Source organism: Schistocerca cancellata, chromosome 2 (assembly GCF_023864275.1).
Source record: "Schistocerca cancellata isolate TAMUIC-IGC-003103 chromosome 2, iqSchCanc2.1, whole genome shotgun sequence".
NCBI lineage: Eukaryota > Metazoa > Arthropoda > Insecta > Orthoptera > Acrididae > Schistocerca > Schistocerca cancellata.
Window position 1 is genome coordinate 1,150,456,729 of NC_064627.1, and position 144,179 is coordinate 1,150,600,907.

A 144,179-nucleotide genomic window follows, 5' to 3' on the forward strand; every position below is an offset into this window, starting at 1 on the left:
ATAGATTAAATACTCATAACTTTGAACTGAATTTCTCGAGAGTGATATTTTGTGGTATGTTTGCTTTATGCACAAAAAATTTATTTGAGCTAGAGGTCTGATACGTATTCGAATCGTTCAGGCTACTATTTGGACGCATGCAGGCTACAGACACTAACATACTAGCGACAGGAAACAAAAATACATACCGATTAATTATGAAAAAGAAATCTTAATTTCGTGTATCAAATGTAAATATTGCTAGTATAAAATCTTTGGGCCGAAATGACACGATTTTAATCCTGTTTTTAGATAAACATGTTATTTTAACGTATACTTGAAGTTTGAAGCATCTATGTGCATAAATTCCCATTTTGTACCAGTGTATCAATATGTACGTTGCTGATCTTCACAAAAATTGTAATAAAGTCCACGTGAGAACTAATGATATTTATTGTGTATCAAAATGTCCAGGAGGAAACATTCCTATAGCCCTGAAATTCTCATCCTACTTGGAGTTCGCGTCATTTAGTGCGGCCCATGTAAGCTTTTCGAAAATTGCTAGTATTTTTCCAGACGTTCATTGGTAAGTTACCTTAAACTTCACACGAACGCGTGTTGTCTATACCTAACTATGGCTAGCGAGTCTGCAGTCTGTCATAATATCAGATTGTGCCAGTATGACAAATAATTTGATGAGCCAATTGTTTATCATTAAAAACAAATGGATATAGGATTACTCTGAAACTGGAACAGGGGGAGCGATTTATTTTCTCATGACTTGTACACCTCATTTTCTTTGTCGTGTCACCGAGCGAGGTGGCGCAGTGGTTGGCACACTGGACTCGCATTCGGGAGGACGACGGTTCAAACCGCGTCCGACCATCCAGATCTAGGTTTTCCATGATTTTCCGAAATCGCTCCAGGCAAATACCGGGACGGTTCCTTTGAAATGGTACGGCCGATTTCCTTCCCCATCCTTGACACAATCGGATCTTGTGCTTCATCTCTTATGACCTTGCTGTCGACGGGACGTTAAACCCAATCTTTCTTCCTTCGTCCTTTCTCTTGTTGCCATGTTAAAATTGGCATCTATTCCCAAAACACAGCTGTATTTACATAATATCACCTCACTGACACGATAATTCAGCTGCATTTGCGCAGAACCCTGGAACGGTCTACTACGGAAATGCCGTGGAGGGACGCTACTGTCTACATAAAAAATACATGCACTATCGGTATGATGATTACACTTTATTACGCACAGCCACAAAACAGATATGTGTAAGCGTTAAAGGAGGATATAAGATAAATGAAATGTCGTGTGACAAGGGCATCCGGTCGGTTAGACCGTTCGCCTGGTGCAAGTCTTTCGAGTTGACGCCACTTCGGCGACTTGGATGTCGATGGGGATGACATGATGATAAGGACAACACAGCACCCAATTGTTGAGCGGAGAAAGTCTCCAACCCAGCCGGGAATCGAACCCGGGCCGTTAGCTATGACATTCCGTCGCGCTGACCACTCAGCCACCAGGGGTGAACACGATCTGCTATTAATCAAACAATTGGCAACTAAGATCAACGGCTTATGAAAAGCTTACGCTCGCTATAAAAATAAAAGTGTAATTCCTTCATTCATGTTTTTACGAATCCATATTAACTCTCATTTCATCAGAAATTAATTGTCCTCCAAAGAATTATATTATTTCATTGAAAAAGTGTCTAGTGACTCGTAAATGACAGTAGATAACAAAGTTTTGCGTATTACCTAAGTGGCAAAATTCTCTCCGCTTTGAACGCTATCATTTGCCAAAAATTCGTTTCGGTACCACGAGCTGTTTATGACATCTACATCTAGATTCATCTACATTTATACTCCGCAAGCCACCCAACGGTGTGTGGCGGAGGGCACTTTACGTGCCACTGTCATTACCTCCCTTTCCTGTTCCAGTCGCGTATGGTTCGCGGGAAGAACGACTGTCTGAAAGCCTCTGTGCGCGCTCTAATCTCTCTAATTTTACATTCGTGATCTCCTCGGGAGGCATAAGTAGGGGGAAGCAATATATTCGATACCTCATCCAGAAACGCACCCTCTCGAAACCTGGCGAGCAAGCTACACCGCGTTGCAGAGCGCCTCTCTTGCAGAGTCTGCCACTTGAGTTTGTTAAACATCTCCGTAACGCTATCACGGTTACCAAATAACCCTGTGACGAAACGCGCCGCTCTTCTTTGGATCTTCTCTATCTCCTCCGTCAACCCGATCTGGTACGGATCCCACACTGATGAGCAATACTCAAGTATAGGTCGAACGAGTGTTTTGTAAGCCACCTCCTTTGTTGATGGACTACATTTTCTAAGGACTCTCCCAATGAATCTCAACCTGGTACCCGCCTTACCAACAATTAATTTTATATGATCATTCCACTTCAAATCGTTCCGCACGCATACTCCCAGATATTTTACAGAAGTAACTGCTACCAGTGTTTGTTCCGCTATCATATAATCATACAATAAAGGATCCTTCTTTCTATGTATTCGCAATACATTACATTTGTCTATATTAAGGGTCAGTTGCCACTCCCTGCACCAAGTGCCTATCCGCTGCAGATCTTCCTGCATTTCGCTACAATTTTCTAATGCTGCAACTTCTCTGTATACTACAGCATCATCCGCGAAAAGCCGCATGGAACTCTTGACACTATCTACTAGGTCATTTATATATATTGTGAAAAGCAATGGTTCCGTAACACTCCCCTGTGGCACGCCAGAGGTTACTTTAACGTTTGTAGACGTCTCCCCATTGAGAACAACATGCTGTGTTCTGTTTGCTAAAAACTCTTCAATCCACCCACACAGCTGGTCTGATATTCCGTAGGCTCTTACTTTGTTTATCAGGCGATAGTGCGGAACTGTATCGAACGCCTTCCGGAAATCAAGAAAAATAGCATCTACCTGGGAGCCTGTATCTAATATTTTCTGGGTCTCATGAACAAATAAAGCGAGTTGGGTTTCACACGATCGCTGTTTCCGGAATCCATGTTGATTCCTACATAGTAGATTCTGAGTTTCCAAAAACGACATGATACTCGAGCAAAGGACATGTTCTAAAATTCTACAACAGATCGACGTCAGAGATATAGGTCTATAGTTTTGCGCATCTGCTCGACGACCCTTCTTGAAGACTGGGACTACCTGTGCTCTTTTCCAATCATTTGGAACCTTCTGTTCCTCCCTGCCGCCGTTGGATAAGCAGCTGCAGCAGCAAGTCGTATACTCCTAGCTCACTCATTTGTTACATAGTTTAATTCTTAATTTCTTTGCGTGTTTTTGGTACTTGCATTGTTTAATTCATAAATTTCGGGCGTATTATAGTATTTGAGAGTTGTAGCATCGCGTTTTAGTACTCGAATAGTGTTAAATCGCGTAGTCTCCTTCTGCCGCCGAGCAGTGTGTCAGCAGTGCACAAGTGGCAGCATTACTGCATTTACTAGGCAATCTTGTATTTTAATAACCGTTTCAATTTTGTGTCGTTTTGTTTGCGCTCTCTGTAGATTAGTTCAGACGTTCTTTGCACAACAGTTTTTAGCATGGATAGGGACTGCAACTGCTGTGTTCGGATGCAGGCTGAGTTGGCATCCCTTCGCTCCCAGCTTCGGGCAGTGTTGGCTTCGGTCACACAGCTTGAGGCTGTTGCCAATGGGCATCACTGTGGGGGTCCGGATGGGGGTTTGTCGGGGACGGCCAGCTCGTCCCACGCATCCCCCGATCGGACTACGACTGTGGTTGCCCGGGATACTGCCCGCATTGAGGCTGATCCCTCACCTGTGGTAGAGTGGGAGGTCTGGAATGACTCCCCCCGGTATGCACACGGAGTGCACTTTGGTTTTCTTCCCCTCCCTTGCTGCCATATCCCTAAGGGGCCCCATTACGCGCCTGACGTTGGAGCTCCCAACTACCAGTAAGCCCACCCTCTGCGACTGCCCGGATCTTGCAGTCTGAGGGGCAACCTCTGGAACAGGACAAGCAGCCATGTCAGGCCGAAGATCAGTATCAGCCTGAGACAGAGCCTGAAACCGGTTCGTCAGAGGGATGACATGAATGTTTCACTTCCACTTCAGCCATCACGACTGAAATTGAGTGCAACACATACAACCCTTTTCCTCGAATTTCTTTATAGATATAGACCTCGTCTGAAGTTTAAACAAAAACTGAATACCTCACCTCCATTTTGGACATTAAATGCGTTATCTAACATGCACCAAACGCAGACTCATAGCGACTCCTATTTTCCATTGCAAACCATCCTATATTCACACAGTACCTTATTAAATACCAAAATATCACAATATTTATGCCTGCTAACCAAATGACAGGAAGTTCCTCATACAGCAGACGAGTGAGGCTACGAGATGCGAGACAATTTTTTTTACCGAATGCATAGTCCAGTCACATTAACGTCACCTATGTTCGACGTCAACGTGCAATAGTCACTCACAGACGGCACGTGGCAGCGCTAGCAGTGGAAGGTGACATAAAGCGTGTCAGGTGGACGTGGAAAACAGTGCAGTCATAGTCGTGTTGTGGAAACGGAGCGATTTATCTCACGTCCAAACGGACACGATCAGTGGCTTTCGGGTCAAGGGTGGAAGCATTTTCGAAACAGCTAAGTTTGTAAACTGCTCACGTGCTACCATGGTTAAAGTATACTGTGCACGGCACCGAGGTAACCGTGTCGCACCACGGGCGTCATGTGTCAGGGGTGGGCCACAGCTGCGGGGGTGTATACAGGCGAACAGACGTGGAACTATTGAGCAGTTGATCACCCACATGAGCCAAAGGTCTCCTCGACGACTACTCATCAAATGTTTCTACGTTTGCGCCCCTGAAGCAGGCTCAGGCACCTTTGCTGACTGCTGTTCATCGTCGACGAAGGCTGGATGGAGTTTGCTCGCCAGTGGCGCGACTGGACGTCCACTGAAGGGGGACAGGTGGCCTGCTCAGGCGAGTCACGTTTCAAGCTCCATCCGACAGATGGCCGCTGGCGTGTACCACCATGCAACAAACATCAGAAGCGTGCAGACAGGTGGAGGGAGTGTTACGGTCTGGGGCATGTTTTCGTGGCATTCTTTGGATGAACTCCTCGTTCTGGAAGTAACAATGGATCAACACCAGTACGCATATCCTTGGAGACCTGTCATGCAGTTTCTTTCTTCCTTGAAAAAAAAAATAGCATCCACCAGCAGGACACTGCAACATGTCACACACGTCTGATGTCAACAACTACCGCCCAATCTCTCTTCTGACTGCCTTTTCCAAAATTCTTGAAAAAGTAATGTGCTGTAGAGTAGCTTCACACCTTTGTAAAAATAAAGTTTTAACAAAATGGCAGTTTGGTTTCCAGAAGGGGTTTTCAACAGAAAATGCTATATATACTTTCACTAACGAAATATTAAGTCACCTGTTGGGATTTTTTGTGATCTATCAAAGGCTTTTGATTGTGTAAATCATGGAATACTTCTAGATAAGCTCAAGTACTGTGCTATGAATGGGACAGCGCTCAAATGGTTTAAACCATACCTAACTGGAAGACTGCAGAAAGTTGAAATAAGCAGTTCACATAATATGCAAAAAACTGGTTATTTCTCAAACTGGGGAACAATCAAGAATGGGGTGCCGCAAGGTTCGGTCTTGGGTCCTCTGCTGTTCTTAATATATATTAATGACTTGCCATTCTATATTCACGAAAATGCAAAGCTGGTACTTTTTGCTGATGATACAATTATAGCTATCACACCCAACAGACAATAATTAACTGGTGAAATTGTAAACGATGTTTTTCAGAAAATCATTAAGTGGTTCTCTGCAGATGGGCTCTCATTAAACTTTGACAAAACACAGTATATACAGTGCCACGCAGTAAATGGCATGACCCCATTAATACATATAGACATCGATCAAAGATCGGTAGCTAAGGTGGAATATTCAAAGTTTCTAGGTGTATGCATTGATGGGGGGTTGAACTGGAAAAAACACACTGAAGATCTGCTGAAACGTTGCTATTAGGGTCATTGCAAATTTTGGTGATATATATTTCAGTTAGTTAGCTTACCACGCCTATTTTCATTCTCTGATTTCGTATGGCATCATATTCTGGGGTAACTCATCATTGAGAAAGAGTGTTCATTGCACAAAATCGTGTGATCAGAATAATTGCTGGAGCTCATCCAAAATCATCCTGCAGACACTTATTTAAAGAGCTAGAGATCTTCACTGTAGCCTCACAATATGAAATTTGTTATTAACAATCCGAACGAATTCAAAAGTAATAGCAGTGTACATAGCTACAACACTAGCAGAATGGATGATCGTCACTACTCAAGGTTAAATCTAACTTTGGCTCAGAAAGGGGTAAATTATGCTGCCACAAAAGTCTTTGCTCACTTACCTAATAGCATCAAAAGTCTGACAGATAGCCATATAGCATTTAAAAGGAAATTAAAAGAATTTCTTAACGGCAACTCCTTCTACTCATTAGACGAATTTTTGGATATAGTAAATGGGTAATTTCCCAACCCCACAAAAAAAGTGTCATGTAATATTTTGGGTAATGTAATATCTTGTATAGACACCTTTTATTAACCTGACACGTTCCACATCATTGCGAAGTATTGTATTCATGATCTATGGAACAAGTACTAATCTTATCTAGTCTAGTCTAATCTAAACAGCTCACAGGGTATGTGCGTGGTTCAGAGAGCACCGGGGTGAGTTTACCAAACTCTCCTGGCCACCGAACTCCCCAAATTAAAACCCAGTTGAGGATCTGTGAAATCACGTCCATCAGGCTGTTGGTGTCACAGTTCCTCCACCGAGAAACCTGGAGCAATTGTCCACAGAACTTTAGCTGGCATGGCTCCGTACCACCGTTAGTGCTCACTGGCTCTCTTGCTGCACGTCTGCACTGCTAACAGGTGGCTGTTCAGGATTTTGAAAGGTGATAACATTAATGTGATGGGGCTGTGTAGTTTCTTTAAAATCGGTTGAGAAAATTTGTAGTGCATCTGGTGAGCACATGTCTCCATTCGCACAGTGTAGCCCAAGCCGGCGGTCGCCCCTTTGAAACGGAAAGGTTGACTCAACTAGCGCTCAGAATGAGAACACGTCTCTGTGCACGTACCAGGTTATCTCGTTCAAGCTGTACCTTAACATACACCAATTAAAAAGTAGGCCTACACTCTGACATTTCAGTGTGGCTGTGAAGGTAGCAAATGGACAAAAAATTAAATGAGAGTCTCGCCACTTAACACGCCCCAAAATAAAACATTTTGATAGAAATCGACGGGACCAAATTTCCGTTCGCAAACAACATACCCTCATTCTCTCTATTTAACTGTCGGCTTGATCTGTATAGATCCCCTACTCCAATACATAACATCATCTCATTCAACGCGGAACACATCTTGAAAACCCCACAATATTTTCAAGTTTCTTACTGTGTTTTCTGCTTCATTCTCTCCCACTACGACTATAAATTCTCTCACAGTTACACATACGTGAAACACCATTCTTAAAACAACTAAATCATTCACGTACACCAGTGGTAGTCAACCTCTTTTACCTAACGCCCACTTTTCTAACTCTTTTAGTAGTAAACTTTTCTAACCATCCACCGGTTCCACAGTCCCGGTAATTTATAAAGTAGGAATGTAACCTTACATTTATAAAAGAGAGTTACAGCAAGTTAAAGCGTATAATAACAATAATTACTTACAAATATTTTATTTCGAAATTTTATGAAAACCTAATGAGAATGTTTTTAGAACCCCTACCACCTACTGCCCACCATGATAGTTGGGACGTTAACTAGTGTGCAGCATGGACCAGGTTGACTACCGCTGGCGTAGACTCTACCCAGGAGTTGTTTAACGCAAGGGAAGCACTGCTTGTGCCCGGCACCTTTATCAGTTCAGTGTACTCAGGTGACACATCCAGTCGACAAACTCCTACCGTGAAGTGACATCTCGTTAATTCCATCTAATCCAGTTCTCGTGGATGTTTTCTGCAAAGTCATAACTCGAATAAGGCGACTCAACATCACACTACCTTACACTTATCAAACATGGACTCTGCTTTCTCAATCTGTGAATTAAGTAAAGCTGGAATTAAACCAAATGATACATTCTTCTCAAAGAGTTACTTGTGAAACAGATAACAATGTTCACAATAGGTATCTTACGTTATCGGTATGATAAGAGGAAATTCCCTTACAGCTTGTTTCGTTTTAAAGTGAAAACGGTAATAACAATGACGTACTACAATGAAATACATCCTGTGGGTGAGGCATACTTACTGGAACAGACATATGGATTATGCGTGCAGGAAATCATGTGCTATAAGGCCTTTGATATTCAGTGGTAGCAAAATATGGACTGAAACGGTTATAGTGTTGATGTTTTCTTTTCTTTGATGATAGTGATCCACCTCGCAAAGTTTTGAATGATTTAGAACAGTAGTTCGCATCCTGAAGATAATTACCCCTGATGAGTAAAATGAAATTTTCTGACTGCTAAAAATCAAAGGCACAGTTGTATTTCGGATACGAAACAACATTGTTTTTTAAAAGACTGTCACTGTTATCACTATTTCGTACGTTTGTAGTACTGATTACATAAGTAACAAATAACGACGTTTTTTATATCAAATACTACTATTAACCATTGATATAATGAGGTTGACGTTACAGCTGGTGGGATGAATGTACAATCATCTTCCTCACGTAGCCCAGCGACTACAACATACTTTTTACTTTGTACCATGCATTGATGACAATAAAGTTGAGACGTATATATAGCATACGCTTAAATGTCTCATGCAAATGTTTTCTCTGAATTGTAGGTAGTTTCCACAATAGAACATAAATTGCTTAAATAGTCACTTCGCAATAATGAATTAACTGCAACACAACTCAACGGTAACTATACAGTGTTTACTGCACTGATGTAAGGCTAACACATAGTTATTATTATTGATGGAATACTCTCTCTGAAATTCTGAAAGTAGCAGGGGTAAAATAGAGGGGAGCGAAATGTTATTGACAACTTGTACAGAAATCAGATGGCATTTATGAGTATAGGAGCGTGAAGGGGAAGCAGTGGTTGAGAAGCGATTGAGACAGGGGTGTAGCCTATCCCTGATGCTATTAAATCTTGACACTGAACAAGGAGTAACGGAAACCAAAGAAAAATTTGGAGCAGAAATTAAAATTCTGGGAGAAGAAATAAAAACCTTGAGGTTTGCCGATGACATTGTAATCCTGTCAGAGAAAGCAGAGGACTTGGAAGAGCAACTGAATGGAATTGATAATGTCTTCAAAAGTCTGTATAAAATGAAAGTCAATAAGAGCAAAACAAGCATTATGGATTGAAGTCAAATTAAACCAGTTGATGCTGAGAAAATGACTCACTTAAAGTAGTAGGTGAGTTTTGATATTTCGGCAGCAAAATTACTGATGATGGTCGAAGTAGAAAAGATATGAAATTTAGACTGGCAGTGCCAAGAAAAGTATGTGTCAAGACGAGAAATTTGTTAACATCAAATGTAGATTTAAGTGTTAGGAAGTCTTTTCTGAAAGTATTTGTACAGAGTGTAGCCATGTATGGAAGTGAAACATGGATGGCAAACAGTTAAGACAAAAAGAGAACAGAAGTTTCTGAAATGTGGTCCTGCAGAAGAATGGTGATGACAGGATGGGTAGATCACATAAGTAATTAGGAGGTACTCAATAGCATTGGGGAGAAAGAAATCTCCAGCACAACCTGAGTAGAAAAAGGTATGGGTTGGTAGGACACATTCTGAGACATCAAGGGATCACCAATTTAGTAATGGAGGGAAGCGTGTGGTGTAAAAACCGTAGAGACACGAAGAGATGAATACACTAAGCAGAGTCAGAAGGATGTAGGCTGCAGTAGGTACTGGGAGATGAAGCAGCTTTTACAGGATAGAGTAGCATGGAGAGTGGCATCAAACCAATCTTTGGACTGAAGTCACAACAACATTATTACTGTTATTATTATTATTTCTTTTTATCTCAGACGTTATGTCTGGTCAAAAATGGAAAGTGACACAGACCTTGATCAAGCGTGACTTCCTTTTAACTGTACTGTATATGTTATACTGCATTTAGGAACTTTTGGGTAATTGAACATGTATCAATAATTACGGATTTCTGTAGTTGTATATATAAGTTTGGATGTAGCTGTATTGCATTGATGTACTGGTGGATATTGTGTGGTATGACTCCTGTAGTTGATAGTATAATTGGTATAATGTCAACTTTATCCTGATGCCACATGTCCTTGACTTCCTCAGCCAGTTGGATGTATTTTTCAATTTTTTCTCCTGTTTTCTTTTGTATATTTGTTGTATTGGGTATGGATATTTCGATTAGTTGTGTTAATTTCTTCTTTTTATTGGTGAGTATGATGTCAGGTTTGTCATGTGGTGTTGTTTTATCTGTTATAATGGTTCTGTTCCAGTATAATTTGTATTCATCATTCTCCAGTACATTTTGTGGTGCATACTTGTATGTGGGAACGTGTTGTTTTATTAGTTTATATTGTGTGGCAAGCTGTTGATGTATTATTTTTGCTACATTGTCATGTCTTCTGGGGTATTCTGTATTTACTAGTATTGTACATCCGCTTGTGATGTGATCTACTGTTTCTATTTGTTGTTTGCAAAGTCTGCATTTATCTGTTGTGGTATTGGGATCTTTAATCATATGCTTGCTGTAATATCTGGTGTTTATTGTTTGATCCTGTATTGCAATCATGAATCCTTCCGTCTCACTGTATATATTGCCTTTTCTTAGCCATGTGTTGGATGCATGTTGATCGATGTGTTGCTGTGTTAGATGATACGGGTGCTTGCCATGTAGTGTTTTCTTTTTCCAATTTACTTTCTTCGTATCTGATGATGTTATGTGCTCTAAAGGGTTGTAGAAGTGGTTATGAAATTGCAGTGGTGTAGCCGGTGTATTTATTTGAGTGATTGCTTTGTTTATTTTGCTAGTTTCTGCTCGTTCTATAAAGAATTTTCTTAAATTGTCTACCTGTCCATAATGTAGGTTTTTTATGTCGATAAATCTCCTTCCTCCTTCCTTTCTGCTTAATGTGAATCTTTCTGTTGCTGAATGTATGCGATGTATTCTATATTTGTGGCATTGTGATCGTGTAAGTGTATTGAGTGCTTCTAGGTCTGTGTTACTCCATTTCACTACTCCAAATGAGGAGGTCAATATTGGTATAGCATAGGTATTTATAGCTTTTGTCTTGTTTCTTGCTGTCAATTCTGTTTTCAGTATTTTTGTTAGTCTTTGTCTATATTTTTCTTTTATTTCTTCTTTAATATTTGTATTAACTATTCCTATTTTTTGTTTGTATCCTAGATATTTATAGGCATCTGTTTTTTCCATCACTTCTATGCAGTCGCTGTGGTTATCCAATATGTAATCTTCTTGTTTAGTGTGTTTTCCCTTGACTATGCTATTTTTCTTACATTTGTCTGTTCCAGAAGCCATATTTATATCTTTGCTGAATACTTCTGTTATCTTTAGTAATTGGTTGAGTTGTTGATTTGTTGCTGCCAGTAGCTTTAGATCATCCATGTATAGAAAATGTGTGATTTTGTGTGGGTATGTTCCAGTAATATTGTATCCATAATTTGTATTGTTTACCATGTTGGATAGTGGGTTCAGAGCAAGGCAGAACCAGAAAGGACTTAATGAGTCTCCTTGGTATATTCCACGCTTAATCTGTATTGGCTGTGATGTGATATTATTTGAATTTATTTGGATATTAAGTGTGGTTTTCCAGTTTTTCATTACTATGTTTAGGAACTGTATCAATTTAGGATCTACTTTGTATATTTCCAATATTTGTAGTAACCATGAGTGGGGTACACTATCAAAAGCTTTTTGGTAATCAGTGTATGTGTAGTGTAGGGACCTTTGTTTAGTTTTAGCTTGATATGTCACCTCTGCATCTATTATCAGTTGCTCTTTACATCCTCATGCTCCTTTGCAACAGACTTTTTGTTCTTCATTTATAATTTTGTTCTGTGTTGTATGTGTTATTAATTTCTGTGTAATGACTGAAGTTAATATTTTGTATATTGTTGGTAGGCATGTTATGGGGCGATATTTAGCTGGGTTTGCTGTGTCTGCTTGATCTTTAGGTTTCAGATAAGTTATTCCATGTGTAAGGGTATCAGGGAATGTGTATGGGTCTGCAATGTAACTGTTAAATAATTTAGTTAGATGTGAATGTGTTGAGGTGAACTTCTTTAGCCAGAAATTTGCTATTTTATCTTTTCCAGGGGCTTTCCAATTGTGAGTAGAATTAATTGCTTGGGTGACTTCGTGTTGCAAAATTATCACTTCAAGCATTTGTAGTATCATCTTGTATGTGTCTGTTTCTGCTTGTATCCACCGTGCATGCCTGTTATGTTGTACCGGGTTTGACAATATGTTGCTCCAGAAGTGTTCCATGTCTGTTATGTTTGGTGGATTGTCTATTTTAATGTGTGTGCTATATATTGCCTGGTAAAATTTCTTTTGGTTTGTGTTGAATTATTATTAGTATTATTATTATTAATATTACTACTGATGACACTTATCAGACAAAAAGCATTGGCAGCCTGAAGTCTTCCAAATGGTTAAAATGGCTCTGAGCACTATGGGTCTTAACATCTGAGGTCATCAGTCCCCTAGGCTTAGAACTACGTAAAACTAACTTACTTAAGTACATCACACACATCCATTCCCGAGGCAGGATTCGAACCTGCAACCATAGCAGTTGCGCGGTTCCAGACTGAAGCGCCTAGAACCGCTCAGCCACCGCGGCTGGCGAAGTCTTTCAATTTCTGCCATTTCAGAAGTAAGGAGTCCAGCAATCAAGTGATTTACTAACAATAAATGTAGTGCATACACAATTTTGGTGCAGGGTGTTGGTGAAGCACAAGTTGCTAGCGAGAGAAGTGCCGCAGGAGAAGCACGTTTTGTGACAAGTGTCTGCCCTCAATGACGATAGTCAGCTGTCTTTTCTGAGGAGGAGATGAAGGTACAGTACGTGCGATGTACTGAGAATTGCCACATCATTCCATAAAATATAGGTTGTTAGAAATAAGCAGTATCAGTTGACTCGTCGACTCATTAGTCCGTGATTTAATAAAAGACCTACAAAAAATAAATTCCACTTATCTTTCATCGTTTTAAAAATAAAAGTCTTCAAAGAAAATTCCTTTTCATTGTAAAGTTTAAGTATAGGCCTAAGCTGATGATGATGGAGGGAGGGGAGAGCGATGGGCGAAGGATACTAGCTAAAATCTGATTGGACTCAAGTGTAATCATAGAGAAAGGTTGGGAACCATTGATTTAGAGCATTCAACTCCTGAGTTTTAGACACTGCTTGCAGTCGGTAGTGTCATTGTAATTTGCTCTCCGTATTTCATTAAATTAATCCTGTTTACGGAGTCTGTGTGCTCTGAGACATCTGTCATGCACTTGCTACTTTTTCCACTGACTTGATGCTTTTTTTGTCCCTTCCCGATCATTTGGCGTGAGATGAAAGAGGAATTGTGTAAGACATCAGCGTTCAAACTATTTAACATATCCGCCACAGAGACCAATTTTTTTCCCTTTATTGTAATTTCATTCCCCTGCCCCATACGGGCAGGGGAGGGATCGCAGTGGCACAGTCCACCTCTCTTCATCGAAATGGCTTTAACAAAAATGCAAAGGGAACTCTTACATAAAAACTGGGGGTAAAAAGGGGGGACATAAAAATACAGTAAATGGAGATGATGGGAGTTAAAATATTCGCTGATACGGAGACATTGGGGGACAATTAAAAAGTCGACATAAAGTTAAAAGAACACAGCTGGCAATTCGTTGTGTACTTAAAATCACTGGAGTCAAACACAAGTTAAAAGTTGGCCAGAGTATAAAAATCACACAGAGCGAGACACTTAAAAAACAAAACCACTGGAAACGACGAAACACTCACAAAGAATAAAAATCGCTGGTAGGGACCTGCCGAAGGACTGGAGGTCGGAGAGGAGGAAAAAAGAGGGGAGGGGGGATGAGGGAGGGGGAACAGAGAGTGTACCAAGAGGCAGGAGACAGCAGCAGATGAAGAGGGAAGACGAGGCTGGAGGGAGTGCAAAGACACTGAAGGGGAGTATGGGAGAGGGAGGGGGCGTAGGAGGGGGAGAGACCAACTGTTTCACAACCAGAGCGTCGTGTATTATTAGTCTAAGTAACCAAGCAGAAAATGTAACCGGCAAGGACCTTGCTATATCTAGCGGCCATCGCGATATGGGACAAGCAAACTGTTCTCCTGCCCGTTGTCAGTTTTCTAGACCTTGAAGACAATACTTCTCATTCAAGTACGAGGGTAGTTTGAAAAGTTCGCGAAATCACCACCAGACGTCAGCGCTAGCGCAATGAGGATCGCGCGTGATAATAGATTGTCCTTTATGTGCTGACGCGTGATGCGTCAGTGCACTGGGTAGACATCTATTGCGCGCACGTCAATCTGTTGCTGCTACCGTGTAGTGATTCGAGAAGATAGAAAAAAATCGAGATTCGAGCGGTGGTTAAGTATTTCGTAAAGAAAGGTACGAAAGCAAAGGAAATTCATGCCGATGTTTAGAAAAGGCTGGGGGACTCTGTTCCTTCGTATTCAGCAGTTGCCAAGTGGAGGAACAACTTTAAATTTGGTTGGGACAGCTTAGATAGTGTGTAACCTCCCCTTAGAAAAATTTATGAATTACTGTGCTGGTAAACCCCTTACGTTATTTGACTTTCAAACAGCTGAGCAGAAATGAACGTACTCAGACATTTCTCTCTCTACTTATTCTGATCAACACTAAACTGACAAGCAATCTGACTTTCAAGAATCCCCACAAGAGAATGGCCCTGAATAACAATAACCTATACCTTTTATGAATCACTTACCTCCCAAAAACCTTCGTTACTCCAACTATTGCAATAGAGCAAGCGCCAATACTGCCAGCTAAATAAAAGATTCTAACTACTGAAGTCACTAACTACTGATAGGCATAGTTAGCAAATGAAAGATTTTGATAGAGAACAAACAATGTATTTACCTTAATAGTGTTCAAAAGTCATTATATATATATATATATATATATATATATATATATATATATATATATATATATATATATATCACTTCATGACATCTAGTCTTACAAATTAACTGTCTCCGATGGACACACGTCCAGATCATCCGCTCTCAAGACTGCGCCATCTCTCTCCCCACATCCACCACTGCTGGCGGCTCACCTCCAACTGCGCAACGCTACGCGCTGTTCACAGCCAACTGCCCAACACTACAGTAGCAAATTCCAACAAGGCAAACCAGCCACAGACTGCACACAGCACAGCCACGTTACCAGCACAAAAATTTAACTAAACAGCCTACTTACAAGTGGTTCGCGAAGTGGTCGGCCAAAATGTGACACTAGCACAGAATTTCTTGCAAAAGTGCATAAAATGATTATGGAGGAGCACCAACTGAAAGTGCGAGAAATTGCTGAAGCTATAAGGGATGTCGCCCTAACAGACATGTCAAATTATAACAGTGGAAGTCGATATGAGTAAATCATCTGCTAGATGGGTGCCGCGACTCTTAAGACAATACCAGAAACCCAACAGAATGGAAGTGTTTGACCTGTTTCCAGAGCAACCAACAGGATATTTTGCGTTGATTTGTGACCACACATGAAACTTGGGTCCACTACTATACTGCATAGACAAAACAACCGTCATAGCAGTGGGAACATGTAGTTCACCACCACCAAGAAAAAGCAAAGGCAATGCGATTTGGCCATAAAGGTCATGGCGTCAGTTTTCTCAGATGTGAAAGGGATTCTGCCGATAGAGTATTTTTTCCGCTGATCCAACAGTTACGGGACAGTACTACTGTAACCTCCTGGACCAGATACAGCAAAAGAGAGACAAAAAAAGGCCATGTCTGACAAGGAAGAAACTCATCTTTCATCAAAACAATATGCGTTCACACAGAGCTGCCGTCCTCATGGCAAAAATGCACGAACTACGATGCGAATTGTTGCCGCACTCGCCTTCGCCTAATATGGCTGCATCACACATCCTTCTCTTTCCCAAGCCCTAGATTTTCCTTGGTGGACGGAGATTCTCTTCCTACGAAAACCAAAGTTTTTTTGCAGCTCTGGAGGAATCTAGTTTTCGAGATGGAATCAAGGCAATGGAACGTCGCTGGAGCAAGTGCGTTCGTTTACATGGAGCCTACATAGAAAACTAAAAACGTCTCACTGACGTAAGGCGTATCTTTCTGTTGTATTCAGAGAACTTTACAAACAACCTCCACAGTTCATGAGACTGGGTGCATATCGTTCTAGTCCTCCCAGCATGGAAAAAATCTCTCGCATTACCTTGACCTAGAACAAGGTCGTCCATGTGGTAGTCAGACACGCTGACTGTTCAGCTACTGCGGCAGGCAGCAGGAGGAGGGGGGGGGGGGAGGGGCGGGTCCTAAAGCACATTAGATTTCAAGTGACTACAGACTTGCAGAAATCAGAGTATAAATATACACAAATCTGCAATGAAACAGGAACATCAGCCAGCGCCGGAGAATTTATTTAAGAACAGGAAGGTGTACCTGATTAAATTATGTATCAAGTTCGTCATTTTAGATTATACAGACAATTGAGGAACTGGGCAGTTATTTAACAAAAGTTCTTACGCGAACCGCAAAAGATGGCTCTAAGAGATCAAAAGAAAAAAAATTTTCAAATAAAACGAGGCAGTTTCTAAAGACAAGGTGATAATTTCGAGAAAAGGGTGACAGGTACTTGGTAGAATATGCTGAATTAACCCAAACTAAAGAAGAAATATCTTCAAGAGGTGGCGACTAGTTACAAAAAGTAACTGAGAAGAGAAACAATTGAAAACAATAAGAATTTGGAGAAGACAAAAGAGAAATACATCTTGGGCGGACACCGCATTTAATCAGTTTAGATGATAGACGGCATAATTAAATCAGCAACAGAGAAAACTATACAAGCATTTAAGGATTTATGTAATGAAAAGCTAGTCAACAGTACAGATAATCATTAATGGATATATAATAACATCCCAGAACTAATGTGACATGAGACATATTAACCCCTTCGAGGTACAAAGCAAGGAGAGAAGTCTGGAAATATGTATCTGTAAGAACGGTGAAAACTTTGGGCAAATATACAGCAAAATTGTTTTCTGTATGCCTTTGGAGAAAGACTGGAACGACTAAGTAATTATTCTCCTGCACAAAAAAGAAAAAGGACAAGACAGACATTTCAGCCTCCTCTCACTAATGCACGAGATGTTCACCAAAACTGTCATCAAACGTACAGAAAAGACAAAGAATTTTTGCTGGAGCAACGGGGCAGGCGGTCCTTCAAAACTGATACAGCACAGTCGACCATTTATCAGTCTTGACAGAAATTATAGAAAGGAGCAATGGGTATGAGTATCAGTTACCACTTTGCAGTGAGTCGTAGGTTTTTAGAAAGCTTTTGATCCAGTTTGAACGAAACCTGCAACAACCGACGTCAATAAATAAGGCGTTGATTCAACATGTGCGAGTCTACTGAATCATACACTAACGAAAAAATCGCAACACCAAAAAATAAGTAAGATAGAGTAATGAAATTTGGGGAATACATTTGTCTAGGTAATATATTTAAGTGATTAACATTGCAAGACCCGGAAAAAATGCAAGCGAGTGATTAGCCACTGTAAATGTGAAATCCTGGAACATTAATGACCGTTGTGAACACCACCATGTTGAATTCAAGCATAGGTGCTCCACTGGAGACAGATCTGCTGGTCTAGTGGGCCAAGGCAATACGTCGACACTCTGTAGAGCTCGTTCGGTTACAATGGCGGTTTATAGACGAGCGTTATCCTGTTGGAAAACACCCCTGTAATCCTGTTCCTACAAAGTTGTAGTCAGGTGCGTGGGAAAACCGCGAGAGTGCTCTTGCTGTCATACGAATTCTTCTACTATTTCTCTGAGTTTTTCAAAGTTCTTTATTTGACTGGGCCAGACCAAAAAACGGAAATTTTGGGTAAATTTCCTCTCTTGTGTCAGTCTATGCTACAAGCCTGTCCGGTTCATTTCTCTTCTGATACAAGGGTTCTGAGGTGCTCTTACTGATTAAATTCTTTTTTAGTAGTGTTTTCTAATTCGTGGTGTACAGAATTCCCACAATATTACTAATATTATTCTGTTCTAGCATTTATAATTTCACTGAAGCTGTAGTACTGTTACATCAGTTTCCGCTTTCTGTAGGTCACAGCTTCTTCGGCGGAGAAAGTGCCAATCAAACCGACCTGGAGATGTTGCAATTGTAATTGGCAGAAATCAGTTGCGCAACGCCATACTCGGCCTAAAACACAGCGAATCATGCGCATGTGACTTTGAGGCTCTCTTCTTATCTGTGTCATTTAATCTCGTAGATCACATGATTTAATACAAAAGAAAAAGGAAAGTCACGGAGGTAAGTATATATGACATAGCTTTGCTCCAGGAGGACGAAGTAGTCTGCTGTCTCTTCCGACTACACACACAAACGCTATGGAAGAACTCGATAGGTAAGTGTCGTACAAATAACTAGAATACGCCTTATTTCGAGTTCCTTAACTTTTCGTCCCTCTTTATCTTATCTGCTTCATAGACTAATTCTTCGTATTATGGAACAGCGATTCTTCTTCTGTATCGGGTGAGGTGTGGAACTAGTTTACGCCGAGACGGTATCCTCGACGAGCGGGATTGAAATGCTCGTTTTTCAACTTCAGCTTTGATAGAAAGTTCATTTTTAACATTCATTTGTACTAACCAGGGGTCCGTTTAAATAACAAGCATAAGCAGTTTCTGAACAGATGTAACAACACGCGTCGGAAAAAGAATGAATAATAATTTTCTTCTTTGCTGAAAATAATATCAGTGTGTTTCTGTCCGATTATGAAACACGAGGTGCTACTGGCAACGATATTGAAGTTGAATTTTTACTCTGTTACTTTCAGAAACTTGGCGCAAACAACACAACCTATCTAAGTGGTGCTGGTGCAAATCAGAGATTTGATTTTGCTGCAGGGAAACAATAGAAGTTAATGTCAGATGCTAATGATGATAATAGTGAACCGTGTTACGACGTTTTTGTTTTGGAAACGATGTTTACTTTTCGGAAGAAACTCTTGGATTTTTTGCTGCGTAAGTTTAGATCATTGTTAAAGATTTAAACTATTACTATTTGGGAGATCGGTCTTGTTACCGTCAGCTCCCCACCAGGGACGTCAACATAACCTTTGGCATAAGCAGATTCCTTGTCCTTTCTATGATGTCACCATGACGTACGTTGTCCGACTCAATCAAAAATAACACCACAGCATCAGTTTAAACAGTCGGTTTTAAAAGGAGGTTTGAATTATTGTTTCTATGGAAATTGATATAAAAAACTATCTACCTTAGATGATCGTTAATAAAAGGCGAGTCCTGTATTCTTCTCCGAACTCTATACAAACGGTAACATCTTGTGCTATTGAAAAATGTCTGTTAGAAGGACAGACGAAGTTGTCGAAAGCTTATAGCTTAGACCCATCCTAGACAGACAACTGAAAATTTTTTAACCAAGAGCCTCTTTGTGAATATCTCTGCCCACGCGATGTTTGTCTGTGATATCTCAAAAACGTGTGATAACTGTTACCGGGAACTCTAGACAGTGTAAACAAACAGTGCTGATAAGGACGTTTAGCTTCCATTAATGTATGTAATTTCGTAAAATAAGCTTGGAAATGTCTAAAACAGCGCTTTAAAAACAGGTTTGAATTATTATTTTTTCGGTGGAAATTCTTTTATGTAATATAAAAAAATCTGTGTCCTTAGATGACTATTAAGAAAGGCGAGACTTGCATTCGTCTCCGAAATCTATACAAACGGAAACATATCGTGCTGTTGAAAAATGTGTGTTTAAAGGACAATCACTTGTCCGTTAGACAAAGCGAGGCACCTTGTTTCCATACTGGGGAAGACTGCGACGTTTATCGATCGGAACTGACCTCGGACTACGCTACGTCACCGCAACCAAGACTTCAGGAGGGGGCGGGAGAGCATATCACACTCTAGCCAAACGTTTACATGCTGTATCTTATTCCCGTTCCACAATCAACTACCAAATAACATTCAATGCTAACTCCAAGATAAGATCTGTTAGTAGCCTATTTATCCCCCCAATGTCACAGTTCTGACAGTTCACCACAACAAATCGTACTCATTTTGGAAAGCTCTTTAATACGGTGTATATTAGCTTCGCACCATGCTTAATGGTTTTGGTATCTTCGGTTCTAAACTTAAACTTCAAATGATTAGTGTTTTGTTTGCTCAAACCGCAGCGTTTATGAGGTACGCGTAAGGAAATAGTTTCTTTCCATGTCGCGGATCTTGTGCCGTCATTGGCTGATAGGAGCAGCCTGGACAACCACCATGGTGATTTACTCACCGTATTTAAATGATAAAGCGCACAGAAGCACTCAGCTGCATTCTACATTGCTCTGTTAACATTTCGTGTGTACCCTCTCCTGGATTTAGACAATTCTTGTTATTGACCCATGTTTACATTGGACCTAAATGTTCAAATTTGTGTGAACTCCTAAGGGACCAAACTGCTGAGGTCATCGGTCCCTAGACTTACACACTACTTAATCTAACTTATGCTAAGAACAACACACACACCCATGACCGAGGGAAAACTCGAACCTCCAGAGGGAGCGGCCGCGCAATCCGGCACATGGTGCCTTAAACCGCGCGGCCACTCCGCGCGGCACATCGAGTCTGGACGCACCCAGTTCCTTCACTTTCATCCTAACCGTATGTTCCAAAATTTTACTCGACAAATTGCACACTGAAATCATACTGTCTTGTTTTCGAATTTGTGGTACGTTGCTGTTATTTGCAAGAAAATAAAGCCATGTACAATACATTCACAAAAATAAACTTGCTAATAACACAGATGACCCGCTGTGAGCAAGCAACTAAAGTAAAAGGACATAATTCGATCACGGGATGAATTTCGCTCGCTTTTTCCTCTAATCATTCGTGAAACTCGGTAGGTAGTGATACCGTAGTGCACTCTGGCGAGACATTTGCAAACTTACTCCAACGGTGCATAAAAGAGAAAACAAAGCTCTAAGAAATAATACCATTAAACGTCCATTAACGACACACTTAAGCATAATAGTGATATATGGAGAGAGGGACTCGCTAGGTAAGTTTCAGCAACTCTGTCCATTCCTTTATGATCTAAGCAGTGGAACGTGAAAATTGTGTGCGATTTGGTGGGACACCCTGGGGCTGAAACATCAGAGCCTTCGGGACGCCCATAAGAGCGATACTGCGAGGAACCTGGAACTACCCTTTTTTGTTATTTTAACTCCCATTGTTTCCCTTTCTCATGTCTAAACTTGATCTTTCATACCCATGTTTTACGTGTGTAACGTTTTATTTTATACAGTCTCTTGGCTGAAATGCGGCAATTGTACCTCTGACAACCGACCCCTGCCCACATGGGGCAGGGGTATGAAGTAACAATAAAGGTAAAAAAAAAAGGAGAATCCGTGACCCCCAGCCTCTGTTACATAGAGCTAAGCGGCATTTCAAGGTGCAGTCTTAAGACTCTGTACTACACGTTCGAAAAATATCGCTTAATACCACATATCAACCGTTCCAAAAATGTTGAGCGCCATTAAATAAATCCGTGGGAAATACGCGAAATGCTTTCTCATGGTTTGAATTCTATGATACGCCATTAAGAAATTTTTTTAGATATATGTTTTGGGGCGGTTCCCCTTAAGAACCTTTAATTACGAACCGCGTCTGCGTTAGTCCATTTCCATTTATTAATTCTCAGATTGTGTTCTGTACATGAAATTACGACAGGGTGCTCTTTGAGATATAAACAAAGTCTAGGTCTGTGAAGGACAGGCGTACCTGTACGCTCTTTACACTTCAGTCACTTCAACATTAGTGCGTCGTAAAGTGTAGTGATTAATTTTGTAAATCCAATGCCATGAAGAAAGAAATAAATGGCAGCTCTCCTGTTTTATTACCAGCCGGTTTTTTAATTACTGCCAGTGGACAGACCGATGCATTTAAACCATCGGTGATCGATTTTAGGAAGTTAGGAAAAAATATGTTGGTAACGCGCCTAATAGGGAACCACACACATCGAAATAAACAAATTGATTCTCATATATATTTTTCATGAAGATGTTTGCCCATTAAATCTTAGAACGATTGACTTGAACGTTAATTATCCACTTTGGGCTGTTGTAGCTGTTGTATACAGTTACGTGTCACTGAAGAGCAGGGTAAGGTTTCACCTCTGGGGAAAGGAGGAGTTTCTGCCGGCATGGAGCATTCGTTGTCCATTCCACCAGCCATTCAGTGAAGACCATCAAGAGGTGAAGATGAATGCAGATACCTCAGAAGAGTAAGCGTTGAAAGACCCTCCTTATCGCACATCAGCGACAACACATGGATAAAAAAAAGAGAAAGAAGGACAAGCTTTAGGAAGAGGTTCCTTACACCAAAACAAGAAAAAAAGTCTAGTAGAGAGGAGCTCTAAAATGCGAACCTGATGAGCTATGATCACTTGTTCATCTTCGATATTGCGTAACAAGTCTGTTCTTCTGCAAACCTTTTGTTTTCCACATTTTTGTGAGGAGATAGTACGGATCAAAATAAGAAAAAGAAAGACGTAGTAAACATGGGCTCTACAATGCGTTGCTTAACACGCTATGAGTATTTGTTCAGTAGGAGAAATGTGTTTCACACTAGAGAAGATGAACAATTGCTCAAAGCTTAATACGTGGTACTTGCTGGAATTAAGGAAAACGTGGAAGGGAGGACCACCCATACATGCAACTTTTTTATTTAACAATATATAAACTGCGTTTTTACAGATACTCGAAGCACTTAACCATAAAATTTTCTTTAACAAAATGAACGAATTTGCAAAATTCTTATGACATTAAACCTGAAGTTGAATAAGCTTTTAACGTTTGCAAAAGAAATCGGAAGTGATGTATTGCAAACCAGCAAACAATATGACAATGATTACAAGACGGGCGGCCTGCAGGTTCAGCCGTCTTGTAATCATTGTTAAACAGCGGTGTTTATTATCGCAATGGACACAGTCTGTCTTATTAAATGCCCTTTTGCAACACATGAAAACTAATAAGCACCATCGATGACGTGGGTGATGCAATTACTCAAAACAGATGACTTATCTTTTAATTTGAAAGCAGTATGTCGAAAGATTCGGGGTTAAGGTACGCATCTGTGCTTGAAGGTTAAACAGATTAAGAAACAATATGACAATGATAAGGTTTAGTTCAAAGCAACCAACCTCATAACTTGACTCGGCAACCAAGGTTGCGACTGGATCCCAACCCGTTCCTTCTGACAATTTTGACTGAAGCCCTGGTGGCAGCTGTCTGTTAATATTTTAAAAGTTAAATTGATTGTCAGTTATTAAGACCACTCTGAAGGAACGTCTTAAAACATTAGTTGTGAACACTTATTACAAGAGAACTCACTCGGCGGAACCCCAAGATCCAGCTAAAATACACCAATAGTACACTACTACTGCCTACATTTACGACCAAAGAGCCGACCGAGTAAAACTATGAGGGTCGGGTACAAACCAGAAAATAATAAGGAAGGCAGGCAGACAGTGAAAGAAATCACCACGAGAATTACAGAATGTTACTACCCTGTATCAGCGAGCAGTTCCACGAATCCACGGTGCGTCGCAGCGGTTACTTACAAGGGAACCTCCCCATCGCTCCCCCCTCAGATTTAGTTATAAGTTGGCACAGTGGATAGGCCTTGAAAAACTGAACACAGATTAATCGAGAAAACAGGAAGAAGTTGTGTGGATCTATGAAAAAAAAGCAAAATATAGAAACTGAGCAGTCCACGCGCATGATAGGCAACATCAATGGAGGTGATAGTTGAGGGGCGCCGTGGTCCCATGGTTAGCGTGAGCAGATGCGGAACTAGAGGTCGTAGGTTCAAGTCTTCCCTCGAGTCGAAAGTTTAATTTTTTATTTTCAGACAATTATTATCTGTCCGTCCGTAATCTTTTCATCACTTTTTGGGAGTGATTATCACATCCACAAGAAAATCTAAATCGAGCAAGGTAGAACAATCTTTTTACCCATTCGCCAAGTGTGCAAGTTAGGTGGGTCGACAATATATTCCTGTCATGTGAAGCACATGCCGTCACCAGTGTCGTATAGAATATATCAGACGTGGTTTCCTGTGGAGGAATCGTTTGACCTATGACCTTGCGATCAAATGTTTTCGGTTCCCATTGGAGAGGCACGTCCTTTCGTCTACTAATCGCACGGTTTTGCGGTGCGGTCGCAGAACACTGACACTAAACTTATTACAGTGAACAGAGACGTCAATGAATGAACGGACGGATCATAACTTCGCGAAAATAAAGTAAATAAAATTTTCGATCGAGGGAAGACTTGAACCAAGGACGTCTTGTTCCAGAGCTGCTCACGCTAACCACAGGACCACGGCGCTCCTGTGCTCATATTTTCCTTGATGTTGCCTATCTTCCGAATGGACTACTCAGTTTCAATATTTTGCTTATTTTTTTCATAGTTCCACACAACTTCTTCCTGTTTTCTCGATTGATCTGTGTTCCGTTTTCCGAGGGCTATCCACTATGCCAACTTATAACTAAATCTGAGGGGGGTGCGATGGGGAGGCTCCCTTGTGAGTGGTGCCGACGAAAGCCACGCGGAAGAGGGCAGCCAGTCCACGAGCTGTCGCCCGACACGAGTGTTGCCAACCAGCCGGCGGGATGTCGGCCTGCTGCTTGTAGTCGACGCTGACCCCGGCGAAGTACTCCGGTACCTTTCCTCTGGGCAGAGCCTCCTCGCGCAGCTCGTGGCTTCGGCCGCTCGGGCCTCGTGCCCAACTCTTGTCGCGACGCTACCGCCATTCACCAAAGTTCGTGCCTCCTTCTCGGGCCAGTGAACCTGTACATATATCGGCAAGCAAAGACCTTCTAAGGACACAACCCAAAGATACAAACTCTTCCTCATAGATATTGGCAAGGGGGCCGCAAGGGGGATAGTCGACGCTACACCTGGCGGCAGACACAACAGTCTACTAACTCAATGGCCCCACGACTCATAACTCTTCAAGTGTGCTTTCAGGCGCCATGTTTGAAACGTCCCCTTTAAGCAATTTATACAAGACTATGCTTAAACTGACACACAATATTTTTAGCGCAACGCAATCTGACTATCAAAGATCCCTGCAAAAGAATGGCCCTGAGTAACATTAAACTATACCTTTCACAAATAACTTACCTCACAAAAATCTTCATTACTCGAACTACTGCAATACAGCGAGCGCCACTACTGCCAGCTAAATAAAAGATTCAAACTACTGAAGGCACTAACTACTAATAGGGATAGTTAGCAAATGAAAGATTTTAATAGAGAACAAACACTGTATTTACCTTAATATCATCAAAAGTCATAATATATGTAATTTCAAAACTCCGCCATCTCTCTCCTCACATCCACCACTGCTGGCGGCTCACCTCTAACTGCGCAGCGCTACGCGCTGTTCACATCCAGCTGCCGCTGCCCAACACTACAGTGGCAGACAACAATGCAAACTAGCCACAGACTGCACACAGCACAGCCAGTGATTTTCATACAGAGCGCTACGTGGCATTACCTACTTACATAGCCCCCATGCTCCCCACAAAAAAATTTTACAAATTGTTTTTGGCCAGTGGCCAATAATGATTTGATAAATTTTTTTATAATTACACTAACAAAGATATCCAATGCAAACACTTATTGATATTGAGTATAATGACTTTTCTGGAGACTAGAAATCTACTCTGTAGGAATCAGCATGGGTTTCGAAAAAGACGGTCATGTGAAACCCAGCTCGCGCTATTCGTCCACGAGACTCAGAGGGCCATAGACACGGGTTCACAGGTAGATGCTGTGTTTCTTGACTTCCGCAGGGCGTTCGATACAGTTCCCCACAGTCGTTTAATGAACAAAGTAAGAGCATATGGACTATCAGACCAATTGTGTGATTGGATTGAGGAGTTCCTAGATAACAGGACGCAGCATGTTATTCTCAATGGAGAGAAGTCTTCCGAAATAAGAGTAATTTCGGGTGTGCCGCAGGGGGGTGTCATAGGACCGTTGCTGTTCACAATATACATAAATGACCTGGTGGATGACGTCGGAAGTTCACTGAGGCTTTTTGCAGATGATGCTGTGGTGTATCGAGAGGTTGTAACAATGGAAAATTGTACTGAAATGCAGGAGGATCTGCAGCGAATTGACGCATGGTGCAGGGAATGGCAACTGAATCTCAATGTAGACAAGTGTAATGTGCTGCGAATACACAGAAAGATAGATCCTTTATCATTTAGCTACAAAATAGCAGGTCAGCAACTGGAAGCAGTTAATACCATAAATTATTTGGGAGTACGCATTAGGAGTGATTTAAAATGGAATGATCATATAATGTTGATTGTCGGTAAAGCAGATGCCAGACTGAGATTCATTGGAAGAATCCTAAGGAAATGCAATCCGAAAACAAAGGAAGTAGGTACGCTTGTTCGCCCACTGCTTGAATACTGCTCAGCAGTGTGGGATCCGTACCAGATAGGGTTGATACAAGACATAGAGAAGATCCAACGGAGAGCAGCGCGCTTCGTTACAGGATCATTTAGTAATCGCGAAAGCGTTACGGAGATGATAGATAAACTCCAGTGGAAGACTCTGCTGGAGAGACGCTCAGTAGCTCGGTACGGGCTTTTGTCAAAGTTTCGAGAACATACCTTCACTGAAGAGTCAATCAGTATATTGCTCCCTCCTACGTATATCTCGCGAAGAGACCATGAGGATAAAATCAGAGAGATTAGAGCCCACACAGAGGCATACCGACAATCCTTCTTTCCACGAACAATACGAGACTGGAATAGAAGGGAGAACCGATAGAGGTACTGAAGGTACCCTCCGCCACACACCGTCAGGTGGCTTGCGGAGTATGGATGTAGATGTAGATGTAGATGTAGATACAATGTTGGTCAAAAGCTAAAATTTTTTCACAGTCCATAAAAACAGTCCTGATCATTCATCATAATAGTAATTACAGTTTTTTTTCACAAAGGCTCAATAGTAAAAAAAATTGCACATGGAAGTAGTGGATTTCCATGCAGTCTTGAAGAAGTAGTGGTGTCCTTCCAACGGAATGACAGTGCTGACTCTTGACATGCTGACAGGTAATGGGCCACAATGGAGCAAACCCACAGCAGAGTCATTCGAAGTTCTGACGAATATTGGTAGGTAGGTCATCACAGAGCAGACCCACTGTAGTCCTGGTAGAGGTTATGGTATTGGTGGGCCACCAGAGGTGCAGACCCACTGTAATCCTTGTAGAAATAATGGTATTTGTGAGTCATCAAAGATGCAGACCCACTGCAGTCCTTGTAGAGATGGCCAGCAGCCATCTGTTGCGACTGTGCAGGTGCATAATCACCATTGAAGAGTCTTGCAGATAATATAGCAAGTCCATAACCACCACTTGTGCACTCACAAAGTTTTTGGAATTGTCCTTAGAACCAGCAATGCTGTCATCCAGTCCCTTGCTGAATTATTAACACACATGTAAACACTAACAGTCCCTACTTCTCACATATTGTCCATATACTATGACCAACGGAAACGTGTGCAGTGAAATGTAACTTACAAGTTATTAATATGATGAACTGGTGTCAATTACCATTTTATAACATGAGAATACAATTACAAAGGTACAAAATACATCATTAAAGAACATAACAATACAGATAACATTTGTAGTACAGGCTTTACAACAGAATCGAAATAACATATACATCAGTGTTACAGGAATTATAAGTACATACATAAAAGATCAGAATAACTTTCGAAACATCAACTTTACACATGAGCAGTAAAACAAAACAGAATAAATAATGTCTAAACAGCTTTACAAAGTAAATAACATAGTATTAATGCCAATTATATTCGAGGATAACAGTATTCCTCATCATAGTGAATGTAGCTCAGTATTAGAAGAAGAAAAAATTCTATGAAACTACACAGAGACAGGAAGAAAACAAATACACAAGGGTACACAAACACATAGTGGGATATCACAAAAGGAAAGGACAGGGTTTGTTTCATTGCAGTATTTTGCAAACAAAACTTTCTTTGCTTCTTGGAGATCATTCATCATTATTCCCAAAAAGTCCTATCTATACCTCCTTCCTGTATTCTATTCATATTTCTTTCAAAATAATTATTTCTCATTGTACAATACTCATTTTGGCCCAAATCTTTTTCATATAACTTCGCAATGCATTCTTTACCTATTCTCCATAGTCAGTTTCTTATATAGTCTACCCCTCTTAAGCTAACTTAAATCTACTGAGCTCAGATGCTAAACTAAGGGACGAGGCAATGCAGCATCACATAAAACAATTAATATAAACAGCAATGAAAAAAAAACGCAGATTTGCGAAGCAAGCAGCATTAAGAAATTAGGAAAGCAATTGTAATATTACAACTAATCTAAGGCAATGTGCAGCAAATAATAAAAATAAATCATTAGTAAAACTGGCTTAACAGAATAATACAAAGTCAAATTCAATAACACTATGCCTGGCAAACAGCAGCAACTTATACCTAAACATGACATAGCTCAAGCAGAAAAAATATTACAGTAAAAACAACAATGCAGATAAGCAAAATGTATATTCACATCTTAATGTCTACGTAATTAAAGTGGTGCACCACAAAAACTAATTCTACAAAAAATTACCAAGTACTTCAAAAGAAAATTATGTGTCCAGTTACTGTTACTAGTCCCTTCTTATTGTTCTTTCCATTCCAAAAGCTCCTTTTTCGAAGAATGTGGATCATAAAATAATTATTTAATAGATCTGTTGACAGAAAGTGTTCACATTAGCAAATGCATCTAAGTTTATTTTATAAAACTAATGCTGCAACACAGCTGGAAACCAGATATTAAATTAAATAAGCCATTACGCAAACCAAAGCATCAAAACATCATTCAATAGCTATGTGGCATTTCATAAGTTAGTAGAAATTCTCTCAACTCTCGTAGAAAGACGCTTGTCGTAATCAGGTGTGCAGATGTAAAAATATTTCTCGTCAATTCATTAGGCATTTCAGTAAATATCATAAATTACGAGCTCCACAGTATGCTTTCAACAAGGAAATGTCAATAGCGAGGGTAATGGCCTCCCCCTTTTTTTTTCTACCTGTGCTTCCGGAAAGGCACACCCTAATGGCTTGTTCTCCAGGTGTCTGACACAGCTGTGTGCCCACGACGCACGTGCAGGTAGTCACTTAACTTTCTTACGGAAATATTTACGACAGCAGTTTCCGCTACAGTGACAGTCTCATATAAAAATATTTCACAGGTCAAGAATTTGCGTTGCAAATGTGTAGAAACAAAATGCTGTTGATATAACAGTGTCCAAAAAATTTGCGTCGGCATTGTGATACATTCACACATTTACATACATTTCATAACTCTTAAAGTACGATTCTTGGTTTCCAACAACCTTATTCACAAACCAGAGACCCTAACCACTACTCATTATTCCTTACCTTATTACACATATACATATTCATATTCATCAACACGTCTTCAATATATCATCATAATAACTACATACCATAATCAGATTCCTCATATAACATCAGCTTATTGATCATAAACATACCTCAGCAGCATAATACACATCGTCGTCGTAAAAATAACATCATAACACCTCAGTCAAATCTCAAAAACGTCGTAGCTTTCTGCAATAATTTCAAAACCTAAAGAAAATTCTCTGCTCATTTCAGTAGTGTCATCTACCTCAAACATACTTTAAAATCATTCTCCTTTACCAAATACATCATTCAAAGCTCTCATAGTATCACAATGGTACCAAAAAATATGAACAGTTCACACAGTACAGACAAAATACAATTTCGTAAGTGTGAAGTAATCCAACTCCGTAATTGCGTAAACATGTGTCACTGACGTAGTAAAAAGTTTGTCTCACTCAATTAAATGATCAGATAGCTATGTAATTTATGTGTTGGAGGAATATGGTACCGATGTGTGAAGTTGTATAAGCAAATACCATATTAGCTAGGGCTCCTTGTGCTTGCCAAACACATGGTACACAAAGTAGGCGTGTACCCCCCTGAGGATTAATGTAATTATACCCTCAGGTGTTACAGATTACAGCAATGGAATGAAATGTATCACAGAAAACTTTTGTATCATTGTACTTCAAATATCTTTAAAAATAAATGTTTTAAGTACAAAATTAATCACTGAAATGCGTGTCCTGTAGCGCTAAATGTGCATCTTGTTGTAAGATAATCTCTGTGGAAGTGTCGTAGTTATTGTCCTCCGAAAGCTAAGTTCAGCAGAAGCCAATGTACTTACCTAATGATAAACAAAAGTGAAATGCTTTGCGTAGAGATATCTTAGTTATTACTCTTATTGTTGTGATGATGAAAGTACTGTGCTGTAACGTATTGTTGTGCTACGGAAAAGGCTGTCTCCTTGTAGCTATACCACAAAAGTTATTACTAAAACATGTTTTACTTTACAGAAGAATTGAGAAAAACTGTGCAGATATAAAACAGATACACCGCAAAAGCAACATTGTAAATTGTCACTCATTAGTAACGTCGTGATATAATCGTGTAGCTGTCACATAAACTAACCACTGTGTCATCTGGTATCTCTCAGAAAGTACTTTAATTCAGAATGTATTTTCAAGTAAACCAAAATGTTGCATTAAAATCTCATTAGCAGTACTGGTAAATGTTCTAAGTATGTGAGCCTTATAGTCGTTACGTAATCGTGCAACTAACACGCAAGAATGTACACACACAATAACACTGTGTCGTCTGTTCGCAATAACAATGCATTCGTAATTTCTGTTTAAATAAGTTCTCTTGGTTCTTGACTGGATATTTAACTTTAAACATTGTTGCATGGTAACAGTTTCTCAGTGTGACAAATTGTACAAGTAGCATGAAGTGAAAATTGCAAAGACTAAGTTAAAAAGCAGATTATCTGTCAATAAACGGTTTTACATGTGAAATGTGGTGTAAACCTTTACTCTTCCTAGTACGCAGAGTTTCAACTTCAACGCAATTATCATGTGGTATACGTCGGATTCTGTAAGGTCCATTGTAAACTAGAAAGAATTTGTGACTCAAGTGTTTCTTCTTATGTGACAATGAATGAGCTTTAATGAGAACTTTCTGACCAATACATAATTTCTTTGCATTTGCTTTACCGTGTAGTTTTCTCCTTTTGTCTGCTGCAGATTTTATATTTTTAAGAGCCAAATCAATTATGTCTTTGTGTCGAAGTTTATGTGTATTCGGGAAAGGTATAAGCTCTCTGATTCTGTTCGGAGGTTCTACATTCTTCGGTACAAGAGTAGGTGGTAAAGCAGTGGAGTCATGAGGCGTTTCATTCAGCACGTTTTGAAATAAGTGTAAATATCTGTCCCAATGCTGATGCTTTCTGTGACAATACAGTCTGCAAAGCTTATTGATTTCTTTCATAATCCGTTCGGAAGGGTTACAATGTGGTGAATACAATGAAATAAAAACAGGTTTGATTTTATGATTCCGAAGCATGCGTGACCAAACAGCAGATCTGAATTGTGGTCCATTATCTGAAATGACTTTACTAACGTGTCCAACTTCACGTAAGAAATTCTTAACAAAGGCGTTGGATACAGACCGTCCAGTGGCTTTACGTAACGGAGTGAAAGAAACAAATTTTGAAGTAAGTTCAACAGCGACTAGAACGTACGAAAATCCATTCGATGTTCTGACAAGGGGTCCCAAGAGATCAACAGCAGCAAATTCTTTTAATTTAGAAGGAATAATAGGAAACAACGGAGCACGATGTGAGATAGTAGATGGTTTCGCCTTTTGACAAAGTTTACAAATAGACAAGACTCTTCGAATTCTCTTTTCCATATTGTTAAAATAACAAGTCGTTCGAAGAATATGATAACATTTTCGTGGACCAAAATGTGCGTAGCTGAAATGAATGTACCAAATGAGCTTATTAACAAAATCGTCTGGAATGCAAAGTACCCACAGCTTGTCATTAACAGTGCAGCGTTTGAAGAGTATGTTGTTTCTAACGAGGTAATAATGCCGAATCTGAGTGTGTGTCTTTTCATGCCATTTACTTTTGATGTCTTTCCAAATCGGATCTTTATCTTGTTCATGAGCAATGTCCTTTAAAGATGTGGTGATGAAGTTTTCAAAGGCGACTTTCTGAATGTAAAGAATACTGAAATTTTTCTCGAGGTTGCCTTCTGTGTTACTTTCCTCAAGCCCAGCCGGTGCGCGTGACAGTGCGTCCGCAACAATGTTCTCCTTGCCGGGAATGTAGACTATTGTGAAGCGGAATTCTTGCAGAAACAACGCCCAACGTTTTAACCTGTCATGATTTAATTTTGAAGACATAATAAATTGTAATGCACGATGATCACTGTATACTTTTACGTGCTTACCAGAAAGAAAGAAACGGAATTTGTTAAATGCCCAAACGATAGCTAAAGCTTCTAATTCAGTAACGGAATAATTTTTTTCAGATTTTGTTAGCACTCGGCTAGCAAAAGCAATGGTTTTCTGAACAGTAGTGTCATTTTCTATGGCTTCTTGAAATAAGTGGGCACCAAGACCGACTTTAGAAGAATCCGTGCTAAGGCAGAAATCTTGTGACAGATCTGGATGAGCTAGTATTGTCGCGTGAATCTTTCAAAGAATTGAATTCCAACTGTGCTTGTTCGTCCCAGTTCCACATAGTATTTTTTCCAGTGAGAGAACAAAGTTTTGGTGTAACTAGAATTTGCATATTCAGAAAAAGACGGTAAAAATTTACGAGATCTAGAAAACTGCGGACTTGTTTTTTTGTGGATGGAACTGGAATAGCTCTGATTGCTTCTAACTTTTCAGGATCCGGCTGAATGCCTTCAGAAGAAATAATATGTCCCAAAAACTTCACCTTTGTCCTACCGAATTCAGACTTTTCCAAGTTAACTGTAATTCCAGATTCTGCAAAAATACGTAACAAACTGTTGAGGATGCGATTGTGTTGTTCCCATGAAGCTTCTGCTATCAGAATATCGTCCACATATAAGGTGATGTGACGTTTTAAGAGCTCAGGTAATATGGAATTTAACCCGCGAATGAATGCTGCCGAAGAAATGTTCAAACCAAAAGGAAGTTACCGAAACTGATAACAAACGCCGAAACAAAGGAAAGCTGTGTATTTTCTGCATTCTGGATGAAGTTCGATCTGATAAAAGCTGGATCTGAGATCAATGGAAGACAACACTTTTACACCATTAAAATTTTGAAGAAGTTCTTCCATCGTCTGCGGCCTGTCTGTTTCAGGAATTATGATAGTATTGATTTGTCTCGAATCTAAGACAAGCCTGATCGATCCATTTTTCTTCTCAGCAACATGTAACGGATTGTTGTATGAGCTTACTGCAGGCTCAATAATGCCCTCGTCAAGCATAGATTGTATTTCTGTTCTAACACGGTCCCTATAATGTGCTGGAATTACGTATGGTCTAACACAAAATTTAGTATGCTGACGAACACGAAATTGGTATTTAAATCCCTTGATTGTTCCTGTTTTGTGAGTAAAAACTGTGGAATGTGCTCGTAAAATCTCAAAAAGGTCCTGCCTATCAGTGTCATTACAATTCTCAATTGTTTGAATTTTATTCTGAATTAACTCATTAATTTCAAATATGCCGTCGATATCATCCCTGTCAGTACTTGCAGAGTGATTGTTAGTGTCTAGTTCCGTAGAAAATTCCGAACTGTTATCTAACAGAACGTAAAGCCGATTAATTTCCTCATCATGGTTTGAGAGCCAGTCTTCAAATTTCAAAGCTATTGACTTACCTTCTTTCTCTAAACTTATTTCAGCATCGTGAAAGCTTAAAATTGCTTTGTATTCATTCAAAAAGTCTACTCCCAGTATAATTTCCGCCGACAATAATGGAACAATAAGAAAATTCATAGAAAAGCTGTGGCTTTGGCAAAAGAATTCTAAATTGGTTTGTTGGAGTACATCTACACTTTTTCCAAAGATTGCACCTTGTAATTTAATCTTATGTAACGGAAGTGTGGGGCAATCGTTCGATTTGTTGCATTTGCTAAAAGCTGTTTCACTAATTACTGAAATGGGACTGCCAGAGTCAAGTACTGCCGTAAATTTTACGTCATTTACAGTAATGTGAATCACAGGATATGCAATGTTGTTATGTTTTACGTCGTGTTCCTGGAGTAAGATGTCCCTAATGTCTTCCATTTTTACGTAATTACTAGCTATGGCAGCTGTGTCGTCAGTTTCATAAGTACGTTTTGTGGCTGCCAGCGGTGTGAGTCATTGCCTATTGTCTCTTTGTTGGCGCGCGTCGTTATTGGGATTTGGAGACCTAACTTCTACAAATTCACTGTGACGAGAGGGCTCTGCTCTGTTTGAATCCCGCCAGTTCTGATGCAATTCAGGTCTGTTGTTACGATCATATCGTCTGTCGTCATGTCGGTAGATTCTATAGTTTCTTTCTTGTCGGTCACGTGGTGGAGAATTTCTCCCTGAATCGTAACTGCGCGCTGGACCGTTGCGTCTGAAGTTATTCTGTCTCCCGTGATAATAATAGTTCTGGTTGCCAAATTGTCTGTTTCTATGATTGTCTCTGTCATATTCATTACTACGGAAATGCGATCTTTCTCTGTAACTATGACTCTGCCAGTGGTTGTCATACGGGTGGTGTCTGTTTTGGTCACGATTTACGTTGTAAGAATAGGCTTGTCGTGGCCATTTATTGTTTCTGTCGTCACGGAATTGTGACGGATGTGACCTGTAGTGATTGTTTTCCTGTTTTCAAATCCCGCGACTGTCTGTGTCAATTTCTAATTCTTGTAAGAGTCCCTGAAAAGCTTCAATGTCGTCTTTGCAACGTCCTGCTAAAATAATATGCCGTAAATGTTCAGGTAATTTGATCAAGCAAATGCGGATGAGTTCTGAGGGGCTGTATGGGTTTGACAGGTACTGATTCTTGTGCAACATGTCTTCAAAATATTTGACAAGACTGGAAAATTCAGATTGTTCAAAGTGTTTCATCATTATGATGCTATGTTTTACTCGGTCTTGTGTAGCTTGTGACCAATATGCTGAGAGGAACGCATGGTAAAATTCTCCTTCACTGTGACAATCGTGAATGACCGATCGCATTCTTACAGCTGGTTCATTCTCCAAGTAGCCACACATAAATTCTAACCTGTGCTCCAATGACCAGTTGGGAGGAAAACAATGAGAAAATTGATGGAGCCACGCTTGTGGATGAATGTCGTTGGCAGAATTCTTAAACGTTTTGAATTTACGTGTAGTAATGAACAGCTTATAGTCAAAATCAGCGTGTCGGCAAGTCGCATATCGGTCATTGGTTCGTCGTGTCGGCGGTTCCATCTCAAAATTCGGTGTACCTTGCCAATTTCTTTCATAATTTCCGAAGTGCCTGAGTTATTATTTTGTGGCTGTTCCGTATTTCTATGTCCCTCTTCCCGTATTGGAGCGCGAGTGGCCTCTGAAATACGTAATTCTTGTATTACCTGTGTCAGCTGATCTTGTACTTCCCGGATTTCTCTTTGGTGTTGCGTATTAATTTGATTCTGATTTTGTTTGAATTTCCTAATTTGTTCGCACTCTTCTGTGTCAGTGATGGCTACAGGTCTTGTGTCATTCAGATCATCATCTACCTTTGCAGATAAGTTAGTGAACTGATCCGAAAGTTCGGCTACTTTCTCCGACAGTGTACTTATTTCCTCAGTGTGTTTTTCTGAACCAAGTTTCAGAGTGTCCATTTGTGTTGAAATCGTATCTACTGTGTCCTTTAAGTTTTCCTGAGTTTTTGCAAGTTGTGTAACCAAATCGGTAGATGCAACTGAGTCAATTTTAGCCCACAAGGTCTCATGATTTTCATGAACAATGGTTTGCAGTTCTTTTGTGGCTGCTTCGTGATTCTGTAATGCATTTTCATGCCGCGAAAAAATAGGTTGATAATGCTCACAAATTTGTGTTTTTACGTCATTACAGACTTTTTGACATTTCGATTCAATGTTATGTAATTCAGTAGTTAAATCTTCACGTGTTTGTTCAAGTGTGGTGTCTAACTTTTGAAGATTTTGTTCCATTGTGTCTAACTTTTTAAGATTTTGTTCCATTGTGTCTAACTTTTGAAGCTTTTGATGTGTTTGTCTCTGATTTTGTTCCATTGTGTCTAACTTTTGAAGCATTTGCTGTGTTTGTCTCTGATTTTGTTCCATTGTGTCTAACATTTGAAGATTTTGTCCCATTTGTCTCTGATTTTGTTCCATTTGTTGCATTAATTGCAATAGTAATGTATTAGTGTCTGGAATCTGTTTCTCTATGCTTTTTAGCAGTGCATTTTCACCGGCAACATTCACATTTTGACAAGCAGAAAATGTGTCTTGACTCATTTGAGAAAACGGTGAGGACCCAAAACCGAAGTCTACAGTATTTGCAGTATTGTGTTCTGTCATTTCGGATTCCTGAGGCGAGCTGTTGCCGACCGATCGATCGATAATGCTTCCCTGTTCACTACCTGTTTCACTGTCTACACCATTATTTGCCGCCCGCTCCATTTCCCTATGCACAGTTACCAAATTACTACTTTGAATATTAGTTAATTCATTACATGGTGGCGTTAACACACTTCTTTCGTCTTCACTGTCATTTCTCAGTTTACTTTGGAGCCTAGTGTTACGTTTTTCACACGCCATTATTGTCACAATATTTCACACGACAACACAGAAAAACACAATTTGAAGAGCAAAAATAGGGGAACACATTAACATAGCACTGAAAATAATATGTAGTTAATTGAAAGCGCAGCTGCGAAATACTTGGTGCAAATCTACATGCATGCCACAACTGTTTTACTGTACAACAATGAGAAACTACAACTACAAAGGAAATTCTCTCTATAATTACGCGCTAGCAATAAACAAAAGCTACACTAATTACACAAACTACAAGAAAAAAATCACAAGATTCCAGTGAGGTATCCTAGGCTAAGGGTCGACATATGAAACGTCCCCTTTGAACAATTTATACAAGACTATGCTTAAACTGACACACAATATTTTTAGCGCAACGCAATCTGACTATCAAAGATCCCTGCAAAAGAATGGCCCTGAGTAACATTAAACTATGCCTTTCACAAATAACTTACCTCACAAAAATCTTCATTACTCGAACTACTGCAATACAGCGAGCGCCACTACTGCCAGCTAAATAAAAGATTCAAACTACTGAAGGCACTAACTACTAATAGGGATAGTTAGCAAATGAAAGATTTTAATAGAGAACAAACACTGTATTTACCTTAATATCATCAAAAGTCATAATATATGTAATTTCAAAACTCCGCCATCTCTCTCCTCACATCCACCACTGCTGGCGGCTCACCTCTAACTGCACAGCGCTACGCGCTGTTCACATCCAGCTGCCGCTGCCCAACACTACAGTGGCAGACAACAATGCAAACTAGTCACAGACTGCACACAGCACAGCCAGTGATTTTCATACAGAGCGCTACGTGGCATTACCAATATAAAAATCTAAACAGCCTACTTACATGTTTACTGGACATTTTTATCGTGGTTTGATCCACGCTACCTCTTCTCAAAATATAGTGAGCAATGTCCTTCGCCGGCCGGAGTGGCCGAGTGGTTCTAGGCACTACAGTCTGGAACCGTGCGACCGTCACGGTCGCAGGTTCGAATCCTGCCTCGGGCATGGATGTGTGTGATGTCCTTAGGTTAGTTAGGGTTAAGTAGTTCTAAGTTCTAGGGGACTGATGACCTCAGCAGTTAAGTCCCATAGTGCTCAGAGCCATTTGAACAAAAGTCCTTCCAGTAGAAGAGATCTCTTTAATAGTATCGAGGATGAACAAGTGCTCTTAGCTCTTAACGTATGCATTTTGGAGCACATCTTTTGGACTTTTTTCTTGTTTTGTTGTAAGGAACCTGTCCCTAAACATTGTCAGTGTTTTTTGGGACACCCTAGATAATCCGCAAACCACTGTTCAGTGCACGGTAGATGATACACCGTACCAATATTATTGATTTTCTTTCCTATTCCAGTCGAGTATCGATGGAGGGAAAAGTGCCTTTCTGTTGGTCTCTGTACGCACCGTAATGTCTGTAATCTCGTTCTGATGATCTCCATGTAAGAAACACGTTGGTGGAAGCACGATGGCTGCACAGTCTTCCTCGAATACATAATCTCTAAATTAACCCAACAGGTTCAGGGAGAACTACACTGTCTTTCTCCCAATGATTCCCATTTAAGTTCCCCGCCCTTTCCTCTGCTACTTCCGTACGGACTAAACCGACATGTTACGATCTTACCAGCGCGTCTCCAAGTTCGTTCGACACCCACTGTCATGCCTGCCTCATAAGGACGCTGAGCACTGCCAGTGTACCGCATTTTCTCAAAACCTTTCCAAAAATTTGATTCTTACATTCGCTTTCTCTAATACTGATTACACCTGATTGTTTCATTCATATAGCTTCTTAGTATTACCGCTAAATATTTGTACGATGTGATGTTCTAAAGAAGTTCATCACTAGTCTTGTAATCTGGTACTATCAAGTTCTTTTTCCTTATCATAGGCATCATCCTGCATTTGTCAACATCTAAAGAGAGCTACCATTTGTGGTAGTCCATAAGGTCATTCTGTGCCGTTGTTCAGAAGCAGTACTTTTTTATCATGGTGGAGGCTGTGACTGGTTGTTCAAACTTCTTGCTTTCTTCCAGTGTGTTTGGCGGTTATTCTTTACCGACCCCACGATTCGTTAGATTTGACTTATGAGTATAAAAGACCATAATAATCGGTATCCGTTGGTTTCCCGGGGCCATACGTCTTCTCCTAAAGGGAAGACGAGCTGCGTTCATTGTCACCCCATATAAAACGACGCTACAGGGCATATACAGCAGATAAAATAACGGATCCGGCTTTAATTGTCTCGCAGGCAGTCGCAGTACCGAACATCTGTCCTCGTATTTGTTCACACTACAAACAGTTGTTATAAGCGACGAAACCCACGAAATCTAGGGATTAGGTAGATGTAGAAAAAAATAATGCCTCTGTTAGCTGAGGTTCAAACAGAATTTATAGTTCCAAGAGGGATACACATTACAATTACTTTGTAGTTTATTAATGTTCCAGAGATTTGAAAGCGAGCGCATAGGTAACAGTGATCTCTATGCTATCTTGATGTCGCATTCCAGCTGTCTGAACGTCCCAGCCAAAGATTCTCCTATTTATTTATTTTTTTCAAATTACAGCACGACTGTCACGAAATATCATGAGACGTAAAATAAAGATACTTTCCGATTCTGCTCCCGCTGCATGCTGATATAAAGTTCAGAGCCAGAAATATGTAAAGAGTTCTTTATCACATGCAGACCAATGGCAGGTTTTCACGGAGTATGCAAATAACAAGGAGCTGAAGGCACGGCGAAGTTCCATGCGCTAAGATCAGAGATCTATATGCATGTAGTATAATGGTCACTGACAGATAATGCTCAAGAAAAGATGGTAATGACAAAGGTGAATTTTGGACAATCTATAACATTGTCATTAAGGCGAACACAAAGAGTTGAGAGACAAGTATTATTGCAACCAACAAAATTATTAAAACATGATTGCTTGGCTGACCATTATATATTTTTCACATCCCATAAGAAATACGTAGCAGTGCATACACGACGGTTGAGTGAAAGATGTGACTGCAGCAAAAATGAAATAAGGTTAGGGATGAGGTGGCGAGAGGCAGTTCACCCAATATTACTGGACAAGAATAAGGCAAGAAATCAGCAGTGGACGTTTCAAAGGAAGCATCACAACATTCGTCTTAAGTGATCTATGGGAACCACGGAAAACTTAAGACCTCCATGGCTGGGTGGAGACTTAACCCTACTTCGTAATATTTAAAGTCGAGAGGCTAACCAATACGCCTGATCAGTTATTATACTCTGTGAGATTCAACTGAAGTCTAGTTTGCGGTATCCTCACTCCTCCATATTAAAGACAAACAGAGAAAGCAAAGAAACATGGAACTACCTCGGACTGTACTGCCTTCGCGACTGGTTTTCTTTCCGCTTAGCTATTAGGGTTTATGTCGCAATACAAATTTTACAGGTTCGTGCAAGTATTTCATTATTTGATACGTGGTACTTTAGACATACCTGGTCATTCAGCTCGTCTGTGGTCTTTGTTACAGTGATCACTGTATTCTTCCTTTTCACAGACCACGTGCTTCATTTAAAACTACACATATATCTCTTTTGCAGTAAAGTTCCACTCTGTATTGCAGCAAAATTGTTTTTTTTTTACGATGTCTGGAGAACTGCCTTGAATTATAATGAAAAGAAAAATACTGATGAATTAGGCCGAATGAGTTATTGATTTATCAGTAAATAGATTCGATTAGCCTATGTTCAGACGGATACGTAAATTTCTTGTGCACATCGTAGACTGTTGGACAGGGAGGGGAAATGTTCTTTTTCTAAAGTGGTACGAGATACATAACGCTCTTTGTGTACCGTGCTGAGTTTCGAGACAGACTGAGAATAATGTTACGAATACGTTACCCTTGCATGGTATTTCCTTTCGTGGGCGGTTTTCTCCCCAGCAGTTGATTTGGACTCGTCTCAACAATTGATTCGCAACTACACTTGACCCTTGCTCTCCTTCTTTGCGTCGAACTCTGTTCTTACCATACTCCATTCCTACTCAATTTCGTTTCTGCTAATATTTTCCGATCATGTAACCATAGAAGTGTCTCGTAATTGGCAAGTATTTTTTAATTACTAAAAGGATATGGATTTCGTTTTCTTACAGTCAAACTCACATAAAACCAAAAACTGTTCTACTTGAGAGACGAAGTGAACTTCTTATCTAAGATCACTTGTAAACTACCTTTACTGTCGATTACTTGTTTCGTTAAGCATGCTTACAATCTTCAAATTTCGATATAAGGTTATTACACGTCTCCTGTACCAGATGCACAAACACTCTTTCCAAACCATTGCCAGGTATGTGGGGGACGAGATGAACTGCATACCTGACAGTGGATTAGAAAGAGTATTCGTACAGCTAGAAAAGGAGACACGTAACAACCTTTTATCGAGATCAGAAGACGGTAGCCATGCTTACCGAAACCGGTGTTCGACAATAAACATTGTTTACAAGCGATCTTGGATAAGACGTTCAACTTCTCTCAAGTAATTACTGCTGATCACCCCATACTACTGATGATGAGCAAACTAATGAAAATGGTTTTTGTTGCTGTCTTGTGAAGGTCGCTTTCGTAATCTAATCAGAGACCAATGTTATTGTGCAATTGCACATTCATGTTGCATCGCGCTGGTTGCGATATACCACTTGTCAGTTATCTTTTCCAATTTGGCATCACTAGGAGAAGAGTCGTCTTGAGTCAACAGGTATTACCAAACGTTTCCAGTAAAACTCCGCATTTAATATTATATTTCGAACGAATCTTGTGGTTCACTTTTAATTGACAGTAGCGATGTAGAGCGTAATTATTAACCATAAATGAGACGCACTGGAGAGGTGACAAGTGGTGGTTCTGGACCTGCCTGGCATTGATTTGCAAACAGTGAATGAACATGAGTGGCCCGCGTTTCTCACTCTCTAAGACCAAGTCCACGTAGTTATTTGCTGAGAGAGGATTGTGAAAATGTATTCGCATGGAAGCTCCGCGGTTAGCTTCATATTTTTGTGCTTATCTCAAGTAATTTATCGAAAAATAGAAATATATGCACTTAAGTGGAATAATGATTGTGTGGAGTAACAATGACTGAAAAATCTTGGTCTTAAAACAATGTCCAGACATACGCAAGGAGCAACCACTTGGCGTTTCTGTTCTGAAAAGATACCAAGGTATTGGAAGTATTTCTTTCAATATTTGTAAACAGGAGGATTATGGAGACTCTTTTTTGATGGAACGATTTACTGTCTTAACACCATTAGACACAACTTGAAATGCATTAAGCAGCGACACAACACGTGTCAAGAATCATATCGAAACTTTAGACAAAATTGAGCAATGAACTAAATTTTTCTGCGATATCTGCCAAGAAAATGGTATTGTCATATTCATTTCTATTTAAACGTCACAGAATGAGGCTGACACACCGCTATTCCAGAAGACTTCGTATTAGTTTCGGCATAAAAGTAGTTTTTATTTGCCAAAAGTTTCACAGCGAGCAATGACTTGAGTTCTGCCACGATACCGTGTATTTCACGACGAATTTTACATGGCTAAGAAAATATATAGTTCTATTAAAAATAAAAATTAATTCTTCCGTATCACAATAGATAAATGATATCGAATGTAAACGACTGACTGCGTAAAGGGATTTTCTGAAACTTTCTTCAGTATACGGATCAGTTTATGAAATATTAATAATATCTAGGTAAAATGGCGTTGTTTAAAATGGAAAGTATCCCGTGTAGGTGTCAACCCATTAATATTTTCTGACCAGAATTTTTGTCCTTTGTAATATTTTTAATTGTATGGGAAAAAAGGACATGCTGCCTTAATGATTAAGAGAGTGAGTTATTTCTTTATTTCTGCTTTCGGACACAATCATATGAACATTCCACGGCACCATAATCGGTTTCTATCAGCCAGTGGTCATCTTCAGACTGCCATCAAATAAAAAGAGGAAACGAAGGACCGTGTATAATCTAGATAACGACAAGAAAGAATGAAACCATACGTAAAGGAACATACTGCGAGGGGTTTCCGTTGCGTTCTCAACTATAATGATTGCAGCGGCAGACACGGGTCGAGGTTTCGCAGGCAGAGTCAATCCTCTCGTTATCTACTGATACATGTCTATAATTGCGAAAGGAATATCTACTCCGGCAGGATGTATAGTTAACGTGCCTTACAGTAATATGATATTATCTTTCAACAATTTTTAGAAACAAAAATAAATTTAAAAACACTTACGAAGTTTTAGCATTTATACCATGGAGACAAACATGTGGTTCCTGAAGAGGGGCAGCAGCCTTTTCAGTAGTTGCAGGGGCAACAGTCTGGATGATTGATTGATCTGGCCTTGTAACATTAACCAAAACGGCCTTGCTTGCTGGTACTGCGAACGGCTGAAAGCAAGGGGAAACTACAGCCGTAATTTTTCCCGAGGACATGCAGCTCTACAGTATGATTAAATGATGATGGCGTCCTCTTGGGTAAAATATTCCGGAGGTAAAATAGTCCCCCATTCGGATCTCCGGGCGGGGACTACTCAGGAGGACGTCGTTATCAGGAGAAAGAAAACTGGCGTTCTACGGATCGGAGCGTGGAATGTCAGATCCCTTAATCGGGCAGGTAGGTTAGAAAATTTAAAAAGAGAAATGGATAGGTTAAAGTTAGATATAGTGGGAATTAGTGAAGTTCGGTGGCAGGAGGAACAAGACTTTTGGTCAGGTGATTACAGGATTATAAATACAAAATCAAATAGGGGTCATGCAGGAGTAGGTTTAATAATGAATAAAAAAATAGGAGTGCGGGTTAGCTACTACAAACTACATAGTGAACGCATTATTGTGGCCAAGATAGACACAAAGCCCATGCCTACTACAGTAGTACAAGTTTATATGCCAACTACCTCTGCAGATGATGAAGAAATAGATGAAATGTATGACGAGATAAAAGAAATTATTCAGGTAGTGAAGGGAGACGAAAATTTAATAGTCATGGGTGACTGGAATTCGTCAGTAGGAAAAGGGAGAGAAGGGAACATAGTAGGTGAATATGGATTGGGGGGAAGGAATGAAAGAGGAAGCCGCCTTGTAGAATTTTGCACAGAGCATAACTTAATCATAGCCAACACTTGGTTCAAGAATCATAAAAGAAGGTTGTATAACTGGAAGAATCCTGGAGATACTAAAAGGTATCAGATAGATTATATAATGGTAAGACAGAGATTTAGGAACCAGGTTTTAAATTGTAAGACATTTCCTAGGGCAGATGTGGATTCTGACCACAATCTATTGGTTATGAACTGCAGATTGAAACTGAAGAAACTGCAAAAAGGTGGGAATTTAAGGAGATGGGACCTGGATAAACTGAAAGAACCAGAGGTTGTAGAGAGTTTCAGGGAGAGCATAAGGGAACAATTGACAGGAATGGGGGAAAGAAATACAGTAGAAGAAGAATGGGTAGCTCTGAGGGTCGAAGTAGTGAAGGCAGCAGAGGATCAAGTAGGTAAGAAGACGAGGGCTAATAGAAATCCTTGGGTAACAGAAGAAATATTGAATTTAATTGATGAAAGGAGACAATATAAAAATCCAGCAAATGAAGCAGGAAAAAAGGAATACAAACGTCTCAAAAATGATATCGACAGGAAGTGCAAAATGGCTAAGCAGGGATGGCTAGAGGACAAATATAAGGATGTAGAGGCTTGTCTCACTAGGGGTAAGATAGATACTGCCTACAGGAAAATTAAAGAGACCTTTGGAGAGAAGAGAACCACTTGTATGAATATCAAGAGCTCAGATGGCAACCCAGTTCTAAGCAAAGAATGGAAGGCAGAAAGGTGGAAGGAGTATATAGAGGGTTTATACAAGGGCGATGTACTTGAGGACAATATTATGGAAATGGAAGAGGATGTAGATGAAGACGAAATGGGAGATATGATACTGCGTGAAGAGTTTGACAGAGCACTGAAAGACCTGAGTCGAAACAACGCCCCGGGAGTAGACAACATTCCATTTGAACTACTGATCGCCTCGGGAGAGCCAGTCATGACAAAACTCTACAATCTGGTGAGCACGATGTATGAGACAGGCGAAATACCCTCAGACTTCAAGAAGAATATAATAATTCCAATCCCAAAGAAAGCAGGTGTTGACAGATGTGAAAATTACCGAACTATCAGTTTAATAAGTCACAGCTGCAACAAAATACTAACGCGAATTCTTTACAGACGAATGGAAAAACTGGTAGAAGCCGACCTCGGGGAAGATCAGTTTGGATTCCGTAGAAATGTTGGAACACGTGAGGCAATACTGACCTTACGACTTATCTTAGAAGAAAGATTAAGAAAAGGCAAACCTACGTTTCTAGCATTTGTAGACTTAGAGAAAGCTTTTGACAATGTTAACTGGAATACTCTTTTCCAAATTCTGAAGGTGGCAGGGGTAAAATACAGGGAGCGAAAGGCTATTTACAGTTTGTACAGAAACCAGATGGCAGTTATAAGAATCGAGGGGCATGAAAGGGAAGCAGTGGTTGGGAAAGGAGTAAGACAGGGTTGTAGCCTGTCCCCGATGTTATTCAATCTGTATATTGAGCAAGCAGTAAAGGAAACAAAAGAAAAATTCGGAGTAGGTATTAAAATTCATGGAGAAGAAGTAAAAACTTTGAGGTTCGCCGATGGCATTGTAATTCTGTCAGACACAGCAAAGGACTTGGAAGAGCAGTTGAACGGAATGGACAGTGTCTTGAAAGGAGGATATAAGATGAACATCAACAAAAGCAAAACGAGGATAATGGAATGTAGTCGAATTAAGTCGGGTGATGCTGAGGGAATTAGATTAGGAAATGAGACACTTAAAGTAGTAAAGGAGTTTTGCTATTTAGGGAGTAAAATAACCGATGATGGTCGAAGTAGAGAGGATATAAAATGTAGACTGGCAATGGCAAGGAAAGCGTTTCTCAAGAAGAGGAATTTGTTAACACCGAGTACAGATTTAAGTGCCAGGAAGTCGTTTCTGAAAGTATTTGTATGGAGTGTAGCCATGTACGGAAGCGAAACATGGACGATAAATAGTTTGGACAAGAAGAGAATAGAAGCTTTCGAAATGTGGTGCTACAGAAGAATGCTGAAGATAAGGTGGGTAGATCGCGTAACTAATGAGGAGGTATTGAATAGGATTGGGGAGAAGAGAAGTTTCTGGCACAACTTGACTAGAAGAAGGGATCGGTTGGTAGGACATGTTTTGAGGCATCAAGGGATCACAAATTTAGCATTGGAGGGCAGTGTGGAGGGTAAAAATCGTAGAGGGAGACCAAGAGATGAATACACTAAGCAGATTCAGAAGGATGTAGGTTGCAGTAGATACTGGGAGATGAAGAAGCTTGCACGGGATAGAGTAGCATGGAGAGCTACATCAAACCAGTCTCAGGACTGAAGACCAAAACAACAACAACCATGGAGGGGGGAGGGATAGTGGCGTTTGAATAGCGTTTCATCGGCACTATGAGGTGACACTTAATAGACAGGAGTAATAATTGTAGGAATAATCGTAGAAGGGTAAACAAATAGGAAAAACACGCTGACGAGAGCCCCAGTGAACACCTTTCGCAGCGCGGACCGCTGCAAGAGGCGCAGGAAGAGAGTCAGTGCGGTTTGGGAAGGTCCAGGTGGGGACGTGTGGGGCCACGCCGACCCGAGCTGCTCCAAGTTTCTCCGTTGAGGATCCACAGTGTCAACAACCCGATCGAGGTGGTCCCATAGATCCACTAGTGGATTTAAATCTGGCGAGTTTGCTGGCCAGGGGAGTGGGGTAAACTCATCGTGAACCACTTCCAACAACACATGTACGCTGTGTGCAGTATGAGGCGTTCCGTTGTTCTGCTGAGGAAAGAAGATTCATTTGGGGGGTGGGGGGGGGGAGGAGGATGGATGGCCCATAAGGATATACATTACTGTCATTAAATTTGCTACACCACGCTGCAGACGCGAAATTTAACCGACAGGAAGAAGATGCTGTGATACGCAGATGATTAGTTTTTCAGAGCATTCACACAAAGTTGGCGCCGTTGGCGACACCTACAACGTGCTGACATTAAAAATGTTTCCAACCGATTTCTCGTACACAAACAGCAGTTGACCGGCGTTGCCTGGTGAAACGTGGTTGTGATGCCTCGTGTAAGGAGGAGAAATGCATACCATCACGTTTCTGACTTTGATAAAGCTCGAATTGTTGCCTATCGCGATTGCAGTTTATCGTATCGCGACATTGCTGCTCGCGTTGGTCGAGATCCAATGACTGTTAGCAGAATATGGAATCGGTGGGTTCAGGAGGGTAATGCGGAACGCCGTGCTGGATCCCAACGGCCTCGTATCACTAGCAGTCGAGATGACAGGCATCTTATCCGGAAGGCTGTAACGGCTCGTGCAGCCACGTCTCGATCCCTGAGTCAACAGATGGGGACGTTTGCAAGACAACAACCATCTGCACGAACAGTTCGACGACGTTTGCAGCAACATGCACTATCAGCTCGGATACCATGGCTGCGTTTACCATAGACGCTGCATTACAGACAGGAGCGCCTGCGATGATGTACTCAACGACGAACCTGGCTGCACGAATGGCAAAACGTCATTTTTCGGATGAATCCAGGTTCTGTTTACAGCATCATGATGGTCGCATCCGTGTTTGGCGACATCGCGGTGAACGCACATTGGAAGCGTGTATTCGTCGTTGCCATACTGGCGTATCACCCTGCGTGATGGTATGAGGTGCCATTGGTTACACGTCTCGGTCACCTCTTGTTCGCATTGACGGCACTTTGAACAGTGGACGTTACATTTTAGATCTGTTACGACCCGTGGCTCTACCCTTCATTCGATCCCTGCGAAACCCTACATTTCAGCAGGAAAATGCACGACCGCATGTTGCAGGTCCTGTACGAGACTTTCTGGATACAGAAAATGTTTGACTGCTGCCCTGGCCAGCACATTCTCCAGATCTCTCACCAACTGAAAACGTCTGATCAACGGTGGCCGACCAACTGGCTCGTCACAATACGCCAGTCACTACTCTTGATGAAATGTGGTATCGTGTTGAAGCTGCATGGGCAGCTGTACCTGTAAACGCCATCCAAGCTCTGTTTGACTCTATGCCTAAGCGCATCAAGGCCGTTTTTACGGCCAGAGGTAGTTGTTCTGGGTACCGATTTCTCAGGATCTATGCACCCAAATTGCGAAAAAATGTAATCACATGTCAGTTCTAGTATAATATATTTGTCCAATGAATACCCATTTATCATCTGCTTTTCTTGTTGGTGTAGGAATTTTAATGGCCAGTAGTGTATGTATACTTACGTTGATCTATTGTATTGTGTCGTCTTGTTGTCACTGCAGGCTTGTACCATGGGAAGCAAGGAGAGGATGTTGTTTGGTGGCCGGTATCCTCTTTCTTTTACACAACTGCACGTGTATATTAACAGGGTTCTTTATTAACCAGAGCAGAAAGTTACTTGTCTTGAGCTAGTCCATGTGGCACAAACTCTTCTGTAATATTCCACGTTAGCCTCACTGCTGGTGAAGTACGCGCCCACTAAATACACTCTTCTGGTCACTATGTGCTGCCTGAGACTGGGACTCTGATTGGGCCTGTAACTGTCCGTGACTGCAAGTGACTGGGCTGTGGCTGTGACTGACTCACTTGCTGACTCACTGGCCCTCCAGTCCGCAGTGGTGATCTAAATACTAGAGGCAGAGAGGGCGTTGGCGGCGCGTTTCTTGTGAGTCTGTCTTTGGCGCCTCTCCTGATAGGCGCATCTACTATCTAACTTATCGCAACCTCTTTGCCATCCTGCGTGCTGGTGACAGCTTACACCAACACATACTGTGCCTTCAACAAAGACGAGGTCACCCGGGGAATGATATTGAAACATTCTCTAGACCATAACACTACCTGCTCTGGCCTGGATTCTTCCACAGTTTATTGCAAGGTGTTCGGTTTCAAATGTTGCATGGGGGCTTAATTTAAATAATACTGCAGATATTTTTTAGTAGCAGTAGCGATTACGCAAGTCTCGTAAACGGCTGGCCCAGACTAGTATTAGTACGCAATCTGACTGCATAGAACAACAACAAAGAATGAAATGAAAATTTTCATTAACACAATTAATTAATTAAGTCCCCAGCAACTATAAAACCAACGCCACAACAAGCACAAGTGTAGCTGTTCTGTATGTGGTAGTATGAATTTTTAAATATTGACGTGATAAAAGAAAATTAGAAATACTATAACTGTGCAAGAAAACCAAAATTACACTCTAATACAAGAACACAAGCCAGATGCTTTGTTGACTGAACCTGTAATGACACATTATTCAGGACACTGAAAGAATAAAAGAACATAGTGTTGTATTACCTTCATATATATTGACGAAAAGCACTCAGATCATTACAATATCTCCATTGGAATAACATCTGCTATCTCTCCCATCAAATACTGTAACTGCATAAACATGGAACAACACTCTCCACTACCACATCTCACGCCAACTTCACGACAAGCAGTGTCCGCCACAACTTCTCGGCAAGAACTGCCTGCCGCTACGTCTCAATAATGACTGCCAGTGGAGGAGGCGGAACAATACTCTCTGGCGCGATCTCTGGCGCTGTGGCTCAGTGTAGCCACCTTTCAATGTTTCACAGCGCGCACACCAACGGCCATGTCTGATGGAGGATAAAACGCAATTTATCTGAAAAGGCCACATGTTTCCGCTCAGTGGACCTCTCAGTTGCGGTATTCGTGTGCAGATTCCATCCTTCGTCGCTGATGAACACACTTCAGCGTCGGTGAACGAAAGAGGCGCCTGATGCGGAGGCGTATACACAGCAACGTCGGCTGAACGGTCGTTCATTAATCTGGGCGACCTGTTGCTCAACAGCTGCACGTCTGTTCGCCCATACACACACGTCCCCAGCTGTCATTCCACCCTGTCATCTACGGTTTCGTTGTGGACCACAGTCGCCTCGGCGCCGGTTTTGGCTACTCCATTTTGCCATTCACGGCGTACTATAATCACAGTGTCACGCGAACAGTTTACAATCTTAGCTATTTCGAAAATGCTTCCACCGTTGGCACGAAAGCCTATTTAGACGTCAAATATAGTACTCCTTTCCCGCATTACGACAATGATTGCACTTTTTCCCGCATTACACAGATCCTTTATACGCCCTCCACTGTTAATGCTGCCATTTGTCGTCTGTGTGTGATTATTTCACGTTGACGTCGAATATAGGCGTGATCACGTTAATGCGACTGGACCGTGTAATTAGTTGCATTTATATTCGTTTGTAAAAATGTGTACGACTTACACGGCATTTGTGAGGGTGCGTAACTATCAGCGCAGCATTACCTCGTAGCGTGCCCGGTTTCAGAGGCCAGCGTGCAACAGCCGGATTCTTCAGCTGGGCGGTGGGCACTGTACATGGCGGGATGTCAGGAAGGTGACGCAAGCGATGTCAGCTGAGCAGTTCGCTGTAAATATTGAATCAGGCGCCGGGCAGGGAACTCGTTCTCTTTGTTCAGCAAGTCATTTTCTGCTTGAAACATAAATCTTAATTTCTACTGAAGTCACTTAGTATGTCCCTTTTTCCTTCACTCGTAAATCCTGAATAGAACCAATATTATGATTCTCCGTTGCAAAATGTGCTCAAAGAGCAGTTTTATTACTTCGGTAGGATTGTTCTTTCAATGATAACTGGAGAAAACTTCGCAAGACAAGATCGCTGAAAAAGTATTTTTGGATGATTGGTTTCGACGCAGCTATGCTGCCATCTTATTCTTTAAAATTTTTACGATACATTGCCCATCGGTGTTGCAACTCGGTACACGTTGTAGATGCACCAGCTGTTGGTGAACAAAAACACTTCTAATCGGCGCAATACAGTTATCTTTATGTTTATACATAATAATTTTATATTTGACATGCCGATGTGTAGCGGTCTTGATGGTATGGGGAAGTGCATATGTATCTGATGCAACACTGACCGACAATATGTTGTAAAAATTTAAAGCGTAAGGTCCAATGATGACAGAACAGCTCAGTCGAAACCGGTCATTCAAAAATGTTTTTTTTTAGTGATCCTGGCGTTTCAGGTTTTCTTCAACTGTCATACACTGCAGATCGCCCCCCAGACTGACAATGTGAGGAACATATGTTCTTCAAACAGCGGTGCCTGACACCCAGTGGACGTCCTCTGCAGCCAGGTCCGCTGTGATGAAACTGTGCCTCAGCAGCAGTGCACCAAAAATGCACCGCCACCTAGATGTCAGCGTTGACCTCAAATGGGTTTCTATTAACGAACATATATCCAACTATCTATCTTTCCCTTCATTCCGTATTGTTGTAGTATACTTAATTATTACTCATATGGAGTAATGTTAGTATTTAATTCAGCCACATCATCTTCTGTCTATGAAACACTCCTCCCTCTCCATCATCCATGCTCCATCTCGATTTAAATGCTAGTTTTAATGAATGGAACTATAAAATCTTTTGTACTAGATATTCCTTTCCTTCATTGGTATACAAAGACGTGATTACACTCCGTCCACAAAACATCGACGTTTACCTACTGTTAGCTTCCGTGTAGTTGACAATGCGGTAGAAACCGCTTGCAGCAAGTACTTTTATGTACTATTTTATTCTTGAAACTTTCTGGCAGATTACAACTGTGTGCCGGAGTGAGACTCGAACTCTGGACCTTTGCCTTTCGCGGGCAAGTGCTCTACCAACTGAGCTACCCAAGCACGACTCACGCACCATCCTCACAGCTTTACTTCTACCAGTACCTCGTCTCCTACCTTCCAAACATTACAGAAACTCTGCTGCGAACCTTTGTAGAACTAGCACTCCTGAAACATAGGATATGGCGGAGACATGGCTTAGCCACAGCCTGGGGGATGTTCCCAGAATGAGATTTTCACTTTACAGCGGAGTGTGCGCTGATATGAAACTTCCTGACAGATTAAAACTGTATGCGAGACCGATACTCGAACTCGGGACCTTTGCCTTTCGCGGGAAAATGCTCTAGCAACCGAGCTACCCAAGCACGACTCACGCCCCTTCCTCACAGCTTTACTTCTGCCAATACCTCGTCTCCTACCTTCCTAACTTTACAGAAGCTCTTTATACTTTGTCACAATTATGAAGGTAGTACTCGGCAGATGTTACAGATTCTATACCGTTTCTTTGTTTCCTCTTTTTATCCATTGACAATCTGATGAGGACCACCTGCTGGTCGAAACTGGCTACAGCATTGTGAAGTGCTCATATGATTCTGATGTAAAACATAGAAACTATGATTTTTAGTTGCATTGTCAGTAAGCGTTGAGGGGTGATGTATCAACAGATTGCAGCAAGCTATGCAGCTGCTGCACTGGAAACGGCCGGAGTCCGTGCCATTCCCGAGCGTCCAGAAACGCTACGTCGGACGGAGACCCTTGAAAGCAGCCAGTGGCGACTCCCCGCCCACCTACATGATCCAGGAGGTGCCCGACGACCGGCAGGAGGAAGCCATGCGCCTCATGGCCGACGTCTTCTTACGCGAAGAACCCCTCACTGCAGCGTTTGGCATAAGAGATGACCCAGAGGTATGTTACACCAACGTCTCGGGTAGTGATATCAGTTTCTGATATTTTGTTCTCTTTCAGATAAGGTTGCACTGTAGACAATACCTCACGTAGTTATTTGCGTTTTGTGGTTTCAATGTAAATTCGTTCAGCATCACAATTAGATACAGCTGCATAGTAAGCAGTTGTTGTGGTTGGTAGAAGTGCCAACACAGTGTTAATAGAGGAGGCCGAAAGGCACGCGTTTTAGCTCACGCAGGCTGGCGTGAGGTCTGCAACAGGACAAGGAAATTAGAATTTAGAAAAACGGACGTAGCTGGTGGAATACTTAACTTTAATCCATTAATGATGAACGTCGCTCTTGACGGTACATGATTCACAATATCAATGGTAACTGAATATGGTGCCTTGCTAGGTCGTAGCAAATGACGTAGCTGAAGGCTATGCTAAACTATCGTCTCGGCAAATGAGAGCGTATTTTGTCAGTGAACCATCTCTAGCAAAGCCGGTTGTACAACTGGGGCGAGTGCAAGGAAGTGTCTCTAGACCTGCCGTGTGGCGGCGCTCGGTCTGCAATCACTGATAGTGGCGACACGCAGGTCCGACATGTACTAATGGACTGCGGCCGATTTAAAAGCTACCACCTAGCAAGTGTGGTGTCTGGCGGTGACACCACAGTTTTAGCAGCGCCTTTCACGCAGCCAACAACGGCGTGTCAACGCATTGATCCTAGGAGACACTGTAAATGTCGGGGCAGCCCTCTGAATGCACGTCTTCACAAATAATGGAGTTTGTTTTTAACTACTACTTTATGTACTTGATTCGGTGGCATCCCACAAGTACTCCGCGAGACAGAGGTCAGCTGACCTGGGGAGACACACAGGCATTTGCACATTCGTCAAATGTTTTCCAGACCTGAAGTAATCTGCTAGCAAAGTGCACTAACTGCTACGAGTTACATAGAAATTCCGTCCCACACTTTTCACAGTGAACCTCTTGCTGTTGTTTTGTCTTAAGAATTCTGAAAATTGAAAAGCTCGTTTCTCGCTTCTATTGACAGAGTATCACCAGCTGTAAAATTGTAATAATTAAGAGTAGATGATACGTTTCGTTCCTTTGTTTTTTATAGATTGAATTACATTTTTGAGTAAGAATGACACATCTGAGATTTCACTGTCAGCGTTTTGTGTTCTTTGTTGTATCTTTTGATCACTACTACTTCTCCTTTCGGTACCATGTTAGGAAAAGCTGAAATCGAACTTGCACCGCACTCAGTTATCTTGTATCATTTCTGCGTAAGCCAGTTACGCTGGCAACTGACGCCGCGTATATGTTCGTGATAAGCCCTTCAGCATCAACTACGGCCTGAAGATGGCGCACTGAATCGTCGAAACTGGTAGCTACACAATAAATAAGATCATAAGCACGGCTGTAGGTGCTTCATTTTCTTACAATACGTTACTGAAAAGGAGGCCTGTCAAAAATATTTCCTCTGCCCTTTCTTTATGATGTTCATATTACTGTCGGTTCATCTGGATATTACTCGTACTACCTTTAGACCCAAGTCCTCATTACAGAAGTGGGAATGAAACTAATGTGCTACACTGTACTTCAGACAATTCAGTACCCAGCCAGCCGGCCGCTGTGGCCGAGTGGTTCTAGGCGCTTCAGTCCGGAACTGCGATGCTGCTACGGTCGCAGGTTCGAATCCTGCCTCGGGAATGGATGCGTGTGCTGTCCTTAGGTTAGTTAGGTTTAAGCAGTTCTAAGTCTATGGTACTGGTGACCTCAGATGTTAAGTCCCACAGTGCTCAGAGCCATTTGAACCATCAGTACCGATCCAAAGTGGCGGCGGTGGATGCCACCACTTCTTCGAAGTATGAGCATCACAAGCGCAAGCCAGAACATACGAGCTGTGAAAACGTATTCTTCCTGCTGCTGGTGTAACAGAACTGGCAACATTGTGGAATACGTTTGGCAAGTATGTGGTAGTGGACTTGCTGCGCTGGGTAGCCGTGCTGTCTATGGCGCCTTGCCATGCTTGGTGCAGCTCCCCCCTGTCGGAGGTTCGAGTCCTCCCTCGGGCATGGGTGTGTGTGTTGTCCTTTGCGTAAGTTAGTTTAGGTTAGATTAAGTAGTGTGTAAGACTATCGACCGATGACCTCAGCAGTTTGGTCCCATAGAACTTACCACAAATTTCCCATTTCTTGTTGTCGACTTACTTCCTGGAGTAGCACAGAAATATACAAGTAAATTTAATTGCTATTTTCTTGTAATTTCCATTATATAATGTGGATGATTCTCGGTTAATATGTAACACTGGATTATCAAATTCAAGATTTTTATTGATTGGCGACTCTGTGGAGTGTTGTGTGCACCACGACCAAATAGTGGATAGAATTGGAAGGAAAATCAGCATTGGTCATATTTTGTTGTTTAATTGTCAGCAAAACCGATTTTCAGTCACTTAGTGACCATCCTCAGTGCTGTAATATACAATTAAAATTCGTAGGCATTTGTATCAGGCTATAACCACAAGCTTAGAGCGATCACATGCTGATTTTCCTTCCAATTCCATCCAAGATTTTTATTCCAAGACGATGATTCCACACATAATCTACAACTACCCCCTCATACTTTACATAGTGAAATATGTGTAATAAATCACTAGGGCAACGAGAATGCAGTGCAGGGAACACTGGCTCGTTAGCTAAGCAGTAATGTATTGGCCTTGTGCAGCAGAACTGGAGACATAGATAGCGTGTCATCTTTTTACCCCTATCTCACTGAGCTATGATGTGCCAGATAGAAAAATAGGATGAAATATTAACTTATCCTCTTAATTCTTCTCAAAAAGAAAGAAGAAAGAGTAGGGTGTAATATCGCGTCGAGAACAGAGAACAAGCTCGGATTGTTTCAAAGATGCGGAAGGGTGTAGGCCACAACCTTTTCGAGTAACCATCCTGGCATTTGCCTGGAGCTATTAGGGAAATTACGGAAAACCTAAATGTGGATGGGTGGACACAGGTTTGAACGGTGTCCTCCCAAACGCGAGTCCAGTGTGCTAACCACTGCACCATCCCACTCGGGATAAGTCTTCTTCCAGCATCAATTTAGTTCAACTTAGAACTACGCCGAGGTGGCAAACATCATAGGTAAGCGATACGCACGTATACAGATGGCTGTAGTATCGCGTACACAAGGTACAAGAGGGCAGTGCAGCGGCGGAGCTGTCGTTGGATGATCCACGTGAAAAAGCTTCCGACGTGATTATGGGGCATGACCAGAATTGACAGACTTTGAAAGCGGAAAGGTAGTCGACGCTTGACGCATGTGAAATTCCATTTCGAAAATCGTTATGGAATTCAAAATTACGAGGTCTACAGTGTCGAGAGTGTGCGGAGAATACCAAATTTCAGGCATTACCGAAAGCAGCGGCGTTTGCACAGACCTGTCAGTATTAACAAACAAGCTCCACTGCGTGAAGCAACTGTAGAAATCGGTGTCAGACTGAATGGGGGCTTAATTAAATAAAAAATTAAAATGCAAATAATTTTAGTAGCTGTAAGTCCGATTACGCAAGTCTCGTAAACGGCTGGCCCTGACTAGTATTAGTACACAATCTGACTGCTTAGAATGACAACAAAGAATGTAAGAAAATTTTCGTTAACACAGTTAATTAATTAAGTCTGTGTGTGGTAGTGTGACTCAACGCACATCTGGCACGGTTCTTCTTCAACAAAACAAGAACTTATAAATACCAATTATACTGACGTGATAAAAGAAAATTAGAAATACCATAATTGCGTAAGGAAAGCAGAATTACACTCTAATACAAGAACACAAGCCAGATGCTTTGTTGACTGAACCTGTAATGGCATATTATTCAGGACACACAAATAATAAAAGAATAAAAGAAAATACCTCCATATATATTGACGAAATGCACTCTGACCATTACAATATCTCCATTAGAACAACATCTGCTATCTCTCCCATCAAACCACTGCATAAAACATGGAACAACACTCTGCACTACCACATCTCACTCTAACTTCAGCTACAAGCAGTGTCCACCACAACTTCTCGGCAAGAACTGCTTGCCGCTACGTCTCAATAACCACTGCCAGTGGAGGCGGCGGAACAATACTCTCTGGCGCGATTTCTGGCACTGTGGCTCAGTGTAGCCACCTTTCATATGCCCCTCCTCCACGGGTTAGAATTTGATGGTATTTTTGCCAGCATTGGTGGTGAAAATACCACCAAATTCGTCAAAAAAAATACAGACAAAAATAAAAGATAATATTAATACGTAAATATCATATAACTAGATAAAATTTTGGCTTTGCACTGACCTTTCAATAGCCTAATATATAAAATACAGTAAGGAATACAAATTTTTTCATACATATGACTTTACATAATAGTTTACAAAAATATAAAGTGGTTAAACATTTCAATCGATAGCGTCAGCAATGACGAATATGAGCAGGTAAGAGTCTTATAACTTTTCACAAACAGTAATACACAAAAAATCAGTTTATACAAATATTCACATAAAATGTTTTCATAACCAGTGGTTGACAGTTCCAGCAGTAGCACCCAGCAATGTTGAGTAGGTGCAGACACCATCAGGTGACATCATTTCAGTAGAAGCAGTCCATCAGTGGCACCCAGCATTGTGGAACAGGTGCAGACTACAACAGGTGACATCATTTCAGTAGAAGCAGTCCATCAGTGGCACCCAGCAATGTTGAGTAGGTGCAGACAGCAAGAAGTAACATCATTTCAGTAGAAGCAGTTCCATTTGTGGTACCCAGCAATGTTGAAGAGGTACACACAGCAACAAGTCACATTTCTCAGTAGAAGCAGTTCATCAATGGCACCCAGCATTGTTGAGTAGGTGCAGACACCGACAAATGACATCATTTCCATAGAAGTAGCTCCATCTGTGGCACCCAGCATTGTGGAGTAGGTGCAGACTCCAACAGGTGACATCATTTCAGTAGAAGCAGTCCATCAGTGGCGCCCAGTAATGTTGAGTAGGTGCAGACTCCAACAGGTGACATCATTTCAGTAGAAGCAGTTCATCAGTGGCGCCCAGCATTGTGGAGTAGGTTCAGACTCCAACAGGTGACATCATTTCAGTAGAAGCAGTCCATCAATGGCACCCAGCAATGTTGAGTAGGTGCAGACACCATCAAGTGACATTATGTCAGTAGAAGCAGTTCCATCAGTGGCACCCAGTAATGTTGAACAGGTGCAGATAGCAACAAGTGACATCATTTCAGTAGAAGCAGTTCCATCAGTGGCACCCAGCAATGTTGAACAGGTGCAGACACCAACAAGTGACACCATTTCAGTAGAAGCAGTTCCATCAGTGGCACCCAGCAATGTTGAACAGGTGCAGACACCAACAAGTGGCATTATTTCAATAGATGCAGTCCATCAGTGGCACCCAGTAATGTTGAACAGGTGCAGACACCAACAAGTGACATCATCTCAGTAGAAACAGTCCACCAGTGGCACCCAACGATGTTGAACAGGTGCTACAGCAACAAGTGACATTATTTCAATAGATGCAGTCATCAGTGGCACCCAGCAATGTTGAGTAGGTGCAGACAGCAGTCCATAATATTCACTATCACTAATGACACTGTTGATCAGAGTTTATCAGCAGAAATGAAACATGTCCTAGTGGCACCAATCATGTAGAAAAAGTACAAGTAACAGTCCATAATTTCACCATCACTAATCAGACAGTTCAAGCATGAACAATAGTTTGAATGCACATACAAATGCTTTTACAATGCTCTTACACTAAACATACAAATCATAACAAACACACAAATGATATCAGATAATTGTCATATTACTATTACAAATACACAAACATCAGTAAACCTATAATATTTATGGGTGTCAGTGCAAGCCACTACAAACAAATAAAATAATATTTAGGAGATAGGTGGGTAGGATTAGGAAAGGAAAACACACAAAACACACTCACTCATCTTTCATCCACATTAAGTACTACTGTGTAATTGGATAGTGTTAACTGTGTGAATCCACTTCTGTCAAAATTTCATGTTCATCATGTGTATCAAGTAGTAGTGACAGCAATGTATAACAGTCAATAATAGTTAAGTCAACGTCATAGTCATCATGTCAAGACCAATGTTTGCCAAGCCAGATCAAAATGTACGGTTGCTTAACAACTGTCAGTGTGCCAAGATATGCAACTTCCTCTCTCCAAAAAAAAAGTACTACTGCTTAGTGATTTAACAAAGTGTGTGTAGACAATCTTCCTTCCATTTTAGTGTTCTAGTCTGCTATCTTCATCCTCCTTGTTCCATATAGACCAACAACAAAAAAAAATATGCACCTCACTTATTTAACCTCTTATACACCAAAACTCCAATCAACTTCATATAATCTCAATACCTCAATAATACCTCTTCAATACGTCGATACATATAAACCTTATTGCCAGTATCATTTCACTTTCATAACAACTCTTTCCTCTAATCAGTCTCCTCGAATAAGTACAGATAAAATCCTAATGCAAACCTCCTCATCCCATAAAATCCGAAGACACACTGTCAACACACAACCTCTGTGTAATCCATCTGACCAAAATCTTCTACTCATTATGAATTATAAACAAAGAATGCATACATGACCTCTAACAGACTTAGTTCGAATAACTCTCAGTAATTAAGTACGATTACGGAGTGTGAATGATCCTAATATTTCACAGTGTGTACACCACTTCAAGAATTATGGCAAACAGAAGCAAACATGTGGAGTATTTCTTGTGTCAAGTGTCACTTCCTATTTCAATTGCTCACGAAAAATGCAGTGTAATAACTGTTGGTATGTCATGTCGTTAGCTTCCTTCCTATTGGCATACATTTATACAGCTTTCATAAAACCTCCAGCTCATGTGACTTCTATGATGTTTCTTGTACTAAAGTTGCTCGTCGAATTACTGCAGTTCATTTTCTTATGTTAAAATATAAAGCACTGAGCGTAAGCAAAACAAGCAACAGCGAGTAAATATACCAGTAGTGAACAGAATGTCAACAAGTGGATGCAGCACAATTTCTATAACGAGGCTTCGCCAAGCGAACAATCCGTAACCCATACCACATCGTAACCCACACTCCATGTCCGTACACTGTACATCAGCATTGCTATATACCAATTTAAAGTATAGTTATGACAACAAGCAGAAATGTGTAAATGTGCAATCCATACGCATAGCAGTAAACATATATCTTACGTACTAAACAGGTCATTAGCATCGTATCTTAATAAGTAAACATGAAGGCGCAAGCAGATAAATCACAAAGTATAACTTACATACCTAACCACATCAGCACAATTAATCAGGTGACAAATATAATTTAAATAAATAGGCACAGCAGGCACATAATTAAAAATATGACATCAGTGAAAAAGCAGTGCAGCCAAGCGATGCATAATATACACAAGTTACAACTCAGTTCATTAATAATCATTGTCAAATCAGTTAACGTACGCAAGCACGTCGCTTCACAAGCAAATTCATAGAACATGTAATTAGCACAAAGTATGAATCACGTAATCGCGAGCAGCAAATTACGTCTAAAGTACGTACCTAAGTGGAAATATGTTACCTGAAAAATAAACTCAATTAATAATTACCTTTTTAGTTTATTACTTTCTTCTTCGAAATGACATTTTTCCTGAAATTTTCTCGATAGCTAGTCGTCTTAACGTCGGACACGCACAGAATTTACCTGAAGTTCTTAAGTATTTTATAGAACCGTATCCTGAAAAATACTGAATGTTAATAACAGAATTCATCAAGTCACTATAGCTTTATACTGAATTTAGTCGGAGAAATTAGACTGTGTATTTATTTACGGCTGTCAGTGCACTCGCACTAAGCGCTCGATCAGCTGTAGGCGCGTGACGTAGGAAGTGATTGTTTGCGGTTAACGACTGCCTTGTGCGGCGCGCAGACTTGACTGTTGCTTTGAGTAAATGCCGCCGCCAAAACACAGCGCGGTATCCTTGTACTCTCCGTGTGTTTACATACAACTGTTAGTTTCTCAAAAGCATGTCATTCTACAAAAATTTTTCAAAAGTATATCATTCCACAAAAATTTTAACGTTAGATATATGATGTATTCCCTTAGAGCGTCGAGATTTAAGAGTTTCTACTTCAACAGTGTTATCATGAATAATTTTGCGAATTCTATATGGACCGTTATAAAGCAGAAAAAATTTGCGACACAAGCCTTTTCCTTTGTGAGACAAACGATGAGCCTTAATTAACACCTTCTGACCAACTGACAAGATTTTTAAACGACCAGGACGCTTAGCTGATTTCTCTCTTCTAGCAGTCGCAGATGCAATATTTTGTAGAGCCAGGTTGACAACTTCAGAATGCCGCAGTTTCACGTGTAGGCGGAAAAGGAACGATTTCAGAAATGCGATTTGTCGGTGCTTTGTTTTTTAATATCAGTATAGGTGGTAAAGAAGTGGAGTCGTTAGGAAGTTCATTCAGAATGTTTTGAAAAATATGAAGATACTGATCCCAAGTTCTGTGATTCTGATGACAATAAAGACGACACAATTTATTGATTTCCTTCATCCATCTCTCTGAAGCGTTAGATTGAGGGTGAAAAAGTGAAATGAAAATTGGTTTAATTTTACGACGCCGTAGAGTACGAAGCCAAATTTTAGAATGAAACTGTGATCCATTATCTGATATAACCTCATCAACATGACCCACTTCTTTAAGAAAATGTTTGATGAAAGCATTAGATACTGAACGAGCTGTTGCTTGCGTAACGGTGTAAAACACACATATTTTGATGTCAACTCCACTGCTACGAAAATGTACGCAAAACCATTAGTAGATCGAACCACTGGACCGAACAAATCAACTGCAGCCATGTCCTTTAATTTTGCTGGAATGATAGGAAACAATGGTGCTCTGTGAGAAACTGTCGGCGGCTTAGCCTTTTGACATAATTTGCATAAACGAGGTGTGGCCAAATCGTCCAATTTAACAAAGCGTCTAAGAAAATTACAGACACCAAGGAAACTACGAACATCACGTTTTGTGGTAGGAACAGCATAATTACGAATAGCGTCTAGTTTTTCTGGATCAGGAAGAATACCTTCTGTAGAAATAATATGACCGAGAAATTTCACCTGAGAACGACCAAATTCAGATTTTTCTAAGTTCACAGTAATGCCAACTCTTGCAAAGATACGTAACAATGAATCCAAAATTTTGTTGTGCTCACTCCAAGAACGTTTAGCAATAAGAATGTCGTCAACATATGAAGTAATATTGTCACGAAGATAAACAGGTAAAATTTCATTTAAACTACGAATGAATGCTGCTGAAGATATAGTAAGTCCAAACGGTAAATTCCAAAGTCACTTTTGGGTAAAACAGTCATATCCGGTTATTGTTTATCTACTGTCTAGATAGATGGATAGTAGAAGAGTTGTTTTTGACAGATGCAAAGAATAGTAAAAGAGTAGGCAGCGGTACAGAAAACTAAAAGAGAAATAGCACCACTACAGCTCGGGGCCCTATGCTCGCTACGGCACATATTCACTTAAGAGTAGTGAATCCCCTGAGGACTTTAATAGCTGCACATAAATTTCAGTTTGTGACTTAGTGGCAAATTTAGCGGAAGTGCGTACGTAAATTGATCTAACCATAAACATGGATGTATGTCATTCTTAGATTTGCGGAAGTTCTTAAATTTCCGAACAGTTAAGAAGTGTTTATAGTCAAAGTTTTCTCCTCGTGGCGACAAAGACCTACCGCGACTGTTTCTGTCCCAATGTCGATTATTGTCAAGTTCACGCGCATGGCGCTCTCTTGTTGCATCCCGTAAATGAAACAAATTATTTTCTTCAAACCCCTCTGGTATCTGTGATTCTAAATTTCTTTTGCCGTCTTTTCCTACGATTTCGCCTTCAATTTGTTTGACTTGCTTTTTTAATGCCTCAAATTCCCTTTTCACGCGTTCATTAAATTTTCCCTGATTTTCAACATGTTTATTTATGCTCTGGTACTCTTCGGTTTCTGAATATGGCAATGGAGCTGTGTCATCTGAATCTCTGTCCCCATTTAAACTAAGATTTGTCATTTATCTGAAATCTCCTCCACTCTTTCCGATAAGTCACCAATTTGTTCTTTCTGTTTATTTACGTCTTCCGTAAGTGTCGCGACTCGCGTTTCAGCATTAACGCATTTAGTAGTTAACTGTTCATACTGTTGTGTTAGGTTATTTAATCTGTCATTTGGTACGGATTCCTCGATTCTCTCAAATATTTCTTCCTTATCTTTTGCACGTTGTAAATTTAACTCTGAAAATTTCTGTGCTATCACGCGATCTCTTTCTTCCTGTTCTCTATCCTGTTCCCTTTGTCTAATCTCTACTGCACTTAATCTATTATTGTGAGAATTCAAAATCGGTTGTACTTCTTCTCTGATTTCTTTCTTTAATTCATCTTTCATATTTTTGAAACATGTCCCTATTCGTGAGTCTAACCGTGTTTCCATTGTTTCCATATCAGTTTCTAATCGTGTTGCCAAAGTTCCCCTTCTGTGATCCCAGTGAGTCTAACCGTGTTTCCATTGTTCCCGTCTGTGTTTTTAATTCAGATCTAAACCGTGTTTCCATTGTTCCCATATCAGTTTTTAATTCAGATCGTAACTGTGATCCCATTGTTCCCATCTCAGTTTTAAATTCAGATCGAAAATTTAATATTGCACTCATCAACTGCTCCATACTAACTTGTTCGAGATTCCTTTCGCCCCTAACATTTCCCACAAAACCTGCTTCCTTCGTCATGGCTGTAAAGCTATCTGTGTTCGATACTATTCCAGAATCTTCTATCATTACTCTCGTATTCTGTGAATTTTCTGATTGAGAAAAATCTTGAACTGGTTCCGGACTGTCTTCCCGACTTATTAAATTGTTTTCAACTCCATTATTCATGATACTGTTGTCCTGTGTTGGCGAGGTCGCCAGGTCAACAATTTCGTCATTCTGACTATCTATCATTTTCGCCTTTTTCATCGATCGCGTAATCATTTGCAAAACATACAAAACTCGTTACAATACGAAAATTACGGAGAATTTAACACGTTTTCACCAACAATACCATTCACACGATATGCTTCCCTCAAACACGATTAACGAACCATTGAAATAACTGCACTAAATTATCAAACCCGTAGACAAGACAACAAAAAATAAATAAATTTTGAAAAATACCATTAGAAGAATACCAATTACCAAATCTACACATGCAATATAGACTACAATTACTAACTCAAATTACTACAACAATATTAGGGTCTACTATTTTTACAATCAGAAGATTACAAGGGACGATCCGAAGCAGCGGTCGCCACGTGCATGGGGACCTAATTAAATAAAAAATTAAAATGCAAATAATTTTAGTAGCTGTAAGTCCGATTACGCAAGTCTCGTAAACGGCTGGCCCTGACTAGTATTAGTACGCAATCTGACTGCTTAGAATGACAACAAAGAATGTAAGAAAATTTTCGTTAACACAGTTAATTAATTAAGTCCCCAGCAACTATAAAATCTACGAAGCCAACAAAGCACAAGTGTAGCTGTTCTGTGTGTGGTAGTGTGACTCAACGCACATCTGGCACGGTTCTTCTTCAACAAAACAAGAATTTATAAATACCAATTATACTGACGTGATAAAAGAAAATTAGAAATACCATAATTGCGTAAGGAAAGCAGAATTACACTCTAATACAAGAACACAAGCCAGATGCTTTGTTGACTGAACCTGTAATGGCATATTATTCAGGACACACAAATAATAAAAGAATAAAAGAAAATACCTCCATATATATTGACGAAATGCACTCTGACCATTACAATATCTCCATTAGAACAACATCTGCTATCTCTCCCATCAAACCACTGCATAAAACATGGAACAACACTCTGCACTACCACATCTCACTCTAACTTCAGCTACAAGCAGTGTCCACCACAACTTCTCGGCAAGAACTGCTTGCCGCTACGTCTCAATAATCACTGCCAGTGGAGGCGGCGGAACAATACTCTCTGGCGCGATTTCTGGCGCTGTGGCTCAGTGTAGCCACCTTTCAAGACCTACGACGAACGTATCCACAGGACAGTGCGGCGAAATTTCACGTTAAAGGGCTGTGGCAGCAGATGCCCGGCGGGAGTGCCTTTGCTAACAGAAACCGTATCGCCTGCAGCGCCTCTGCTGAGCTCGTGATCGTCTCGGTTGGACCTCAGAAGACTGGGAAATCGTGGCCCGGTCAGATGAGTCCCGACTTCAGCTGGTAAGAGCTGATGGTGAGGTCCGAGAGTGGCGCAAAGCCTTCGAAGTCACGGACCCAAGTTGTCAAGAAGACACTGTAAAAGTTGGTGATACTCCGTAGCGCTGTGGGCTGTGTTTACATGGTATGGACTGGGTTCTCTGGTCCAACTAAACCGATCAGTGACTGGAAATGCTTATGTTCGGCCACTTGAATACCATTTGCAGCCGTTCTTGGGCTTCACGTTCCCAAATAACGATGACATTGTTATGGATTGCAGTGAGCCGTGTCTCCAGGCCACTACTGTTGGCGACTGGTTTGAAGAACATTCTGGACAGTTCGAGCGAATGATTTTGCCACTCACCGAACATTTATGGGACATAATTGAGAGGTCAGTTTGTGCACAAACTCCTGCAACCGACAACACTTTAGCAACTACGGACGGCTACAGCGGCAGCAGGGCTCAATATTTTTGCAGGCAACTTGTAACGACTCGTCGAGTCCATGCTACAAGTTGCTGCACGATGCTGGGCAAAAGGAGGCATCCCGTGACTTGTCATCTCAGTGTAAAGCTAAACAAAAAAAACAAGAAACTGCTATATGGTGTGCTAGTTAATACTTACATCTTTCTGCTTACATTGACAAAATTTTTACTTTTTTTTTGTGAATACGCAATTAGACTGACTTACAAATGGCAATCGATAATTTGTTCAAAATGGTTCAAATGGCTCTGAGCACTATGGGACTCAACACCTGAGGTCATCAGTCCCCTAGAACTCAGAACTCCAGGTAACACAGATATTATCTGATACAGGTTGTTATGTTATTTGGATGTAATGACGTGCAGAACACATGGTTATCTTAAGAGTCTATAAATGGTGGGGTCAAGCCCTGTTAACAAATGCCTTAAGGCGAATCTGGTTTTCTTCGCTGATTCCTCCGTTGATATTATGAGCACCGTCCGACTTCAGCGTCTGTTCTGCAGGCACTCGAGGAGATACGTCTGATGTGGCAAGTGCTGCTGTCCCAGCGAGTGAGCGTCTGCGCCATGCTGGAGCGTCCAGACGGGAGTGCGGGTCCGCTGGTCGCCGTCAACATCCTGATGGTGAGCACGCCGGGCCCGGACCCCACGGTGAGTCCTGCCGCCGGCTCAGCACTGGTCTCTGCACCAGTACACGTCGAGAGGCACCAAAAGAAAGCTTCCTGATTTCTTCCCCACGCGTATCTAAGAGCAAAACATCAGTGATGGTCTTGGAGCGGTTTTTCCGGAAGCTGCACTTGCATACTATTTTAGCTGGAGTCTCGGAGTTGCTACAATTGGATCTACATCTACACATCTACATATACACTCCGCTAACCACCAAGCATCGCACCAAAGTCATATTGTCCCCCTACTGTTTCACTCGTGGATTACGCGAGGGAAAAACGACTGTCTGAACGCCTCAGTACGAGCCCTTACTTTCCCTTATCTTTGAATGGCAATCATTGTGCGATATGAATGTTAGTGGTAATAATATGTACTCTACACCCTCGGCGAAGATCGGATTTTGGAATTTAGTGAGCAGCCCCTTCCGTTTAGCACTTCGTCTATCTGCAAGTGTGTCCCACTTCATACTTTCTATGAGATTTATAACCCTCTCGCAATGATCAAATGTACCAGTCGCGTCGCGAATCTTGCCGCTCTTCTTTGGACCTTCTCAATCTCTTGAATTAGACCCAATTGGTAAGGGTCCCATACAGACGAAACAATACTCTAAGACTGGACGAACTAAAGTATTGTAAACAATTTCCTTTGTTGAAGGACTGCATCGTTTCAGGATTCTGCCAATAAACCGGAATCTTACCCGTTACTTATGTAATCTGATCGTTCCACTTGAGATCATTTCGAACAGGGAGCGAAAGTATTTCGAACAGCATACCTCAGCGGTCTCGGGGTAGAATTGCTTCCTCAACTCCGACAAACAATGTAAGAAATCGATTGCACTTCAAATAAGTTTTTAATATGCTGAAGGTATTGATAAGTAAGTGTCGTGTGACTAGGGCCTCCGATTGGGCAGACCGTTCGCCGGGTGCAAGACTTTCGATTTAATCTCTGTTCTGTATGACGGATACTCACTACGAACTCATAAAATTCCGACCATAAGATTATTACCCACGAGATACAGATATCAAAATCGTTTTCGTTCAAATGTGTGTGAAATATTACTGGACTTAACTGCTAAGGTCATCAGTCCGTAAGCTTGCACACTAATTAACCTAAATCATCCTAAGGACAAACACACACACCCATGCCCGAGGGAGGACTCGAACCTCCGCCGCGACCAACCGCACAGTCCATGACTGCAGCGCCTTACAGCGCTCGGAAAATCGTTTTTCAAATGGGTTATGACCTTTATGATTCCGCAGTAGTATTTCTAAATGATTTCTGCTGCCTTTAATGCACTATCCTTAAGTTAATACATTGCTAGACAAGTCTTAATTAAAAAATAATTTTACATCTAGAATAATTTAAAAATTGTTGCGTTAACCCAAGACAGGATGTGCCCACCATAAAGGTAGCAGGCAGCGAAACCCTGTAACAGATGTCCGTAGCTAAATTTAAGTGGCCTGCTTGGACACTGCCTACAAACTCTTCGCAGGGCAGTTACTCTAAAACAACAACAATCATTTATTGAAATAAACTTGTCCGGAAAGGCCTCGGAAGGCCCAACGGTACCGACCGACCGCCGTTTCATCCTCAGCGAACAGACGTCTTTGGACGCGGATTGGGGGAGCATGTGGTCACCACACTGCTCCGCTCTTCCGGCCGTTGTCCGTTGTCGTGAGCGGAGCCTCAACTTGTATCAAACAAGTAGTTCCCCAGTCCGCTACGAGGGCTGAGTACACCACAACTGCCAACAGCGATCGGCGGACCTGGACAGTCACCCATCCAATTGCTAGCCAAGCCCGACAGTGCTTAACTTCAGTGTTCTGGCAGGAGCCAGTGGTATCACTGCGGCAAGGTGGTGTCGTTTACTGAAATAAGGTATATCAGAGTATACGGAGTTTGGCCTGCGAAGGAGTCGTGGCAGTGATGTAAAGTTCTGCGCCTAAACTAACTTAAGATATTAGACGATTATTAACCAATCTAATTAAGTCCAGTATGGGGAGAGTTTTAAGTTCAGTCTATCAATAGGTAAAAACTTTGACTATGACTTTGAGTAAAGCTAAAAACTCGGCGTAAAGTGTCCGACGACTGGCGTGTCCGACGACTAGCACTGGTCGGCACTGTAGACAACTTGTAGGCAACTGCAGAACTGGAGAACTGGAAGCGTCGCTCTGGAGCCACAGGACCTGGCTGATGAGAGCCTGGAACTGGGCAATAACTGTGCGAGTGCCGGCGTGCGGTCGCTAAAACCGTGTGCTCGGTGTGTGAGTGTCATGCTGTGCACTACATGCACAACACAATTAAAGGGTCACTGTTTCGAAACCCCGTTATTGTCTCACATTTCGACGCAGAAGTTTGAAATCTGACTCAAAGGTGTCTACAACCTTCTTCTGAGACGGTGCAGAAGCGTGATGATCTGTGACGTAATCCACGGACTAGGGAATGCTTCAAGAACCAATGTGTCAACACATGCGAGAGAAAAGGCCAGAGCTCGCGCGTTCATTTGAGATGTGTGTTGCGTTAACGTCGTCTCACTGGAACCAGATTTCACCAGAATTCTGCTCAACCTACCGTCGACGTGTCACACGATGGGGGAGGTCGTCACACCCCTTCTTACAGACATTTCATCCCTTCTTCTGACATCTATGCTATGCATGTCAGAACAGTGACGTCCAGTGTTGAACCTCGCGGTTTTAGTACGGGTGGCATAGGAAAACATTACAGACACACCACCTCTCAGAATGGGCGTGAAAAGGCCTCAGAGGGTAGCATGAAGAACGTCAATGAAATCATCCCTTTCGTTCAGGCATTGGTACCCAAACACATCACGGTTGAAAACGACGGTTCGGAATGCGATGAGCAAAGGCACAACGTTCTTGACAACCTTTGATACTACTGACATCATCTGGACGAAAACCCTTCTCTAAGGTTACCGTGGGCCTGCACCCCTTTGGAGTGTACCGAAACTACAATTGTTGCTCTGGTGAACAGCGTGGAACCAGTGTGGACCGTTTAAAAGCATTCGAGGAAGTTTGAACGCGATCCAAAGCAGCAAAGAGCGCTTATGCTTTTTCAGCCCTCCTGCGGTACTATTACAGGGGCCGGGGGGAGGGTGGGTGGGTGACGTTGGCACGTGCGCGAATAAAACGGTAAAGGGTGCCCATAATTTTCGCTAGTTTAGCGACACCATCAGTGCCACACGCCCACCTTTGTTGAGCACTTTAAAAATCTACCTGCACAGAGACAAGGAATGACGAAGTCCTAGGCGCCTGCAGATAGGCTGCACTACTATTCTACCCCTGATAACTAGCATGCAGAATCAGAGGGTTGTCGGAGGGTCGCACTCTGTCACTGCGTCACCTGTTCTCTCTGTACAGGTGCAGTTTTAAAGTCATCATCAAAGGTGGGCAGATGGTCCCAAGGTTGTTGCCATAGTTGGTGGCCAGGGAAGGGGAGGGGGTGTCTTAGAAGGATCCTTTTCCGTTTTATTCATGTATGTGTCAGTGTCACACCCCAAGTGATCAAGCCAAAGGAGGGCGCGAAACAGGAGGTCTGACAAAGCATAATCACCATTTGCTGCTTCGGAACACGGTCAAATTTCCTCGAACGCTTTTAAGCGGTCCCTAGTGGTTCCAGCCTATACACCAGAGCAAAACTTGCGGTTGTATTGCAGTTCAAAGTGAAGCCAATCATGTTCATGGGATTGCTGGCCAACGAGGTCTTTAGAGAAAGACTGAATCGTCCGTGGGACGTCAGCAGTGTCAAAGATTGTCAAGAACGTCGTACTGTTACTCGTTACACCGCACACTGTCCTTTTTGACCCGACTTGTGTGAGAGTCAACACCTGACGGAACGCACGGTTTCACTGACGCCCTTTATGCCATCCACTGACGCCTTTTCATTTCGATTTAGAGCGGCGGCGTGTCTGCAATGTTTTCCTCGGCCACCTGCAAGAAAACTGTGTGATTTCAACTTGTTCTAAGCTCCGTCACAGAGGCGTCAAGAAAAGGGGTGAAATGTTTGGAAGAGAAAGGGTGTGGCGACCTCCTCATCGTGCGACACGCCCACGGTGGGGTTGGGAAGAATGATCGTGAAATTTGGTGCCAATGTGACGTCATTAAGCCACCTTACTCCTCACATGAACTTCCGAGCTGTGGCCTTTCTTCGCATGTGCCGACACCTTGCTATTTGAAGCGTGAGAGTGACGTCACTGGCCGCCACGCCTCTGCACCATCACAGGGAGGGGGGGGGGGGGGGGGGTGGTTAGGCACCTCTGAGGCAAATTTCATACTGCGTTGTAGTATGAGGCAATTAAAGAATTTCGGAAGTGTGACCCTATAATTGTTTTGCACGGTGTAGTTGTTGGGGGCATCAGCGCTCTCTGTGGTGGCGGAAATAATTATTGGCTCCTTAACGGCCTGTTTGAACGCCTTCTGCCGCTGTGTACCGCGGCTAGTGGAGACAGAGCACAAATTAATAACCATTCAACACTAAATGTATAATAAGCAGCGTAAGTTAAATCAACTTTCCCAAGTGTAAAAATAGAAACGACGATGCCCCACTCCCCGACCAATAAGGCCCATTTCATTTGTTAAGTATGTTCACCCAGTCAAAGCAGCAGCAAAAACGGCCAAGTCCCTGGAAGACGATACATCTAAAAAAAAAAAAAAACCAGCTTCCCAGAATAATGTGTGGGAACTGATATGGAGATCGCTCTGTCGTGTGTCTTGGATGCCATAGCTTCTCACGCTGCCTTCCTTGTGAAGGGAGAAGAATTCCTTTGAGTGGCGTTTGATGGTGTCTGTCACGTATCCCCTAGTAGTCTTTTAATCTCTTGCCTCTAATACCTCTGCTCTACGCTCCCCTGTAAAGAGCTGCTGCGGCAATTTTGACTATGTATAGTTTATGGTTTTACTGCCTAGTTTATGCTCTCACTTCTGGCCAATATAAGCAGTTATTAATCAGCATTTCGACCGTTCCAGCTGCACAAGAAAATTTGTCTCTGTGTTTTTCGTTTGAATAGTTGACCACTATGCATAATAAAGCGCAAGATTTCTACCTATTATAAGAGGGATCTACATCTGGCTTTTGTGTTTTGGAAGCTGGTCTTCAACTGTTGTAAGATAGAGCACATATGACCGTTGATGTAACGATACATTTTTCTGTTTTATGTTCGACAACGGTCAGAACACGGCGTACATGTATAAAGCATCTCAAAGCTGCTTTATTTTATTACAGGTGCTAAGCCTTAGGCTGAGGTGCGTAGTTTTTCTTCCCCAAAAGTTAACGTTTTGTTTATTTTCCAAACTCTCGGCTTAAGTATGACACCATTTATGTTTCGTTTAGCAACTTAAAGCTGCCAGTACATCTCTCCTAGTTTCCACACTCCTCAGAAGCTCTCTTGGATACATTGCTCGACAAGCATTTTTGGGAAAAAAGGCAGAGAAATGGGTTAGCCACAGCATAGAGGGATGCAAAACGGCATCTGAGATGACTGGGAATTATAATTGGGAGGGGAGTACTCGAAATCTTTAGCCAACCTATGAGTGTGCAACTGAAATGGCTCAGATTTAGGAACTTTATTCTATGTGATATTGGCAGTAAATTTTACAAGGCTTCACCACAAATAGTCAGTTAACTCATTGCTGAGTGTCGTGACCCCGTTTCTTCTATTGTTTCTTAAGTAACTGAATCTTCTACTAGATTTCTCCATCCACAGCGATCTTCAGCTCCACTTAATACAATGTGAAGAGGTACGCTGGTAATCTTCTCCGCTCGATCCAACAATCTATTTGCTGCTCTTCATGGTCGTCTTCTGCCTTCTATTATGAATTGAAAGATAGTCTTTTCATACTATCCCATTCTCTTCTCAAAATATACCCAAGGAAATGGAAGTATCTTTGGCTGAGACGTGAAGAAAAACTTCTTGTGATGCTAAGTTCCTCTATAATGGAAGCACTAGTTCTTTCTGTCCATGGTACACATAACATCTTCCCTCAACACTATATCTCGAAAGCATCAATTTGGCTCTTGTCACTGGATTTCACGGTGTTATGGTCCTCTGGGAACGAGAAACATTTATTTATAGTTGACATGACATGTTTAACCGAACTGTTATTCTGTGTGCAAAAGAGTATGTAAAAATATTAATTATCTGACTGTGATGCAGATGAAAAGCAGTATCGATATTGCAGTATAATCTATGTTTTGAGAACAATGAAACAAAAGAAATAGATTTTCAGAATTATATTACTCTGGTTCGAATCTTGATATGAGAAAGACGTGGATGGAGACAAATGTATTTTGTAACATATTACTCGTAAATATATGCTGTTATTTATAACCATACCACTTATTTCAGTAGTGGTAGCATCCCTACATGCATGAAAATTTAATCGTAAGTTTTTCAGAGATTAATAAGATGCGGTACAGCGCGAGTTGTAATTTGTATTGTTGGCCGCCATTTGCAAGATGGCAGATTCCTGTTCAAATTACTCCAATATTAAGTGGCGTAAAGCAAAATGGAGAGGTTTTACAAACAATTTCTTGAGTAAACGTACTAAAGTCAAGTTCATTTCGTTCATTTTGGAAAGGGTCGTATCGACAGTAAAACATTCTTGTGCTTGCCGCTCCACGGCTATCTTTTGTTCAAATGACGAGATTTTCACAATTAAGAAAGTTCTCAGCTTTGAATTAATAATAAGCGGACCATGCAGAAGGTGTTTCTCCACGCGAATCCACGAAATCCTAAATTATTATTCATGTGAAAGGGCATTAAATAACAACCCGAGATATTTCTAAATGTAAAACATCGAGGTGCTTCACACCGAGCTGTTCCTAATTTATTTTACGTATATACAGACATTCGAAAGTGACTTATTTATCGGGCACTTGAATGTGGAAAGCGTTAACAATATAAAAAATAATAATACTCGCTTCTGATAACAAGTTGTAGTCAAGCCTGTAACCTTATGTGATCTCACGATTTATTATTAACAGCATAAGTATACACTCACACATACGCACACAAACACACGAAAAAAAATGACTACAACGGTCCATGTCTCGGAGCTGCACAAGAACACAAGAAACACAAATGATTCCACCAGACGCATCTCCGTTGTTTTGGATAGTGTTCGGTTCTGCCAGTGAGCCAAGGACGGTTCTTCGTTTTATTTCTTGAACACTCTTTCCTATGTCTTCGCTCAGAGATCCTAGATATACACAATCTTTCACTACGTCTAGAGCCTTTAAGCATCCTGTAAGTCGAATTTGATCTGAACAATGACGATGAATTACCATTAATTTGTTTTTTTTTTTTCACGATGAACACTAGACCGAAAATTAAACTAATAGTTTTCACTCTGGAGAACAGATCACTAAGTTCTTCCCCACTTGCTGCAATGAGAGCAGTGTTATATGCAAAGTGTAGGATTGTTGATTTTACCGTCGCCAATTCGAATGCCACCACATAAGCCATCCAGTTCTGTCCTGATGGAATACTCTGCATAGAATTTATAGAGCTGAGATGACACTATACATCCTTGTCTACACAACCTTGTATGACTCCGTTTGTCACATCCAAAAACTCCAAGTATTCACTATTTACCTTTAAGGTTGGAAAGCCAAAGAAACATGTACACTTACCTAATACCGTGTAGGGCCCCGCGAACACGCAGAAGTATCGCAACACGACGTGGCATTGTGTAAGGGATCTGTGACCCACGAACATAGATGCTAGTATCTGACGCCCAAGTCGATAGTAGACAGGAGTCGATTGTTGTGCGCTGCAGGAGGCAGTGAGATGAGTGTGACAAGTGCGGAGTAGTACTGGAGAGTGTCGAGTGAAAAGGAGTGCGGGAAAGACGGGCAAGAATGGTGGTCGAGTAAAATTCACCGGAGTATGACGAGTGAGCACGTCCCCCTGATCATCGTGGGATTGACCCTCACTAATACCGATTCGCGAGTGATATGAAACAGAAAGTGACAAGTGCCGAATTACGTGTTTCGCGTCAACCGCGTCGGCCATCAACAACCGTGGATTGCAGTGAGGATTGATGTGAATGTTAACCATCAGCATTGCGTTTGATGAAGTACTGAAAATCAACACCCAATAAAAAGATATAACTGTGATTAGACATGAAAGGCGAAGGTAGCAACTGCCTCAGCATTTGTGTGTTAGTAGGAAATATATATCAGTTTGTACATCGCAATCTTTGTGGTCCTTAATAATAGACAAACTTTCTATCATTTCCATTATTCAGTCTCAGAACAGCCGCACTCTGTTGAAATACCCCCGAAACCAGAATAAAAACCGATAGCCTTTCTTCCATTAAGCACACGGTCATTTAATCATAATAATTAACTGTTTGGCGGCTATGATAAATTACACAAAACCGAATAAGGAATTTTAATCGGGGGTGTTTCAGTGGACTCGACTAATGTTGGAAGTAGTGCTGGGGGAAACTGACACCTTGTGAATCCTCCAGGGCTGTCCATAAATCCATAATAGAACTACGGGGTGGAGATCTCTTCTGAACAACACGTCGCAAGGCATCACAGATATGTTCAATAATGTTCATGTCTGGGGAGTCTGGTGGGCAGCGGAAGTGTTTAAACTCAGAAGAGTGTTCCTGGAGCCACTCTGCAGCAATTCTGTGCGTGTGGGATGCCGCATTATCCTGCTGGAATTGCCCAAGTCCGTCGGAATACGCAATGGACATGAATGGATACAGTGATGAGACAGGATGCTTACGTACGTGGCACCTGTCAGAGTCTTATCTAGATGTATCACGGGTCCCACATCACTCCAACTGCACACGTCGCACACCATTACAGATCTCCGCCAGCTAGAACAGTCCCCTGCTGACATGCACAGTTCATGGATTCATGAGGTTGTCTCCAAACATGCACACGTCCATAGCCTCGATACAATTTAAAACGAGACTCATCCGACCAGGCAACATGTTTACAGTCACCAACAGTCCAAAGTCAGTGTTGACGGGCCCAGGCGAGGCGTAAAGCTTTGAGTTGCGCAGTCATCAAGGGTACACGAGTAGGCCTTCAGCTCCGAAAGCCCATATCAATGATATATCGTTCAATGGTTCGCACACTGACACTTGTTGATGACCCAGCACTGAAAACTGCAGCAATTTGCGAAAGGGTTGCATTTTTATCACGTTGAACGATTGTCTTCGTTGGCCCCATTCTTGCAGGATCTTTTTCCGTCCGCAGCGATATCGGAGATTTGATGTTTTAATGGTTGCCTGATATTCACGGTACACCCGTCAAATGGTCGTACGGGAAAATCTCCACCTCATCGCTGCCTTGGAGATGCTATGTCCCATCGCTATCACACCACATTCAAACACACTTAAATCTTGATAATCTGCCATTGTAGCAGCAGTAACAGATGTAATAGTTGCGTCAGACAGTTATTGCCGACCACAGGGCTGTATTCTGCGTGTTTACATACCTCTCTATTTGAATACGCATGCCTACACCAGTGTCTTTGGCGCTTCAGTGTAATAGTTTTCACTCTGGAGAACTGATGACTAAGTTCTTCCCCACTTCCTGAAATAAGAGTAATGTCATCTGCAAAGCCTAGAGTGTTGATTTTCCCGTCGCCAATTCGAATTCCACCACACGAGCCATCCAATGTTGCCCTGATGGCATACTCTGCATAGAATTTATGAAGCAGAGATGACGCTATACAACCTTGCCTATACAACCTTCTCTGACTCTGTTTCTCACATCGAAAAACTCCGGATATTCAGCATCCACCTTTAAGGCTGCACTGTGGCTGTTATAAAGACAGTTTAGTAATGATACAGCATGGTTTGGAACCTCTAACTCAGGGCTTCACAATGTGTGGCCCGCGGACCCCTTAGGGGTCCGCTGGCTCTTTCTTGGCAGTCCGCAGCCGCCTTCACCAAATCGTGTAAAATAATGAGTAAAATTATTGAATGAAAATGCGAAAATCAAATTCAGAACTATTTTTTTTTTCGTGTGAAAAACGTGTCCTTTTACTTCATGACGTATTCCCAAGCAGCCTTTGCGGTTCCTAAGTGAGAACGCACACACAGTTTAGTGCCAGAGTATGTGTCTTCTCTGATCGACTGTTTCGCAACACTACAGAATTGGATAACGGCTTTATAAAAGCAGATTTCCAGAATCGATTTTGAAGTGTTTACCTGACCAACCAAAAGTCGAACTGGGACATCGGCTTACGAAATTCGGTTTTGGAAACGCATGTAAACTGGGTGAATGTGTTCCCACAGATTGCACAACAGATGTCACAACTGTCCTTTAAAGGGAATTGCTTGGCCTCTTTTCTTTCGTGATGTGTTTGTATCCCGAACCACGGGTCTGCCTCTTTTCTTCACAGCCGCGCGTATGGCAGCGCAGTCTAAGGCGCCATGTCGTGGATTTCGCGGCCGCTCCCGCCGGAGGTTCGAATCCTCCCTCAGGCACGTGTGTGTGTGTGTGTGTGTGTGTGTGTGTGTGTGTGTGTTGTCCTTAGCGGAAGTTAAACTTAGATTAATAGTGTGTAAGACTAGGGACTGATGACCTCAGCAGTTAAGTCCCATAGACTTTACATAGATTTGAACATTTTTCTTCAGATTTCACGAGAAACCACACACACACACACACACACACAAGACTGTTATGAAATATGCATGCTCCTTACACAACAGTAGCCAAACAGTGGAAGTGAACAGACCACAAGCGGCAGCTTGTCAACAGCGAACAGTTTGGACGTGACGTTGATTGCTCTTGGAGGAAGGCAGCTCCAATGTGTGAAATGTCAATTCCCAAGTAATTTTAATCAGGCTACAGTGTGTTCAACAAAGGGAGTAAATCCACTAGTAAGTGTCTGGATACAGTAGGAATTCAAATTGGATCGTTAATTTCAAGTTTTTTCCATTCATCTCTAAACCAAAGACTATTGATACTTTAGGGGGCGGGAGGGGGGATCATTGGGAACATGGCCCCTGCATTAAGAGCTTTCAGTTCCCATGGGTTTCGCTCTGAAATTTAAAGTTACTGTGCTCTTGACTGACTAGGGGTCCGCCATGGATTTTCAACTGAAGAAGGGGTCCACCAGCTGAAAAGGTTGGGAAGCCCTGCTCTAACTCATTGAGCACATGCCACAACTTGTCCCCCACATTGTCAGTTGAGGAGGCAGTAATAGAGCATTTCTTCTTTTCTGTTTTACAGCCACAGAGTGAAAGGCTGCGGCGCATAGTGAGTGTGGTGAGGAAGTTCGAGGCGCTGGTGCAGCCGGACGTGTTCGAGCGCTTCGGCGTGCCCGAGTACCTGTCGGCGGTGGGGCTGGTGGTGGCGCGCGAGCACCGCGGGCAGGGCCTGGGCGAGCAGCTGCTGCGGGCCCGCTGGCAGCTGGGAGGCGCCCTGGGGCTGCGGGCCACCTCCACCATGTTCACGGGGACCGCGTCGCAGCTGCTGGCGAGTCGCACCGGCTTCCACACGCTGGCCGAGGCCAAGTACGCCGACCAGGAGGAGCCCGCCGTGCGGTCCATCACCAGCGCCAGCTGTATGAAGATAATGGCCGCCGCTTTAGAGTGACCGCTACTGCAATAATGGCGATTTCAAGAACCAGCACACTACGCAATGTTTGGCTTGTACAAGGCTGATTCAAAAATTAAATTAATAGCACCTATTATGGACAGGAACTAATCTCCTCAGTTAAACAAATATACTATTACATATTAATACACTCGCACAAACGTTTATGTTGGTACACTTGAAATGTGCCTGTATGTAATTTTGTAGGTAATTTTCTTGATTTTGGATGTCTTACAACGCGCATGTAATATTTGTATCTACATCTACGTGATTACTCTGCTATTCACAATAAAGTGCCTGGCAGAGGGTTCAATGAACCACCTTCGTGCTATCTCTCTACCGTTCCACTCTCGAACGGCACGCCGGGGTGGCCGAGCGGTTCTAGGCGATACAGTCTGGAAGCGCGCGACCGCTATGGTCGCCGGTTCGAATCCTGCCCCGGGCCTGGATGTGTGTGTTGTCTTTAGATTAGTTAGGTTTAAGTAGTTCTAAGTTCTAGGGGACTGATGACCTTAGAAGTTAAGTCCCATAGTGCTCAGAGCCATTTGAACCATTTTCGAAAGGCACGCAGGAAAAACGAGCACTTAAATTTTTCTGCGCGAGCCCTGATTTCTCTTATTTTATCGTAATGATCATTTCTCCCTATGTAGGTGGGTGCCAACAGAATGTTTTCGCAATCGGAGGAGAAAACTGGTGATTGAAATTTCGTGAGAAGATCCCGTCGCAACGAAAACCGCCTTTGTTTTAATGATTGCCACTCCAATTCACGTATCGTGTCTGTGACACTATCTCCCCTATTTCGCGATAATACAAAACGAGCTGCCCTTCTTTGTACTTTTTCGATGTCATCCGTCAGTCCCACCTGATGCGGATCCCACACCGCACAGCAATACTCGAGAATAGGGCGGACAAGCGTAGTGTAAGCAGTCTCTTTGGTAGACCTGTTGCACATTCTAAGCGTTCTGCCAATGAATCGCAGTCTTTCGTTTGCTCTACCCACAATATTATCTACGTGATCGTTCCAATTTAGGTTACTTGTAATTGTAATCCCTAAGTATTTAGTTGAATTTACAGCCCTCAGATATGTGTGACTTATCGCCTAATCGAAATTTAGCGGATTTCGTTTAGTACTCACTTCGCACTTTTCTTTATTCACGGTCAATTGCCACTTTTCACACCATACAGATAGCTACGCGCACGCAGCCCCGTCAGAGACACTGCGCTGCTCAGAGACTAGTTAGGTCATCTTTGTTCTGTGAAGATGAGTGGAGAGGAGAGGAAGGACGCAGAACATGGTGCTCTCCGGAATTGTTTCATTGACCTGATCGAAGATATTGTTATTACAAGAAGGAATATTACCATTATGCACTGAACTGAGATACATTTACTGAGATAGATTCTGTTTTGAGAAGACCGAGATTTAAGGTAACAGATGAATATAGTTTACTTTGTTGCAACCTCATTTAGTTAGGTATTCTTGGTTCACTACACACATCCAAATCAGAAATTTCTCGCTATTTTTACAGAGCTTTCTCACATTCAGTATTAATGGATCTGAAAAGATGAAAAGATTTAAATCATTAGTATCAGGATTTTTGTCAAAGAATAAATTTTCATGTTGACTTACAATTTCATACTTCTCCAGTGTTTATCTTACGTAACTGTAATTTGTGATGGACTATTTTCTTAGTGCTTGCTCAGACTTCAGTGCTGAAATTTTGTAAATTAGATCAAGAGGTTTTTTGAGATGAATTTTTTTAAATACATTTCCTTGAGAAGAATTTTTCTCTAGAGAGTAACTCAGAGCCTTTGTCGTTACCCTGCGGCCACTGCTATATGACAGATAAACTTTATGAGAACCAAATTTGCATGTTCGTATAGATCACACTGCACTACCGCGAGTCTCCGTAGTTAGTAGCAGGTCAGAAACTGAGACGAACATTTTCTTCTTTTTCTACGAGAGCAACTGCATGGCGTTTTCCATTGCAACACAGGTTAGCTAAATGCAGGAGGTACGAGTTTTCACTTTCACAGGGTCAATTAAGAGTGTTGAGTTTAATTACCCTAATAAAGGCTCTGAGCACTATGGGACTCAACTGCTGTGGTCATAAGTCCCCTACAACTTAGAACTACTTAAACCTAACTAACCTAAGGACAGCACACAACACCCAGCCATCACGAGGCAGAGAAAATCCCGGACCCCGCCGAGAATCGAACCCGGGAACCCTGGCGTGGGAAGCGAGAACGCTACCGCACGACCACGAGATGCGGGCCCCTAATAAAGTTCAGAGCAAATTTTTTTCTGTAACAGACAGTGTTGGTTCAGACATGCGTATCTCATTTTCATTCTCGCAGTCAGATTTGCTTCCCCTTCACGCAGTCTGCTTTAGTTCTGTAAACATGAGGTTAGCTTATGCACGTGTTTCTTTTCCATGAATGGATTTTTTTGGGATGCAACAGCTCACATTCGTAAAGAGATTATTCATTCAGAAAGAGACAATCCAGAAGCAAAGCAAACTGGTGCAACATTCACATAATTTCTTTGTCTTATTTTATTTATTAACATAACATGCACACCGAAGGTATCTGTGACTAAAAACTAAGCAACTATATCCCATTCTCACTTCCATCTGATGGCAGCATACTGAAAGTGAAGCTAATGTTCAATTTAGGGCGCTCAACATTATGGTCAATAGCATCCTTATTGGGTATCAACATATACAGGGTAATTTTGTGACGATATAACAAACTTCCAAGGATTATGGAGATGGGTAAATGAAAACATGAATGGTAAAACGAGCGAAATCACAGTTTTTACAAATGGTGATAAATGGGGTTGTGTAAATGAGGCTAGAAAAAAAATCAGACTATTTTATTCTTATTTTTTTAATGTAAATCCATACAGTAGGGACCAGTTATTGCTTGTGATCTGTCATATCCTTTATGTTGGAACTTAATAATTAAGACGAACAAAAATACGTGAAGATTTTTTTTGTACATTATCAAACGTCTACAATGAAAAATTGCCATTAACTGTAGTAAAAAGTAAATGGGAAAATTGGTAATAACAGCAGACGGATGGCTCAAGTAGATCGAGCTAATGCCCACTGTCATGGTCTGATGTCGAAAAAGAATGCGTCAATTGATAAAAGCAATGACCATAACATAATTTACAACTTTTTGAATATTCTAAGTCTGTTTTCAGATTTTCATAGGCAGTACTAGCCTGTTTAACGTGGAAGTTCAGTTTTGCTTCTAGTTCTTTCTTTTTTTGACCGTTTTTCTGACACGAAATTTGCACCGTAAGTTAACAAAATTGACAGATGCCACTACATGTTTTTACTGTACTTCTTACTAATGTTTACCTCTGCACACAGATACGTCATTTCGAGATTATTTTTCCTGGAGTAGTGACTTGACTGCGTAGGGAAACTATTTATTCGTACATGATTCCGTGCCAATTCCTAGTCCTCCTCACTGCATTTATTTTGGTGATTGTTTTGTCTCTCCCGCTTATCCACATTAAACAAAATATCTAACTTTTAATGTCACCTTAGACTTAAATCTATCATTGTGATCGTACGTCTAGTGTTATGTTGCCTAATGAAACACAGACAATAACTTCAGGAGTTCAGGTGTTTCCTTTTTCTGATTCACACCTGTTTATGCGTCCATTGCTTATATCGAAGATTGCTAGACAAGCTTTCTTACAAATCTGAACGTCTATTCCACCTACGGTAACCTTATAGATGTTGGTTGTGTTCCGCCTATTCCTCTCTGGATCAACAGTATACCTCCGCTTGACAGGATTCATATTGATAAGAATTTTGAAGAGCGTTGTTATTTAGATTTCGGAAATCACGAAACGATTTCTCCCGTATACCTGCAGGAACAATATCGAAGCATGTTCTCGTATATGCTTAACCTGAACCTTGTGATTTTGCCTTTTTTACTGCACCATTATCATTACTGTACCCCGTAACACTGTTAAGCTTATTCTTCTCAACTTCTTTGCGCCAATTCTGTGGATTACGCTTCCTCTTTCGATAATTTCACCTGATTTTTCACACTTTCATCAATGTTTCTCATTTCTATATCCGGAATGTTCATTATTTGTATTCTGTACTCAATGTGTCAACTGAACACTTCAAACACTCTAAACTAGGTTTATTAAGTGATTAATATCACTTGTTACACAAGGATTATATTTTGTGTTCGCACTTTTATTAACTCCAATATAATCTACCTCAGCCACTAACCCGTTTCAAATTACAGTTAATTATCTGTTGTCTGTTTATCACATACCACAGTGTTGGCTATCCTGCTACTCAGCTATTGGGCTTTTTTTCCGCTGGAGTGAAGCCGGAGTGCAATGGAAGGTTAGCCTGTTTTTGACATTACAGAAATCATATCTAGCGAAACGGAACAAATTCTCTGTGTTTTATTACATCCAACGTGACATTTAAGGGTGATACCAATGCAAATTTTGATAGTTTGAATACCTAGAAACAGATGACAGCACTTATCTCTAAGTTTTTACATTTGAGGGTTAGCTCGTTGTTCCGCGCGTGTCTTCAAATGTATCGATTTGAGATAAGGGACCCTGGTCTGGAAACGACCAAGTCGAAAGTTATAAGCAAAAATCGTTCTGATACCTCTAACAGTGAAATATATGCAGTGTTACGGCTCTTGCCAAGACTGTCGAGTAGGCAACTTTCAGAGACAAAAATCTCCAGTAAACATGGTCTCTGAAGTCCATACCTTAGATCTATAAGCACTTGTTCAAATAGCTCTAAGCACTATGGGACTTAACATCTGAGGTCAAATGTCCCCTAGACTTAAAAATGGTTCAAATGGCTCTGAGAACTATGGGACTTAACTGCTGAGGTCATCAGTCCCCTAGAACTTAGAACTACTTAAACCTAACTAACCTAAGGACATCACACACATTCATACCCGAGGCAGGATTCGAACCTGTGACCGTAGTGGTCCCGCGGTTCCAGACTGAAGCGCCTAGAGCTGCTCGGTCACAACGGCCGGCCCATAGACTTAGAATTGCTTAAAGCTAACTAACCTAAGGACATCACACACATCCATGCTCGAGGCAGGATTCAAACCTGCGACCATAGAAGCAGCGCGGTTCCGGACTGAAGCGTCTAGAACCGCTCGGCCACAGCGGCAGGCAGCAATTGTTCACTTTTGATACAGTGAAATACATCTCTCCTACTGAAAGCTCTTTGGTTCACATACTTTTGGGGAAGGTAGTGTGGACCAAAACTAGAAAATGATTTCTAATAAACATGCTCTCTAAAATTTATGTCTTTAGAGCTATGAGCACTTATTCGTCGTCAGTATTGTGCAACACATCTCTTCTACTGAGCGAATGGCCATAACTCTTACGTTATGAAATTTAGAGTCCCGGTTTAGTAGGCTTTTTTTTTTCTTCTTTCGGTCCATACTACCACCTCTGAAAGTTGCCTACCACACAATCTCTGCATCAACATTACTGGTACCGAACATGTATTTCACTGTCAGAGGTGTGAGAACGATTTTCGATTATCAGTTTTGACTTGGTGGTTTCCGGAGCGCCGTCCCTTACGTTCAACTTACACGCGTATCTTTCTCCATCATACGTGAAAGTTTGGAACATCATCACGGAATCACTCTATACATAATTTTAATAATGTTTGTTCCAACAAGAGAAACTACAGTGACGATTCCCCAGGACAACGTTATATGCTAAGTGATACTGCCTGACTAATTATTTAAATAAAAATTACGGAACGAAACATTCAAACAGAGCTCATTCAGTACCTCACTCACTTTAGAAAGGAGACCTGAAACTTCACAGCCGGCCGGTGTGGCCGTGCGGTTAAAGGCGCTTCAGCCTGGAACCGCGTGACCGCTACGGTCGCAGGTTCGAATCCTGCCTCGGGCATGGATGTGTGTGATGTCCTTAGGTTAGTTAGGTTTAATTAGTTCTAAGTTCTAGGCGACTGATGACCTCAGAAGTTTAGTCGCATAGTGCTCAGAGCCATTTGAACCATTTTTTGAAACTTCACAGAATTTTAGAATGCGTATTACACTGATGTCATTGTCAGCTGAGAAAGGTGACAGGTTGCCAGTCAAGCAGATGGTTGCCCTTATGTTAGTTTATGAAACGCTTGGAATTAAAATCTGTTGTGTGGAAAGTGATATACTACAGGCTCCACTTATTGGCGGATCATTCAGCCACAGAAGAAAAACGTATGTCAATGGACAATGTCTAGCAATGTACTTACAAACCAATTTCTTCGCCAATATTCCAGACAGAGAGAAATCGATGGTGAGATTTGGAAATTGTGTGGGTAATGTTCCAGCACATACCATTCAAAGCGCAGTTGCAGTTCAGGTACACTGGTGGATAAATGTGGTTGTCATGCAGCATCATGATATCTGTGGAGGGAATCATGGATTGTTCCTGGAAGCTAACTGAAACTGTCCCAGGATGTCACAAAAATACATTTCATGCTATTAGCAGTTTTTATTTTATGTCTATCCTACTTCGACTATGGTCAGCCGAATGCTGGGAAAGAATTTCTCTCTTCTAGCAATAGTAAATGGTGAGTCGTATCTCAAAGGAGTGTCACACATCACTGGAGAAAGAATTAGAATATTTCGGGCAGATGTACAGAGCTACAAAACAAAATGGCATTCTGGAAATTGGCAACGTTTCCTGTAAAATGTGTCTTCGTGTATCATGACACTTTCAGTATCGAGCAAGTCTCCTCTACAGATTATATGACAGGTTGCTCACTCCACTCATGAGATCCACAAGGCAGTTTATAGCAGAGAGTAGATTAATACTGGATTTCTTGGTTACTGGAAAGAACATGAAAGAATGTCACGCTAGCGCTAAGGTAACAAAATATATGCTTACAAAAAGTCAAAGCAGGTAAGGCTCTTGATCGAAGACATCTTAGTTAGCAGAATCTAATATGATATCGTTAAAAAAAAGACACTACCAGATGTGAAAGTGGAGCCCCGTTTACCTCATGGACCTTGCTTGCCCACTATGTATGTAACGACTTTATAGGTGTTTCAGTTTTCTCACGCCGTTCCAAGTCAACGCAGTTGGCAGTTTGTGTATTTCGAAGTTTTCGCACCGTAATGAGTATTCGTTTAGGCTTTAGGATTGCAGCCGGATGACGTCGAGTTCTTAACGAGATATTTGGGCTGACAACCATGCAGCCATCTTCTGAGACAGTTTTACTGTCGTGAGCCGAAATATTGTGGCAAGATGTTGATGTTGTCTGGCCGAAATCCCGAAGCCTCATGGCATATGACACAGTCAGTTGTGTGAAGGTCATATCTTTAGAGAGTTGTTATAAAATGCAGAAAGACTTGAAGCTCAACAGCGCTTGATGCAAAGACTGGAAGCTGATCATCGCCACATGCAAATGTAATAAGCGAGGACTGGAACCACCTACTTAATTTGTTTAAACAATTCGCTATTATCCGTTGGAGTCAGTGTTATGGTCAATATCCAGGGCATTTCTATGGAGTAGTGATGAATGGGATTGTCACATAAAACTAGCGTTTTGTGTGGAAGCTGCACGATCGAGATTTATAGTAAGAAACCTATGGAACAGTAATTCGTCCACAATTTATATAACCTGCCTATATATGAGTCTAGAGTGTAAGTGTTTATATCTGGGATCTCATCCAAAACCTCTGGATTGATTTTAACCAAATTTGCATGTCAGGGGCCACAATCAGTTTTCCAGCACACCATGTGCAGGCTGGCCTGCACAATAGGCGTTGTGTGCGAATAGTAATGGCCTGCTTTACCAACTTGCTATGCAGGATAAGTGCACATGGGCACAGATGAGCAGAGATGTGGGGAGGAGATGGATAGCACCACCAGAGGGAGGGAATGAGATGTACAGAGAAAAATGGAAGGAGGAGATGGCAGCATGGGGTGGAGACAGTGGATTGTGTGTGTGTGTGTGTGAGAGAGAGAGAGAGAGAGAGAGAGAGAGAGAGAGAGAGAGAGAGGAAGGACGAGATGGACAGAAAATGTGGTGAGGTGGAGGGAGAGGGGGAGGGGAGGAGGCATGTTGTGTAGGTAGCATCGGGTTGCCTTGCAAGGTCTACATGTGCAGACGGGCACAGCCGAGCAGAAAGAGGAGGGAGGGAGGAGATAATGATAGAGGGGGAAAATGAAATGGACAGAGAAATGGGAGAGGAGGAGATTCGCAGAGAGAGGGGGTGGAGAAGATGTATATTCAGAGGGGTGGATGCTGGAGGCAGGTGGAAGGGGTAGAAGAATACTGGGGAGGTGGAAAAGGGAGAGGGGCTGGAGGGTATGGACAGAGGGGTTGGAGGAGGGTATGGACAGAAGCAGGGGTGAGAAGATGTGGTTGGAGAGAGGGGTGCAGGAGATGGAGAAAGAGAGGGGAAGGATGAGACAGAGTGGGATGGACGAGATGGACATATACAGATGGACGAGATGGACAGAGGGATGAGAGAGGGGAAAATGTGAACACAGAAGGGGAGGAGGAGGAGGTGTCTGCAGTACACGTGTCGAACGCATACATGAGCGAAGCTGCAGGGGAAAGCCTACTATACAATACCTGTTTCCGCAGCCTTTCCTTAAGTTAGTCGGTCTAAGAGTCTCAAAAAGTTGAGTTAACGGAGTACATAAGGTAGAATCGAAGAATGATATCTTCGTTAATTCAGCGCAACAACCACTGTAGTTATACTGAACAAACGAAAAAGGCGGATGCTACATAACGGTGCGATGGATCTTGGAGAGCCGTATTCTCAAAACTCAGTTCGTTAAGATTTAAAAAATAGTCAAGAATCGCATTACTTCTTTAAACTAATAAATGGAGTTGGGGCCACGAGAGCAGAAACAGAAGAATTTTGTTAGATATAGAGCAGTATGAAAAATCTTTCTTCTTGTGCACCATATACTGATGGAAGAAAAAGGCAGATGAGATGGATGATTCTGACGCACCACTCACACTAAAGTGATACGTAGGTTACAGAAGTAGGTTATAGAAGTAGATGTTATACGATTACAGTTATGTAATAAATAGAACAAAGTGTCATTTGGTATTTTACGTGTAGTGCGAAATAGTGTTCAGAAAAGAAGAAGTATTAAACAACGAACAGTTCCATTCTTAAAAAGAGAATGGTATAATTTAATTAACACATCTGTAACACAAAGGCTTTGGCGATATTTTCTACAAGATAATTTGATACGTACTTGTAGTCGTGGTCTTCAGTCCAAAGACTGGTTTGATGCTAACATATCCTCTGCAAGCCTCTTCATCTCCGAATAACTAATACAACTTAAATCCTTGTGAATCTCCTTACTGTATTCAACTATTTGTCTCCCTCTACAAGTTTTACCCCCACGCTGCCCTCCAGTACTAAATTGGTGAGCTCTTGATTACTCAGAACGTGTCCTAGAAACTGATGCCTTCTTCTAGTCGGGTTCTGCCACAAAGTTCTTTTCTCCCCAGTTGTATTCTGTACCTCCTTATTACACTACTGGCCATTAAAATTGCTACACCAAGAAGAAATGCAGATGATAAATGGGTATTCATTGGACAAATATATTATACTTGAACTGACATGTGATTACATTTTCACGCAATTTGGATGCATAGATCCTCAGAAATCAGTGCCTAGAACAACCATCTTTACCCGTAATAACGGCCTTGATACGCCTGGCCATTGAGTCAAAGAGAGCTTGGATGGCGTGTACAGGTACAGCTGCCCATGCAGCTCCAACACGATACCACAGTTCACCAAGAGTAGTGACTGACGTATTGTGACGAGCCAGTTGCTCGGCCACCATTAACCAGACGTTTTCAAATTGGTGAGAGATCTGGAGAATGTGCTGGCCAGGGCAGCAGTCGAACATTTTCTGTATCCAGAAAGGCCCGTACAGGACCTGCAACATGTGGTAGTGCATTATCCTGCTGAAACATAGGGTTTCGCAGGGATCTAATGAAGGGTAGAGCCACGGGTCGTAACACATCTAAAATGTAACGTCCACTGTTCAAAGCGCCGTCAATGCGAACAAGAGTTGACCGAGACGTGTAACCAATGGCACCCCATACCATCACGCCGGGTGATACGCTAGTATAGCGATGACGAATACACGCTTCCAAAGTGCGTTCACCGCGATGTCGCCAAACACAGATCCGACCATCATGATGCTGTAAACAGAACCTGGATTCATCCGAAAAAATTACGTGTTGCCATTCGTGCACCCAGGTTCGTGGTCGAGTACACCATCGTAAGCGATCCTGTCTGTGATGCAGCGTCAAGGGTAACCGCAGCCATGGTCTCCGAGCTGATAGTCAATGTTGCTGCAAACGTTGTCGAACTGTTCGTGCGTGCCGGCCGGAGTGGCCATGCGGTTCTAGGCGCTCCAGTCTGGAGCCGTGTGACCGCTACGGTCGCAGGTTCGAATCCTGCCTCGGGCATGGATGTGTGTGATGTCCTTAGGTTAGGTAGGTTTAAGTAGTTCTAAGTTCTAGTGGACTGATGACCACAGCAGTTAAGTCCCATAGTGCTCAGAGCTATTTATTTGAACTGTTCGTGCAGATGGTTGTTGTCTGGCAAACGTCTGTTGACTCAGGGATCGAGACGTGGCTGCACGATCCGTTACAGCCATGCGGATAAGATGCGTGTCATCTCGACTACTAGTGATACGAGGCCGTTGGCATCCAGTACGGCGTTCCGTATTGCCCTCCTGAACCCACCGCAATCGCGATAGGCTACAATCCGACCGGAAACGTGATGGTTCGCATTTCTCCTCCTTACACGAGGCATCACAACTACGTTTCACCAGGCAACGCCGGTCAACTGCTGTTTGTGTATGAGAAATCGGTTGGAAACTTTCCTCATGTGAGCACGTTGTAGGTGTCGCCACCGGCGCCAAACTTGTGTGAATGCTCTGAAAAGCTAATCATTTGCATATTACAGCATATTCTTCCTGTCGGTTAAATTTCGCGTCTGTAGCACGTCATCTTCGTGGTGTAGCAATTTTAATGGCCAGTTGTGTAGTTACGTGATCTACCCACCCAATCTTTAGCATTCTTCTGTAGCCCCACAATTCGATAGCTTTTATTCTATTCTTCGTCCGCTCCCGGTAGATGAATGGTTAGCGTGACGGATTGTCAATCATCTGGGCCCGGGTTCGATTCCCGGCTGGGTCGGGGAATTTTCTCCAGTCAGGGACTGGGTGTTCTCCTCATCATTATCCTTTCATCCTCATCGGCTGCAGGTCGCCGAACTGGCCTGAAATTGAAAGACCGGCACCCAGCGAACGGCCTGCCCGGCGGGGGCCCTAGCAATACGATTAAATAAATAATTCTATGCCTGTCTAAACTGTTTATCATCTGTGTTTCACTCTCATAAATGGCTACTCTCCAAGTAAAGACTTTCAGAAAAGACTTCCTAACACTTAAATCTATATTCGATGTTAACAAATTTCTTTTCTTCAGAAACGCCTTTCTTGCCATGGCCAGTCTACATTTTATATGCTCTCAACTTCGGGTATCGTCAGCTATTTCGCTGCCTAAATAACAAAACTGGTCTACTACCTTCAGTGTCTCGTTTCGCAGTCTAATTTCCTTAGCATTATCTGATTTAGTCCGACTGCTTTCACTTATTATTGTTTTGCTTTTTTTGATGTTCATCTTATACCTTTCCTTTCAAGACAGTGTCCATTCGTTTTAAGTGCTGCTCCATGTCCTTTGCTGTCTGACAGAATAACGATGTCATCGGAAGATCTTAGAGTTTCTATTTCTTTTCCCTAAAATTTAACTCTTAGTCCAATTTTTTCGGCTTCCTTCCCTGCTTGTTCAGTGTGCAGATTGCATGCCATTGGGGATAGGCTTCAGCCCTGTCTCACTCTGTTCTCGAACACTGCTTCCCTTTCATGCCCCTCGACTTTTATAACTGCTGTGTGGTTTCTGTACAAGTTGTAAATAGCCTTTCGCTCCCTGTGTTTTTCCCCTGCTATATTCAGAATTTCAAAGAGAGTATTCCAGTCAACATTGTAAAACGCTTTCTCTAAGTCTACAAATGCTATAAATATAGATTTGCCTTTTCTTATCCTATCTTCTAAGATAAATTGTAGTGTCAGCACTGCCTCTCATGTTCCCTCATTTCTCCGAAATCAAAGCTGATCTCCCTCGGGTTCTACGAGTTTTTCCATTCTTCTGTAAGGATTTCGTGTTAGTATTTTGCAACTATGACTTATTAAACTGATAGTTCGATAATATGCACACCTGTCAGCACCTGGTTTCTGCGGAATTTGAACTACTTATACTCTTCTTGGAGTCTGAGGATATTTCGCCTGTCTCACACATCTTGCACACTATATGGAAGAGTTTTGTCATGGCTGGTTCTCCCAGGACTATCATTAGTTCTGACAGGTTGTCGCCTACTCCCAGGGCCTTGTTTCGATTTAAGTCTTTCAGTGCTCTGTCAAATTCTTCTCGTAGTATCATATCTCTTATCTCATCTTCAGCTAAGTCCTCTTCCATTTCTACAATATTGCTTTCAACTTTATCTCCCATGCATAAATCCTCTATGTACTCGTTTCACCTTGCAGCTTTCCCTTCTTTGCTTAGGACTGGTTTACCATCTAAGCTCTTGATATTCACATAGCTGCCTCTCCTTTCCTCGAAGGATTGCTTAATTTTCTTGTATATTTGTCCTCTTTCCATTCCTCCTTAGCCATTTTGTATTTCCTGTACAACTAATTTCTTTTGCCTGCTTCATTTCTGCATTTTAATTTTTCTTATTTAATAAATTGAATTCAGTATCTTCTGTGTTAACCAAGGATTTCTACTAGACTTGTCTTTTTATCTATTTGATCCTCTGTTGCCTTCACTGCTTCATCTCTCAAACATACCCATTCGCCTTTTACTATATTCCTTATCCCTGTTATAGTTGACTGTTGCTTAATTCTCCCTCTAAAACTGTCAACAACCTCTGGTTCTTTTAACCTACTTATTATTGGTTTATAATAAGAGTTTAAATTACTGTTGTTAAGTTGTTTTAACAGAAGTGAATGTGAAGGAGCCTGCCGTGCTCTGGAAAGTATATTGGTGGGTACGTAGGGTAAAGGCCAGTTCCCTTCATTATGTTCGTAATTACAGGAGATGACTGAGATCGGCAACTGCGTCATTTTAGCATTTGCAGTAGTGTGTCCTACGAAGCCTAAACGCCGCTGATGAGTTGAAAAATTATAATGATCTAGATTCCGACTTATTTTCATCAATTAACTGTCTGAAAGAGTCATTTCACTGCTCGGGAGAAGGTAAGTTTTGTAACTGTCATGTTGAAACACTTCTACACTACGCAGTGCTCGAACGTTACTGCGTCGCAAGTCGCAAGAGGAAGTCGGTCGGTGAACTACTGCATGACGCCGCTTCCTCGGAAGAAGTGGACGAAGCAATGCGTACCGTTTTGTGAATAAAGTCGTTACCAACAGAAAACTGTTTGCATAAACCGACATAAGATATTCGTTCCCACACTAAAGATACAAGGTGCTTTCTTCAGGCTTCTTAGGACCAGCCTGCAGTTCTCCTAGTGATAACAACTTACCTGGTACAAATTTTTATTGTATTTAAGAGGAACAAATTCTTACTGTCTAGTGTCGAAAGTCACAACAAGATAGTAAGTCAACAAAGCTTAACAATAACAGAACTGCTGATATAAAATGTGTTTTTTCTTTCCTGGAGTGCATGATGGAGTTGAATATTTGTGACATGTTGAAACTAAATACTAAAGCGGGCCATGGATACCTGTCCTTCGCCAGCAACTCAGGATTGCCTTGGAAAGAACCGTCGAGTTGGTGTCACGCGCATTGCGTAAGATCTAAGTGGATACGTGGAACAACTAGTTTCCGCAGAGTCCGAAGACCTGCACAGGGCTCTCTTTGAACTGCCGACCTAGCAGCAGCAGCGTTAACGTGGAGCGTGTTCTGCCGAGACAACGCGGTCTGGGCCACTGAAAACTGGAAAGGCTTTTGGGACGTGATACGTTACGCTTTACTTTGTTCCCAACAGCAGTATGTTTTTAAGAACGAGACGGCGTGTGACATCGTTTCACGTGTTCCATTATTACTGTCCAGGGATATTTCAGGGCTAAGAATGTGTGGAAAAATGAGGTAACCCAGGATGTCATAAACTACAGATGTTATCCCGTTAAAAGGACGGTGTATACTTAAGTCATTTTTTTCGTGAAGCTTTTATTAACAAATCCGTCACTGTTGCAATACCTACGAGGTGTGTGAGAAAAATAATGAGGTTATTTTATATCTACCGAAGTTTTTATTTTTTTGCAAACAAAAATACCGTCCACTTCAAAGTAGTTCCCTTCTGCAGATGTATACCGGCGAAGCCGTCTTTCGCAGTCTCGGTAGCAGCGCTGAATGGCTTCAACTGGTAGGGTCTTTAACATATCTGTCACATTCTTTTGAATGTTCACCAGAGCCCCACAATGATGCCCTTTTCAGACTTTTTCAGTTTCACAAAAAGAAAAAAGGCACAAGGACTCAGATTAGCTGAATAGTGGGGCTGTGGAACTACAGGATTCCCTTTTGAGGTTAGACATTCCGTCATGGAAGTGGCCATGTGACATGGGATGTCGTCATCTTTCAGCATCCACTTGTCTGAAATGTCTCGTCTCACTCGATTCGCCCTTTTCCAGATCCTTTCAATGATATCTTTGTAAAACACTTCATTGACAGTTTGTCCTGCAGGAACAATCTCACAACAGCACACACAAGTTCGACGTTTTCGTCGGTTTTTGAAGTTGATGGTCTCCCTGAATGAGGTTCATCTTCAACGTGTTCTCGACCTTCTAGAAATGATTTGTCCCAACGCAAAACTTGTGCTCTTGATAAAGAATGTTCCCTATAGGCCCGTTTCAACGTTTCAGAGGTCACACTCGCGGATTCCCTAAGTTTTAACACTTAACTTAATGGCTTAATGTTGCTCTAAATTCCACTGTTCTATTTTCGTATCACACTACAAAAAGACAACTCAAAAATCACGTGATGGCTGCAGACGTCGGAAATTCGGACTGAGGATCTCAAAGGGATGAAAACACCTGTCTGCAGTGCTGTTACTGTCATTACTTTTCTCACAGATCTCGTATGTTTGTCGATTAGTTTCGAATCAACTGGTTCGTTCTGAAGCCTGCCTACTGAGGCTACAAAAAATAGTGCATAGTTGTCAGTTAACAATGAATGTGCAGTTACGATATGAACAGGTCAGATGTAAGAAATCGTGATGTTTGAATTTGGGAAGTGCCGTAGTTCATGGACTGACTGTATGAATAAGGTTGTCCGTATAACAAGTATGATCAGTATCACATAATAGTTTAAATTTATGTAAAATGGTTGAGCATCCGTATTTTAGCATTAGTCCTCTAATTACAAGACAAGTCCATATCGATATGTTTTATTTATTTATTTATTTAACCTGGCAAGATTAGGGCCATCAGGCCCTCTCTTACATCTAACCAGGCATTCTACTTATTTTACATTCATATGTTTTAGTAGGTATGTCAAACTACATGTAGTACAAAAAGTGAAATAAACAATTACAAAGGTACACCTGGAAAAATACCTACATATAGATTTTATATTCGTAGATCATAAGTACCGTTATAATTAGACATTATTAAAGAGAGAGATTTTAGATAGGAGTGCTAGCAGCAGGGAGTATGAGGGAGACCGATGGTGAAGGGAGGAGAAGAATAGAGACATGATGAAACATAATTAAGGAAATATAAAGGAAAAGAAGATTGTGTGGCTAATAGAGATAGATGAAGAGGAAGGCATCTCAGGAGAAAGACAGGAGACGCTAGCTTTGCTATTTTACAGATGAGAGGATTGGACTTGTGGTGTCACCGCCAGACACCACACTTGCTAGGTGGTAGCCTTTACATCGGCCGCGGTCCGTTAGTATACGTCGGTGCAGACCGAGCGCCGCCAAACGGCAGGTCTAGAGAGACTTCCTAACACCCGCCCCAGTTGTACAGCCGACTTTGCTAGCGATGGTTCACTGACAAATTACGCTCTCATTTGCCGAGACGATAGTTAGCATAGCCTTCAGCTACGTCATTTGCTACGACCTAGCAATGCGCCATTATCATTTGCTATTTATCTTGTGATGCATGTACCGTCAGACCGATGTTCACCAATTATGGATTAAAGTTAAGTATTCCATTAGCTACGTACCTTTTTTGCTAGTCTCTATTCCTTTAACTGTTCCAGACCTCACGCCAGCCTGCGTGAGCTTAAACGCGTGCCATTCGGTTTCCTCTTAGTGGCTGGGCTGTCTTGCCAAGTCACAACAAGACTTGTGCATTAATTTTGTGGAGAACGTTATGAGGATGATGGTAGGAAATGCTTCAACTTCTTCTTAAAAGCAGCAGAGGATTGAATTTTGCGCCAGGTAAGGGGCAGTTTGTTCCAGAGGCGGACAGCGGCAACTGAGAAGGAGTTTGCAAAAGTTTTTGTTTTGTGAGTGGGCACAGTTAGGATACCAAATGCTAGTGACCTCGTGTTTCGATTATGATGGTATGACAGGTTTTTAATCTCTGAAGCAAGGTAATGGGGTGCTTGCGCGACGAGGAGTCGGTGAAGTAGACATAGAGTGTGGTAGTCACGCAGTTTGTCCGGCCGCAGCCACCCTAGCTGGGAGTATGAAGCACTAACATGATCGTATCGGCGAATGTTGCAGGTGTAACGCACACAGGCATTCATGGTTAGCTCTAGCCGTCTTTTGTTTTCACTACTGATGCCTTGTTGAATTACATCACAATAGTGGAGGTTCGGTAGGACGAGTGCTTGCACGTGCTGGCGTTTCAAGTCCTGTGGAAATATGTTACGAAACTTTTTGAGATAATAGAGACAAGCGGACGTCTTCCGGCACACAGAGACTCTATTCTCCGCCCAGTTGAGATGCTCATCCAAAGTTACACGCAAGTAGTTGACTGTTTTCTGATATGGTATTGGAATACCGCCGAGCAGAATAGGAGGTAGCCGTTCGCGGAAATCTGAACTTATTAATTTCTGATGGGCTATTTGGTCGCCTATGACAATATGTTCGTAATAGTTCTGTGCCATGAGACGCTATTTTATTATGGCTATGTAGCTGTTGTTTTCAAAATTTTATTGCCTATATAAACAACGTGTATTGTTTTAAAGAAATATAAATTTGTTGTATATGTAAGCTTTTATATGATAACCATCCGTACGTATGACGCAAAATTCATTATATGAGCAACAAGTGTATTTTTAATTATTTATTTCTTATTGTCATTTTATACTGAGTGTGACTGGTTAATAAAGGCGCGGCCATGCCTCTTTTTTAATTCGATGCGCCCATTGGCTGTGGACGCGCACCTGAACGTGCAACGCTTATCTTGCTTTTAAATACTCAAATGTGTACGCACGACAATATTATTTGTTTTTGTGTAACACTTATACATTTGCCATCGTCATTTGCATCATTGATGTAAAGATTGATAAAGGTGCTTCGATCCATCGTCATTTTAAGGACGATAAGCCTTTTGGCTGCAGGCTTGCCTTTTGTACAGGGCGAGACAAAAAAAAAAAAAGTGGCCTGGCGAACAGAGTCCCAGGGTAAAAAGAACCACACCAGAGGAAGGGAAATGCAGTACTAACCTGACTACAGCAGACGTTGAAAGCGACCGCCTTACGCCTCTTGGCGCTTTTGGACCCCGGCCAGCAAGTTACTAAAGGCAAATGGAAGCTGGACTACTGGAATTGCTGCACTCTCATCCGAAATGTTGTGCTGCAGTTCTTGAAGACCTTGAGGATTGTTGCAATACACTTTAGACTTGAGGGCTTCCCGCACAAAGCACACTCACACCTAGGGCTACGACCAGTCTGACCTCTGCTGACAACTCTGCCAGGCCTGAAGATCGTTTAAATGTGCTCGAAGCTTCGGCCGGCTGTGAGGGCAGTTGCTCCATCCTGCTGGAAGGTCATGGCGTGTGGTTTTGTGCATACATTCAAGTCCAATTTTATCCAGTCGTTCGGGCCACGTTGTACGTGAGGCGTGAGACCAGCGCGATCGACAGTTACCTGGTACTGTTGGTTGTGTGGGCCTCCAGTTTGATTCTGACTCGTTAAGTAGCCACATGTCGATTGTGACAGTTATGTACGATTATTTTGTAAAGCATGGGTTGCCCATGTGCGGTTCCTCATTAAGATCAGGCACTTTCGGTGAAGATACGTGAGAATTAAAGTAATTAATTCCGTTACATATGAACTGCTCATATTGTAATTCCACATTTGTATTCATTGTTTCACTGTTTGCCAAACATATATAGTATTGCTGTGACATATTTTGTAATAAACGGTTGATGAAACATTTAAAAAACGTTGCTGGACTTTATGAACAAAATTTTGAAACTGGAAAAAATTATTCCAAAGTCACCAAAGGCTCGTTTCACTCAATTAGCACTCTCGTGCTTTCCCTAGCTCATGACATTAGCCGAAATTATGGCGTGTGAAGTGTCCGCCCCAGGTAGCTGAATGGTCAGCGCGACAGACTGTCAATCCTAAGGACCCCGATATGTGGATGAGATAATCTGTCTTGTAGAAGAAACACATAGCAGGATAGAAGAGCTACACAGTAACATCAAAACAGTACATCCACAAATCCACTTCACAATGGAAATAGAAAACAACAAGAAACTAAATTTCTTGGATCTTACAATCACAAGAAACAACCACCAACATCAATTCTCCATCTACAGAAAACCCACATAATCAAGCACTGTTATCCACAGCTAATCCAACCGCCCGACAGTGCATAAATATGCCAGTTTCACACACATGCTCCACAGAATAAACTGAACACCTCTTAAATCAGAAAACTACACACAGGAACTAAATATAACCAAACAAATTGCTGTTGAAAACGACTACAAAACAAGTCATCATAAACAAACTCAACAACAAGGTAAAACGGATACATACAGTACACACAGACAACAAAAGCAAGGGATCCCAATAACATTCAGAACAAACAATATAGTTCAGAAAAGACTAAGACCAGTCAGAAAAATCTCAGACAAATTCAGCAACGCTGGAATATATCAACTCACTTGCAACTCCTGTCAGGCCCAGTACATAGGACGAATAAGCAGAAATTTCCGAACGAGGTACACAGAGCACATGAGAGCTCTAAAAAGTGACAGCACACATTCAACTTTTGCAGAACATCCAATGAACAAAAACCATAACCCCACTCATATAGAAAACGAACTACACGTTCTGAGAAACAGCAACAGTCTATAGCGACAACTAACAATAGGAGAAAATTACTACATACAAAAGGCTATAGTGGAAGGGGAAAATGTAATAAACGAAAACACAACACTTTGCAACAACACACTCTTTACCGCTCTGAAAGAACTGACCAAGGACACAGAACAGAAAGGACACACACGCAAAAGAACCATCACACACAGAGACATAAATAACGAACAGAAGTCGTCGTAATTCGCGCTACAGTTTTCTCGTAGCCTTTCTCGCCACATGCGATACACCTCTCGCGACACACGCGAACAGCAAGATGGCGTAACAAAAAATGGTTCAAATGGCTCTGTGCACTATGGGACTTAACATCTATGGTCATCAGTCCCCTAGAACTTAGAACTACTTAAACCTAACTAACCTAAGGACAGCACACAACACCCAGCCATCACGAGGCAGAGAAAATCCCTGACCTCGCCGGGAATCGAACCCGGGAACCCGGGCATGGGAAGCGAGAAGGCTACCGCATGACCACGAGATGCGGGCATGGCGTAACATTCTGGAACAGAAACAAAGTGCGAATGTCCTGTTTTTCTGTGTATAAAAGTAGCCACATACCATCCAACGAACGTGAGCACAAGTATAGCTAAGTAATAGCTCAGCACACACCAAATAACTGGTTTACACAACACTGCCACAACCCCACGTATATATTGCTGACATACGAAGCTCACCTTTTAGTATTTTGTTTACTAACAGCCGCTCACATGGTTGCAAATGACAGTATGTTCGCTAAATAAAAAACGGCAACATAAAAGAAAGAGCACAGAAAAAAATGTCGCAAACAGCGCCAATAATTGCTTAAAACATGCTGCAACATACAATAAATAAGATAGTATGAAAGTATCCATAGAAAACTGTATTTCAAAAGAGATAATAAAAATGTAATAATATTTTACTGTGTTTGTATAACCATGCTATTTTCTGCATGTTTTAGATTTCAAAACCCCACTGATGATGGTGATATCTGTCGCCGAAACCACACTCCTGGAAATGGAAAAAAGAACACATTGACACCGGTGTGTGAGACCCACCATACTTGCTCCGGACACTGCGAGAGGGCTGTACAAGCAAAGATCACACGCACGGCACAGCGGACACACCAGGAACCGCGGTGTTGGCCGTCGAATGGCGCTAGCTGCGCAGCATTTGTGCACCGCCGCCGTCAGTGTCAGCCAGTTTGCCGTGGCATACGGAGCTCCATCGCAGTCTTTAACAATGGTAGCATGCCGCGACAGCGTGGACGTGAACCGTATGTGCAGTTGACGGACTTTGAGCGAGGGCGTATAGTGGGCATGCGGGAGGCCGGGTGGACGTACCGCCGAATTGCTCAACACGTGGGGCGTGAGGTCTCCACAGTACATCGATGTTGTCGCCAGTGGTCGGCGGAAGGTGCACGTGCCCGTCGACCTGGGACCGGACCGCAGCGACGCACGGATGCACGCCAAGACCGTAGGATCCTACGCAGTGCCGTAGGGGACCGCACCGCCACTTCCCAGCAAATTAGGGACACTGTTGCTCCTGGGGTATCGGCGAGGACCATTCGCAACCGTCTCCATGAAGCTGGGCTACGGTCCCGCACACCGTTAGGCCGTCTTCCACTCACACCCCAACATCGTGCAGCCCGCCTCCAGTGGTGTCGCGACAGGCGTGAATGGAGGGACGAATGGAGACGTGTCGTCTTCAGCGATGAGAGTCGCTTCTGCCTTGGTGCCAATGATGGTCGTATGCGTGTTTGGCGCCGTGCAGGTGAGCGCCACAATCAGGACTGCATACGACCGAGGCACACAGGGCCAACACCCGGCATCATGGTGTGGGGAGCGATCTCCTACACTGGCCGTACACCACTGGTGATCGTCGAGGGGACACTGAATAGTGCACGGTACATCCAAACCGTCATCGAACCCATCGTTCTACCATTCCTAGACCGGCAAGGGAACTTGCTGTTCCAACAGGACAATGCACGTCCGCATGTACCCCGTGCCACCCAACGTGCTCTAGAAGGTGTAAGTCAACTACCCTGGCCAGCAATATCTCCGGATCTGTCCCCCATTGAGCATGTTTGGGACTGGAGGAAGCGTCGTCTCACGCGGTCTGCACGTCCAGCACGAACGCTGGTCCAACTGAGGCGCCAGGTGGAAATGGCATGGCAAGCCGTTCCACAGGACTACATCCAGCATCTCTACGATCGTCTCCATGGGAGAATAGCAGCCTGCATTGCTGCGAAAGGTGGATATACACTGTACTAGTGGCGACATTGTGCATGCTCTGTTGCCTGTGTCTATGTGCCTGTGGTTCTGTCAGTGTGATCATGTGATGTATCTGACCCCAGGAATGTGTCAATAAAGTTTCCCCTTCCTGGGACAATGAATTCACGGTGTTGTTATTTCAATTTCCAGGAGTGTAGTTTGGGATAATAAAGAAATAAACGAATAACAAGGTGTTTTGCATCAAGGCAGACTCTATTTCTGATATTACTGTTTTCCTGGACCAAATGGAAGAGTTCCAAGACACAATAATTGAGAAATGTGTGGGATTTGACGCCCCGAGGAAGGGAGCGATAACACTGACGCCCTCCATGCCACCTCCTGAGGCGTCTTCGTGTCGATTCCCAGCGACGGTGTCTTTGAAATGTTTTCCTCGGCCACAAACAAGAAAAGCGCGTGGTTTCAACTCTAGGCGTTGCAGTTTTGGCGTCCAACGCAGAGGCGTCGAAAGGAGAGGTGAGATGTGGGTAAGAGGCCGTGCGACCACCTTCCCATCGCGCGGCACACTCACGGCGGCGTCGGGCAGAAGTTTGGCGACAATGTTACACTACTGACACGCCTTACACCTTACGTGCGTTTCTGAGCTCTGGTCTTTCTCGCACGAGTCACCACCTCGCTGTCTGAAACATCGCCGAGCGCGATCGTGACGTCACAAGGCCACGCTTTGCGTCACTTGCAGGATGGTTGTAGGCGCCTCGGAACTAAGTTCCAAACAATTACAACGTTTCGAAAAACTAAATGTTTAATTGTGTTTAGGCAGTGTACATTCACGTCTTTCCTATTTTGTTTACCAGCTCGATTCAGAAAAAAAATGAGTAAAGTTTGCAAGAGACACGGAACGATGAAATGCATCACGAATCGCGTTTTACGGTGTGTGACCCAGGCAGTGTCGCTGCAAAGAACGGTTCTTGAAGGCTAGCACGATCAGAGCTGTGACAGATATTTGGTGTTTCGACTATAGAAGACATAAGAGGATCGACAGCGGATCCATACGTAAGTCGACCGACGCCTGATGTACGAGTATTCCGCTGTATTGTATATCAAGAACATCCCAACAGAAATATTCTGCGGAATATCTTTCGTGTTATGCCTGAGCCGAATTTTGGCTATCACTACTAGAGATAACAGTCGGGCGTGTGACTGAGATGCATCGATTATATGTATGACTGAGCTGAACTCAAAACGTGGAAACGTAATACATCCTCTTGTCGATACTGGTGCCAAGCTACATGAATATGTAATTACAGACGAAATGGAACAGTTGCTTTTTGCGTTAGATAGTAGGACTTCGAGAGTAACCTGGTACACGTACTCCACCGTTACAATTCCCTGCAACACTACTATCTTGACAGGAACGAAGATGGGAGGATATGAAATCCTTACAAAGGGCGACGATAATTTTCAGCATTTACATGTAGAATTTGTCAGTCGCAATGAGTTTCTTATTCCTTATGAAGCAACATAACTGTGACATGAAGTCAGTATTTTGCAGACTGCAGATGTCTTTATCAAGCGTCTCAGTCATTAATGTCATCTGCTCAAAATAAAACCTGAAGCGCAGCTACAATGTGCCATGACAACAAACGTACTGCACGTTGTGTCGGCTACTGGGGCAGTCAGCATCGACACAAACAACGAAGGAGAAAAGTTGCCATGGCCAGTGGCAGGAATCCAAATTCATATGTAAAAACACTTGAACATTATAAATTACACGTAGCGACTATCACTACTCGCAGAAAGCAGGCTACGTATTGTCTTTGTATTACTCAGTACTGACTAGTGGTGGGCAGCAAATCGCGTATCTGTTAGAAATCACAGTGACTGAGAAGTCACAGATATCACAGTAGCAACTTTACAGAATGTAACTGCGATTTCAGTCACAGTTAGCAGTCGCAAGTAGTATTTCATATTCAAAGACGTGAGCCATCTATTGGTCGAATTTAGCACTGCTTTCTGCGATTTCAGTGACAAGTCGCAACTAAGAGTCGCAAGTAGCAACTAAAAAGCGCAGTTAACATACTTTTCCTAGTGTCATCTGTTGACCGACGTACGTACTTCGTTATGAGAGCCTTGTGCCTCACGAGATCGATGTGCTGTGTGTGCATATGAAGGGCTTATTTCAATAGTGGTACAAGTCCATTTTTGTTCATTTTGAGATACAGAGTCGTAAAGTTAAATGAGCGCTGACAAATCTGTATTTGAGATACCAGAAATATTCGAGCATATGGCTTCTTGCTAGAGATGAACCTTTATTTATGTTTGTTTGGATCACTAATTTCAGAAGCATTATAGACAGAAAAGTGGAGGTAATGGACTTGTACCACTGTTGAAATAAGCCCTTCATATTATATGACGACATGCACATGCAGCATCAGTTATGGTTGGTCAAATACTGCTGTGACTCTGAATGTATTATATTAATAAGAAGCAACATTGCCTTTTTCTCCTGAAAATGTCAAGTAACGTAACAAATGTGTTTGATTCTGCTTCCAAATTGACAAGTTTTGGTTAATACTCCACATGCCTACAGGACTTTGCAATGTTAACCAGCAGATCTCAGACATCTGTATAAGTGTAGAGAAATGAAAACAAGTCATATGAATGCCTCACTTTTGTTCCGACACAGTTCAAGACTTGGGAGAAAAGTTTTACACCTGGTGTTCTACATGGCAACTTCACACACAAGAACTTTTTGCCGACACTACTACCACCTACATAAGTAAGCTTATCCTGTGTTACTTTCAAGTAATGCACTTAAGCTAATCCTGATTTAACTGGAAGATCTGAAGATCTGTACTTCCCACTTTCATATCAACAGCCTCAAAATGCATATTGTAGACTTCGGGATATGTTACAGGTCAGTGTCACACCAAGATTGTGGAGAAAGGGGGGGGGGGGCATGTCACTCTCCAACAAGTGTTTACCAATAAGTAAGTGGCGGAAAATTATGGGTATAGGACGGCTTAAACATGTGGAAAATTAGATTTTTATTATTCATTCACTGTATTTGACATTTATTATTCCTTTAAAATCGCACAACAACTTCAATAAAACACAGTTTAATCATTCACACACTTATTTCACAATTATTTCACTTTTAAACTGCAAATCCTCTAAGAGTTGTCTTGAATCTTCACGAGTCTCTCTCAAAAACAGCCTTGATGTGGATAGATACGTACAGCAACCAGTAATCAGAGTCAGAACTGTGTCTGCAAAAACACAAGGATTATTAAACAATTTTTGCTGTCATTAATTAGTAGCAATATAATTGACAGAGTATATTGCTAATATTTGCTATAATGAATATCACATTTGCAAGAACGATCTCACTGAAGTAATTAAGTCCATCGAAACGCTTAGAAACTAACCTCTCGTCTGACGAAAACGGTCTAAAGACGCAGTGGCAATTTCTTCAGATCTGTTGACAATGATATTTTGAGTTATCACTTTACTGAGTGACTGAAATGTAGTTCAGGTACCTGTGAACATAACAATATGTTAGAATTCATTTTCTAAATACGAACTATTACTGTACTGTACGGCTACTTACATATTAATTACACTATTAATATTTTCACAGTTGTTTCTTTAATACAAAATTAAAGCCAACGGAAGAAAAAACGTAAAACATACTTGCCAATGACAGGTTTGTTGAGATGAAATTTTCTGTGTTGACAGATGTAACTTTTTCATACGGTGGTAAGTCGCAGAAATCGCAGGAATCACAGAAATCGCAGAAGTAGCAGAAGTCACAGAAATCGCAGAAGTAGCAGAACTCACAGAAATCGCAGAAGTAGCAGAAATCGCGGAAGTAGCAGAAATCACAGAAATAGCAGTGGCGGAGGGATACACGACCTATATTCCTTAACTGCGACTCTTAACTGCGACAAATCACAGTTAAGAATAACAGATACTGAAAAGTAGCATTCACAGAAATCACTGATATCGGAAAATCGCAGTTTAGCCCATCACTACTGCAATCCATCTGGGCCGACCAGCGATGGGTGGCTGCTTAAGTCCGCGCTGACAGGCAGCGCTGAGCTCTTGCCTTCCTGAAGACGTGGCGCTGACCGCCCTTCCCACTGGCTCGCTGGCCAGCGCCTCCTTGATGCCGTTTCGCCGCGCTGCGCTGGTCAGCGTGCAGTCGATGCTTGAGGACCACACACTGTACGTGACAGTGAGTAAGTGCAGGAACAGCAGTGTACACTACAGGTGCTGACGCGATACATTCTATTACTACTTCACGTTTTACATGATGTGATGACGGCAATGGCCAGAACGCGTCATAAGGACTAACAACCGCATTTCGATCTAGACTAATTTTTGTGTTGCATAATCCGCGGTATTCACTGAACGCGGTGCTGGGGCATATCGTAGAGAGAATTCGTTAGATAGCTTCTGACGGGCAACAGGCGTAGAACCTCGGGTAGACAAGTGCAATGACATGTAGATTATACTGACTACAACATTTTGGGGTAAACATCTTGCTGTGAATGAAGGGCAGTTTACTCCGTGTACATCTTATTTCGTGCCATCGCCACTCATTTTCAATGGCTACTCTACGACAGCCGCGTCACAAAATCAATTAAATTGCTCTCTCGTTTAAAAGAACTGTATGTCGTGGTGTCTTAGAGCGCAGTTATTCCTCAACACTACTGTCTGTCCTCGCGCTGTGACACGTTTCACGTGGATGGAACAGCTCAGTGGCAGCGGATGGGTGGTTTAGCAAGGGTGTCTCGCTCTGCCAGCGGGAAAAAGCAGGAAAATGATCTGTCCAAAGGAAAGTACGATTTATTTCAAATGATCCCTTCCTATAGTTCATAGCTTTTCTATTTTTTTGTGTTTCTTTGTCACATAATTTAGAGTTGGCTAGTTTTGTTCGCATCATGATGTCACGTACGTCCTGCCTCAAATACCACTTTCCTGTGTATCCATCAGTTGGATTACACTGATTTGAATGAATTGAACTGAATCACTAAGACAAAAGCGTTGAAATGTAATGGCGTCAGTGAAATCGGTTGATAAATACTGCCTGCAATATATCAAAGTTCGTGACATGCAATGATTCGAACCAGGTTCATTTCCTTATGATGATCAGTTGCCTTATCCTATTGGGACGTGAGAGAGCGCCCTCTTGACAGACCCGAACATTCAATGTCACGTACGTTTTCCTCCTACTTTTCCGAACAAGCAAACAACCTGGGCAAGGTGTATGACAGAGGACTGTGGCACCTACCACGAGGGCATTCATGTACTGAATTAAATTTACTGAACTAAAGAAAGAATGAATCGTGTGGCATTGTTGACTGGGAGACCCAGACAGACAGGTCAGCCTCCTAATCGGGAAGGTTTTTCCCCCTCTGAGCCCAATGACCACTTTGTACGTAGTGGTCTGGGTCTGTTGAGTGTATGTGTGACAGGTGTGTCTACTGTGATGTCATGTTTTTGTTGTATGATGATTGGGGTGGGGACGCCGAGGAATAGAGAAAAGAATCCGCTTTCCTCTAATAGCACCAATGAGAACACCGTCAACAGTGCCACATGCCCTCAATTCATGAGACCCTGCGGACAGACTTGAAATCTAATCCAGAACTTCGTCGCAAATTTTGATGACGTGGAACTTTACGTCACAATCTGTCCTCGCCTTGCCAGCCAAATACTGGTGTTGCTGATTTCTTCTGCCACGAGGACTCTAACCGGCTATCTCTGAGCCGAGCTTCACCACACAGACGTACTCGTCCTATCTGAGCCTGTATTTCACCTCTAATGAACCCATGATACTAGGGACTTTGACCATAATATTCCTTGTTTTATTTTGAAAGTTTTATCTGCGTAGTACTGCTGTCGGCTGCATTACTTGTACGGGGAGGGAAAGTACAACTGGCTTGGAAAATATTTCATGCACCTTCAGACAGGCAACCCAGCCTTCATCACGTGCCCCTGACAAGGAATATGTGAGCTGGGTTGCCTACATTGAGGTGCATGAAATATAATCCGGACATTTAACGCAAACAGCCGTATTTCCAGCTCGTTTTGCTCACCACCAGGTCGCTCTGCATACGAAACATAAGTTATATATAAAAAGTAAACCTACCTGTGAAACTATGAGGTATCAACTACACCGACTTCTCTGTCGATGTGATGGCTGTTGGGGTTCGGGGGCGGAAGCGATGTCAGCTGGATGCTGTTGATAGTTTTGTTTTTGTTGCTGCTGGTGATGATGTGCTGGTAATGGTGCAGGGACGGAGGGCCTAGTATGCTGAATGTCACTGCTCTTAGATTACTGCTACATATCTCGCGCAAAATATACGTTAGCATCTGTTATCGTAAAGCAAGATTCATGTGGCACAAACACTGCATACTCGTATGAGTCTCAGAACCAAATTGGTTAGTGTTTTAATACAGCTTTGCTAGGCGGCGTTAATGGTAAGAAGTACAAGAGAAACCACAGTTTTGAAAACCAAAATTGGAAATGAAATATATGACATATAGATTGTGTGCTATATGAGTCTCGGTCCACAGTAACTGCTCCAAAAACGTCTTAAGGCGTCCTACAGACGATGGGACTCTCGAGTACATGAGCGATGGGATTAATTGTGCTTGTTTCTACACAACAATAACAACAGCTAGCACCACTGGAAATGGCTGTCTGTTCCTCCTCTTCCCCAACCCACAATAGACATGTCATCAACAGTGTCTCCATATTTTCAAAGATACTTTTGTATTACACTGCCTGACAAAAAATGTGAAGCACCCAGAAGCAGAGGCGGAAACAACATGAAACTAGATGAGATGGTACGTGATATTATTACAGTGATTACAAAATCGAGTCAAATTTACAAAAAAACATGGGGGTTCGAGCACACTCATCCATGTGACGATGATGGTACATGGTTTGTGAGCACTCAACTGCGCGGTCATCAGCGCCTGTACAAAATCCAAATTTTTACACAGTCCAATTCTTTACACAGTCCAATCGAGCCACTGTCACGAATGATGATGAAATAATCAGGACAACACAAACACTCAGCACCCGGGCAGAGAAAATCCCCAGCCCAGCCGGGAATTGAACCCAGCACCCTGCGATCCAGAGGCAGCAACGCTATCCACTAGACCACGAGCTGCAGACTATCCGTACTACGTTGCTCCTCTTCTGGTTTGGATGCATGTACTGATTCGTTTGGGAAGGGTCATAAAGCCAGTTTATCTTCTCCCGAGGCAACCTGGCTCACAACGGTTGTAACTGGTCCTTAATATCCTGGATATTGACACTGGGATGGAGCTGACGTCGGAGCTGGTCCCACACATGTTCTGTTGGGGACAGATCTGGGGATCTTGCTGGTCACTGGAGTACATGACCAGCACGGTGACTGTTCATGAAGCCACGTGCCACGTGTGGACAAGTATTGTCCTGTTGAAAAATTGCACCGCGATACTGTTGCATCAGAAGTAACACACGGGTTACACGATGGTCGGTAGTATTGTTCCCTCAGCCACTACCAGCGGTGAGCTGAAGTCACAACCGATAGCATCCCACACCGTGACGTTAGTAGTAATGCTGCTGCACCTCACCAAAACATTAGAAGAACGAGACCTTTCCCCAGATCGCCGCCGCCGGTATAATTCAAAACTGCGATTCGTCGCTGAACATAATGCGTCGCCATGCATCAGCAGTACATCCTTCCCGGTCACGGCACCACTGCAAACGCAGCCGTTTGTAACATTATGTGATTGCCCTACCATCTTAAATCATTCACTAACCGAGCAGTCGCTCGGAAACAGCTGCAGTTAACAAATAACGTTGCGAGAATGTAAAAAGCGAACGTCCTGTGACGTGACGTGTCTATTGTGGAAGCGAAGTCAGAGATGCAGTGAGCTATTTGACTTTGAAAGCCGCTGCGTGATAGGCGGACCAAAGAAGAACACTTTTACACTTTCTTTTGATGTACGACATATTCTCGACGAACACTCACTCACTCTTGTATCTCTTGTAATTTGTGTCGGACACGCATGTCTTGCCGCCAGATTATTATTGTTTAAAAATATTATTTTAGTGTAATGTGAAAGTACCATACTGCATAGCAATAGATTTATGTGAGACGCTATATTGTGCGAAGTGTATCTGGAAATGTCAAAGGATTTATTTTCATTATGAGAAGAGAAATGCCAGTCGAAACAGCATCCATGTTAAATCCTTCAGAGCATTGTAAGTTCGTTATCTATTGATTGCCATAAATTCAAAGTTGAATGGAACTTGTGTATGGACTATTTATTTAGTATAGAATCTATGTCTCACTACTTCATGACCTTATGTATCTGATTTTCTTTTATGTTTCTGCACAGTTTGATGGTTCACAGTCACGAACTGTTTCGTCGAAATCAGACGGAAGTTGCATACGGCGAAATATTTTCTCCGCACCTTATTGTACAGGTACATGCATGATGAACTTCGGTCCCTTAGGAAATTCATGTTGAACTATCCAAAAACAGTTATATTTTCAATAATCATTGAACCTCCTGTGTAAAGCGACTTCTGACTGATCAGACGATTCAACAAGAAACAGCCTCACACAGTCGGCGTAAAATTCCTGGCCGGTAAAGGTATTCAAAACCACTACAATAACTAGTTATGTCTAATGGCCTAAAATACAATGCATATCATTATGTGCTTTTCTCTGCAAATATATTCCCACCGCCGATTATAGCTGCATGTTAATGAACAAAAGTAAACATGTTGTTATACGTTGGTGTTGCGTGGTTAAAGGCAGCCTACGCGTGGGACGGTAATTCCGTAGTCTGACTGCTGCCAGTCTCCGACCAATGGTGTGGGATGACAGACAGTGGTATTTATTTCCGGTAGAGCGCTTACAGACATTTCCAAGTGACCCACTGCCGCAGCCCCAATGCTTGAGGCTGGTGAACGTCGAATTAGAGCCTTGAAATAACATCACACACCACTCTCTATAAATCGCTGGAGTATTTGGATCTTAGACCGCGTAAAGTGAGCACAGTAGAGACTCATAGTGCTTATGAAGGCTGACCTACTTACCTACTAGTAGTGGAGACTATCCCACCACGTCAGCTATTTTTCCAGCACAACATAGGCAGGAGACAGTGCTTCACATAAAATTGTTGTTAGTGGGAGAAAGGGAGGAGCTATGAAAATGTCGACACTTGACTCCAAAGCAAATTATTCTACTCTTGCGGTCTGGTTGGTGGAAAGCCGTAATGTTTAAACTTTTCCAAGAGTCTGCTTAGAACTGGAAGAATCAAGAAATATTTGGCGAATGTTTGGCTCTCTGGGCAGAGATGCTGTTTGATAACATTAGTGGCTTCTGATAGCGGTAATTAGAAATCCATAATTGTCGTCAAACACGAAATACAGAAGGCTTTTAACAACATATGGGTGCGTTATCAAAGGCGGGGATGAAATTCTGGTATTTGTGGGCGCGTGTTGTGATGTAATGACTGCAGCTCATTTCTAGCATGAAAATTTGGTTAGCTGAAGGTGGCAACATGTGATTAACGTTAATAAATATCTTTCATTACTTAGCAATTAAAATACACTCCTGGAAATGGAAAAAAGAACACATTGACACCGGTGTGTCAGACCCACCATACTTGCTCCGGACACTGCGAGAGGGCTGTACAAGCAATGATCACACGCACGGCACAGCGGACACACCAGGAACCGCGGTGTTGGCCGTCGAATGGCGCTAGTTGCGCAGCATTTGTGCACCGCCGCCGTCAGTGTCAGCCAGTTTGCCGTGGCATACGGAGCTCCATCGCAGTCTTTAACACTGGTAGCATGCCGCGACAGCGTGGACGTGAACCGTATGTGCAGTTGACGGACTTTGAGCGAGGGCGTATAGTGGGCATGCGGGAGGCCGGGTGGACGTACCGCCGAATTGCTCAACACGTGGGGCGTGAGGTCTCCACAGTACATCGATGTTGTCGCCAGTGGTCGGCGGAAGGTGCACGTGCCCGTCGACCTGGGACCGGACCGCAGCGACGCACGGATGCACGCCAAGACCGTAGGATACTACGCAGTGCCGTAGGGGACCGCACAGCCACTTCCCAGCAAATTAGGGACACTGTTGCTCCTGGGGTATCGGCGAGGACCATTCGCAACCGTCTCCATGAAGCTGGGCTACGGTCCCGCACACCGTTAGGCCGTCTTCCGCTCACGCCCCAACATCGTGCAGCCCGCCTCCAGTGGTGTCGCGACAGGCGTGAATGGAGGGACGAATGGAGACGTGTCGTCTTCAGCGATGAGAGTCGCTTCTGCCTTGGTGCCAATGATGGTCGTATGCGTGTTTGGCGCCGTGCAGGTGAGCGCCACAATCAGGACTGCATACGACCGAGGCACACAGGGCCAACACCCGGCATCATGGTGTGGGGAGCGATCTCCTACACTGGCCGTACACCACTGGTGATCGTCGAGGGGACACTGAATAGTGCACGGTGCATCCAAACCGTCATCGAACCCATCGTTCTACCATTCCTAGACCGGCAAGGGAACTTGCTGTTCCAACAGGACAATGCACGTCCGCATGTATCCCGTGCCACCCAACGTCCTCTAGAAGGTGTAAGTCAACTACCCTGACCAGCAAGATCTCCGGATCTGTCCCCCATTGAGCATGTTTGGGACTGGATGAAGCGTCGTCTCACGCGGTCTGCACGTCCAGCACGAACGCTGGTCCAACTGAGGCGCCTGGTGGAAATGGCATGGCAAGCCGTTCCACAGGACTACATCCAGCATCTCTACGATCGTCTCCATGGGAGAATAGCAGCCTGCATTGCTGCGAAAGGTGGATATACACTGTACTAGTGGCGACATTGTGCATGCTCTGTTGCCTGTGTCTATGTGCCTGTGGTTCTGTCAGTGTGATCATGTGATGTATCTGACCCCAGGAATGTGTCAATAAAGTTTCCCCTTCCTGGGACAATGAATTCACGGTTGTCTTGTGACAGCGAGAGCGAGAGCACCAGCAGCAGCACAGTACTGTTTGTATAAAGCGTTTATTTTGCATTTTGTTTACGACCTTCCACTAAGGAAGGGATTCTATTTGTGTTTATCTGCTCTGCATAGTAACTAACAGTTCTTGATAAAACTTTACGTAGTTTTCGTGATAGATTTCTTAGTGTTTTCTTGATCGTTTAGAACAGAAAGCGCCCTAAAACCGTCATTTGTTTGTTTCGCGGCCGTTAGCCACTAGTCACTTGAATCAGCAGTTGTCTTGTGACAGCGAGAGCACCAGCAGCAGCGAGTACTGTTTGTATAAAGCGTTTTTGTACTTATTTGCTGCGCTTAGCTTTTAAATAGTTTTTCTGGGAAAACCTAGCGTAGTTTTCGCGTCTCGTATTTCAGTGAGTGTTTCTTGATTATCAGAGTAGCTCATCAGAAGATTATCTTGGGAATTTGTCACCGTATAGGGTAGGGTAAACATAGTCATGTGTAGGGACTGTGGTTGTTGTGAGCGGACGCAAGGAGAATTGGCCACTCTTCGGGGGCAGGTGGAGGCTTTGTCTGTTAGGCTCATCGAGCTCGAGGCGCAGGCGTCGGCTCGTAGTGGCGTTGGGGCAACTGTGGTGAGACCTATGCCTACTTCGGTGGCCTTGGAATCACATGGAACCCCTGATGTCGCTGCGTCTTCCGGCAGTGAGCATCTTACCGGTCAGCCATCACTCCAGGGTGAATGGCGGACAGTGGTGGGCTCTCGCGTGCCTGGCCGAAAGGCGAAGGTGGGATCTGGCCGCGTGGCAGCTGCCTTACCCCTTTCCAACAGGTACGGGGTGCTTCCTAGTGGTGTTGACATCGTTTCCGAGCCACCACAGGATGCCTCGCCTGTTGGGCCAGTGGCCGATTCTCCGGCAAGGTCCCGACAGTCACAGAGGGCGGGCCTATTAGTTATAGGGAGCTCCAACGTTAGGCGGGTTATGGAGCCCCTCAGGAAAATAGCGGGTAGGTCGGGGAAGAATGCCAGTGTGCACTCGGTGTGCTTGCCGGGGGGTCTCGTCCGTAATGTGGAGGAGGCCCTTCCGGCAGCTATTGAACGCACTGGGTGTGACCGGCTGCAGATAGTAGCACATGTCGGAACGAATGACGCCTGCCGCTTGGGTTCTGAGGCCATCCTTGGTTCCTTCCGGCGGCTGGCTGATTTGGTGAAGACAACCAGCATCGCACGCGGAGTGCAAGCTGAGCTTAATATCTGCAGCATAGTGCCCAGAGTCGATCGCGGTCCTCTGGTTTGGAGCCGTGTGGAGGGTCTAAACCAGAGGCTCAGACGACTCTGCGACTATAATGGTTGCAAATTCATCGACCTCCGTTATTGGGTGGAGAACTGTAGGGCCCCCCTAGACAGGTCAGGCGTGCACTACACACCGGAAGCAGCTACTAGGGTAGCAGAGTACGTGTGGCGTGCACACGGGGGTTTTTTAGGTTAGAGGGACCCCCCCTTGGGCGAAACGATAAAATACCTGACGGCTTACCAGAGAGGACATTATCATCGTTGATAAAGAACGTCCGTCCTCAGAGACCAAAAACAGGAAAAGTTAACGTAATATTGGTAAACTGCAGGAGTATCCAGGGCAAGGTTCCTGAATTAGTATCTCTTATTGAAGGAAATAGTGCGCATATAGTATTAGGAACGGAAAGTTGGTTAAAACCGGAAGTGAACAGTAACGAAATCCTAGACACAGAATGGAATATATACCGCAAGGATAGGCTAAACGCCAATGGTGGAGGAGTATTTATAGCAGTAAAGAATTTCAATTTCCAGGAGTGTATTTGAATTTTTATATGACCCTTGACCTACATAGAGTTCTGGCTAGTTTAACTGCAACACAATGTAGGTGTAACTCAACAATTGTCAGATTGGAGTATGAATGATGAGGATTTCAGTACAGCTGCACAAAATACGTAAGAGTGGCGCCATTTTCATTCTGGTAATAAGGATGGAATAAGCAGTGGATTTCTATTCAGAAACTGTTTGTGAGAAGATATTGTTGTGCCTCGCGTACGAAGGAGAGCTAGTGACTTTCTTCCACGGCCATGGAATACGACATTTCGGAAGCAACGAAGATACAGGCTGCCGTGGGGATGCTATTGAACAACAAACGTGTGCACATGGCCGTGTAGTAATTTACAATACCGTTCCTCCGTGAGAAACAACAGTCGAGATCCACCTTGTGAAAATATGCCCCAGATGAAAATACCTCCAAGAAGTCTGAATGGTTCTCTGTTGACAAGCGAGCGCGTTGCCCCACATGATTTCCGACCTTACTGCACCTTGCCATTGGCGTTTGCCAGCATGTGTCGCGACTGGTCAGTCCGGATGACCTCGTGTCATCTACAGATCGGTCAGACACGGCGGTCCTCTGCCCCAGTTAATCTCTGTGACGCGCTGTAAGCAAAGATACTTATGTCGGGATGTGGCCCCTGTACACTTTAGCACGGAAACCATTCTGGCTGCTACTGCCACTCACTGGTTGCTCGTGTCGAACAAAGAGTAGGCGAGTCACTCGCTGCAGTGTAGTCCTGCTCGTTGTTTCAATCTGCGATAGTCAAAGGCGACCCTTGCCATCAGCTCTTTGTTGCCCACGAAATTTTATTCCGTCGACGACAGTTGTCCTCGAATGTAAGCATCACGGCTCACCCCTGTCGTCGTGACACGGGAAATTCCCAACTCCTGCTTGATCTCGGTGAGCTCCGGGCACCCGAAATCTTGACGTCATTAAAGTTGTCTGTGCCATCGCCGCGACTATTGTCCTCTACATTGTCACGGCCAGCACCAGGTCTGGAGACATTTCACTCCCGTGACACTCTCAACTTCTTTATTCGCCGTGGCAACAAAGGCGCTCTGTCTTCAACACAGCAGCTAAGCGGAGTGTCCCACTTGCCTTGATCACACCAAATAACATTTTGTCCAGGACAAAATAATATTAAGCAATTTTTGCTTAGTTAAAAGGGGCTATTACCAGCATGACTGAGTTCCTTGTAACTTTGTTTGTTGCGAAGATATGACCAGCATACCTTTTTTGAAATAGCACCCTATATTTTTTTATTCGGTAATACGCTTCATCTCCATAATATCTGTTCAAAACCGTATTCAAACCCTTCCGTTCGCAAAACCATGACGTGACTACAAACGTAACACGCAACTGAGTTCGACTCCCGTGTGCTGCCATACAGTGCAGGTACGGTATGTGGGGTAACGCAGCTTGTCCAGTTGTTGAAGTTGACAGTAAACAAATGGAAACACAAGGAAATGCATACCTGTCATTCAGCCATCCATATTCAATTGAAGGTTTGTGTCGCCTACGAAGACGAGGTAGAAGTTCTCCTCATCTATGGAGAGTGTAACTTAGCAGAACAGAATTACAATCTTTCTTGTTTACAGTAAGGCCCCATGTAGCACAGTACCGTAGTACTTTTAACGGTATGCTGTGTACTGTAAACACAGTCCAGCATTAAAAACTACACCGTCATTACTTTCCTTTTATTGCATCTGAAGGCAGGCGTAATGCTACTCAGGCAGAGGAGCTCTGCAGAGTGCCATATCCTGACGAGGAGTCGCGTTCCAGACGGATGTTATCTTGTCTTGTTGTGACGATTCACGAAACGGAAAGTTTCAACCCAAACTGGACAGAAAGTTGTTTGGAGTGATCAAGATCATGGGACGCCCTGTACATTACTTAACTGCTCACTCTTGTGTCTGTAGTAAATCTTTGCAACAGATTACAACTGTAAATGATGACAGAATTATTTGGGCCCAAATTGTTGCTGTATTCTTTAATAAGAGACAACTTTCGGTCAAAGTCTATTTTTTATTACCTGTAGCACAAACGTTATAAATAAAGAGAATGCAGGCGAGAAAGTATATTTCAAAATTGCGCCAAAAGTACACACTACACTTACAGCTTGCGTTAACACCTAGAGCTAGCTGTTTTCGAACACAATGACGTCAAAAAAGAAGAAAAATGTGAAAAAGTCAACTGAAAACTAGACCAGGAAGCAAAAATTAGCAGCTTGAAAACTACATACATTAATATCAGTACTGGGAGTAAACATGCTTAAAAGATGCATGATATAAATTGATAACACAATCGAATAGCAGACTTTGTTCGAAACGCTTTAGAGACTTATAGGTGGAGATATGGGCTGCAGACATCACACTACACAGGATTGATCGTATAAGCAAATACTTTGCAGCAACTGGCCCAATAGCACTGAATAGTCTAGTGAGATGACTGCCAAACCTCATAGGGAGCTTAAGTTTTCAAAGATACAATGTGTTCAACCAGGAGAATGTCAGTACAAGTTCTACCCCAGATAACAATCTTAGCTCAATGTCACACTGTTATATGATACCCCCAAAAAGCTTGTCAGCCAACTGCGTGAGTTTTACCTCAAGGTCGCTGTATAATATGCCGGGAAATTGCTTGAGACATATCTCAAGGTCAGGACATAACCTGACGCCCATCACGTGTCCTCCCATTACATTTTTAACGGTCTTACTTTTTCGTAACCTGTTGTGTTTGTTAATAACAAACCTCGAATGACACATGAAAAGTACGCTGAAAATCGGAATCATTTCCTCATACGTATCATGTATACGGAAACTAATTCTGGTTTCAGATCGGTCCAGACGGGTAATTTTAAGTATATCATGTGCGACTTATTGCCGATAGCGTAGCTTACTGGGTACTGCAACACATTTTGTATTGTTAGAGCTGTAAAGGCAACAGCGTCAAACAGCCAATCACGTAACGTGATTTTATCAGTAGTTTCATTCAATATGCGTTCTAATTTTACGGCTTTTAACTGGAAGTTACGTCATGATTACGAGACCACAACACAAGCCTAATGCAATCCAGCATTATATTCTGAAGCGATTCCTCATATAATATACGTAATAAACAACAAACTAAAGTACCAAGAATCATAGCCATTGAGTGTGAACAATAAAGTAGGATTTTTATTTGAATATGAGGAGATGTGGTTATGAGGACATACACTTAAAACTACACTGAAGAGCTAAAGAAACTGGTACACTGCCTAATATAGTGTAGGACCCCCGCGAGCACACAGAACACGACGTGGCATGGACTCGACTAATGTTGGAAGTAGTGCTGCAGGTAACTGACACCATGAATCCTGCAGGATTGTTCATAAATGCTTAAGAGTACGAGGGGGTGGAGGTCTCTTCTGAACAGCACGTTGCAAGGTATCTCAGATACGCTCAATAATGTTAATTTCTATGGAGTTCGGTGGTCAGAGGAAGTGTTGAAACTCAGGAGAGTGTTCTTGGAGCCGCTCTGTAGCAATTCTGGACGTGTAGGGTGTTGCACTGTCCTGCTGGAACCGCCCAAGTCCGTCGATATGCACGATGGACATGAATGGATGCAGGTGATCAGAAAGGATGCTTACGTGTGTGTCACCTGTCAGAGTCGTGTCTAGACGTATGACGGGTCCCATATGACACCAACTGCACAAGTCCCACACCATTATAGAGCCTCCATCAGCTTGATCAGTTCTCTGCTGACATGCAGGGTCCTTGGATTCAGAAGGATGTCTCCATACCTGAACAAGTCCATCCGCTCAATGGATTTGAAACGAGATTTGTACGACCAGGCCACATGTTTCTCATCATTAACTGTGCAATGTCGGTGTTGATCGGCCCAGGTGACGCGTAAAGCTTTGTGCCGCGCGGTCATCAACGGTACATGAATGGGCCTCCGGCTCCGAAAGCCCTTATCGATGATATTTCGTTGAATGGTTCACACGCTGACACTTGTCGATGTTGCTGCATTGAAATCTGCGGCAATTTTCGGAAGGGTGGCACTTCTGTCACGTTGAACTCTTCAGTCGTAGTTCGTCCCGTTCTTGGAGATTCTTTTTCAGGCCGCAGCTATGTCGGCGATTTGATGTTTTACGGGATTCCTGATTTTCACGGTACACTCGTGAAAATAGTCGTACGGGAAAATCACCACTTCATCGCTACCTCGGAGATGCTGTGTCCCATCGCTCGTGTGCCGACTATAACACCAGGTTCAAGCTGCCTGACCGCTTGATAACCTGCCACTGTAGCAGCAGCAGCCTATCTAACAACTGCGCCACATAATTGTTGTCTTACATAGGCGTTGCCGACCACAGCGCCATGTTCTCCCTGTTTACATATCTCTGTATTTGTATACACGTGCCTATATCAGTTTCTTTGGCGCTTCAGTGTGTGTACAGTATGGTCGGAAACAGTCTGAAAAGCTTGTAAGGCTGATCTACATCTACACCTACATCCACATCCGTACTCCGCAAGCCACCTGACGGTGTTTGGCGGGGGTACCTTGAGTACCTCAATCGCTTCTCCCTTCTATCCCAGTCTCGTATTGTTCGTGGAAAGAAGGGTTGTCGGTATGCCTCTGTGTGGGCTCTAATCTCTCTGATTTTATCCTCATGGTCTCTTCGCGAGATATACGTAGGACGGAGCAATATACTGCTTGACTCCTCGGTGAAGGTATGTTCTCGAAACTTCAACAAAAGCCCGTACCGAGCTACTGAGCGTCTCTCCTGCAGAGTCTTCCACTGGAGTTCATCTATCATCTCCGTAACGCTTTCGCGATTAATAAATGATCCTGTAACGAAGCGCGCTGCTCTCCGTTGGATCTTCTCTATATCTTCTATCAACCCTATCTGGTACGGATCCCACACTGCTGAGCAGTATTCAAGCAATGGGCGAACAAGCGTACTGTAACCTACTTCCTTTGTTTTCGGATTGCATTTCCTTAGGATTCTTCCAATGAATCTCAGTCTGGCATCTGCTTTACCGACGATAAAATTTATATGATCATTCCATTTTAAATCACTCCTAATGCGTACTCCCAGATAATTTATGGTATTAAGTGCTTCCAGTTGCTGTCCTGCTATTTTGTAGCTAAATGATAAAGGATCTATCTTTCTGTGTATTCGCAGCACATTACACTTGTCTACATTGAGATTCAATTGCCATTCCCTGCACCATGCGTCAATTCGCTGCAGATCCTCCTGCATTTCAGTACAATTTTCCACTGTTACAACCTCTCGATACAGCACAGCATCATCTGCAAAAAGCCTCAGTGAACTTCCGATGTCATCCACCAGGTCATTTATGTATATTGTGAGCAGCAACGGTCCTATGACACTCCCCTGCGGCACACCTGAAATCACTCTTACTTCGGAAGACTTCTCTCCATTGAGAATAACATGCTGCGTTCTGTTATCTAGGAACTCTTCAATCCAATCACACAATTGGTCTGATAGCCCATATGCTCTTACTTTGTTCATTAAACGACTGTGGGGAGCTGTATCGAACGCCTTGCGGAAGTCAAGAAACACGTCTCTATGGCCCTCTGAGTCTCGTGGACGAATAGCGCGAGCTGGGTTTCACATGACCGTCTTTTTCGAAACCCATGCTGATTCCTACAGAGTAGATTTCTAGTCTCCAGAAAAATCATTATACTCGAACATAGTACGTGTTCCAAAATTCTACAACTGATCGACGTTAGAGATATAGGTCTATAGTTCTGCACATCTGTTCGACGTCCCTTCTTGAAAACGGGGATGACCTGTGCCCTCTTCCAATCCTTTGGAACGCTACGCTCTTCTAGAGACCTACGGTACACCGCTGCAAGAAGGGGGGCAAGTTCCTTCGCGTACTCTGTGTAAAATCGAACTGGTATCCCATCAGGTCCAGAGGCCTTTCCTCTTTTGAGCGATTTTAATTGTTTCTCTATCCCTCTGTCGTCTATTTCGATATCTACCATTTTGTCATCTGTGCGAAAATCAAGAGAAGGAACTACAGTGCAGTCTTCCTCTGTGAAACAACTTTGGAAAAATACATTTAGTATTTCGGCCTTTAGTCTGTCATCCTCTGTTTCAGTACCATTTTGGTCACAGAGTGTCTGGACATTTTGTTTTGATCCACCTACCGCTTTGACATAAGACCAAAATTTCTTAGGATTTTCTGCCAAGTCAGTACATAGAACTTTGCTTTCGAATTCATTGAACGCCTCTCGCATAGCCCTCCTCACACTACATTTCGCTTCGCGTAATTTTTGTTTGTCTGCAAGGCTTTGGCTATGTTTATGTTTGCTGTAAAGTTCCCTTTGCTTCCGCAGCAGTTTTCTAACTCGGTTGTTGTACCACAGTGACTCTTTTCCATCTCTTACGATCTTGCTTGGCATATACTCATCTAACGCATAATTTCTCAATTATTGTTAAGAAACATTGTATACATTGTGCCGTTTGCAAGATGATTAGCGTTGTAGTTACGGCAACCAGGCTGTTGCGCTCGCAAATTCAAATGCCAAATCAGTTGTTCTCATAGCGTAGATGACAGCAGACCAGACAGTTCACCGTTTAGCTCGGATTCGATTCCCACTACCGTCCTATGTCCAACTTTTCTATCGCTTTCTTGTTCGATTTTATGAAACTCAACGAAGAATGCGTTTGGCGACGCCGTCTCTGGCAGGCCTCTTGAATGTGTGCGTACAGTGTGGTCTTACTGGTTAAAGCCAATGCTAATTAACTCGGAAATGGCGTAATATATCCAATATTTTTCTTAACAGTGTCGCTTACAGTATTTGATGCTTTAGGTATGTGAGTGTGCGTTGCAACTCACAATTTGAGCAGCCTATCTTAAATGTGAAATGCTGTGCGGTACATATATATTTGTTTTACAGACTCCAACGTCAAGATGAAATACGACTCAATTTTTTCCTATTTTACGAGAGGTTTTTTGTATGTAAAAGCGAAATTTAGAGAATGGGTGACTGCTTCTGATAAATGTAATGTATTACATATAAATAAATGAAGAGACTCAGTGGTACAATTGCTAAGATATAGGATTAGTCATAAATGACTCAGAGCTTCTGGTTAGTGGAAAATAGGCCAAATAAAGAGCATCTGGCAGGTCACACCCCTCTGATCTAACTTCTGTAGTAAAAAGACTCGGGGGGAGAGGACTCAGCGCATGTCAGCAACTTTACTCCATTGCAAATGCTGCTTGATAATATGAAAAACACATGAAACATCCCTTTGAAAAATTATGAATGACTGTGGTGGTAAACTTCTACGTTATTTGATTTTTAAACAGCTGAGCAAAACGCAACGTACTCAAACAGTTTTCTCTTTACTTATTCTGATCATCACTAAACTGACACACAATATTTTTAGCACAACGCAGTCTGACGTTCAATAATCCCTACAAAAGACTAGCCCTGACTAACAATAACCCGAACTACTGCAATACAGCGAGCGCCAATACTGCCAGCTAAATAAAAGATTCCAACTACTGAAGGCACTAACTACTGATAGGCATAGTTAGCAAGTGAAAGATTTTGATAGAGAACAAACAATGTATTTACCTTAATAATGTTCAAAAGTCATCATATATAACTATCAATTCATGACGACCATGTTTACAAATTTCCTTTTTCTGGCGGACACACGTCCAGATCGTCCGCTTATCGTAACCTCTCAAAACTCCGCCATCTCTTCCCACATCCACCACTACTGGCGGCTCACCTCCAACTGCACCACGCTACGCGCTGTTCACATCCAGCTGCCGCTGCCCAACACTACAATGGCAGACAACAATGCAAACTAGCCACAGACTGCCCACAGCACAGTCAGTGATTTTCATACAGAGCGCTACGTGGCGTTACCAACGTAAAAACCTAAACAGCCCACTTACACATATACTGTATCACAACTTCTGTATAACATCTATATCGTTTTTGTTAGCAATCTCTTCTTCCTCCCACATCTGCATGATTACACCGCAATTCTAAAGTGCCTGGCAGAGTATTCATCGAATCACCTTCAACCTATTTCCCTGCCGTTTCACTCTCGCACAGCACGCAGGAAAATAAATGCTTAAATCCTTGCATGCGAGCTCTTACTTTGGTATGATGATTATTTCTCCTTATTTTGGTGGGTACCAACAAATTATTTTCACTCTCTGAGGGGAAAGTTGGTGAATGAAATTTCATGAGGCGGTCTTGCCGCAATGAGAAACGAATTTTATTTAAATGATAGCCACCCCAATTCGTTATCATATCCGTGGCACCCTCCCCCTATTTCGCGAGAGTACAAACCGAGCTGCTCTTCTTTGAACTTTCTCGGTGTGCTCCGACAACCCTACCTGTTGTGGGCCCAACTTTAATGAAACAACAGACGCCGCAAGAGGGTTAGCAGGAGCGAATAAGATGAGTGTAGGGTAGCATTCCATGCAAATTATGAGCTAAGATAGTGTGGCGTGCTGAAAAACACATGCGTGTTCCACTAGCTGACTAAGGAAGTGTTGGATTATGCCAGGACCTCGACTAAACCCTGTACCGGGATTTGAAGGCAGCGCCACCAGCGGCCTCCGGTTCGAGACCAGGCTGTGTTCCCACTGCACTGGGTCCTTCATGGGACTTGCTGCCACAGCCCCACCGACCTGTTTCCCGTGCCTGCTGCTGCTGCTGACAATAGGCCCAGGGCGTCACAGCGCCAGCAGCTGACCACGCCTGTCCAAAGGGCGCGAGTGGAGGCCCATACGAAGAGCAGTGGGGCCGCCACCTGGCAGGCAATGTCGCTCCACTGGGAAGGGCAGTATTCGGACACGGCCGGCACCATTCCAAAATACCGAATGTATCCGGTACGTGTTGCCTCTCTAGTCGTTATTACCGTAGCGGGTTGCGACATAGAGAGAGTCCTTTCCTAAGCATCGTTAGTAGACAGCAACAAGGTCGCACGCAGTGTATCCGGCAAGTGTTGACTCTCTAGTCGTTATTACCGGCGCGGGGTTGTGACATAGAGAGAGAATCCCTTTCTGGAACTCGAACCCTGCTCCTCCTGGGTGGAAAGGCCAAGTGCTCTCACCTAACACAATTAAACCACCAGACACACATGGAATTGATGGGAAATTAAAAATGCCGGAGCCCTTTCTGGGACTCGAACCCTGGTGCTCCTGGACGGAATGCTCAAGTGCACCCCCAACACATGAAACCTGTCTAGATGCGGGAGAGGAAGGTTAGGTTAGTGTACTTTATTTATTTTGGTCGAGAAACTGACGCAAAGATCGATCCTAATTGCGTAATTAATCACAAAGATAGGTCCTAATTACACAACTATATGCAAAGCACTACAGAAGGACGGCATAAAATCGCAATACGCCGCGGAAACTGACGATACCATACAACTGGTGTTATTCTGCCAAGAAAAAAATTCGCAGAACCACTCGAAACCAGCGACAGAAACATCGAAACTCTACCCTACACCTACAAGCTGCCAGAGTCGATATTAGCTAACTTTGAGACGGGTGTATTTCCTGCTTTTCATGTATGCGTGTGTCTACTGCATTACAGAGAAGTTATTATCAGAGTTTTTTTTTCTTCGTATACGTCTACGGCATTGCATGTTTCGAATTCTTTAAGTTCAATGGGCCCCATGTACAATTAATCTTAAATAGAGTGATGGTAGAACTGCTGTCTGGACGCTTCCATATGAGGTCTACTTTTTTCGTATTTGGTCTTCGTGGTCCTTATGCGCAATTAATGTTAGCTGCAGTAGAGTCGTTTGGTAGTTACCTTGAAATGAGGGTCTCTAAATTTAGTGTTTACAGTTCCTAGGAAAGAACACCGTCCTCCAAGGACTTCTGTTTGAGTTCTGAAAGCAGCTCCATGGCACTTACAGGTAACAAATCTAGAAGCCATTCGCCGAAATTCTTCAACATGACCTGGAACGGATCAATCCCACCAGTGAAGTAAGCAGGACGATAGTAATACTTCACCTGAAAGTTACTGGTTTATTATTCCTACTCATCAGCATTAACTTGCATTTTTTCCGCATTTAAGGCTAGCGACCATTCATCACACCAAATGGAAATTTTGTCTAAATCGTCTTGTGTCCTCCTACAGTCACTCAGCTTTGATGACTTATCGTAGACCGCTGCATCGTCGGCAGACTATTGACCCGCCAAATCATTTAAGTATAAAGAGAACAGCAGCTATCCAATTGCACTGGGCTGCATATTGGATATAGCCACTCTCTTATCTCTGAGCCTGTTAAATATGCTCGTGCCTTCGTTAACGGGCTGCGATGGGAGATCGTGTCATATACCTTCCTGAAATCTAGAATATGTAATCCACCTGTTACCTTCCTTTATAGTTCTAGATATATCATGTGAAATGAAGGCATGCCGAGTTTTGAACGAATGATGCTTTCTAAAATCAGGCTGATTCATCAACATAAACAGCTTAGCCTCAAGAATGTTTATTATATTCGAACTGAGAATACGTACAAAGATTCGGGAGCAGTCCGAAGTTATGGATATTGGTCTGTAACTTTGCGGTCTGTTCCTTCATCTTTCTTGTATACTGGAGTGACCCGCGCTTTCTTTCTTTCCTTTATACCATTCGTTTCGATCTTCGTGTTGGACGAGAAAGAAAGAGAGAGGGAGAGAGAGAGAGGCGGGGTGATGGACCAATTCCCTGGAGTACTCCCTCTAAAATCTAACAGGAATGCCATCCGGACCAGATGATTTGTCTGTTTTTCAAATCTTGACGGTACTTCCTTATGTCAGTTACACATCTTCCATACGGGGGTCCGTCCGAAGGTCAAGAGACTGCATGTTTGTACGGTTTTCATGCTTGAACGATGTCTTAAACGTGAAATTTTAAACTTAGGTTCGGCTTTTGCTATCTTCAACTGCCGCACCAGACTGGTCAACAAGGAACTGATTGGAATCCTTAGACTCGCTTACCGATTTTACACACGGCCTGAAAGTTCTCGGCTCCCTGCCAAATCTTTTGCTAAGTTGTGACGGTGGCAGTTACGTGCTTCACGCATTAATATTTCGGCAGCCGGCTAATGGCTTACGAGGCCTCGATTCAATCTATTAAACGTGCTTGATTCGATTATTCTATTCCCTACAGCTTACAGCCATGAAATATCGGTCAAATTATACATCATCTTCGTTTTCCATTAATGTCGATGGTACTTCATTCCTAAATATACGGCTTACAAGTAGTATTGTTTAGTGCTCGTCGCAGTTATGAGTACCGGTAACTACAAGCGAGGTTCATTACAAAAGCGATTCATTACAAAGGCGATACTGTCTGACTCGAAATAGCCAGGTATCTATGACAGGGTATGCTAATACACAGAAAATTCGGTGCATAACTGATTCTTTGTCTATGTGATGCACAAAACTAATTTCATTTTCTTTTGATGTTATTTATTTATTTATTGATTTTAGTTTCAGAAGCTATCCCCGATAGCTCCGCATCGCCGTCACCACTACCATCACTGCCAAGATGGTACTTACTTCCGGAGGAGGGGTATGATAATGATGACGATGACGACGATGTAATATTTCTCTGTGAAATAATAAATATCGACTAAAAGCACTACATATTTTGGAACACAACCTACGAGCAGCTTAGAGACAGAAGTGATGACACTTTCTGCGGGACCTGACCATCATTTTGCAGAACAATGCTCAAGCACGTAGAGTGCAAACTGTTACTGATTTGTTTGACTGATGGGACTGCTGAGTGCTGTACCACCTACTGCGGTCCCCTGACGTAAGTCCTCGTGAGTTCAACTCGATTTCTGACTGAAGGAAACACTTCACGGCATTTGCTTGACGACTGCTGCAACTCATCGATTAACAGACCGCGCCACTCGAACTGTCGACACATGTGACACTGCTAAGAGCATCACTGGCAAGGGTTATACACTATGCTGGAGACTACTTTGAAGGTTAATAAAACTTTGAAAGACATATTTATTTTGTACGAGCTGTAAGTAAATAGTTTTTCCACTGTTAAATTTCCAATCCTCGTATATAAACTCTCTCCTAGTATCCACCATCTTCTACAAGACGAGTCCCTTACAACAGAGTATACCACAGAGGTGCATGTGTGTTTGATGCTTTAGAAATACGCAGTGTGTTGCCTCTACAGTTGCTAAATTCATCATAGCATCCACAGTGAGTAAATGATACACTGTCACTGTTGCGGCCAAAGATGTCAATACAGAGATAGAATGTATTGTACTTAAACTGCCAACAGCCTTGTTCAGTCTATTTCAGTAATGTCCAGCCTCGTACCTATCCATATATCCTCAATTTACACTATAACTTTGATGCCACTGGCTGATCTCCATGACAGCAGCAATATCTCCCTCCCTGTAATACTATTACTTGGAGTGCAATAAGACTCTTCACCAACTGTTCGGTGTTGTAATCAAGGAAGAAATTAACCGCATATTTACCTTCTCAGAGGAACCGAAAGTATAGGACCACTCGGATTACGTTTCGCAGACTCATCCATCATTCAATTTGATTTCGTTTGGCTCCCATACAGCTCAGCTGATGACGCCATTCTTACGTGCTCTCCGTCCCACTCAGCAACTTGTGTGATGAAGACGCTCGATCTGCTCACCACACAACGAATTCAACCACTGATGGTATAAAGATTAATATGTTTTAGAACAGTTAGTCTAATTCTGAAGACGACGCTAGTTTGACTGATTATGGCATTGGTCTTCCGCTCCTAGTCTGCTTCTGTCTGTAACGGCAGGCTCAATTCAACGTCATGCTTATCTGTTGAACAAAACAAGAGTTAGTTTTACACGCTACAACAAGTAAAAATCAGTGATAGTGGTCAAGGTTCATGGCTGGACTTGAGAGCATCTATCTTTTGTGGTGACCTTCATTATCATCCTTTAAACTGACTGGCGTGTTGTTTTAGCGTCTCTGCTTAACTCAAATAGTTAAGCCTAGACTCGGCTAGCGTCGCTAATACGTCTCTACAACACTCCTACGGCCCAAATCATCAATAAGCTCTGTCGATCACGCTATTGCGTGCGACCAGCCACCTGATTTACGTCTTTCTATGACGGCTCAAAACTCGTCTTTTCACACAACATCCTCATCGCACCGATTACGAATTATCCATGTTTGATGCGTCCCTATCGCCTAATTTCGATTGACTGGCCACCGGATAGTCGTTTTGATCACCGTACTCACACTATCAACACAATTGAGATAACAGGTGCGTCTCGAACACTACTGCGTCGGACAGACCACCTCATAATTATCACCCGAAACACCCACAATCACCATACGCCGATAACGCAACGGGTGGGTCCCGAACACTACCGCATCGGACGTCATACCCTGCACTCGTCTCAAGAAACGCAACACATTCGGTGGGACGCAATATCCACCTACCACATCACAACACGCTCAACACAGCCCAAATCCATCCACCACAGAGCCAGATTTTATCCTGAAAGCTCTCCTGTCCAATAGCCTTGCCATAAAATGTTGTATAGGAAGTTATCTACATAAGATAACCCCTTCTATAATTAATCTAATACTTCTAAATATTGTTTGTGTCATAGCTGAAGCAAATTTTCTATACTAAGCGACCCAGTGGTCCCCATACAACACAATTTAACATCAAACACAATATACACACAATCCATGCCAAAATAAGACAAGCACATGAAAATAGGAAAATAAATACACACAACATAAAACAAATAATCACAAAACGCAAATAAAACAGTGCCTATACTAATACAAATAAACATCGCCAACAAATCACAAAAATCTAATCTAATTATACACTACTTTGTTCCCGGCCGCGTTCTTCCGCTGCCGAGTGTGCCGCCCTAGTCATTCTTGTCTGTTTGCGCAGTTTGCGTACGGCCAGGGTTCGCCGGACGTATTTTGATTATTTGTGTAGGTTCTGGATTGCGGTCTTCACTCGCTCTCCAGTTCTGCACTGGTTGATCCCTTCCATTTTTATTGGTTGGTTTCCAGTTATTATTACCCTGGTTCCACGTACATTCCTGTGGCGGATAATGTTTGTCCTCTATTATCGCGTCACTTCGGATTGTTTCTTCAAGTTGCATGCTTTGTGCGCTGCACCGCGGAACTTACCCGTAAGATGACAATGGTCTCTACGAGGAGTCTCAGCTTTTCTATCTAAGGCCAGCCCGCAAATATGACAATTAACAGCCTTTTCATACAAGTCATCATTTTCCTTTGATTTGGTCATGGGAATATTGATGCTGTAGAGCTTGTGAACTTGCCATGAAAGTTTTCCAAGCTCAGTGAGAAGCCAAACCGCCGGATCGCCCCCTACATAAGACTGATAGCTATTAAGTTTACAATCATATGCGCATACAACTTGGAACGCAGTCGCATAAGGTAAGTGTTTTTGTGTGAAGGTTGTGTGTGAGGCTAAGGGGTTCCCTTCACAACGAGTAATAGGAGCCAACAAGCATCAAAATCGGCGTACACAACAAAAGGACAACGCTGCTCGTGGTGAGCATTTTTAAATTTAATGAAGCTATTTTCCTCAGTGGGCATAACAACACGTACCGGGTCCATGCATGCACAATCTAATAGATGTGTCGCTAATAACTCTTGAGATGAAAAATAATTCAAACACCTTATACAAATATGTTGTTTATGTTCATTTTTACTTAACTGGGAGGAAATGAGTCGGGACATGTCTTTGATCCAGACGTAGTGATAATTATCACGTTCGGAGAAGAGCAGCATGTTGACATGCAACTCTCGCTCACATGCAAATTTTGAGAAATGGAGGGGGCCTACTACTGTATGCTTGTTCTGCTCATCTGACTTGCTTTTCCTCTCCAGGCCACAAATGTGGACCGATATTGCGGTATTCTGAGCTTAAAACTTAGGTATGTCCTGGATTCTTAAAGGGAACTCTATTCCATCAAAGTTGTACTGTCTCTTAATATCTTTGACTTTGTAACTGCTGGGACGCTCGGGATGATGTTTGTAATTGTATTTGTAATTTCTCTCGCAAGCCAGGACTGACCATGCAAAACACGCATTATCATACTTATTTTGAACATTAATGCACGCCTGCTTTTTCTCAATATCTATAGGAAGTTTAATATAACTGAACCCTCCATTCATTGGATCATAGACATGTATATGGATGTCGAGGTGTGGTATACTGCTGAGCGCTTTAGCGGATCCACGTACTTCCATCTCGGAAAATCGGGCCATAATAGCGCTCAAGGTGGATTCTCGGTACAACTCAGCAATCGATGTGCTCCGAGAAATAACACCATTTTCACCCCATATATAATGCAGAGTAACCGTCTCCGCGTCACCTTGATGTTTAGGGGGGTGACTCAGTTCACTGCATAATACCGCACTGCATTTAAAGGAGTTAAATTCCGGATCTTCTAAGAGTTTGAGGAGCTCGGTCTCCAAGACGGGGAGGCACGCCTCCAAAAAATGGAGGGTTCAGTTATATTAAACTCCCTATAGATATTGAGAAAAAGCAGGCGTGCATTAATGTTCAAAATAAGTATGATAATGCGTGTTTTGCATGGTCAGTCCTGGCTTGCGAGAGAAATTACAAATACAATTACAAACATCATCCCGAGCGTCCCAGCAGTTACAAAGTCAAAGATATTAAGAGACAGTACAACTTTGATGGAATAGAGTTCCCTTTAAGAATCCAGGACATACCTAAGTTTTAAGCTCAGAATACCGCAATATCGGTCCACATTTGTGGCCTGGAGAGGAAAAGCAAGTCAGATGAGCAGAACAAGCATACAGTAGTAGGCCCCCTCCATTTCTCAAAATTTGCATGTGAGCGAGAGTTGCATGTCAACATGCTGCTCTTCTCCGAACGTGATAATTATCACTACGTCTGGATCAAAGACATGTCCCGACTCATTTCCTCCCAGTTAAGTAAAAATGAACATAAACAACATATTTGTATAAGGTGTTTGAATTATTTTTCATCTCAAGAGTTATTAGCGACACATCTATTAGATTGTGCATGCATGGACCCGGTACGTGTTGTTATGCTGAAACGTCCCCTTAGAACAATTTTACATGTGAAACGTCCACTTAGAACAATTATACATATGAAACGTCCCCTTAGAACAATTGTACAAGACTGTGCTTAACCTGGCACACAATAATTTTTAGCGCAACGCAATCTGACTTTCAATAACCCCTACAAAACAATGGCCCTGACTAACTTTAACCTATACCTTTCACAAATCACTTACCTCACAAAAATCTTCGTTACTGGAACTTCTGCAATACAGCGAGCGCCACTACTGCCAGCTAAATAAAAGATTCAAACTACTGAAGGCACTAACTACTGATAGGGATAGTTAGCAAATGAAACATTTTAATAGAGAACAAACACTGTATTTACCTTAATATTCATAATTAACATCCAGTATCACAAATCATCAAAACTCCGCCATCTCTCTCCCCACATCCACCACTGCTGGCGGCTCACCTGCAACTGCCCAGCGCTACGCACTGTTCGCATCCAGCTATAGCAGTTCATGACAACAATGGCAGACAACAATTCAAACTTTTCATATAGAGAGTGCTACGTAACGTTGTCAATAAAAAAAACATAAACAGCAAACTTACATAGCCCCCATGCTCCCCACAAAAAAATTTTTACAAATGGTGTTGGGCACTGGCCAATACAGATTTGAAAAAATTTTTCATAATTACAATCACAAAGATATCAAATGCACACACTTATTAATACAATGTTGGTCAACAGCTAAAATTTTCTCACAGTCCATAAAGACAGTCCAGATTGTTCATCATAATAGTAATTACAGTTTCTCATTAGTAAAAGAAATTGCACACAGAAGTAGTGGATTTCCATGTAGTATTGAAGAAGTAGTGTTGTCCTTCCAACGGAAAGACAGTGCTGACTCTTGAAATGCTGACAGGTAATGGGCCACAATGGAGCAAACCCACAGCAGAGTCATTCGAAGTTCTGACGAATATTGGTAGATAGGTCATCACAGAGCAGACCAACTGCAGTCCTGGTAGAGAGTATGGTATTGGTGGGCCACCAGAGGTGCAGACCCACTGCAGTCCTTGTAGAAACTGTGGTACTGGTGAGTCAGCAAAGGTGTAGACCCACTGTAGTCCTTGTAGAAACTGTGGTACTGGTGAGTCAGCAAAGGTGTAGACCCACTGTAGTCCTTGTAGAAACTGTGGTACTGGTGAGTCAGCAAAGGTGTAGACCCACTGTAGTCCTGGTAGAGATGGCCAGCAGCCATCTGCTGCGACTGTGCAGGTGCACAATCACCATCGAAGAGTCTTGCAGAGAAGATAGCAAGTCCATAAACCACCACTTGTGCACGCACAAAGTTTTTGGGAATTGTCCTTAGAACCAGCAATTCTGTTATCCAGTCCCTTGCTGAATTAGTAACACACGTGCAAACACTAACAGTCCCTACTTCTCACATATTGTCCATATACTAAGACCAACAGAATGTGTGCAGTGAAATGAATGCTTACAAGTTAATAATATGATGAACTGGTGTCAATTACAATTATATAACATAAGAATACAATTACAAAGATACAAAATACATCATTAAAAACATAACAATACAGATAATATTTGTAGTAATAGGGGCTTTACAAAAGAATAGAAATAAACATATACATCAGTGTTACAGGAATGATGACATGAGTACATACATAAAAGATCAGAATAACTTTTGAAACGTCAACTTCACACATGAGCATTAAAACAAAGCAGAATAAATAATGTCTAAACATCTTTACAAGGTAAATAACATATTATTAGAAAAGTCTACAACATAGCTCTCATCAGCTAAACACATAAAGACAGGAAAAACACAAATACACACGGGTACCCAAACACATAGTGGGATAACACCAAAAGGAAAGGACAACACACAATTACATATTGGGAAAAAACAGCAAAGAGGAAAGGACAGGGTTTGTTTTACTGCAGTATTTTGCTTGGAGATCTCCCTTCATTCCATAGATCGTTCGTCTTATTTCAACCTTTGCTTCCACCAAAAAAAATCCTATCTAAGCATGCTTTCTGTATTTATATGTTCACATATTGCTTACCCCATCATTTATTTACAAGAAAATCCTACCTATACCTCGTTCCTGTATTCTATTCATATTTCTTTCAAAATAATTATTTCTGATTGTACAATACTCATTGGGGCCCAAATCTTTCTTCGCAATGCATTCTTTACCTATTCTCCATAGTCAGTTTCTTATATAGTCTACCCCCTCTTAAGCTAACTTAAATCTACTGAGCTCAGATATATATACCAAGGGACGAGGCAATGCAGCAAAAAAAAAATAATTAACACAAACACCAATGACAAAAAATAGAAATGACAAAGCAAGCAGCATAAATTAGCAAAGCAAGTGCAATATTACAACTAATATAAGGCAATGCAGGAAACAAGAAAAACTAGCTTAGAAGAGTAACACAAAGTCAAATTCAGTAACACTATGCCTGGCAAACAGCAGCAACTTATACCTAAACATGACATAGCTCAAGCAGAAAAAATATTACAGTAAAAACAACAATGCAGACAAGGGAAAAGCATATTCACATCTTAATGTCTATGTAATTAAAGTGGTGCACCATAACAACTTATTGTAAAAAAAATATTACCATGTACTTGAAAAGAAAATTATGTGTTACTGTTATTAGTTCCTTCTTATTGTTCTTTCCTTTCCAAGTGCTCCTTTTTTAAAGAATGTGGATCATAAAATAATTATTTAATAGATCTGTTGACAGAAAGAGTTCACATTAGCAAATGCATTTCATTTTATAAAAGCAATGCTGCAACACAGCTGGAAACCAGATATCAAATGAAATAAGCAATTACGCAAACCAAAGCATAAAAATATCATTCAATAGTCATGTGGCATTTCGTTTCATAAGTTAATTGCTCTCAACTCTCGTAAAAAGACACTTGTCATAATCAGGTGTGCAGATGTAAAAATATTTCTTGTCATTTTGTTAGGCATTTCAGTAAATATCATAAATTTTTAAGTAACGAGGGTGTCGCATTAGCGATGAAAGGCACATCCTAATGGTTTATTCTCCAGGTGTTTGACACAGCTGTGTGCCCACAACGCATTACAAAAATCATATGTTTTCAAGTAACGAGCGTGTCGCATTAGCGATGAAAGGCACATCCTAATGGCTTTCTTTTCTACCTGAGCGTCTGAAAAGGCTTGTTCTCCAGGTGTCTGACACACCTGGGTGCCCACGTCACATTATGTGCAGGTGGTCACTTAACTTTCTTACGGAAATATTTACGACAGTAGTTTCCGCTACAGTGACAGTCTCATATAAAAACATTTCACAGGTCAAGAATTTTATTGACATAAACATACCTCAACAGCATAATACACATCGTCGTCGTAAAAATAACATCATAACACCTCAGTCAAATGTCAAAAACGTCGTAGCTTCCTCCAATGATTTCAAAACCTAAAGAAAATTCTATGCTCATTTCAGTAGTGTCATCTACCTCAAACGTACTTTAAAAATCATGATCTCATACCAAATACATCATTCAAAGCTCTCATAGTATCACAATGGTACCAAAAAAAATATGAACAGTTCACAAAGTACAGACAAAGTACAATTTCTTAAGTGTGAAGTAATCCAACTCTGTAATTGCGTAAACATGTGTCACTGACGTAGTAAAAGGATGTTTGTTTCTCTGTTAAATGATCAGATAGCTGTGTAATTTATGTGTTAGAGAAATATGGTACCGATGTGTTAAATTGTATAAGCAAATACCATATTAGCTAGGGCTCCTTGTGCTTGCCAAACACATGGTACACAAAGTAGGCGTGTACCCCCCTGAGGTTTATTGTAATTATACCCTCAGGTGTTACAGATTACAGCAATGGAATGAAATGTATCACGAAAAACTTTCTTTGTAATTCAAAACTCTTTAAAAATAAATGTTTTAAGTACAAAATTAATCACTCAAATACGTGTCCTGTAGCGCTAAATATGCGTCTTGCTGTAAGATAATCTCTGGGAAGTGTCGTAGTTATTGTCCTCCGAAAGCTAAGTTCTGCAGAAGTCAATGTACTTACCTCATGATACACAAAAGTGAAATGCTTTGCGTATAGATTTCTTAGTTATTACGCTTATTGCCGTGATGAGGAAAGTACTGTGCTGTAACGTATTGTTGTCCTACGGAAAAGGCTGTCTCCTTGTAGCAATAGCACAAAAGTCACCACTAAAACATGTCTCACTTTATAGAAGAATTCAGAAAAAACTGTGCAGATATAAAACAGATACACCGCAAAAGCGACATTGTAAATTGTCACTCATTAGTAACATCGTGATATAATCGTGTAGCTGTCACATAAACTAACCACTGTGTCATCTGGCATTTCACATAAAGCACCTCAAATCCAGAATCCACTCGTAAGCAAACCAAAATGTTGCGTGTTAACAGTTTCTCAGTGTGACAAATTGTACAAGTAGCGTGAAGTGAAAATTGCAAAGACTAAGTTAAAAAGCAGATTATCTGTCAATAAATGGTTTTACATGAGAAATGTGGTGTAAACCTTTACTCTTCCTAGTACGCAGAGTTTCAACTTCAACGCAATTATCATGTGGCATACGTCGGATTCTGTAAGGTCCATTGTAAACTAGAAAGAATTTGTGACTCAAGTGTTTCTTCTTATGTGACAATGAATGAGCTTTAATGAGAACTTTCTGACCAATATATAATTTCTTTGCATTTGCTTTACCGTGTAGTTTTCTCCTTTTCTCTGCTGCAGATTTTATATTTTTAAGAGCCAAATCAATTATGTCTTTGTGTCGCAGTTTACGTGTATTCGGGAAAGGTACAAGCTCTCTGATTCTGTTCGGAGGTTCTACATTCTTCAGTACAAGAGTAGGTGGTAAAGCAGTGGAATCATGAGGCATTTCATTCAGCACATTTTGAAATAAGTGTAAATATCTGTCCCAATGCTGATGCTTTCTGTGACAATAAAGTCTGCAAAGCTTATTGATTTCTTTCATAATCCGTTCAGACGGGTTACAATGTGGTGAATACAATGAAATAAAAACAGGTTTGATTTTATGATTCCGAAGCATGCGTGACCAAACAGCAGATCTGAATTGCGGTCCGTTATCTGAAATGACTTTACTAACGTGTCCAACTTCACGTAAGAAATTTTTAACAAAGGCGTTGGATACAGACCGTCCAGTGGCTTTACGTAACGGAGTGAAAGAAACAAATTTTGAAGTAAGTTCAACAGCGACTAGAACGTACGAAAATCCATTCGATGTTCTGACAAGGGGTCCCAAGAGATCAACAGCAGCAAATTCTTTTAATTTAGAAGGAATAATAGGAAACAACGGAGCACGATGTGAGATAGTAGATGGTTTCGCCTTTTGACAAAGTTTACAAATAGACAAGACTCTTCGAATTCGCTTTTCCATATTGTTAAAATAACAAGTCGTTCGAAGAATATGATAACATTTTCGTGGACCAAAATGTGCGTAGCTGAAATGAATGTACCAAATGAGCTTATTAACAAAATCGTCTGGAATGCAAAGTACCCATAGCTTGTCATCAACAGTGCAGCGTTTGAAGAGTATGTTGTTTCTAACCAGGTAATAATGCCGAATCTGAGTGTGTGTCTTTTCATGCCATTTACTTTTGATATCTTTCCAAATCGGATCTTTATCTTGTTCATGAGCAATGTCCTTTAAAGATGTGGTGATGAAGTTTTCAAAGGCGACTTTCTGAATGTAAAGAATACTGAAATTTTTCTCGAGGTTGCCTTCTGTGTTACTTTTCTCAAGCCCAGCCGGTGCGCGTGACAGCGCGTCCGCAACAATGTTCTCCTTGCCGGGAATGTAGACTATTGTGAAGCGGAATTCTTGCAGAAACAATGCCCAACGTTTTAACCTATCATGATTTAATTTTGAAGACATAAGAAATTGTAATGCACGATGATCACTGTATACTTTTACGTGCTTACCAGAAAGAAAGAAACGGAATTTGTTAAATGCCCAAACGATAGCTAAAGCTTCTAATTCAGTAACGGAATAATTTTTTTCAGATTTTGTTAGCACTCGGCTAGCAAAAGCAATGGTTTTCTGAACAGTAATGTCATCTTCTATGGCTTCTTGAAATAAATGGGCACTAAGACCAACTTTGGAAGAATCAGTGCTAAGGCAGAAATCTTGTGACAGATCTGGATGAGCTAGTATTGGCGCGTGAAGTAACGCTTCTTTCAAAGAATTGAATTCCAACTGTGCTTGTTCGTCCCAGTTCCAAATAGTATTTGTTCCAGTGAGAGAACAAAGTTTTGGTGTAACTAGAATTTGTATATTCAGAAAACGACGGTAAAAATTTACGAGACCTAGAAAACTGCGGACTTGTTTTTTTGTGGATGGAACTGGAATGGCTCTGATTGCTTCTAACTTTTCTGGATCCGGCTGAATGCCTTCAGAAGAAATAATATGTCCCAAAAACTTCACCTTTGACCTACCGAATTCTGACTTTTCCAAGTTAACTGTAATTCCAGATTCTGCAAAAATACGTAACAAACTGTTGAGGATGCGGTTATGTTGTTCCCATGAAGCTTCTGCTATTAGAATATCGTCCACATATAAAGTGATGTGACGTTTTAAGAACTCAGGTAATATGGAATTTAACCCACGAATGAATGCTGCCGAAGAAATGTTCAAACCAAAAGGAAGTTTCCGAAACTGATAACAAACGCCGAAACAAAGGAAAGCTGTGTATTTTCTGCATTCTGGATGAAGTCCAATCTGATAAAAGCTGGATCTGAGATCAATGGAAGACAACACTTTTACACCATTAAAATTTTGAAGAAGTTCTTCCATCGTCTGCGGCCTGTCTGTTTCAGGAATGATGATAGTATTGATTTGTCTCGAATCTAAGACAAGCCTGATCGATCCATTTTTCTTCTCAACAACGTGTAACGGATTGTTGTATGAGCTTACTGCAGGCTCAATGATGCCCTCGTCAAGCATAGATTGTATTTCTGTTCTAACACGGTCCCTATAATGTGCTGGAATTACATATGGTCTAACACAAAATTTAGTATGCTCACGAACACGAAATTGATATTGAAATCCCTTGATTGTTCCTGTTTTGTGAGTAAAAACTGTGGAATGTGCTTGTAAAATCTCAAAAAGGTCCTGCCTATCAGTGTCATTACAATTCTCAATTGTCTGAATTTTATTCTGAATTAACTCATTAATTTCAAATATGCCGTCGATGTCAACCCTGTCAGTACTTGCAGAGTGATTGTTGGTGTCTACTTCCGTAGAAAATTCCGAACTGTTGTCTAACAGAACGTAAAGCCGATTAATTTCCTCATCATGGTTTGAGAGCCAGTCTTCAAATTTCAAAGCTATTGACTTACCTTCTTTCTCTAAACTTATTTCAGCATCGTGAAAGCTTAAGATTGCTTTGTATTCATTCAAAAAGTCTACTCCCAGTATAATTTCCGTCGACAATAATGGAACAATAAGGAAGTTCATAGAGAAGCTGTGGCTTTGACAAAAGAATTCTAAATTGGTTTGTTGGCGTACATCTACACTTTTTCCAAAGATTGCACCTTGTAATTTAATCTTACGTAACGGAAGTGTGGGGCAATCGTTCGCTTTGTTGCATTTGCTAAAAGCTGTTTCACTAATTACTGAAATGGGACTGCCAGAGTCAAGTACTGCCGTAAATTTTACGTCATGTACAGTAATGTGAATCACAGGATATGCAATGGTGTTATATGTTACGTCGTGTTCCTGGAGTAAGATGTCCCTAATGTCTTCCATTTTTACGTAATTACTAGCTACGGCAGCTGCGTCATCAGTTTCATAAGTACGTCTTGTGGCTGCCAGTGGTGTGAGTCATCGCCTATTGTCTCTTTGTTGGCGCGCGTCGTTATTGGGATTTGGAGACCTAACTTCTACAAATTCATCGTGACGAGAGTGCTCTGCTCTGTTTAAATCTCGCCAGTTCTGATGCAATTCAGGTCTGTCGTTACGATCATATCGTCTGTCGTCATGTCGGTAGTTTCCATAGTTTCTTTCTTGTCGGTCACATGGTGGAGAATTTCTCCTTGAATCGTAACTACGCGCTGGACCGTTGCGTCTAAAGTTATTCTGTCTCCCTTGATGATAGTTATTTTGGTTCCCATATTGTCTGTTTCTCTGATTGTCTCTGTGATAGTCATTACCGCGGAAAGGTGATCTTTCCCTGTAACTATTACTCTGCCAGTGGTTATCATATGGGTGGTGTCTGTTTTGGTCACGATTTACGTTGTAAGAATAGGTTTGTCGTGGCCATTTATTGTTTCTGTCGTCACGGAATTGAGACGGATGTGACCTGTAGTGATTGTTTTCCTGTTTTCGCATCCTGCGACTGTCTGTGTCAATTTCTAATTCTTGTAACAGTCCCTGAAAAGCTTCAATGTCGTCTTTGCAACGTCCTGCCAAAATAATATGTCGTAAATGTTCAGGCAGTTTGATTAAGCAAATGCGGATGAGTTCTGAGGGGCTGTATGGGTTTGATAGGTACTGATTCTTGTGCAACATGTCTTCAAAATATTTGACAAGACTGGAAAATTCAGATTGTTCAAAGTGTTTCATCATCATGATGCTATGTTTTACGCGGTCTTGTGTGGCTTGAGACCAATATGCTGAGAGGAAGGCATGGTAAAATTCTCCTTCACTGTGGCAATCGTGAATGACCGATCGCATTCTTACAGCTGGTTCATTCTCTAAGTAGCCACACATAAATTCTAACCTGTGCTCCAATGACCAGTTGGGAGGGAAACAATGAGAGAATTGATGGAGCCATGCTTGTGGATGAATGTCGTTGCCAGAATTCTTAAATGTTTTGAATTTACGTGTAGTAATGAACAGCTTATAGTCAAAATCATCGTGTCGGCGAGTAGCATGTCGGTCATTGTCACGTCGTTTCGGCGGTTCCATCTCAAAATTCGGTGTACCTTGCCAATTTCTTTCATAATTACCGAAATGCCCTGTGCTATTATTTTGTGGCTTTTCCGTATTTCTAAGTTCCTCTTCCCGTGTTGGAGCGCGAGTATCCTCTGAAATATGTAATTCTTGTATTACCTGTGTCAACTGATCTTGTACTTCCCGGATTTCTCTTTTGTACTGTGTATTGATTTGATTTTGATTTTGTTTGAATTTTCTAATTTGTTCATACTCTTCTGTGTCAGTGAAGGCTATGGGTCTTGTGTCATTCAGATCATCATCTACCTTTGTAGATAAGTTAGTGACCTGATCCGAAAGTTCGGCTACTTTCTCTGATAATGAACTAATTTCCCCCATGTGTCTTTCTACTGTGTCCTTTAAGTTTTCCTGAGTTTTTGCAAGTTGCGTAACCGAATCGGTAGATGCAACTGAGTCCATTTTAGCTTGCAAGGTCTCATGATTTTCATGAACAATAGTTTGCAGTTCTTTTATGGCTGCTTCGTGATTCTGTAATGCGTTTTCATGCCGCGAAAAAATAGGCTGAAAATGCTCACAAATTTGTGTTTTTACGTCATTACAGACCTTTTGACATTTCGATTCAATGTTATGTAACTCAGTAGTTAAATCTTCACGTGTTTGTTCAAGTGTGGTGTCTAACTTCCGAAGATTTTGTTCCATTGTGTCTAACTTTTGCTGTGTTTGTCTCTGGTGTTGTTCCATTGTGTCTAACTTTTGAAGATTTTGTTCCACTGTGTCTAATTTTTTAAGATTTTGTTCCATTGTGTCTAACTTTTGAAGATTTTGTCCCATCTGTCTCTGATTTTGTTCCATTTGTTGCATTAATTGCAATAATAATGTATTAGTGTCTGGAATCTGTTTCTCTATGCTTTTTAGCAGTGCATTTTGACCGGCAACATTCACATTTTGACAAGCAGAAAATGTGTCTTGACTCATTTGAGAAAAAGGTGAGGACCCAAAACCTGAATCTACAGTATTTGCAAAATTGTGTCCTATCATTTCGGATTCCTGAGGCGAGCTGTTGCCGACCGATCGATCGATAATGCTTCCCTGTTCACTACCTGTTTGACTGTCTACGCCATTGTTTGACGCCCGCTCCATTTCCCTATGCACAGTTACCAAATTACTACTTTGAACATTAGTTAACTCATTATATGGTGGGGCCAACACACTGCTTTCGTCTTCACTGTCATTTCTCATTTTACTTTGGAGCCTAGTGTTACGTTTTTCACACGCCATTATTGTCACAATATTTCACACGATAACACACGAAAACACAATTTGAAGAGCAAAAATAAGAGAACACATTAACATAGCACTGAAAATAATATGTAGTTAATTACAAGCGCAGCTGCGAAATACTTGTTGCAAATCTACATGCATGCCACAACTGTTTTACATTACAACAATGAAAGACTGCAACTACAAAGGAGATTCTCTCTACAATTACGCACTAGCAATAAACAAAATCTACACTAATTACACAAACTACAAGAAAGAAATCAGAAGATTCCAGTGAGGTATCCTAGGCTAAGGGTCGACATATGAAACGTCCCCTTTGAACAATTTTACATGTGAAACGTCCACTTAGAACAATTATACATATGAAACGTCCCCTTAGAACAATTGTACAAGACTGTGCTTAACCTGGCACACAATAATTTTTAGCGCAACGCAATCTGACTTTCAATAACCCCTACAAAACAATGGCCCTGACTAACTTTAACCTATACCTTTCACAAATCACTTACCTCACAAAAATCTTCGTTACTGGAACTTCTGCAATACAGCGAGCGCCACTACTGCCAGCTAAATAAAAGATTCAAACTACTGAAGGCACTAACTACTGATAGGGATAGTTAGCAAATGAAACATTTTAATAGAGAACAAACACTGTATTTACCTTAATATTCATAATTAACATCCAGTATCACAAATCATCAAAACTCCGCCATCTCTCTCCCCACATCCACCACTGCTGGCGGCTCACCTGCAACTGCCCAGCGCTACGCGCTGTTCGCATCCAGCTATAGCAGTTCATGACAACAATGGCAGACAACAATTCAAACTTTTCATATAGAGAGTGCTACGTAACGTTGTCAATAAAAAAAACATAAACAGCAAACTTACAATGCCCACTGAGGAAAATAGCTTCATTAAATTTAAAAATGCTCACCACGAGCAGCGTTGTCCTTTTGTTGTGTACGCCGATTTTGATGCTTGCTGGCTCCTATTACTCGTTGTGAAGGGAACCCCTTAGCCTCACACACAACCTTCACACAAAAACACTTACCTTATGCGACTGCGTTCCAAGTTGTATGCGCATATGATTGTAAACTTAATAGCTATCAGTCTTATGTAGGGGGCGATCCGGCGGTTTGGCTTCTCACTGAGCTTGGAAAACTTTCATGGCAAGTTCACAAGCTCTACAGCATCAATATTCCCATGACCAAATCAAAGGAAAATGATGACTTGTATGAAAAGGCTGTTAATTGTCATATTTGCGGGCTGGCCTTAGATAGAAAAGCTGAGACTCCTCGTAGAGACCATTGTCATCTTACGGGTAAGTTCCGCGGTGCAGCGCACAAAGCATGCAACTTGAAGAAACAATCCGAAGTGACGCGATAATAGAGGACAAACATTATCCGCCACAGGAATGTACGTGGAACCAGGGTAATAATAACTGGAAACCAACCAATAAAAATGGAAGGGATCAACCAGTGCAGAACTGGAGAGCGAGTGAAGACCGCAATCCAGAACCTACACAAATAATCAAAATACGTCCGGCGAACCCTGGCCGTACGCAAACTGCGCAAAACAGACAAGAATGACTAGGGCGGCACACTCGGCAGCGGAAGAACGCGGCCGGGAACAAAGTAGTGTATAATTAGATTAGATTTTTGTGATTTGTTGGCGATGTTTATTTGTATTAGTATAGGCACTGTTTTATTTGCGTTTTGTGATTATTTGTTTTATGTTGTGTGTATTTATTTTCCTATTTTCATGTGCTTGTCTTATTTTGGCATGGATTGTGTGTATATTGTGTTTGATGTTAAATTGTGTTGTATGGGGACCACTGGGTCGCTTAGTATAGAAAATTTGCTTCAGCTATGACACAAACAATATTTAGAAGTATTAGATTAATTATAGAAGGGGTTATCTTATGTAGATAACTTCCTATACAACATTTTATGGCAAGGCTATTGGACAGGAGAGCTTTCAGGATAAAATCTGGCTCTGTGGTGGATGGATTTGGGCTGTGTTGAGCGTGTTGTGATGTGGTAGGTGGATATTGCGTCCCACCGAATGTGTTGCGTTTCTTGAGACGAGTGCAGGGTATGACGTCCGATGAGGTAGTGTTCGGGACCCACCCGTTGCGTTATCGGCGTATGGTGACTGTGGGTGTTTCGGGTGATAATTATGAGGTGGTCTGTCCGACGCAGTAGTGTTCGAGACGCACCTGTTATCTCAATTGTGTTGATAGTGTGAGTACGGTGATCAAAACGACTATCCGGTGGCCAGTCAATCGAAATTAGGCGATAGGGACGCATCAAACATGGATAATTCGTAATCGGTGCGATGAGGATGTTGTGTGAAAAGACGAGTTTTGAGCCGTCATAGAAAGACGTAAATCAGGTGGCTGGTCGCACGCAATAGCGTGATCGACAGAGCTTATTGATGATTTGGGCCGTAGGAGTGTTGTAGAGACGTATTAGCGACGCTAGCCGAGTCTAGGCTTAACTATTTGAGTTAAGCAGAGACGCTAAAACAACACGCCAGTCAGTTTAAAGGATGATAATGAAGGTCACCACAAAAGATAGATGCTCTCAAGTCCAGCCATGAACCTTGACCACTATCACTGATTTTTACTTGTTGTAGCGTGTAAAACTAACTCTTGTTTTGTTCAACAGATAAGCATGACGTTGAATTGAGCCTGCCGTTACAGACAGAAGCAGACTAGGAGCGGAAGACCAATGCCATAATCAGTCAAACTAGCGTCGTCTTCAGAATTAGACTAACTGTTCTAAAACATATTAATCTTTAACACCATCAGTGGTTGAATTCGTTGTGTGGTGAGCAGATCGAGCGTCTTCATCACACAAGTTGCTGAGTGGGACGGAGAGCACGTAAGAATGGCGTCATCAGCTGAGCTGTATGGGAGCCAAACGAAATCAAATTGAATGATGGATGAGTCTGCGAAACGTAATCCGAGTGGTCCTATACTTTCGGTTCCTCTGAGAAGGTAAATATGCGGTTAATTTCTTCCTTGATTACAACACCGAACAGTTGGTGAAGAGTCTTATTGCACTCCAAGTAATAGTATTACAGGGAGGGAGATATTGCTGCTGTCATGGAGATCAGCCAGTGGCATCAAAGTTATAGTGTAAATTGAGGATATATGGATAGGTACGAGGCTGGACATTACTGAAATAGACTGAACAAGGCTGTTGGCAGTTTAAGTACAATACATTCTATCTCTGTATTGACATCTTTGGCCGCAACAGTGACAGTGTATCATTTACTCACTGTGGATGCTATGATGAATTTAGCAACTGTAGAGGCAACACACTGCGTATTTCTAAAGCATCAAACACACATGCACCTCTGTGGTATACTCTGTTGTAAGGGACTCGTCTTGTAGAAGATGGTGGATACTAGGAGAGAGTTTATATACGAGGATTGGAAATTTAACAGTGGAAAAACTATTTACTTACAGCTCGTACAAAATAAATATGTCTTTCAAAGTTTTATTAACCTTCAAAGTAGTCTCCAGCATAGTGTATAACCCTTGCCAGTGATGCTCTTAGCAGTGTCACATGTGTCGACAGTTCGAGTGGCGCGGTCTGTTAATCGATGAGTTGCAGCAGTCGTCAAGCAAATGCCGTGAAGTATTTCCTTCAGTCAGAAATCGAGTTGAACTCACGAGGACTTACGTCAGGGGACCGCAGTAGGTGGTACAGCACTCAGCAGTCCCATCAGTCAAACAAATCAGTAACAGTTTGCACTCTACGTGCTTGAGCATTGTTCTGCAAAATGATGGTCAGGTCCCGCAGAAAGTGTCATCACTTCTGTCTCTAAGCTGCTCGTAGGTTGTGTTCCAAAATATGTAGTGCTTTTAGTCGATATTTATTATTTCACAGAGAAATATTACATCGTCGTCATCGTCATCATTATCATACCCCTCCTCCGGAAGTAAGTACCATCTTGGCAGTGATGGTAGTGGTGACGGCGATGCGGAGCTATCGGGGATAGCTTCTGAAACTAAAATCAATAAATAAATAAATAACATCAAAAGAAAATGAAATTAGTTTTGTGCATCACATAGACAAAGAATCAGTTATGCACCGAATTTTCTGTGTATTAGCATACCCTGTCATAGATACCTGGCTATTTCGAGTCAGACAGTATCGCCTTTGTAATGAATCGCTTTTGTAATGAACCTCGCTTGTAGTTACCGGTACTCATAACTGCGACGAGCACTAAACAATACTACTTGTAAGCCGTATATTTAGGAATGAAGTACCATCGACATTAATGGAAAACGAAGATGATGTATAATTTGACCGATATTTCATGGCTGTAAGCTGTAGGGAATAGAATAATCGAATCAAGCACGTTTAATAGATTGAATCGAGGCCTCGTAAGCCATTAGCCGGCTGCCGAAATATTAATGCGTGAAGCACGTAACTGCCACCGTCACAACTTAGCAAAAGATTTGGCAGGGAGCCGAGAACTTTCAGGCCGTGTGTAAAATCGGTAAGCGAGTCTAAGGATTCCAATCAGTTCCTTGTTGACCAGTCTGGTGCGGCAGTTGAAGATAGCAAAAGCCGAACCTAAGTTTAAAATTTCACGTTTAAGACATCGTTCAAGCATGAAAACCGTACAAACATGCAGTCTCTTGACCTTCGGACGGACCCCCGTATGGAAGATGTGTAACTGACATAAGGAAGTACCGTCAAGATTTGAAAAACAGACAAATCATCTGGTCCGGATGGCATTCCTGTTAGATTTTAGAGGGAGTACTCCAGGGAATTGGTCCATCACCCCGCCTCTCTCTCTCTCCCTCTCTCTTTCTTTCTCGTCCAACACGAAGATCGAAACGAATGGTATAAAGGAAAGAAAGAAAGCGCGGGTCACTCCAGTATACAAGAAAGATGAAGGAACAGACCGCAAAGTTACAGACCAATATCCATAACTTCGGACTGCTCCCGAATCTTTGTACGTATTCTCAGTTCGAATATAATAAACATTCTTGAGGCTAAGCTGTTTATGTTGATGAATCAGCCTGATTTTAGAAAGCATCATTCGTTCAAAACTCGGCATGCCTTCATTTCACATGATATATCTAGAACTATAAAGGAAGGTAACAGGTGGATTACATATTCTAGATTTCAGGAAGGTATATGACACGATCTCCCATCGCAGCCCGTTAACGAAGGCACGAGCATATTTAACAGGCTCAGAGATAAGAGAGTGGCTATATCCAATATGCAGCCCAGTGCAATTGGATAGCTGCTGTTCTCTTTATACTTAAATGATTTGGCGGGTCAATAGTCTGCCGACGATGCAGCGGTCTACGATAAGTCATCAAAGCTGAGTGACTGTAGGAGGACACAAGACGATTTAGACAAAATTTCCATTTGGTGTGATGAATGGTCGCTAGCCTTAAATGCGGAAAAAATGCAAGTTAATGCTGATGAGTAGGAATAATAAACCAGTAACTTTCAGGTGAAGTATTACTATCGTCCTGCTTACTTCACTGGTGGGATTGATCCGTTCCAGGTCATGTTGAAGAATTTCGGCGAATGGCTTCTAGATTTGTTACCTGTAAGTGCCATGG

At 42.0% G+C, this 144,179-nt stretch overlaps 1 protein-coding gene across 1 annotated transcript; it reads left to right on the forward strand.

Annotated features, from left to right (window-relative positions):
- Positions 1–18,615: 18,615 nt before the first annotated feature.
- LOC126150256 (uncharacterized) lies at positions 18,616–78,109 on the forward strand. The gene is made up of 4 exons (XM_049915865.1): positions 18,616–18,684; positions 52,490–52,730; positions 66,050–66,196; positions 77,432–78,109. The coding sequence occupies exons 1-4, from the start codon at positions 18,668–18,670 to the stop codon at positions 77,795–77,797; spliced, it is 771 nt and encodes a 256-aa protein (XP_049771822.1). The 5' UTR covers positions 18,616–18,667; the 3' UTR covers positions 77,798–78,109.
- The last annotated feature ends 66,070 nt before the right edge of the window (positions 78,110–144,179 follow it).

Coding starts and splice junctions, on each gene's coding strand:
- LOC126150256 (XM_049915865.1), top strand. Junction 52,731..66,049: donor GCATAAGAGATGACCCAGAG/GTATGTTACACC, acceptor TCTGTTCTGCAG/GCACTCGAGGAGATACGTCT. Junction 66,197..77,431: donor CGCCGGGCCCGGACCCCACG/GTGAGTCCTGCC, acceptor TCTGTTTTACAG/CCACAGAGTGAAAGGCTGCG.